The sequence below is a fragment of the Ranitomeya imitator genome, chromosome 1 (assembly GCF_032444005.1).
Source record: "Ranitomeya imitator isolate aRanImi1 chromosome 1, aRanImi1.pri, whole genome shotgun sequence".
NCBI classification, from domain to species: Eukaryota; Metazoa; Chordata; class Amphibia; order Anura; family Dendrobatidae; genus Ranitomeya; species Ranitomeya imitator.
Window position 1 is genome coordinate 642,504,226 of NC_091282.1, and position 144,179 is coordinate 642,648,404.

Genomic DNA, 144,179 nt, shown 5'->3' on the forward strand with positions numbered 1-144,179 from the left:
AGCCGTCTACCAGGAAATTTTAGAGCACTTCATGCTTTTTTCTGCTGACAACATTTTTGGAGATGTAAATTTAATTCTCCAGCAGGACTTGGCCCCTGTACACACTGCCAAAAGTACCAATACCTGGTTTATAATCAACAGTATCACTGTGCTTGATTGGCCAGCAAACTCGCTTGACCTGAACCCCATACTATGGGGTATTGTAAACAGGAAGATGAGAGACACCAGTCCCCACAATGCAGACAAGCTGATTGCCTCCATGCCACACCGCATTGATGCAGTAATTGACGCAAAAGGAGCCCGACCAAGTATTGAGTGCATTTACTGAACATACATTTCTGTATGGAGTGTGGTCTGGAGTCATGGGGGCTCAGTCTTGCAGCATGGGTGCTGTGGGGCAACAGGCCGTCTGCCCTGCTGGTGCATTGCCGCTTTGGCGGTGGTCGCTGCACAGCTCCGCTCCGTTAGGGCGGTAGGACCCACTATGAGGTTTGCCGTGAGGTGGCAGTGGGCTTCATACAGTTTGATCAGAATGTTAAACTGAAAACCTCATGTCAGTTATATAAATTTTTGCCTAGCGGCTTTAGATCAACGTATGATTTTTGGAGGTGTGGCTCATGCTCTTTTTTTTCTTTTTGTGCAAAGCATAAATTTCAGTAGGCCAACATTTCAAATCATTTTTCAAGCTAGCGTTATAAAGTGTTAGGATTCTCCCGCTGCATGGGATAGATCCCAAGCCTTATCTACTTCTGTGGTCTCCCATTCAGGTTCAGCCACTGAAGGTGCTGCTGAGCATAAACATCGGCCCAGGAACCTTACTCAGACTTGTGGTGTTTGTTTGGTTACTGCTGGTTCTCCAGCCAAGTCTATAGTGAGCAGTGATAGGCAGCGGCGACCTGATGCTCTGGAGCCTAAGTCCAGAAATCACCTTACTGAGCATGTCCGTGATGTGGCGTCTTCCTTTTGGTGGTCCACGCTAGCTGCTCTGGTGATGTGGCAGCTCCAGAATGGCCCGTGGGCGATGTCATGGCCGGCTGGACGTGAGTTTTTGGGGTGGAGCCTAGCATTTAAGAGGCTCTCAGTGGCGCACTAGTATAATTTATGTGTGGCTATGTGAGTGGGGGCTTTACATCTCTGTTTGCAAGTGTTGTATGTCTGACAACCAATAAGGAACAAGAGCACCAAAAGAACCAAATTAGTATAAAAGTAACAATTTTATTAACTCAAAAATAACGTAATAAATAATAAGACAATAGAGATCACAAGGAGATGACAAAGGACTCACCAAAAATGGTGGCAAAGCAGTACCCAACAGGCAAACAATAGTTAATATTTAGTAAACAGATAGTCAGCTCAAAAAGTGGCAGTGCATTGTGCAAAAAATTCATAGGGATATAAATATATATATAACAAATGTAAAGGATGCAGGAGCACCATAAAGCTTCAACACAAGGTTGCCAAAAAATGACCTATAAGTAACAATAGAGCATGACCCATAATAGTAATAGAGGATATGATTACCTGAGGGACCACGATGCCACCCACCCCAATGCGCGTTTCGGCCACGTGCCTTCTTCCGGGGGTATGGCATCATGGGATATGGTGGATGATTTATAGAACACAAGAGCCAATCACCATGTTTGTATCAAAACAAACCACATAGCGGCACATGCGCCGTCGGAACGCATCCGGAGCCAGCACAACACCGAAGGCGTCAGAGCAAGAAGGAAATCCGAGTCACTCGGACCTGCCCATGCAATAACACGTGACCGGGAACAGGTGCCCGGAAAGTGAATTCCCTCAAGCCTGAGGGAACACCACCAGAATTGTCCAGAAACAGAGCGCCAGCGTGCATGCGCACAGGGTTAGCGTAAGTATTAATGGGATCAGCCTAAGGTACAGATAAAAAAAAATTAAAAATCAATATCCAGCTAAATCTAATGGCAACACAGCAGTATACACACGATCTAATACAACAGATAACTAAAGGAGAAACCCATACAATAAAAAGAAGTTAATCCCCATCAAGAATAATAATGCGATAGGTGCAATGTGAGGTGAAAGTGTGTATACTATCAATATATAAATAATATATATATATTATGAATAAAAATAATAAAGATGAAAAAAAAGGGTGATAATGTGTAATGAGTGCATCCTGGATAGGATATATATAATATTTATCATAGCAATATGCAGAACATGTGTAAATAAGTATAGATAGAATCAGTGAACAATTACAACAATTGACATGAATAAGAACTTGTATAACAATATACAATAAAACACACAGTATAAAATACAATATAATACATATATCCATGATTATACATAAAATATGATCATCTTCATACAGGAATCAATAATTATCCATGGAATGGGGACCTCCTCCAATCCAATGGAACAAAGAACACACAGAGCCAAACACTGGAACAAACAACATGAAGATGGGTACCTAATAATATATATATGGGAAAATATAAAAACATTAGAAAGAAAATATAATAAAACCAATGCCATTAAAAATCATGAGACCAAAGATCAAAGAAAGGAAGCAAAGCTTAAAGTCTCATTAGGACCGCGGGGCTCAAGGGTGGATTAAGGGTACCGTCACACAGTGCAATTTTCATCGCTACGACGGTACGATCCGTGACGCTCCAGCGTCGTAACAATATCGCTCCAGCGTCGTAGACTGCTGTCACACTTTGCAATCTACGACGCTGGAGCGATAATTTCATGACGTATGTGCGATGTAGAAGCCGTTGGTTACTATGCGCACATCGTATACGATATATGTTACACCATGCAATCATGCCGCCACAGCGGGACACTAGACGACGAAAGAAAGTTTCAAACGATCTGCTACGACGTACGATTCTCAGCGGGGTCCCTGATCGCAGGAGCGTGTCAGACACTGCGATCTCGTAACTATATCGCTCGAACGTCACGAATCGTGCCGTCGTAGCGATCAAAATTGCACTGTGTGACGGTACCCTAAGGGTAGCTAAGGCCCCGGGCTGTTCAGACACTGTGGGCCCCCCGGTCATGTGACGGGATCATGTGATGGGGTCATGTGACGGGGTCATCATATACCTGAACCAGATTATTCCAGAAAAATAATTGCTGTGTGAAACTTTAACCTGTCAAACATCCATTGATCTAGTCAATTTACCCTTCAGTTAGGTAGAAAAAAAACAAAAAAACACAATACTATCACCATAAGTGCCAGTACTCACAGGAGATCTGTACTTAGTATGCAGTGTCTGTGTAGAGGTAATACAGTGATCACCGGTGACATTATACACAGGAGCTCTGTATATAGTATGCGGTGTATAGTGTATAGGTAGCACACTTACTCATCAGTGACGTCTCTAGGTGAAGTCCTTCATCTTTCATCCAGCACAGACCGCCATCACTTCATCCAGCCAGGACTCGTCCCTACAGGAAATAACACAGTTATCTCGAGCTCCGCTTGCAGAACACATTACTTAATTTTTCCCAACTTCTACATTACACTACATGAAGAAAAAGAGGCAACATAGTATCACTGTACACAGTAACAGGACCGCCCCCCATTTAAAACAGTGTCCTCAAAAAATAAAATAAATACATCACTGCAGTAATAATATCCATTAATTAGCCCCTATGGTAGTAATAATAATATCCCCTATCCTGGCCCCATGTATCTCATTCCTGGCGTCAGCCATATGTTCTCCCATCCTACCCTCATGAGTATCCATCCTGCCCCATATGATCTCCCTATCCTGCCCCATCAGTCTCCATCGTATCCATCCTGCCCCATGATCCTGCATGATCTGTCTCCAATCCTGCCCCATGTCTTTCATTCTGCCCCGTGTCTCCAATCATGCCCCGTATCTACATTCTGCCCATGTCTCCAATCCTGCCCCATCTGTTGTGAATTCTGTGGCTGAGTTCACTTCTGTGGTCACAAGTGGTATTGCAGTCTCTGGGCTTCCTCCCTCAGGTGTTTTGGTGAGCTCGTTGGCTGCCTTGCTATTTAGCTCCACCTGAGTCTGTCTTCCTTGCTCCTTGTCAATGTTCCAGTGTTGGATCTGAGCTACTGCATCTTTCCTTGGGCCTGCTGCTCTGCTAGATAAGTGCTTCTAGTTTGTTTTCTGTTTTTTCTGTCCAGCTTGCTATTAACTTTTGCTGGAAGCTCTGAGAAGCAAAGGGGTGCACCGCCGTGCTGTTAGTTCGGCAAGGTGGGTCTTTTTGCCCCTTTGCGTGGTTTTCGTTTTAGGGTTTTTGGTAGACTGCATAGTTCTCTTTGCTATCCTCGCTCTGTCTAGAATATCGGGCCTCACTTTGCTGAATCTATTTCATTCCTACGTTTGTCTTTTCATCTTGCTAACAGTCATTATATGTGGGGGGCTGCCTATTCCTTTGGGGTATTTCTCTGAGGTAAGTCAGGCTTGTATTTCTATCTTCAGGCTAGTCAGCTCCTCAGGCAGTGCCGAGTTGCATAGGTAGTGATAGGCGCAATCCACTGCTGCTTATAGTTGTGTGAGGATAGATCAGGTACTGCAGTCTACAGAGATTCCACGTCTCAGAGCTCGTCCTATTGTTTTTGGTTATTGCCAGATCTCTGTATGTGCGCTGATTACTGCACGCTGTGTTGCCTGATTGCCAGCCATAACAGTACAAGGAGCCACACCAATGATTCCCAATAGAGGGAAAAAAGAAATCCTGACATCATTTTTTTTTCTTAGCTCTGTCTTCAGTCTTTTTTTTCCCCTAGACATTAGAGTGCTTCAGGACACAGCTGTGGACATGGATATTCAGGCTCTGTGCTCCTCAATGGATAATCTCGTTGTAAATGTACAAAAGATTCAAGATACTATTGATCAGAAATCGATGCTAGAACCAAGAATTCCGATTCCTGATTTGTTTTTTGGTGACAGAACTAAGTTCCTGAGCTTCAGAAATAATTGTAAGCTATTTTTGGCCTTGAAACCTCATTCTTCTGGTAATCCTATTCAACAGGTTTTGATTATTATTTCTTTTTTGCGCGGCGACCCACAGGACTGGGCGTTTTCTCTTGCACCAGGAGATTCTGCATTGAGTAATGTTGATGCATTTTTCCAGGCGCTGGGATTGCTTTACGATGAGCCTAATTCAGTGGATCAGGCTGAGAAAAATCTGCTGGCTTTATGCCAGGGTCAGGATGATATAGAAGTATATTGTCAGAAATTTAGGAAGTGGTCAGTACTCACTCTGTGGAATGAATCTGCACTAGCGGCTTTGTTCAGAAAGGGTCTCTCTGAAGCTCTTAAGGATGTAATGGTGGGATTTCCTATGCCTGCTGGTTTGAATGAGTCTATGTCCTTGGCCATTCAGATCGGTCGTCGCTTGCGCGAGCGTAAATCTGTGCACCATCTGGCGGTATTGTCTGAGAGTAAACCTGAGCCTATGCAGTGCGACAGGACTATGACTAAAGTAGAACGGCAAGAACACAGACGTCTGAACAGACTGTGTTTCTATTGTGGTGATTCTACTCATGCTATTTCTAATTGTCCTAAACGCACTAGGCGGTTCGATAGCTCTGCCGTTATTGGTACTGTACAGTCCAAATTCCTTTTGTCCATTACCTTAATGTGCTCTTTGTCATCGTATTCTGTCATGGCGTTTGTGGATTCAGGCGCTGCCCTGAATCTGATGGATTTGGATTATGCTAAACGTTGTGGATTTTTCTTGGAGCCTTTGCGGTGTCCTATTCCGTTGAGAGGAATTGATGCTACACCTTTGGCCAAGAATAAGCCTCAGTACTGGGCCCAGCTGACCATGTGCATTGCTCCTGCACATCAGGAAGTTATTCGCTTTCTGGTACTGCATAATTTGCATGATGTGGTCGTGTTGGGGTTGCCATGGCTACAAACCCATAATCCAGTATTGGATTGGAACTCTATGTCGGTAACCAGCTGGGGTTGTCAGGGAGTACATGGTGATGTTCCATTTTTGTCTATTTCGTCATCCATTCCTTCTGACATCCCAGAGTTCTTGTCGGACTTTCAGGATGTATTTGAAGAGTCCAAGTCTGATGCCCTACCTCCGCATAGGAATTGTGATTGTGCTATCGATTTGATTCCTGGTAGTAAATTCCCTAAGGGTCGTTTATTTAATTTGTCCGTACCTGAACACACCGCTATGCGCAGTTATGTGAAGGAGTCCCTGGAGAAGGGACATATTCGCCCATCGTCGTCACCATTGGGAGCAGGGTTCTTTTTTGTAGCCAAGAAGGATGGTTCGCTAAGACCGTGTATTGATTACCGCCTTCTTAATAAGATCACTGTTAAGTTTCAGTATCCCTTGCCATTGATTTCTGACTTGTTTGCTCGGATTAAGGGGGCTAGTTGGTTTACTAAGATTGATCTTCGTGGTGCGTATAATCTGGTGAGAATCAGGCAGGGAGATGAATGGAAAACGGCATTTAATACGCCCGAGGGTCATTTTGAGTATCTGGTGATGCCGTTCGGACTTGCCAATGCTCCATCTGTTTTTCAGTCTTTTATGCATGACATTTTCCGTGAGTATCTGGATAAATTCTTGATTGTTTACTTGGATGACATTTTGATCTTCTCAGATGATTGGGAGTCTCATGTGAAGCAAGTCAGAATGGTTTTCCAGGTACTGCGTGCTAATTCCTTGTTCGTGAAGGGATCAAAGTGTCTCTTCGGTGTGCAGAAAGTTTCATTTTTGGGGTTCATCTTTTCCCCTTCTACTATCGAGATGGATCCGGTTAAGGTTCAGGCCATCCAGGATTGGACTCAGCCGACATCTCTAAAAAGTCTGCAGAAATTCCTGGGCTTTACTAATTTTTATCGTCGCTTCATCTGTAATTTTTCTAGCATTGCCAGACCATTGACCGATTTGACCAAGAAGGGTGCTGATTTGGTTAATTGGTCTTCTGCTGCCGTGGAAGCTTTTCAGGAGTTGAAGCGTCGTTTTTGCTGTGCCCCTGTGTTGTGTCAACCTGATGTTTCTCTTCCGTTCCAGGTCGAGGTTGATGCTTCTGAGATTGGTGCAGGGGCGGTTTTGTCACAGAGAGGTTCTGGTTGCTCAGTGTTCAAACCATGTGCTTTCTTTTCCAGGAAATTTTCTGCTGCTGAGCGTAATTATGATGTGGGCAACCGAGAGTTGCTGGCCATGAAGTGGGCATTCGAGGAGTGGCGTCATTGGCTTGAGGGTGCTAAGCATCGCGTGGTGGTTTTGACTGATCATAAGAACCTTACTTATCTTGAGTCTGCCAAGCGCTTGAATCCTAGACAGGCCCGTTGGTCGTTATTTTTTGCTCGTTTTGATTTTGTGATTTCATACCTTCCGGGCTCTAAAAATGTGAAGGCGGATGCTCTGTCTAGGAGTTTTGTGCCCGACTCTCCGGGGTTATCTGAGCCGGCGAGTATCCTCAAGGAAGGAGTCATTGTGTCTGCCATCTCCCCTGATTTGCGGAGAGTGTTGCAGAAATTTCAGGCTAATAAACCTGATCGTTGTCCGGCCGAGAAACTGTTCGTCCCTGATAGGTGGACTAGTAAAGTTATCTCTGAACTTCATTGTTCGGTGCTGGCCGGTCATCCAGGAATCTTTGGTACCAGGGAGTTGGTTGCTAGATCCTTCTGGTGGCCATCTCTGTCGCGGGATGTGCGTGCTTTTGTGCAGTCCTGTGGAATTTGTGCTAGGGCTAAGCCCTGCTGTTCACGTGCCAGTGGGTTGCTTTTGCCCTTGCCGGTCCCGAAGAGGCCTTGGACACATATTTCGATGGATTTCATTTCTGACCTTCCCGTTTCTCAAAAAATGTCGGTCATTTGGGTGGTCTGTGATCGCTTTTCTAAAATGGTCCATCTGGTGCCCTTGGTTAAATTGCCTTCCTCCTCTGATTTGGTGCCTTTGTTCTTCCAGCATGTGGTTCGTTTACATGGCATTCCTGAGAATATTGTTTCTGACAGAGGTTCCCAGTTTGTCTCGAGGTTCTGGCGAGCCTTTTGTGGTAGGATGGGCATTGACCTATCTTTCTCCTCGGCCTTCCATCCTCAGACTAATGGCCAGACCGAACGAACCAATCAGACCTTGGAAACATATCTGAGATGTTTTGTTTCCGCTGACCAGGATGATTGGGTGTCATTTTTGCCGTTGGCTGAGTTCGCCCTTAATAATCGGGCCAGCTCGGCTACCTTGGTCTCTCCATTTTTCTGCAATTCTGGGTTCCATCCTCGTTTCTCTTCAGGACAGGTTGAGTCTTCGGACTGTCCTGGTGTGGATTCTGTGGTGGACAGGTTGCAGCAGATCTGGACTCAGGTAGTGGACAATTTGACCTTGTCCCAGGAGAAGGCTCAGCTTTTCGCTAATCGCAGACGCCGTGTGGGACCCCGACTTCGTGTTGGGGATCTGGTTTGGTTATCTTCTCGTCATATTCCTATGAAGGTTTCCTCTCCTAAATTTAAACCTCGTTTTATTGGTCCGTATAGGATTTCTGAGATTCTCAATCCGGTGTCTTTTCGTCTGATCCTCCCAGACTCCTTTTCCATACATAATGTATTCCATAGGTCGTTGTTGAGGAGATACGTGGCACCTATGGTTCCATCTGTGGAGCCTCCTGCCCCTGTTTTGGTGGAGGGGGAATTGGAGTATATTGTGGAGAAGATTTTGGATTCTCGTGTCTCTAGACGGAAACTCCAGTATCTGGTCAAATGGAAGGGTTATGCTCAGGAAGATAATTCCTGGGTTTTTGCCTCTGATGTCCATGCCCCAGATCTTGTTCGTGCCTTTCATGTGGCTCATCCTGGTCAGCCTGGGGGTTCTGGTGAGGGTTCGGTGACCCCTCCTCAAGGGGGGGGGGTACTGTTGTGAATTCTGTGGCTGAGTTCAGTTCTGTGGTCACAAGTGGTATTGCAGTCTCTGGGCTTCCTCCCTCAGGTGTTTTGGTGAGCTCGTTGGCTGCCTTGCTATTTAGCTCCACCTGAGTCTGTCTTCCTTGCTCCTTGTCAATGTTCCAGTGTTGGATCTGAGCTACTGCATCTTTCCTTGGGCCTGCTGCTCTGCTAGATAAGTGCTTCTAGTTTGTTTTCTGTTTTTTCTGTCCAGCTTGCTATTAACTTTTGCTGGAAGCTCTGAGAAGCAAAGGGGTGCACCGCCGTGCTGTTAGTTCGGCACGGTGGGTCTTTTTGCCCCTTTGCGTGGTTTTTCGTTTTAGGGTTTTTGGTAGACTGCATAGTTCTCTTTGCTATCCTCGCTCTGTCTAGAATATCGGGCCTCACTTTGCTGAATCTATTTCATTCCTACGTTTGTCTTTTCATCTTGCTAACAGTCATTATATGTGGGGGGCTGCCTATTCCTTTGGGGTATTTCTCTGAGGTAAGTCAGGCTTGTATTTCTATCTTCAGGCTAGTCAGCTCCTCAGGCAGTGCCGAGTTGCATAGGTAGTGATAGGCGCAATCCACTGCTACTTATAGTTGTGTGAGGATAGATCAGGTACTGCAGTCTACAGAGATTCCACGTCTCAGAGCTCGTCCTATTGTTTTTGGTTATTGCCAGATCTCTGTATGTGCGCTGATTACTGCACGCTGTGTTGCCTGATTGCCAGCCATAACACCCATCTGTCTTCAGTCCTGCCCCCCGTGTGTCCAGCATCTCTGCCCCCAGTTGCCAGCATCTCTGCCCCCATTGTCCAGCATCTCTGCCCCCAGTGTCCAGCATCTCTGCCCCCAGTGTCCAGCATCTCTGCCCCCAATGTGTCCAGCATCCTGCCCCCAGTGTGTCCTGCATTCTGTCCCAGTGTGTCCAGCATATTGCCCCAGTGTGTCCAGCAATCTGCCCCCAGTGTGTCCAGCAATCTGTCCCAGTGTCTCCAGCATATTGTCCCCAGTGTGTCCAGCAATCTGCCCCAGTGTCTCCAGCATATTGCCCCCAGTGTGTCCAGCATCTTGCCCCCAGTGTGTCCAGCATATTGCCCCCAGTGTGTCCAGCATATTGCCCCCAGTGTGTCCAGCATATTGCCCCCAGTGTGTCCAGCATTTTGCCTCCAGTGCTCCAGCATTCTGCCCCCAGTGTGTCCAGCATATTGCCCCCAGTGTGTCCAGCATATTGCCCCCAGTGTGTCCAGCATATTGCCCACAGTGTGTCCAGCATATTGCCCCCAGTGTGTCCAGCATTTTGCCCCCAGTGTGTCCAGCATTTTGCCTCCAGTGCTCCAGCAATCTGCCCCCAGTGTGTCCAGCATATTGCCCCCAGTGTGCCCAGCATATTGCCCCCAGTGTGTCCAGCATATTGCCCCCCCTGTGTGTCCAGCATATTGCCCCCAGTGTGTCCAGCATATTGCCCCCAGTGTGTTCATCATATTGCCCCCAGTTTGTCCAGCATTCTGCCCTAGTGTCTCCAGCATATTGCCTCCAGTGTGTCCAGTAATCTGCCCCAGTTTGTCCAGCATTTTGCCCCCAGTGTGTCCAGTATTCTGGCCCGGGCCCCCTCACCTGTCTGGGCTCCTTCGGCGAATCAGCTCCATCCAGCAGCGTGCACTTGCCAGCGACTGACAATGATGTCAGACGCCGGCGACGTGCGTGTTGCGGCTGATATCAGCTGCCAGCCTCCGATTGGCTGGCGGCTGTTAACTATTGACGTGCGGGCGCGCACCCGCACATCAATAGCGTTTAACTGCCGGTAGGGGCCCAGTTAGCAGATGAGACGGTGCCCGATGCGGGCCCCCTCTGCCCACCGGGTCCATACGCCAGTCAGGGCAATAATACCCTGATGGCAGCAGGCAATCTGAGCGGTAGCCCAGGGCCCAGTGGTGTTGGGAACCTGTCACCTCAAATTGGCGGGATATTTAAATGAGTTTTTACTGGTCCGATGGGCGGCGTTTCATCTTCATTTCTTATCCCGTCCGTCCCTGTTGTCCGCACTATGTCCTGCAACACAGCGAAATACTTCTGGGACATAGTGCGCGGACGCATGCGCAGTAATGCTTTTCGGCTTTGTCCGCAGTTGGGCAAAGCATACTGAGCGTGTGCGACCGAAGATCGCATTGCGCACGTGCCAACTATGGCACACACATACTCTAATTCACTAACATATTGCGGACAACAGGTACAGATAGGGTGGAGAAATGAAGATGAAACGCCGCTCATCGGACCAGTAAAAACTCATTTAAATTTCCCGCCAATTTGAGGTGACAGGTTCCCTTTAACATGGCATAGCACTCAGTATACTTTTGTTCAGTACCTCTCTGTGGAGTAACTGAGTTTATTGCTTTGTGTTCTGTTCACACTGTGTGTCATTAACACAGAATGTCAAGGCAATCGTTTGCTCTCTGTTCTGTCCTTGTTCACTAGCAGCAGTTTTTCATCTCTGCACAGTAGACCCCGGGTTGCGATTGCACTTTATTATTTACATTATTTAGTGCAATCTGCCAAGCCTAACATAAAGTATTCTAATTTACTGAGATAATGACTTTTGGGTTTTCATTGGCTGTAAGTCATAATCATCAACATTAACAGAAATAAACACTTGAAATAGATCACTCTGTTTGTAATGACTCTATATAATATATGAGTTTCACTTTTTGAATTGAAGAACTGAAAAAAATTTACTTTTTCATGATATTCTAATTTTGTGAGAAGCACCTGTACCAGTAAAATCCCCATTTGTGGCCTCCATACAGTAGCAATGTCCTGCTCTCTCTCTATCTACATATAATAATGTTCTCTTTTCTGGCCTCCATACAGCAGTAACTTCCCCCATTGTCACGAGTGTCTCACTTCCTCCTAGGAGATCTGGGTTAGGCAATCTTTACGTACTGTGAATCACAGGTCTTCTACTTAGCCTATGTGTTTTGTTCCTCATTTTAAATTGACTTTGTTTCCTTTGGAGCTGAAAAGGTTAGGCCGGTTTCACATTTGTGGTTGTGTCCGCAGCGTTTCTTCCACAAATTTCCGCATGCGTTGTGTATTCCTATCTTTAACATTAGGGATGCATGCGTCTGCGATCGTTCGCGTTTTGCCGCGTTTGACGACGCATGCGTCGTTTAGTCATCTGCGGCTTGTCGCGGAAATGCAACATGTAGTAATTTTTGGAGGCATCAATTTGCCACCTGGAAACGTATGCGGTCGATTGCGCAAGGAATGCGCCAAAAAACTCATTGCTGTCTATATGAACGCATGCGTTCACAAGCACATCCGTTTGCTTGCGTTTGTGAATGCATGCGTTCCACAAGAGAAACACATGTCTAGACACTGATAACCCACCCCCCACATAGTAGGTGATAAAGGGAGGGAGTGGACATTTGCAGGTCACTACTCAGCAGACACTGAAGCTGACGAGACACAGGCTACATCTTGGAGGAAAACAAGACACTGAACAATGTGAGTATATCCTAGCCAATGCCTTTATTTTTTATTTTCTGTCTCTACATGTCCTGATTTCTGCTATTTCTTTCTTTCTGCATGCATCAGAATGTCTTCTTCTTCTGATGAGGAGCAACGTCCTTGGCCTTCTGAAGTAGAACATGTCAGTGAGGTGAGTACTTGACTCCTCAGATTGGCAAGTATTCACTGTCACATCAACACATATGACAATTTTTGTTTTTCATTTTTTTAGAGCTCTTCTTCTACTGCGGCAGAGACTGAGCAGGAGCAGCGGAGTCAAGGTCGGGTGGCAAGGCGGCAACGTGTACGTATACAAGGTTGACTGTTTACTGTATCCTCACTTTAGTATTCTTGAATATTCCTATCTTTACATTCCTATTTCTTTACATTTTCCTTCTTGAGTCCTTTTGTATCTTGACTTTCCTATTCATGCCATTTCTCAGCCTCTGTTTTCTTTCTTTTCCTTAATTGACCCAACATTAATGTCTTTATTTCATTTTTAGGTTCCAGAATGGGATGAAGACATAATAGAGAATTACCTCCTCATCTCCCTGGTCCAGGAGCGAGTCCCGTTGTGGGACACCCGGGATTCACTGCACTCAAACAACATAACGATCCGGCGCCTATGGAATGAGGTGGCCAAAAAGATGTGGGATGGCTGGGACAACGCCCCGACTCAGTTCCGAACTGCATTTGGTAAGTATTGCAATGCAGTGTGAAGCAGCAGAGACCTTGGCCGTGCTCACACAACTCACAGGAGTTTCTCTCATCACACACAGTTGGGTAAGCACGGTCAAAAGTAAATTTTCTGACCATAATGGTTTTTTTTTAACAGTGGCCAAAGTCAAAACATGTTGGCGTTCGATGAAGGACCGCTTCAACAAGGACCTGCGTCAAGAGAGCTGTGTTCCCAGTGGTTCAGGAGCAAGGATCCGAAGATATAAATACCATCGTGTTCTGGCATTTTTAAGACCGGTCCTTGCCCAGAGAACGTAAGTATTTTTCCCTTGCATTAGGTTGTATTGTATTGCCATAATCTGTATGTTTTAATTCCACAGGATTTTGCGTCTGGTTATGTTTTGGAATTAATTTTCTTTTTACTTTTTTCACAGCACATGGAGCACTACTGTTGGCCCAGGTTCTGGAGCAGTCCTTCATCAGACAGCCACAGACCCGTCCCAGCCATCCAGCAGCGCTGCAGCAAGTGGGCCTGTCACACTAACTGGAGACCAGGAAGCTGGTCGATCAGTTGTTCCCCTTTCCCAGTCCTCTGCCAGTGCCCCTTTTTTGGGGGGCTCCTCCCAGCAGTGGCAGAGGGCATCGGACAGGTCCCTGAGTTTTTGCACTTGAGCTCGGCTTTTCACGAAGGACTCAAGGCTTTGGGTAACCGAATGGATATTTCACTTAGCCACATGAATACACATATCCATGAGGTCACCAAAAGCCTTGACCAAGTAAAAGCCAACCTCCAGAGGCCAGCACATCATTTTTTTTAAACCAAATTGAGCAAGGAATGTCGGAACACCTTACTCCTGATCTCCAGCTGAGTGTCATGCAGGCCTGCAATGCTGCTTACGTGCAGGCTATGCAGCAGAGTCGGTATTTTCAGCAGACAGTGGCGGCATATCCACCTGTGCCTTCACTGTCACGATTAACCTCAATGCCGACCTCTGATGCATACCACTGCACAGCCATCTCTATTCCTAGCACTGCCGGACACCAGTACAGCACCACCACCATGCCGAGTGCTGTTGGACATCCCACCACCACCACCATGACAACCGCTGTTCCTGCTTGGACCTCCTCCACTGACACCACGATGCAGCAGGACCCTGGCATGGCCTTTCGCTCTAGGAGCGCTATGTGTTATGAAAGGCAATTCAGAATCACAATGGACATGGAGGTCAGAGCACATACAGTGAACTGACAATAACCCAAAATAATAGAACGAGCTCTGAGACGTGGGAACTCTGCAGACCGCAATCCCTAAGCCTATCAAACCACACTAAAGGTAGCCGTGGAGCGCTCCTGACCAGAACCTAGGCGCCTCGTCACAGCCTGAGAAACTAGCTAATCCTGAAGATAGAAAAATAAGCCTACCTTGCCTCAGAGAAATTCCCCAAAGGAAAAGGCAGCCCCCCACATATAATGACTGTGAGTAAGATGAAAACACAAACATAGAGATGAAACAGATTTAGCAAAGTGAGGCCCGACTAGCTGAACAGAACGAGGATAGGGAAGATAACTTTGCGGTCAGCACAAAAACCTATAAAAAACCACGCAGAGGGGACAAAAAGACCCTCCGCACCGACTAACGGTACGGAGGTGGTCCCTCTGCGTCTCAGAGCTTCCAGCAGGCGAGAAAAACCAATAAAGCAAGCTGGACAGAAAAATAGCAACAAAATAACATAAGCAAAACTTAGCTTTGCAGAGCAGCAGGCCACAGGAATGATCCAGGGAAAAAACAAGTCCCACACTGAAACATTGACAGGAAGCATAGATCAAAGCATCAGGTGGAGTTAAGTAGAGAAGAAGCTAACGAGCTCACCAGATCACCTGAGGGAGGAAACTCAGAAGCTGCAGTACCACTTTCCTCCACAAACGGAAGATCCCAGAGAGAATCAGCCGAAGTACCACTTGTGACCACAGGAGTGAACTCTGCCACAGAATTCACAACAGCTATGGACTCTGGCATGGCTGCACGCTCTACGAGCACTATGGACTCTGGCATAGCTGCATGCTCTACGAGCACTATGGACTCTGACACAGTGCAGCCGACCCTGACAGGTCACCCACCACAACCATGCAAAGACATATGAGCCCACCAAGGCTTCCCAAAACCCGGCAATCACAAAAAAAAAACATTGGACTCTTAGTATTCCTCCCCCTTCACCTCCCAGTGTGTCTGTAATGTCAGGTTCGTGTGTCAAACAGAAATCAGTCCCAGGAGCGCTGAAGGAAACTCAGACAACATATGTCGTTTACCATAACGCGTTTCGACGGTAAACACCGTCTTCTTCAGGTGGGAGTTGAAACTCCCACCTGAAGAAGACGGTGTTTACCATTGAAACGCGTTGTGGTAAACGACATATGTTGTCTGAGTTTCCTTCAGCGCTCCTGGGACTGATTTCTGTTTGACACACGCTCTTATCCTCCTTTGGAGGTATTCAGCTGGAGCTGCGGTGGTGCTCGACAACTCCCTTTTATCTCCCCTTCCCTGGGTTGATTCCTCTGCGCTCCCCTCTGACTGCTTTCACTTATCTTGCTTCTTGTAATGTCAGGTTCGTCTCACCCTTCCAGTGCGTCTCAAGCCGCTCATGTGTCAAGCCCCATCCCTCAACTACCAGACTCCATTAGTTTCATTGCCCCTTCTCCTGCCACCTCTGCGTCGTCCACGGTTAGCCAGGCCTCAGTGCTTCACACACCCCGTGTACATCACTCTACCCCAAGCCAGCACAGTTAAAAGAAATATTTTTGTTGTTAAAAAATAAATACAATTTTTTTTGCCCCAATTATGTTTGGTTTATTGTGTCTTTCGCCGCCGGCAACACACACCGTGCGCCAAATAATAAACTTCGCCACACACTTTATTTTTTGGCCACATCATATCTCCAGTAGTTAGCAAATAAAAGACTACAGCTTTGTGTGTCTTTAGTATAGAGATATGAGGTGGGCCAAAAAATTAATTCATGTATTATCTCCATAATCTCTTCATTCTGCTTAGTCTGTGACTAGTGTTGCAGTCTGAAGAGAAAATGGCGGAAATACAATGCAGAACTTAACTCAACAGGTCAGGTGTCAAAAAACTCATTAGTTAGGACACCTGACCTAGTGAGTAGAGAACTGCCTTGTATGATAGCCTCCATTTTCTCTTCTGTGTACGTAATCTTTTCCGCACAAAGTGAAGGGACGATGGTGGTCACACACAGCATATCTATGCTCACCTGCACAGGTGTCAGAAATAGTGAATTCATGAGGCTGTTATATGTGCATCATGAATTCATTATTTCTGACACCTGACTTGATGAGTATAGATCTCTTTAATGTGACAGTCATTGTCTCTTGAGTCTCTGTCCAATGGATACTGCAGAACAGAATCAGGACGCAAAGATGTCACCAAGCTTAAAGCAACATGGCTGCCGTCACACTAGCAGTATGTGGTCAGTGTTTTATATCAGTATTTGTAAGCCAAAACAAGGAGTGGAACAATTAGAGGTAAATTTAGATATTAACATAATTACTAGCACCTCTGCCTTTATCACTCACTCCTGGTTTTGGATTACAAATACTGATATTAAATATAGACCAAATACTGCTAGTTTGAGGACAGCCTTGGTTTGTAGAGGATATGCATCGGAGACACGGTCAACACAACCAAAAATAAAGTTTATTAATTAGAAATATTATTAACATTTAAGAAAATTACTGGTACAGATAAAATTACAACAGGACATTTACACAACATTATCCTGCCATGACACACGTCCAATATCAGAATCAAAAAAGGCGGCAAATTGGTCCCGCATGTGACCAACTTCAGCACTTGACCACAGCGGGTGATGATGGTAATCGGGCAGTGGGTGTGCAACAGGTTCATCCAGTTCAATGTTTGGTCGCTCCTTAGCCATTATGTAATTGTGCAGAACCACACAGGCTTTGACCACCTCGTCGACTGTCTCAATTTTTAGATTAATGGCTGATGCAAGGATGCGCCATTTTGAGACTAGAATGCCAAAGGTGCACTCTACTGTTCTTCGGGCCCTGGTCAGTCTGTAGTTAAAGATCCTTCTAGTGTGGTTCAAGTCCCGACTGGAATATGGCTTCAGTAGGTTTTCACACATCTGAAAGGCCTCATCCCCAACCATAACAAATGGCATCGGTGGACCTTGAGTGTTGGGGAGCGGTTGTGGCCGTGGAAAATTAAAATTTTTGCTATACACACAGCGGCCCATATCAGAGTTCTTAAAAGTCTGTGAATTGTTGCCACGGCCAAAAGCTCCAATGTCCACGGCGATGAAGTGACAGTCTGCATCGGCAATTGCCATGAGCACAACAGAAAAATATTTTTTGTAATTGAAGTACTCCGATCCTGTTCTGGCTGGTTTGATAATGCGAATGTGCTTCCCATCAACCGCTCCCAAACAGTTTGGGAAATCACACACACTCCAGAATTTTTCTGCAATTTCAAGCCACATGTCCAAGGTGGGTAGGGGTATAAACTCATCCCGAAGTACATTCCACAAAGCCCGGCAGGTGTCCACAACTATTCCGGACAGGGTGGATATTCCAAGTCGGTAATGGAAGTGGAGGGATGATAAACTCTCCGGTTGCCAGAAATCTGGAAGAAAATAATATTACAATCTATTCTATTTATGGTGTGGTTATGCTAAAAACAGAAAGGAAAATACATGTCAGAAAACCCAAAATTTGGACTGTCATTGGTTTAGATTTGGAACGTACCTTAATGTAACCAGCAGACGTTCCTCGGGTGGTATCGCTCTACGGAGCTTGGTGTCCTGTCTCCGTATGGCTCCTTGGACACAAGCAAGCAAATCCCGGAACGAGTCTTGCGACATCCTTATATATTCATGGAATTTCTCCGGGTTGGCATTAAGCTCGCCATACAGCGTGTGATAGGCTCCACCGCTCTCACGTAGTTCGATAATGGGGTGTCTCCAAAAACGCCTACGATGTCTCCTTCTCCATCTTTCGTGATTTCTGTCTTGCTCCCAAGCAAACGCACAGGCAAGAAACAGCTTGATGCTTAAAGGGACACTGTCACCTGAATTTGGAGGGAACAATCTTCAGCCATGGAGGCGGGGTTTTTGGGTGCTTGATTCACCCTTTCCTTACCCGCTGGCTGCATGCTGGCTGCAATATTGGATTGAAGTTCATTCTCTGTCCTCCGAAGTACATGCCTGCACAAGGCAAGATTACACAGCGCAGGCGTGTACTACGGAGCACAGAGAATGAACTTCAATCCAATATTGCAGCCAGCATGCAGCCAGCGGGTAAGGCAAGGGTGAATCAAAAACCCCAAAACCCCGCCTCCATGGCTGAAGATTGTTCCCTCCAAATTCAGGTGACAGTGTCCCTTTAAATCCAGGTTGAAATAAAAGCTCTCCATGTGAAGATCCATTTTGACACAGCATACAGGAGCAAAATCTGAAGATTTCAGCTGTTCAAGGATCTATATATAGAGATCCCAAAATACACGCCCTCTGTAGTCACATTGGCGGTGTCTGGTTATCTAGATTTTTCTCCTGTAAAATTTGTCACCATGCAAACGCAGAAAAAAAGCATATAAACGCGTACAAACGCGGCGGTTTTTAAACCGCATGCGTTCCCGCATGTGTCTAAAAAACGCCGAGTTTGTATGCGCTTATATGCGTTTTTTCCAGCACTTGCGGATGCGGATTAAACGCTGCGGATTCTAACTCAAATGTGAAACTAGCCTTCATGATTATTTCTATGCTGTTAGCTTCATCTCACAGCTGATCCTGACCTGCTCATTTTGTCTCTCTATAAAACCTGGCCAGACTTTCTCATCCCTGTCTGTGAAAGTTTACTTCCTGGCTTGCTAAAGTTGGTAAGCTGAAGTTGGAGTTCATACTTGCTGCTGGAGATTGTTGGATGCATGCTTTCTCCATTATCCTATTCCCATTTGGTTTGTACCTTCCTATCCTTCCCTTGGTGAGTGTTTTTGTATGCAAGTTGCTTTTTGTTATCTCTGTTTGTCTTGCGTGTTCATACACTGACATATCTGTCCCAAATCTCCTGTTGAAGGGGACAGCTTACAACAATAACAGGAGTATAGTAACATCGGAGACTCGGGCCTCTCTACCTTCAAGAGTACTCCTGAGACAGGTATAGTTAGGTTCCCAGTTCCAAGGACAGTTTGAGGCCTTCCTTCCTTACCGAAGACCGTCATAGCGTGACACCCATACAATAGTAAGCTCTGTTTTGTGTCCCCATCCAGAAGGAATATCTGCTTTGCGCCTCGATGCAGTACTTATAGCATTCTTTTTTTACTCCTATACCGTAGCAAGGTCCCCTTCTGTGCCCCCCTCCCCCTCCCTACAGTGGAACAAACCTAAGTTGCATCCCATACACTAATGTTGGACCCATACAGTAGTAACATATCCCTTTGTGGTCCTGTAAAGTAGTATCCCCCTATATAGTAATGTTTCCTAGATACAGTAGCTATCCTGTTATTTGTCCACCACCTTTAAAAGTGAACCCACAGTAGTCATGTAAATCTTCCACTCCATTCATAGTGTCCCTACACAGTTGTCATTTCTGGGCTCCGACACCAGTGCCTCATTTGTGCTTATATTGAAATAAAAAAGTATCACCTGTTCCTGCTACCACAATGAGCAAATGGATCTTCTTCTTACCTATACAGTGCAATGATGTCACTGTGCTGCCCTTCATGAGACATTCAGGTTGCCAGCTCCAAGACTCTGACTTTTTGGTTCACCATAGTCTTCAACTCTTTGTATGCCCTGAAAACACAAATGCAGTTGAAAATAACACTGGCCACCACCTGGACCTTCTTCCCTCAGTCGCATCCCCTGTGACTGAGATTATTACATCCCTTAGGGTACCGTCACACTATACGATTTACCAACGATCACGACCAGCGATACGACCTGGCCGTGATCGTAGGTAAGTCGTAGTGTGGTCGCTGGAGAGCTGTCACACAGACAGCTCTCCAGCGACCAACGATGCCGAAGTCCCCGGGTAACCAGGGTAAACATCAGGTTACTAAGCGCAGGGCCGCGCTTAGTAACCCGATGTTTACCCTGGTTACCAGCGTAAAAAAAACAAACAGTACATACTTACATTCCGGCGTCTGTCCCGTCTGCTTCCCGCACTCACTGACTGCCGGCCGTAAAGTGAAAGCAGAGCACAGCGGTGAGTCACCGCTGTGCTCTGCTTTCACTTTACGGCCGGCAGTCGCTGTGCTGTGCTTTCACTTTACGGCCGGCAGTCAGTGAGTGCGGGAAGCAGACGGCAAGGGACCTGACGGACACCGGAATGTAAGTATGTACTGTTTGGTTTTTTTTTACGCTGGTAACCAGGGTAAACATCGGGTTACTAAGCGCGGCCCTGCGCTTAGTAACCCGATGTTTACCCTGGTTACAAGCGAACGCATCGCTGGATCGGTGTCACACACACGGATCCAGCGATGACAGCGGGAGATCAAGCGACGAAAGAAAGTTCCAAACGATCTGCTACGACGTACGATTCTCAGCAGGGTCCCTGATCACTGCCGCGTGTCAGACACAGCGATATCGTAACGATATCGCTGGAACGTCACGAATCGTACCGTCGTAGCGACAAAAGTGCCACTGTGTGACGGTACCCTTAAGCCAGCACAGTGATCAGATGTTATCACCAACAGAAACTTCTGGCAGACCAGAAATTTTACCTACAACTACCATTATATCATTTGAATGGCTTCCATGTAATTCCACAGTACATATGATATGTGGACCCACTAAGCTGAGCTGTTTCCTCAGACTGAGTGGAGGTCCTGGCCTATGCAGCCACCAAGAAACACAACACTGGACTATGAGAAAAACTGGTCAGTGATAAAAGCCTGTGGAGGGTTTGAGCCCAAGTCACCATGATTATGATTGTGAGACTTAACTGCTAGTCCTCAACAAGGAACTTTGTAAATTTACTGCAACTGTTCTGCTGTTCAGGAAACTTTGTGAAGCCCACTGGTCCCCCACACAAGATGATGCGCTTCACAGCACCCCATACAGTATTATTAACCACCTCCACACAGTATGATGTTCACACAGCATGATGCCCCCTCAGCTTCCCCCCCCCCCACACATACACACAGCATGAAGCCCCACATACAGTATGATGACCTCACAGCTTTACCCATTCAAAGTATAAAGCCCCACACACCCTCCACACAGCATGATGCCCACACAGCCCTCCACCCAGTTTAATAACCACACAGCCCTCTCACACAGTATAATGCTCCCATAGCCCCCCACACAGTATGATGCCCTCAAACTTCCCTCATCCCCAGCAGAGTATAAGGCCCCACAACTCTTCCACACAGTTTGATTCCCACACACTATGATGCCCCCATGGCACCCTTCACAAAGCCCCCTTTACAGTACGATCCCCCCACAGACCCCCACACAGCATAATGCTCTCACAGCTCCTCCACACAATATGATGCCCACATAGTATGATACACCCATAGCCCCCTACACAGTATGAGGCCCTCATAGCCCTCCTCATAAGCACATCGATAGCCATAGGTACTGTCTCCTACCTGCCGAAATCCGCAACTACTTTACTGATGTATAGGCCTATCTTGAAGTCATTGGATAATAGTACAATTGGTGCACCGCAAATTGAACAAATCTCAAAACAGCAATGGGGGTGCAAACCAAGTGGACATGAAGCAGAGCATGGCAAAGGGAAGACAAAAGAATCCACTATATGGTATGCACACCACCCAAGATCATATAGTATAAAACAGGAAACTTTATTGGCAACAAGGTTAAAAACAATGCAACACTCCACCACATAAACCCACTGCCTGTGTGAAAAATAGCAATACATAGTAATACAAACTAGAACAATAAATGAATAGCAACCAGAGAAAATAGACCTGTGGTGATATGCGGATATACAATGCTAAACAGCAAACCAACCAGATGGATGGTACGCAGCACCAGGTCAAAAGAATATAAATCACGCCTTAAATCCAATAACCACAAGGATTTGATAGAAATCTGTAAAGGGAACAGGTGCTGGAATCTGAGTGCAAGGTCCAACCTGTCAGGTAAGTAACAGTGCTGCCAGAGAGGAGCATATCACCTGAAAAGAAATACCATGCTGGCGGCCAAACATATGAGCGGGAAGTGGAGCAGTGGACTCCCAACGCGTATCGCTGTTACCAGGACAGCTTCATCAGGGGAAGTGAGTATAGAGCTACCAATAAGGTGTATAAATACCTGTATCCTTAATGATAAATATCGCCCGGTGTGTGAGGCTGACAGGCCGGAAGATGGAAGTGGTGGCTGCTGATGATGTAATGCAAGCCGACGTCTCTGCTGTAGTGTAGTGTGTCTAGTGCGCACGCGCTGTTCAAAAGATCAGCGTGCCTCACCACTAGCTGGCATTTAAATACATCACAGCAAAATGGCAGCCAGGTTTTCCGATAGAGCCAAACTATAGGTCAGAGGGGATGCCTCCTAACATCACTGGTGACACCTTGTCAGAACAGATCAGGTCATGCTTTTTTTAACTACATATTGTATCTACCTCTTGGATAAGAGTCAATTTCTTAACCTCTTCACTACCACCCAGTACAGATGGTTATGGTTGATATACATGGGAAGAAGACGCTGTAGATGAGCAATCTCCTGCACTCCTCCTAGTGTCATATTCAGGAATAGCACGCTGATGGTTCTGCCATCTGGGACATTTATGGCCTTTTCACAGGATAATGCTGAAAAGTCCAAAGAACCACTGCAGGGACCTGCATCTTTCCCATGAGCAGGGCTCCATCGCGTGAGGTCAAGAATGTAGAGGTGGCTCCCCATGTGGGGGTCTACTCGTGTATTTCTGTGGAGTGCACTCTGATAAAAATTTATGGAGAGTCCTGTGGACACGTGTGGCGCTGATTCTAGAAGAAAGGAACCATGTTTTTAAATGAGTCAGTCCAAATAGGAATCTCAATTAAAAATGCATCATTCGCCCATTGATGAACAAAACATACCATAGGATTAATGTACACAGCTCCTTGGTATATAGGTAATTGGAGGGAGATTTGCTGTCTATTCTGTATTTTCACCCAGCAGAAAGATTCTCGGCAATCTGTTTTATTGACAAGTCCGTGGGCTGCTGGATATTGTGGGTCTATACAGGCGATGCAATGTGCGGTGGACCGAGGGTCTAATCAGGATGCATTGTACACCGAGCCACGTGTCTTCTTTCTCATGGATGTAAACACAATCAGCGAGGCTATGCCTGCAACGTTAGACTTCACATCAGCTTCATGGCCACAATTACAGCTCCGGACTTGCTCCTAATAATGTACTTTGCAGTTCCCTTTATATATTCAGAGAGAGAAACAAGTGGTTACGTACAGACATAAAGCTGAACACTATGTCCTCCTATACTTGTCATTTTACAGGTAATATTTGTACATGCTTTACTAATCCTGTATTGCTCCTGAGTAGGGTTGAGCGAAACGGGTCGGTCATTTTCATAAGTCGCCGACTTTTGGCAAAGTCGGGTTTCATGAAACCCGACCCGATCCCTGTGTGGGGTCGACCATGCGGTACGCGACTTTCGCGCCAAAGTCGTGTTTCAATGATGCAAAAAGCGCCATTTCTCAGCCAATGAAGGTGGACACAGAGTGTGGGCAGCGTGATGACATAGGTCTCAGTCCCCACCATCTTAGAGAAGGGCATTGCAGTGATTGGCTTGCTTTCTGCGGCGTCACAGGGGCTATAAAGGGGCGTTCCCGCCGACCGCCATCTTACTGCTGCTGATCTGAGCATAGGGAGAGGTTGCTGTCACTTCGTCAGAAGCAGGGATAGCGTTAGGCAGGGTTCATTAACCGCCAAACCGCTTGTGCTGTAGCGATTTCCACTGTCCAACACCACCTTTTGTTTGCAGGGACAGTGGAGGCTACTTTTTTTTTTCCTCAGCGCTGTAGCTCATTGGGCTATCCTAGAAGGCTCCCTGATAGCTGCATTGCTGTTTGTACACCGCTGTGCAAACCAACTGCTTTTTTCAAAGCATAAATCCTGTTGCTCCTTCCTGTTGCTCCACACTTTTGACTTTTTTGTGCAGCAGTCCACTCCTTGTTATTGCTGCCTGCCATACTTAGCTCAGATTACTGCAGGGAGATGGTAATTGTAGGACAGTCCCTTTTTTTTTTTTTTTTGTTTAGTTATATCTCTTCAAGCCACTTTCTGCCACAGAAAATATACTCTAATACAGTGGCCCAGTATTATTCACTAGTCTCCCTGAAGAAAAAAAAAAGGGTGCAGATTAAAATTGGCAAACCTGTATCAGTGGCAGTCCTGTGTGTGGCATCTGTGTCTCATTTTCTGGCACAGAAAACATACAGTCTAACAGTGGGCCTGATTTCTTGCCAATTCTCCCATAAATAAAAAAAAATAGTGGGAGATTAAGATTGGCAATTTTGCCTCAGTGCCAGTGCTGTGTGTGGCATCTGTCTCAAATTTTGTGCCACATTAAACCTAGTGTGTAATACTGGGCCAGATTTCTTTTAAATTCTCCCTGAAAAAAAAAATAGTGGGAGATTAAGATTGGCAATTTTGCCTCAGTGCCAGTGCTGTGTGTGGCATCTGTCTCAAATTTTGTGCCACATTAAACCTAGTGTGTAATACTGGGCCAGATTTCTTTTAAATTCTCCCTGAAAAAAAAAATAGTAGGAGATTAAGATTGGCAATTATGCCTCATTGCCAGTGCTGTGTGTGCCACCTGTCTCAAATTTTGTGCCACATTAAACCTAGTGTGTAATACTGGGCCAGATTTCTTTTAAATTCTCCCTGAAAAAAAAATAGTGGGAGATTAAGATTGGCATTTCTGCTTCAGTGCCAGTCCTGTGTGAGCCACCTGTCTCAAATTTTGTGCCACATTAAACCTGGTGTGTAATACTGGGCCAGATTTCTTTTAAATTCTCCCTGAAAAAAAAAATAATGGGAGATTAAGATTGGCATTTCTGCTTCAGTGCCAGTCCTGTGTGTGCCACCTGTCTCAAATTTTGTGCCACATTAAACCTAGTGTGTAAAACTGGGCCAGCTTTTTTTTACATTCTCCCTGAAAAAGTAAAAATAGTGAGAGATTAAGATTGGCATTTCTGCTTCAGTGCCAGTCCTGTGTGTGCCACCTGTCTCAAAAGTTGTGCCACATTAAACCTAGTGGGTAATACTGGGCCAGATTTCTTTTAAATTCTCCCTGAAAAAAAAAAAATAGTGGGAGATTAAGATTGGCATTTCTGCTTCAGTGCCAGTCCTGTGTGTGCCACCTGTCTCAAATTTTGTGCCACATTAAACCTAGTGTGTTATACTGGGCCAGATTTCTTTTAAATTCTCCCGGAAAAAATAAAAATAGTGGGAGATTAAAATTGGCATTTCTGCTTCAGTGCCAGTCCTGTGTGTGCCACCTGTCTCAAATTTTGTGCCACATTAAACCTAGTGTGTAAAACTGGGCCAGCTTTTTTTTACATTCCCACTGAAAAAATAAAAATAGTGAGAGATCAAGATTGGCATTTCTGCTTCAGTGCCAGTCCTGTGTGTGCCACCTGTCTCAAATTTTGTGCCACATTAAACCTAGTGTGCAATACTGGGCCAGATTTCTTTTCAATTCTCCCTGAAAAAAAAATAGTGGGAGATTAAGATTGGCAATTCTGCCTCATTGCCAGTGCTGTGTGTGCCACCTGTCTCAAATTTTGTGCCACATTAAACCTAGTGTGTAATACTGGGCCAGATTTCTTTTAAATTCTCCCTGAAAAAATAAAAATAGTGGGAGATTAAGATTGGCATTTCTGCTACAGTCCCAGTGCTGTGTGTGCCACCTGTCTCAAATTTTGTGCCACATTAAACCTAGTGTGTTATACTGGGCCAGAATTCTTTTAAATTCTCCCGGAAAAAATAAAAATAGTGGGAGATTAAGATTGTGTTAGGACTGGCGGAACGCACCCAGAGAGATGTAATGGATGCGTTCGCAGTCCGGGGTCCACCGTGCAGGTGAAACCTGCTGCTAGGACATGACAGACGATATGGCGGTACTCATAAGTATACACGCGTGGGTTAAACCTCACCCAGCGTGAAGAAAGCGATCCTGTTGCGTCACAGGATCGCGGTACCGCACATAGAGCGCGAGCAAGTGGTCAGCGAACTAGACCCCAACAGGGATAGTAGTCCGATTAGACCCTTGCTGGCACTACACCACAACTGGGTGTGAAAAGTATATACAATAGAGGCACCGAAGTGCAAACTGTGCCGTGCTGGCAGGCACCACTAAGTACCCAGACATGGGTCAGGAAGCGCACACAGGCGCGTGGCGCCGCACTGGCGGTCACAGCAGAGGACGCTGACACGTGTGTGACACGTTGAGTGTTAAGTCGGGCGCTAGATAGCAGCCATACACCATACGCGAACAATCATACAGTAGGGTAGGGGTATTTAAAGGACGACTTGCACTCACAACAAACACACGTATAAAGTTGTACACTAGCGCATGGCCGTGCGGTCATGCGCAGTTTATATAGCTGCAGGACAGGAAGCGGCCACAGAAACTTTGCCCTTCCAAGACCTGCCAAGAGGACCAATAGAATGCGCTGCAGAGTCTGAGCACATGACCCTCGATCTCCAACGGGAGATCTTGCCCTGGGCATGCTCAGTGTACGCAGACAAGGACTTAGTCCCAGAGAAGTCCACTCGCTGCTGACCAGTATTGGCTTTAAAGGCAGAAGCTGGAGAAGCAGCAGTAACTCTTCTCACAGAGTCAGACTGAGCGAGACGCTGGGATCGACGTCCCTGCTGAGCAGGCTCCACTGCGGCTGGAGGAGAATGGGAGACCGCAGCGGAGACGGATCGAGATTCCCCCTGTGCAGCAGAGGAAACTCGACTCCTAACATTACCCCCCTCCTAGGGCCCCCCCCTCCTTGGGCCTCGCTACGTTCGAAGGCAGCAATGAGCTGTGGGGCCCGAATGTTTTCAGCAGGCTCCCATGACCTGTTCTCTGGACCATAACCCTTCCAATCCACCAGATAGAAATTTTTGCCGCGTACCACCTTACACCCCAAAATAGCGTTCACCTCGTAATCGTCCGTAGACGAACCCGATGTCCCGGCAGATGACTCGGAAAACCGAGACATGTATACGGGTTTCAAGAGGGACACATGAAAGGTGTCGGTGATACCCAAGCGTGGAGGAAGAGCCAGGCGGTAGACCACAGGATTAACCTGTTCGAGAACCTTGAAGGGACCCAAGTAGCGAGGAGCAAACTTAGTGGACTCAACTCGCAGCCTGATGTTACGGGCGGAGAGCCACACCAAGTCGCCAGGGACAAAAGTCGGAGCAGGGCGCCGATGAACATCGGCGGAGGACCTCATTCTCTCCTTGGAGGCCCGAATGGCATCCTGCGTGCGATCCCAAATGTCCCGTGCCTCCACAGCCCAGTCTGCCACCCTGGGATCAGCGGAAGACACAGGCATAGGCACAGGAACACGCGGATGCTGGCCGTAATTTAAGAGGAATGGAGTCTGACCGGTGGAGTCGGCTACGGCATTGTTAAGTGCAAACTCTGCCCACGGTAGCAAGGATGCCCAGTCATCCTGTCTGGCAGAAACAAAATGTCGCAGATATGTGACCAAGGTCTGGTTGGCCCTTTCTACCAACCCATTCGTCTCGGGATGATATGCCGAAGAGAGATTTAACTCAATACTGAGTAAACGACATAGCTCCCTCCAGAATCGAGACGCAAACTGGGGACCCCGGTCACTAACAATTTTGTCTGGCATACCGTGTAAGCGAAAGATATGCTTGATAAACAAGACAGCCAACGCCCGTGCAGATGGTAGCCGTGGAAGAGGCACCAAATGCACCATTTTGGAGAAATGGTCGGTGATCACCCAGATAATGGTGCAATTACGAGACTTGGGTAAGCCCACCACAAAGTCCATCCCGACCATCTCCCAGGGCCTGTCAGCCACGGGCAGAGGGTAAAGCAAACCAGCTGGCCGTTGCCGAGGAGTCTTGTTCCTGGCGCAAGAAACACACGCCCGAACGTACTCCGCGACATCACGAGCCATATGCGGCCACCAGTATGTCCTCGCCAGTAACTCAGATGTCCTTTTAGTACCAAAATGTCCACCCACCCTGGACGAGTGCGCCCAAGAGAGAACCTCCGGCCGCAAACTAGATGGAACAAAAGTCTTGCCCGGGGGCACAGACTCCAGCGAAACCGGGGCCACGGTTCTCAAACTCTCGGTGGGGACAATAAGCCGAGGCTCCTCCTCCTCCTCCGCAGATGACACAACGGAGCGAGAGAGAGCATCGGCCCGAATGTTCTTCTCCCCAGAAAGGAAATGGAGGGTGAAATGAAACCGGGAGAAGAACAAGGACCATCTGGCCTGGCGAGAATTCAACCGCTGAGCTGTCTGCAGATACACCAAATTTTTGTGATCTGTGAAGACTTGGAAGGGAAAACGTGCTCCCTCCAAGAGATGTCTCCACTCCGAGAAAGCCAACTTCATGGCTAGCAACTCCCTGTCCCCGATGGAATAATTCCTCTCTGCTGGTGCGAAGGTCTTGGAGAAAAAGAAGCAAGGATGCTTCCGACCTTGAGCATCCTTTTGGAAGAGGACTGCTCCAGCACCAACAGAAGAGGCATCCACCTCCTTGATAAATGGCTTATCAACATCGGGGCGATGAAGTATGGGAGCGCTAGCGAAGTGTGACTTTATAGAGATAAAGGCCTTGGAGACCTCCTCAGACCACAATTTAGGATTTGCCCCCTTCTTGGTGAGGGCAACCAAGGGAGCTACCAAAGTGGAGAAATGCGGGATGAACTGGCGATAATAATTGATGAACCCCATAAAGCGCTGCACCGCTTTAAGAGAATGAGGTTCCTGCCAGTCCATCACAGCCTGTAGTTTGGCAGGATCCATAGCCAATCCCTGGGCTGAGATGATGTAGCCTAGGAAAGGTAAGGACTCCTGCTCAAACATGCACTTCTCCAACTTGGCATAGAGGGAGTTTGCCCGTAGGAGGTCGAAGACTTTGCAAACATCTCTCCGGTGGGAGTCAATATCTGGAGAGTAGATGAGAATATCATCCAGATAGACTACGACCGAGGTGGAAAGCATATCCCGGAAGATATCGTTCACAAAGTCTTGGAAAACGGCTGGGGCATTACAGAGCCCAAAGGGCATCACCAGATATTCATAGTGCCCATCCCTGGTGTTAAAAGCCGTCTTCTATTCGTCCCCCTCACGGATGCGAATCAGGTTGTAAGCACCCCGCAGATCTAATTTAGTAAATACCCTTGCTCCCCGAAGCCTATCGAACAGATCAAAGGCAAAGGGTATTTATTCTTAACGGTGATGGCGTTAAGACCCCTGTAGTCTATGCATGGACGCAATTCCCCACTCTTCTTCTGCACGAAGAAGAATCCTGCCCCAGCAGGTGACACTGACTTCCTGATGAACCCTCTTGCCAGATTTTCCTGTATGTACTGTGACATTGCCTCCGTCTCCGGGAGAGATAGCGGATAGACTCGACCCCGGGGAGGCTCAGCACCAGGCAAGAGGTCAATAGGACAGTCATAGGGGCGATGGGGCGGAAGGGTCTCCGCCGCCTTTTTGGAGAATACGTCTGCATATGACCAATACTGCTTGGGGAGAGAGGATAGATCTGCGGATACCTCAGTAGTAGCAACCTGAACGCACTCCCTCTGACACCTACCCCCACAAGATTCACCCCAACCCAGAATTCTGCCTGAGGACCACTCGATATGAGGAGAGTGGTACCGTAGCCAAGGTATTCCCAACAGGATCTCATCAATTCCTTCCGGAATGACGAGCAGAGAAATTATCTCGTCATGAGATGGCGACATGGACAGAGTAAAAGGGATGGTCTGGTGTGTTATCTGTGAGGGCAATGTCAACCCATTCACCACTCGCACCGTTACTGGTTGAGCAAGCATAACCAAGGGTATTGCGTGACGTTGGGCGAAGGCAGAAGACATAAAGTTGCCCTCCGCCCCAGAATCCATGCAGAGCTCTACCGAGTGGGAAAATGAGCCAATAGTAATTGTCCCCTTAAAGGACAACTTAGAGGCAAACGTCGCCGTGTCTAGTGTACCTCCACCAACTACCACTAGACGCTGACGTTTCCTCGACCGCTGAGGACATCTGGTGGCTAGATGTCCTGACTGCTGGCAAACATGACAGACCCTGAGTGCACAAGCGGTCCGGGACTTAGATCCTGCTTGTGACACCTCCCTGGCCTCATGTGACTCAGGAACCAGGACTGGAAATTCAAGAGGTTTGGCAAAAGTAGGAGCCAGCCGAAACCTCTGCCTACACTGGGCTCGCTCTAACCTCCGCTCGTTAAAACGGAGGTCAATTCGAGTGGAGACAGTTATTAACTCCTCCAGTGTGGCAGGAATCTCCCTAGTGGCCAGAGCGTCCTTTACGTGGTCAGCCAAGCCCCTCCAAAATATGGGGATAAGAGCTTTATCCGACCAATCCAGCTCAGATGCTAAGGTGCGGAATTGGACGGCAAAATGACTGACCAAGGACTCACCCTGAGTTAATGCCAGCAATTGGAGCGCAGTATCATGGGTGACTTGAGGTCCTAAAAAGACCTGTTTCAGAGCGCTCAGAAACAGCGGAGCACTCTGCACCACATGATCGCCACGCTCCCACAGCGGCGTAGCCCATTCCAACGCCCTGTCCGACAATAGAGACAAAATAAATCCCACCTTAGCCCGCTCTGTGGGAAAACGTGTAGCCAGGAGCTCGAGATGAATAGAGCACTGACTCACAAATCCCCTACAAAACTTGCTATCACCAGAAAATTTTTCTGGCAGCGGGAGGTGAGATAATGTCGGAACAGGGGTGGCAATGGACATAGTAGCTGCAGCCACGCTGGCAGCCTGTACAGCTACTGCAGTAACATCCACAGCTGAGGTCGCGCTCTCGAGAGCCGCCAACCTACCCTCCAGCTGCTGGATATGCCGCAGAGATTGCTGTATGTCTGTCATCACTAGCCAGACCCTGGCGCTAGTGTAATGTTAGGACTGGCGGAACGCACCAAGAGAGATGTAATGGATGCGTTCGCAGTCCGGGGTCCACCGTGCAGGTGAAACCTGCTGCTAGGACATGACAGACGATATGGCGGTACTCATAAGTATACACGCGTGGGTTAAACCTCACCCAGCGTGAAGAAAGCGATCCTGTTGCGTCACAGGATCGCGGTACCGCACATAGAGCGCGAGCAAGTGTTCAGCGAACTAGACCCCAACAGGGATAGTAGTCCGATTAGACCCTTGCTGGCACTACACCACAACTGGGTGTGAAAAGTATATACAATAGAGGCACCGAAGTGCAAACTGTGCCGTGCTGGCAGGCACCACTAAGTACCCAGACATGGGTCAGGAAGCGCACACAGGCGCGTGGCGCCGCACTGGCGGTCACAGCAGAGGACGCTGACACGTGTGTGACACGTTGAGTGTTAAGTCGGGCGCTAGATAGCAGCCATACACCATACGCGAACAATCATACAGTAGGGTAGGGGTATTTAAAGGACGACTTGCACTCACAACAAACACACGTATAAAGTTGTACACTAGCGCATGGCCGTGCGGTCATGCGCAGTTTATATAGCTGCAGGACAGGAAGCGGCCACAGAAACTTTGCCCTTCCAAGACCTGCCAAGAGGACCAATAGAATGCGCTGCAGAGTCTGAGCACATGACCCTCGATCTCCAACGGGAGATCTTGCCCTGGGCATGCTCAGTGTGCGCAGACAAGGACTTAGTCCCAGAGAAGTCCACTCGCTGCTGACCAGTATTGGCTTTAAAGGCAGAAGCTGGAGAAGCAGCAGTAACTCTTCTCACAGAGTCAGACTGAGCGAGACGCTGGGATCGACGTCCCTGCTGAGCAGGCTCCACTGCGGCTGGAGGAGAATGGGAGACCGCAGCGGAGACGGATCGAGATTCCCCCTGTGCAGCAGAGGAAACTCGACTCCTAACAGATTGGCATTTCTGCTTCAGTGCCAGTCCTGTGTGTGCCACCTGTCTCAAATTTTGTGCCACATTAAACCTAGTGTGTAATACTAGGCCAGATTTCTTTTTAATTCTCCCTGAAAAAAAAAATTGTGGGAGATTAAGATTGGCATTTCTGCTTCAGTGCCACTCCTGTGTGTGCCACCTGTCTCAAATTTTGTGCCACATTAAACCTAGTGTGCAATACTGGGCCAGATTTCTTTTAAATTCTCCCTGAAAAATATAGTGGGAGATTAAGATTGGCATTTCTGCTTCAGTGCCACTCCTGTGTGTGCCACCTGTCTCAAATTTTGTGCCACATTAAACCTAGTGTGTAAAACTGGGCCAGCTTTATTTAAAATTCTCCCTGAAAAAATAAAAATAGTGGGAGATTAAGATTGGCATTTCTGCTTCAGTGCCAGTCCTGTGTGTGCCACCTGTCTCAAATTTTGTGCCACATTAAACCTAGTGTGTAATACTGCGCCAGATTTCTTTTAAATTCTCCCTGAAAAAAAAAATAGTGGGAGATTAAGATTGGCATTTCTGCTTCAGTGCTAGTCCTGTGTGTGCCTCCTGTCTCAAATTTTGTGCCACATTAAACCTAGTGTGTAATACTGCGCCAGATTCCTTTAAAATTCTCCCTGAAAAAAAAATAGTGGGAGATTAAGATTGGCAATTCTGCCTCATTGCCAGTGCTGTGTGTGCCACCTGTCTCAAATTTTGTGCCACATTAAACCTAGTGTGTAATACTGGGCCAGATTTCTTTTAAATTCTCCCTGAAAAAATAAAAATAGTGGGAGATTAAGATTGGCATTTCTGCTACAGAACCAGTCCTGTGTGTGCCACCTGTCTCAAATTTTGTGCCACATTAAACCTAGTGTGTTATACTGGGCCAGAATTCTTTTAAATTCTCCCGGAAAAAATATAAATAGTGGGAGATTAAGATTGGCATTTCTGCTTCAGTGCCAGTCCTGTGTGTGCCACCTGTCTCAAATTTTGTGCCACATTAAACCTAGTGTGTAATACTAGGCCAGATTTCTTTTCAATTCTCCCTGAAAAAAAAAATTGTGGGAGATTAAGATTGGCATTTCTGCTTCAGTGCCACTCCTGTGTGTGCCACCTGTCTCAAATTTTGTGCCACATTAAACCTAGTGTGCAATACTGGGCCAGATTTCTTTTAAATTCTCCCTGAAAAATATAGTGGGAGATTAAGATTGGCATTTCTGCTTCAGTGCCACTCCTGTGTGTGCCACCTGTCTCAAATTTTGTGCCACATTAAACCTAATGTGTAATACTGGGCCAGATTTCTTTTCAATTCTCCCTGAAAAAAAAAAAATAGTGGGAGATTAAGATTGGCATTTCTGCTTCAGTGCCAGTCCTGTGTGTGCCACCTGTCTCAAATTTTGTGCCACATTAAACCTAGTGTGTAAAACTGGGCCAGCTTTTTTTAAAATTCTCCCTGAAAAAATAAAAATAGTGGGAGATTAAGATTGGCATTTCTGCTTCAGTGCCAGTCCTGTGTGTGCCACCTGTCTCAAATTTTGTGCCACATTAAACCTAGTGTGTAATACTGCGCCAGATTTCTTTTAAATTCTCCCTGAAAAAAAAAATAGTGGGAGATTAAGATTGGCATTTCTGCTTCAGTGCTAGTCCTGTGTGTGCCACCTGTCTCAAATTTTGTGCCACATTAAACCTAGTGTGTAATACTGGGCCAGATGTCTTTTAAATTCTCCCTGGAAAAATAAAAATAGTGGGAGATTAAGATTGGCAATTCTGCCTCATTGCCAGTGCTGTGTGTGCCACCTGTCTCAAATTTTGTGCCACATTAAACCTAGTGTGTAATACTGGGCCAGATTTCTTTTCAATTCTCCCTGAACAAAAAAATTGTGGGAGATTAAGATTGGCATTTCTGCTTCAGTGCCACTCCTGTGTGTGCCACCTGTCTCAAATTTTGTGGCACATTAAACCTAGTGTGTAATACTGGGCCAGATTTCTTTAAAATTCTCCCTGAAAAAATAAAAATAGTGGGAGATTAAGATTGTCAATTCTGCCTCATTGCCAGTGTTGTGTGTGCCACCTGTCTCAAATTTTGTGCCACATTAAACCTAGTGTGTAATACTGGGCAAGATTTCTTTTAAATTCTCCCCGGAAAAAAAAATAGTGGGAGATTAAGATTGGCATTTCTGCTTCAGTGCCAATCGTGTGTGTGCCACCTGTCTCAAATTTTGTGCCACATTAAACCTAGTGTGTAATACTGGGCCAGATTTCTTTTAAATTCTCCCTGAAAAAAAATAATAATGGGAGATTAAGATTGGCATTTCTGCTTCAGTGCCAGTCCTGTGTGTGCCACCTGTCTCAAATTTTGTGCCACATTAAACCTAGTGTGTAATACTGGGCCAGATTTCTTTTAAATCCTCCCTGAAAAAAAATAGTGGGAGATTAAGTTTGGCATTTCTGCTTCAGTGCCAGTCCTGTGTGTGCCACCTGTCTCAAATTTTGTGCCACATTAAACCTAGTGTGTAATACTGGGCCAGATTTCTTTTAAATTCTCCCTGATAAAATAAAAATAGTGGGAGATTAAGACTGGCATTTCTGCTACAGAACCAGTCCTGTGTGTGCCACCTGTCTCAAATTTTGTGCCACATTAAACCTAGTGTGTTATACTGTGCCAGAATTCTTTTAAATTCTCCCGGAAAAAAATAAAAATAGTGGGAGATTAAGATTGGCATTTCTGCTTCAGTGCCAGTCCTGTGTGTGCCACCTGTCTCAAATTTTGTGCCACATTAAACCTAGTGTGTAATACTAGGCCAGATTTCTTTTCAATTCTCCCTGAAAAAAAAAATTGTGGGAGATTAAGATTGGCATTTCTGCTTCAGTGCCACTCCTGTGTGTGCCACCTGTCTCAAATTTTGTGCCACATTAAACCTAGTGTGCAATACTGGGCCAGATTTCTTTTAAATTCTCCCTGAAAAATATAGTGGGAGATTAAGATTGGCATTTCTGCTTCAGTGCCACTCCTGTGTGTGCCACCTGTCTCAAATTTTGTGGCACATTAAACCTAGTGTGTAATACTGGGCCAGATTTCTTTAAAATTCTCCCTGAAAAAATAAAAATAGTGGGAGATTAAGATTGTCAATTCTGCCTCATTGCCAGTGTTGTGTGTGCCACCTGTCTCAAATTTTGTGCCACATTAAACCTAGTGTGTAATACTGGGCAAGATTTCTTTTAAATTCTCCCCGAAAAAAAAAATAGTGGGAGATTAAGATTGGCATTTCTGCTTCAGTGCCACTCCTGTGTGTGCCACCTGTGTCAAATTTTGTGCCACATTAAACCTAGTGTGTAATACTGGGCCAGATTTCTTTTAAATTCTCCCTGAAAAAAAATAATAATGGGAGATTAAGATTGGCATTTCTGCTTCAGTGCCAGTCCTGTGTGTGCCACCTGTCTCAAATTTTGTGCCACATTAAACCTAGTGTGTAATACTGGGCCAGATTTCTTTTAAATCCTCCCTGAAAAAAAATAGTGGGAGATTAAGTTTGGCATTTCTGCTTCAGTGCCAGTCCTGTGTGTGCCACCTGTCTCAAATTTTGTGCCACATTAAACCTAGTGTGTAATACTGGGCCAGATTTCTTTTAAATTCTCCCTGATAAAATAAAAATAGTGGGAGATTAAGATTGGCATTTCTGCTACAGAACCAGTCCTGTGTGTGCCACCTGTCTCAAATTTTGTGCCACATTAAACCTAGTGTGTTATACTGTGCCAGAATTCTTTTAAATTCTCCCGGAAAAAAATAAAAATAGTGGGAGATTAAGATTGGCATTTCTGCTTCAGTGCCAGTCCTGTGTGTGCCACCTGTCTCAAATTTTGTGCCACATTAAACCTAGTGTGTAATACTAGGCCAGATTTCTTTTCAATTCTCCCTGAAAAAAAAAATTGTGGGAGATTAAGATTGGCATTTCTGCTTCAGTGCCACTCCTGTGTGTGCCACCTGTCTCAAATTTTGTGCCACATTAAACCTAGTGTGCAATACTGGGCCAGATTTCTTTTAAATTCTCCCTGAAAAATATAGTGGGAGATTAAGATTGGCATTTCTGCTTCAGTGCCACTCCTGTGTGTGCCACCTGTCTCAAATTTTGTGCCACATTAAACCTAGTGTGTAAAACTGGGCCAGCTTTATTTAAAATTCTCCCTGAAAAAATAAAAATAGTGGGAGATTAAGATTGGCATTTCTGCTTCAGTGCCAGTCCTGTGTGTGCCACCTGTCTCAAATTTTGTGCCACATTAAACCTAGTGTGTAATACTGCGCCAGATTTCTTTTAAATTCTCCCTGAAAAAAAAAATAGTGGGAGATTAAGATTGGCATTTCTGCTTCAGTGCTAGTCCTGTGTGTGCCTCCTGTCTCAAATTTTGTGCCACATTAAACCTAGTGTGTAATACTGCGCCAGATTCCTTTAAAATTCTCCCTGAAAAAAAAATAGTGGGAGATTAAGATTGGCAATTCTGCCTCATTGCCAGTGCTGTGTGTGCCACCTGTCTCAAATTTTGTGCCACATTAAACCTAGTGTGTAATACTGGGCCAGATTTCTTTTAAATTCTCCCTGAAAAAATAAAAATAGTGGGAGATTAAGATTGGCATTTCTGCTACAGAACCAGTCCTGTGTGTGCCACCTGTCTCAAATTTTGTGCCACATTAAACCTAGTGTGTTATACTGGGCCAGAATTCTTTTAAATTCTCCCGGAAAAAATATAAATAGTGGGAGATTAAGATTGGCATTTCTGCTTCAGTGCCAGTCCTGTGTGTGCCACCTGTCTCAAATTTTGTGCCACATTAAACCTAGTGTGTAATACTAGGCCAGATTTCTTTTCAATTCTCCCTGAAAAAAAAAATTGTGGGAGATTAAGATTGGCATTTCTGCTTCAGTGCCACTCCTGTGTGTGCCACCTGTCTCAAATTTTGTGCCACATTAAACCTAGTGTGCAATACTGGGCCAGATTTCTTTTAAATTCTCCCTGAAAAATATAGTGGGAGATTAAGATTGGCATTTCTGCTTCAGTGCCACTCCTGTGTGTGCCACCTGTCTCAAATTTTGTGCCACATTAAACCTAATGTGTAATACTGGGCCAGATTTCTTTTCAATTCTCCCTGAAAAAAAAAAAATAGTGGGAGATTAAGATTGGCATTTCTGCTTCAGTGCCAGTCCTGTGTGTGCCACCTGTCTCAAATTTTGTGCCACATTAAACCTAGTGTGTAAAACTGGGCCAGCTTTTTTTAAAATTCTCCCTGAAAAAATAAAAATAGTGGGAGATTAAGATTGGCATTTCTGCTTCAGTGCCAGTCCTGTGTGTGCCACCTGTCTCAAATTTTGTGCCACATTAAACCTAGTGTGTAATACTGCGCCAGATTTCTTTTAAATTCTCCCTGAAAAAAAAAATAGTGGGAGATTAAGATTGGCATTTCTGCTTCAGTGCTAGTCCTGTGTGTGCCACCTGTCTCAAATTTTGTGCCACATTAAACCTAGTGTGTAATACTGGGCCAGATGTCTTTTAAATTCTCCCTGGAAAAATAAAAATAGTGGGAGATTAAGATTGGCAATTCTGCCTCATTGCCAGTGCTGTGTGTGCCACCTGTCTCAAATTTTGTGCCACATTAAACCTAGTGTGTAATACTGGGCCAGATTTCTTTTCAATTCTCCCTGAACAAAAAAATTGTGGGAGATTAAGATTGGCATTTCTGCTTCAGTGCCACTCCTGTGTGTGCCACCTGTCTCAAATTTTGTGGCACATTAAACCTAGTGTGTAATACTGGGCCAGATTTCTTTAAAATTCTCCCTGAAAAAATAAAAATAGTGGGAGATTAAGATTGTCAATTCTGCCTCATTGCCAGTGTTGTGTGTGCCACCTGTCTCAAATTTTGTGCCACATTAAACCTAGTGTGTAATACTGGGCAAGATTTCTTTTAAATTCTCCCTGGAAAAATAAATAGTGGGAGATTAAGATTGGCATTTCTGCTTCAGTGCCAATCGTGTGTGTGCCACCTGTCTCAAATTTTGTGCCACATTAAACCTAGTGTGTAATACTGGGCCAGATTTCTTTTAAATTCTCCCTGAAAAAAAATAATAATGGGAGATTAAGATTGGCATTTCTGCTTCAGTGCCAGTCCTGTGTGTGCCACCTGTCTCAAATTTTGTGCCACATTAAACCTAGTGTGTAATACTGGGCCAGATTTCTTTTAAATCCTCCCTGAAAAAAAATAGTGGGAGATTAAGTTTGGCATTTCTGCTTCAGTGCCAGTCCTGTGTGTGCCACCTGTCTCAAATTTTGTGCCACATTAAACCTAGTGTGTAATACTGGGCCAGATTTCTTTTAAATTCTCCCTGATAAAATAAAAATAGTGGGAGATTAAGACTGGCATTTCTGCTACAGAACCAGTCCTGTGTGTGCCACCTGTCTCAAATTTTGTGCCACATTAAACCTAGTGTGTTATACTGTGCCAGAATTCTTTTAAATTCTCCCGGAAAAAAATAAAAATAGTGGGAGATTAAGATTGGCATTTCTGCTTCAGTGCCAGTCCTGTGTGTGCCACCTGTCTCAAATTTTGTGCCACATTAAACCTAGTGTGTAATACTAGGCCAGATTTCTTTTCAATTCTCCCTGAAAAAAAAAATTGTGGGAGATTAAGATTGGCATTTCTGCTTCAGTGCCACTCCTGTGTGTGCCACCTGTCTCAAATTTTGTGCCACATTAAACCTAGTGTGCAATACTGGGCCAGATTTCTTTTAAATTCTCCCTGAAAAATATAGTGGGAGATTAAGATTGGCATTTCTGCTTCAGTGCCACTCCTGTGTGTGCCACCTGTCTCAAATTTTGTGGCACATTAAACCTAGTGTGTAATACTGGGCCAGATTTCTTTAAAATTCTCCCTGAAAAAATAAAAATAGTGGGAGATTAAGATTGTCAATTCTGCCTCATTGCCAGTGTTGTGTGTGCCACCTGTCTCAAATTTTGTGCCACATTAAACCTAGTGTGTAATACTGGGCAAGATTTCTTTTAAATTCTCCCCGAAAAAAAAAATAGTGGGAGATTAAGATTGGCATTTCTGCTTCAGTGCCACTCCTGTGTGTGCCACCTGTGTCAAATTTTGTGCCACATTAAACCTAGTGTGTAATACTGGGCCAGATTTCTTTTAAATTCTCCCTGAAAAAAAATAATAATGGGAGATTAAGATTGGCATTTCTGCTTCAGTGCCAGTCCTGTGTGTGCCACCTGTCTCAAATTTTGTGCCACATTAAACCTAGTGTGTAATACTGGGCCAGATTTCTTTTAAATCCTCCCTGAAAAAAAATAGTGGGAGATTAAGTTTGGCATTTCTGCTTCAGTGCCAGTCCTGTGTGTGCCACCTGTCTCAAATTTTGTGCCACATTAAACCTAGTGTGTAATACTGGGCCAGATTTCTTTTAAATTCTCCCTGATAAAATAAAAATAGTGGGAGATTAAGATTGGCATTTCTGCTACAGAACCAGTCCTGTGTGTGCCACCTGTCTCAAATTTTGTGCCACATTAAACCTAGTGTGTTATACTGTGCCAGAATTCTTTTAAATTCTCCCGGAAAAAAATAAAAATAGTGGGAGATTAAGATTGGCATTTCTGCTTCAGTGCCAGTCCTGTGTGTGCCACCTGTCTCAAATTTTGTGCCACATTAAACCTAGTGTGTAATACTAGGCCAGATTTCTTTTCAATTCTCCCTGAAAAAAAAAATTGTGGGAGATTAAGATTGGCATTTCTGCTTCAGTGCCACTCCTGTGTGTGCCACCTGTCTCAAATTTTGTGCCACATTAAACCTAGTGTGCAATACTGGGCCAGATTTCTTTTAAATTCTCCCTGAAAAATATAGTGGGAGATTAAGATTGGCATTTCTGCTTCAGTGCCACTCCTGTGTGTGCCACCTGTCTCAAATTTTGTGGCACATTAAACCTAGTGTGTAATACTGGGCCAGATTTCTTTAAAATTCTCCCTGAAAAAATAAAAATAGTGGGAGATTAAGATTGTCAATTCTGCCTCATTGCCAGTGTTGTGTGTGCCACCTGTCTCAAATTGTGTGCCACATTAAACCTAGTGTGTAATACTGGGCAAGATTTCTTTTAAATTCTCCCCGAAAAAAAAAATAGTGGGAGATTAAGATTGGCATTTCTGCTTCAGTGCCACTCCTGTGTGTGCCACCTGTCTCAAATTTTGTGCCACATTAAACCTAGTGTGTAATACTGGGCCAGATTTCTTTTCAATTCTCCCTGAAAAAAAAAAAATAGTGGGAGATTAAGATTGGCATTTCTGCTTCAGTGCCAATCGTGTGTGTGCCACCTGTCTCAAATTTTGTGCCACATTAAACCTAGTGTGTAATACTGGGCCAGATTTCTTTTAAATTCTCCCTGAAAAAAAATAATAATGGGAGATTAAGATTGGCATTTCTGCTTCAGTGCCAGTCCTGTGTGTGCCACCTGTCTCAAATTTTGTGCCACATTAAACCTAGTGTGTAATACTGGGCCAGATTTCTTTTAAATCCTCCCTGAAAAAAAATAGTGGGAGATTAAGTTTGGCATTTCTGCTTCAGTGCCAGTCCTGTGTGTGCCACCTGTCTCAAATTTTGTGCCACATTAAACCTAGTGTGTAATACTGGGCCAGATTTCTTTTAAATTCTCCCTGATAAAATAAAAATAGTGGGAGATTAAGACTGGCATTTCTGCTACAGAACCAGTCCTGTGTGTGCCACCTGTCTCAAATTTTGTGCCACATTAAACCTAGTGTGTTATACTGTGCCAGAATTCTTTTAAATTCTCCCGGAAAAAAATAAAAATAGTGGGAGATTAAGATTGGCATTTCTGCTTCAGTGCCAGTCCTGTGTGTGCCACCTGTCTCAAATTTTGTGCCACATTAAACCTAGTGTGTAATACTAGGCCAGATTTCTTTTCAATTCTCCCTGAAAAAAAAAATTGTGGGAGATTAAGATTGGCATTTCTGCTTCAGTGCCACTCCTGTGTGTGCCACCTGTCTCAAATTTTGTGCCACATTAAACCTAGTGTGCAATACTGGGCCAGATTTCTTTTAAATTCTCCCTGAAAAATATAGTGGGAGATTAAGATTGGCATTTCTGCTTCAGTGCCACTCCTGTGTGTGCCACCTGTCTCAAATTTTGTGGCACATTAAACCTAGTGTGTAATACTGGGCCAGATTTCTTTAAAATTCTCCCTGAAAAAATAAAAATAGTGGGAGATTAAGATTGTCAATTCTGCCTCATTGCCAGTGTTGTGTGTGCCACCTGTCTCAAATTTTGTGCCACATTAAACCTAGTGTGTAATACTGGGCAAGATTTCTTTTAAACTCTCCCCGAAAAAAAAAATAGTGGGAGATTAAGATTGGCATTTCTGCTTCAGTGCCACTCCTGTGTGTGCCACCTGTCTCAAATTTTGTGCCACATTAAACCTAGTGTGTAATACTGGGCCAGATTTCTTTTAAATTCTCCCTGAAAAAAAATAATAATGGGAGATTAAGATTGGCATTTCTGCTTCAGTGCCAGTCCTGTGTGTGCCACCTGTCTCAAATTTTGTGCCACATTAAACCTAGTGTGTAATACTGGGCCAGATTTCTTTTAAATTCTCCCTGATAAAATAAAAATAGTGGGAGATTAAGACTGGCATTTCTGCTACAGAACCAGTCCTGTGTGTGCCACCTGTCTCAAATTTTGTGCCACATTAAACCTAGTGTGTTATACTGTGCCAGAATTCTTTTAAATTCTCCCGGAAAAAAATAAAAATAGTGGGAGATTAAGATTGGCATTTCTGCTTCAGTGCCAGTCCTGTGTGTGCCACCTGTCTCAAATTTTGTGCCACATTAAACCTAGTGTGTAATACTAGGCCAGATTTCTTTTCAATTCTCCCTGAAAAAAAAAATTGTGGGAGATTAAGATTGGCATTTCTGCTTCAGTGCCACTCCTGTGTGTGCCACCTGTCTCAAATTTTGTGCCACATTAAACCTAGTGTGCAATACTGGGCCAGATTTCTTTTAAATTCTCCCTGAAAAATATAGTGGGAGATTAAGATTGGCATTTCTGCTTCAGTGCCACTCCTGTGTGTGCCACCTGTCTCAAATTTTGTGGCACATTAAACCTAGTGTGTAATACTGGGCCAGATTTCTTTAAAATTCTCCCTGAAAAAATAAAAATAGTGGGAGATTAAGATTGTCAATTCTGCCTCATTGCCAGTGTTGTGTGTGCCACCTGTCTCAAATTTTGTGCCACATTAAACCTAGTGTGTAATACTGGGCAAGATTTCTTTTAAATTCTCCCCGAAAAAAAAAATAGTGGGAGATTAAGATTGGCATTTCTGCTTCAGTGCCACTCCTGTGTGTGCCACCTGTCTCAAATTTTGTGCCACATTAAACCTAGTGTGTAATACTGGGCCAGATTTCTTTTAAATTCTCCCTGAAAAAAAATAATAATGGGAGATTAAGATTGGCATTTCTGCTTCAGTGCCAGTCCTGTGTGTGCCACCTGTCTCAAATTTTGTGCCACATTAAACCTAGTGTGTAATACTGGGCCAGATTTCTTTTAAATCCTCCCTGAAAAAAAATAGTGGGAGATTAAGTTTGGCATTTCTGCTTCAGTGCCAGTCCTGTGTGTGCCACCTGTCTCAAATTTTGTGCCACATTAAACCTAGTGTGTAATACTGGGCCAGATTTCTTTTAAATTCTCCCTGATAAAATAAAAATAGTGGGAGATTAAGATTGGCATTTCTGCTACAGAACCAGTCCTGTGTGTGCCACCTGTCTCAAATTTTGTGCCACATTAAACCTAGTGTGTTATACTGTGCCAGAATTCTTTTAAATTCTCCCGGAAAAAAATAAAAATAGTGGGAGATTAAGATTGGCATTTCTGCTTCAGTGCCAGTCCTGTGTGTGCCACCTGTCTCAAATTTTGTGCCACATTAAACCTAGTGTGTAATACTAGGCCAGATTTCTTTTCAATTCTCCCTGAAAAAAAAAATTGTGGGAGATTAAGATTGGCATTTCTGCTTCAGTGCCACTCCTGTGTGTGCCACCTGTCTCAAATTTTGTGCCACATTAAACCTAGTGTGCAATACTGGGCCAGATTTCTTTTAAATTCTCCCTGAAAAATATAGTGGGAGATTAAGATTGGCATTTCTGCTTCAGTGCCACTCCTGTGTGTGCCACCTGTCTCAAATTTTGTGGCACATTAAACCTAGTGTGTAATACTGGGCCAGATTTCTTTAAAATTCTCCCTGAAAAAATAAAAATAGTGGGAGATTAAGATTGTCAATTCTGCCTCATTGCCAGTGTTGTGTGTGCCACCTGTTTCAAATTGTGTGCCACATTAAACCTAGTGTGTAATACTGGGCAAGATTTCTTTTAAATTCTCCCCGAAAAAAAAAATAGTGGGAGATTAAGATTGGCATTTCTGCTTCAGTGCCACTCCTGTGTGTGCCACCTGTCTCAAATTTTGTGCCACATTAAACCTAGTGTGTAATACTGGGCCAGATTTCTTTTAAATTCTCCCTGAAAAAAAATAATAATGGGAGATTAAGATTGGCATTTCTGCTTCAGTGCCAGTCCTGTGTGTGCCACCTGTCTCAAATTTTGTGCCACATTAAACCTAGTGTGTAATACTGGGCCAGATTTCTTTTAAATCCTCCCTGAAAAAAAATAGTGGGAGATTAAGTTTGGCATTTCTGCTTCAGTGCCAGTCCTGTGTGTGCCACCTGTCTCAAATTTTGTGCCACATTAAACCTAGTGTGTAATACTGGGCCAGATTTCTTTTAAATTCTCCCTGATAAAATAAAAATAGTGGGAGATTAAGATTGGCATTTCTGCTACAGAACCAGTCCTGTGTGTGCCACCTGTCTCAAATTTTGTGCCACATTAAACCTAGTGTGCAATACTGGGCCAGATTTCTTTTAAATTCTCCCTGAAAAATATAGTGGGAGATTAAGATTGGCATTTCTGCTTCAGTGCCACTCCTGTGTGTGCCACCTGTCTCAAATTTTGTGCCACATTAAACCTAATGTGTAATACTGGGCCAGATTTCTTTTCAATTCTCCTTGGAAAAAAAAAAATAGTGGGAGATTAAGATTGGCATTTCTGCTTCAGTGCCAGTCCTGTGTGTGCCACCTGTCTCAAATTTTGTGCCACATTAAACCTAGTGTGTAAAACTGGGCCAGCTTTTTTTAAAATTCTCCCTGAAAAAATAAAAATAGTGGGAGATTAAGATTGGCATTTCTGCTTCAGTGCCAGTCCTGTGTGTGCCACCTGTCTCAAATTTTGTGCCACATTAAACCTAGTGTGTAATACTGCGCCAGATTTCTTTTAAATTCTCCCTGAAAAAAAAAATAGTGGGAGATTAAGATTGGCATTTCTGCTTCAGTGCTAGTCCTGTGTGTGCCACCTGTCTCAAATTTTGTGCCACATTAAACCTAGTGTGTGATACTGCGCCAGATTCCTTTAAAATTCTCCCTGAAAAAATAAAAATAGTGGGAGATTAAGATTGGCATTTCTGCTTCAGTGCCAGTCCTGTGTGTGCCACCTGTCTCAAATTTTGTGCCACATTAAACCTAGTGTGTAATACTGCGCCAGATTTCTTTTAAATTCTCCCTGAAAAAAAAAATAGTGGGAGATTAAGATTGGCATTTCTGCTTCAGTGCTAGTCCTGTGTGTGCCACCTGTCTCAAATTTTGTGCCACATTAAACCTAGTGTGTAATGACTGGGCCAGATGTCTTTTAAATTCTCCCTGAAAAAATAAAAATAGTGGGAGATTAAGATTGGCAATTCTGCCTCATTGCCAGTCCTGTGTGTGCCACCTGTCTCAAATTTTGTGCCACATTAAACCTAGTATCTAATACTAGGCCAGATTTCTTTTCAATTCTCCCTGAAAAAAAAAGTTGTGGGAGATTAAGATTGGCATTTCTGCTTCAGTGCCAGTCCTGTGTGTGCCACCTGTCTCAAATTGTGTGCCGCATTAAACCTAGTGTGCAATACTGGGCCAGATTTCTTTTAAATTCTCCCTGAAAAATATAGTGGGAGATTAAGATTGGCAATTCTGCCTCATTGCCAGTGCTGTGTGTGCCACCTGTCTCAAATTTTGTGCCACATTAAACCTAGTGTGTAATACTGGGCCAGATTTCTTTTCAATTCTCCCTGAACAAAAAAAAACTGGGAGATTAAGATTGGCATTTCTGCTTCAGTGCCAGTCCTGTGTGTGCCACCTGTCTCAAATTTTGTGCCACATTAAACCTAGTGTGTAAAACTGGGCCAGCTTTTTTTAAAATTCTCCCTGAAAAAAAAATAGTGGGAGATTAAGATTGGCATTTCTGCTTCAGTGCTAGTCCTGTGTGTGCCACCTGTCTCAAATTTTGTGCCACATTAAACCTAGTGTGTAATACTGGGCCAGATGTCTTTTAAATTCTCCCTGAAAAAATGAAAATAGTGGGAGATTAAGATTGGCAATTCTGCCTCATTGCCAGTGCTGTGTGTGCCACCTGTCTCAAATTTTGTGCCACATTAAACCTAGTGTGTAATACTGGGCCAGATTTCTTTTCAATTCTCCCTGAACAAAAAAATTGTGGGAGATTAAGATTGGCATTTCTGCTTCAGTGCCACTCCTGTGTGTGCCACCTGTCTCAAATTTTGTGGCACATTAAACCTAGTGTGTAATACTGGGCCAGATTTCTTTAAAATTCTCCCTGAAAAAATAAAAATAGTGGGAGATTAAGATTGTCAATTCTGCCTCATTGCCAGTGTTGTGTGTGCCACCTGTCTCAAATTTTGTGCCACATTAAACCTAGTGTGTAATACTGGGCAAGATTTCTTTTAAATTCTCCCCGAAAAAAAAAATAGTGGGAGATTAAGATTGGCATTTCTGCTTCAGTGCCACTCCTGTGTGTGCCACCTGTCTCAAATTTTGTGCCACATTAAACCTAGTGTGTAATACTGGGCCAGATATCTTTTAAATTCTCCCTGAAAAAAAAAAATAATGGGAGATTAAGATTGGCATTTCTGCTTCAGTGCCAGTCCTGTGTGTGCCACCTGTCTCAAATTTTGTGCCACATTAAACCTAGTGTGTAATACTGGGCCAGATTTCTTTTAAATCCTCCCTGAAAAAAAATAGTGGGAGATTAAGTTTGGCATTTCTGCTTCAGTGCCAGTCCTGTGTGTGCCACCTGTCTCAAATTTTGTGCCACATTAAACCTAGTGTGTAATATTGGGCCAGATTTCTTTTCAATTCTCCCTGAACAAAAAAATTGTGGGAGATTAAGATTGGCATTTCTGCTTCAGTGCCACTCCTGTGTGTGCCACCTGTCTCAAATTTTGTGGCACATTAAACCTAGTGTGTAATACTAGGCCAGATTTCTTTAAAATTCTCCCTGAAAAAATAAAAATAGTGGGAGATTAAGATTGTCAATTCTGCCTCATTGCCAGTGTTGTGTGTGCCACCTGTCTCAAATTTTCTGCCACATTAAACCTAGTGTGTAATACTGGGCAAGATTTCTTTTAAATTCTCCCCGAAAAAAAAAATAGTGGGAGATTAAGATTGGCATTTCTGCTTCAGTGCCAGTCCTGTGTGTGCCACCTGTCTCAAATTTTGTGCCACATTAAACCTAGTGTGTAATACTAGGCCAGATTTCTTTTAAATTCTCCCTGAAAAAAATAATAATGGGAGATTAAGATTGGCATTTCTGCTTCAGTGCCAGTCCTGTGTGTGCCACCTGTCTCAAATTTTGTGCCACATTAAACCTAGTGTGTAATACTGGGCCAGATTTCTTTTAAATCCTCCCTGAAAAAAAATAGTGGGAGATTAAGTTTGGCATTTCTGCTTCAGTGCCAGTCCTGTGTGTGCCACCTGTCTCAAATTTTGTGGCACATTAAACCTAGTGTGTAATACTGGGCCAGATTTCTTTAAAATTCTCCCTGAAAAAATAAAAATAGTGGGAGATTAAGATTGTCAATTCTGCCTCATTGCCAGTGTTGTGTGTGCCACCTGTCTCAAATTTTGTGCCACATTAAACCTAGTGTGTAATACTGGGCAAGATTTCTTTTAAATTCTCCCCGAAAAAAAAATAGTGGGAGATTAAGATTGGCATTTCTGCTTCAGTGCCACTCCTGTGTGTGCCACCTGTCTCAAATTTTGTGCCACATTAAACCTCGTGTGTAATACTGGGCCAGATATCTTTTAAATTCTCCCTGAAAAAAAAAATAATGGAAGATTAAGATTGGCATTTCTGCTTCAGTGCCAGTCCTGTGTGTGCCACCTGTCTCAAATTTTGTGCCACATTAAACTTAGTGTGTAATACTGGGCCAGATTTCTTTTAAATCCTCCCTGAAAAAAAATAGTGGGAGATTAAGTTTGGCATTTCTGCTTCAGTGCCAGTCCTGTGTGTGCCACCTGTCTCAAATTTTGTGCCACATTAAACCTAGTGTGTAATACTGGGCCAGATTTCTTTTCAATTCTCCCTGAACAAAAAAATTGTGGGAGATTAAGATTGGCATTTCTGCTTCAGTGCCACTCCTGTGTGTGCCACCTGTCTCAAATTTTGTGGCACATTAAACCTAGTGTGTAATACTGGGCCAGATTTCTTTAAAATTCTCCCTGAAAAAATAAAAATAGTGGGAGATTAAGATTGTCAATTCTGCCTCATTGCCAGTGTTGTGTGTGCCACCTGTCTCAAATTTTGTGCCACATTAAACCTAGTGTGTAATACTGGGCAAGATTTCTTTTAAATTCTCCCCGAAAAAAAAATAGTGGGAGATTAAGATTGGCATTTCTGCTTCAGTGCCACTCCTGTGTGTGCCACCTGTCTCAAATTTTGTGCCACATTAAACCTAGTGTGTAATACTGGGCCAGATATCTTTTAAATTCTCCCTGAAAAAAAAAAATAATGGGAGATTAAGATTGGCATTTCTGCTTCAGTGCCAGTCCTGTGTGTGCCACCTGTCTCAAATTTTGTGCCACATTAAACCTAGTGTGTAATACTGGGCCAGATTTCTTTTAAATCCTCCCTGAAAAAAAATAGTGGGAGATTAAGTTTGGCATTTCTGCTTCAGTGCCAGTCCTGTGTGTGCCACCTGTCTCAAATTTTGTGCCACATTAAACCTAGTGTGTAATACTGGGCCAGATTTCTTTTCAATTCTCCCTGAACAAAAAAATTGTGGGAGATTAAGATTGGCATTTCTGCTTCAGTGCCACTCCTGTGTGGGCCACCTGTCTCAAATTTTGTGGCACATTAAACCTAGTGTGTAATACTGGGCCAGATTTCTTTAAAATTCTCCCTGAAAAAATAAAAATAGTGGGAGATTAAGATTGTCAATTCTGCCTCATTGCCAGTGTTGTGTGTGCCACCTGTCTCAAATTTTGTGCCACATTAAACCTAGTGTGTAATACTGGGCAAGATTTCTTTTAAATTCTCCCCGAAAAAAAAATAGTGGGAGATTAAGATTGGCATTTCTGCTTCAGTGCCACTCCTGTGTGTGCCACCTGTCTCAAATTTTGTGCCACATTAAACCTAGTGTGTAATACTGGGCCAGATATCTTTTAAATTCTCCCTGAAAAAAAAAATAGTGGGAGATTAAGATTGGCATTTCTGCTTCAGTGCCACTCCTGTGTGTGCCACCTGTCTCAAATTTTGTGCCACATTAAACCTAGTGTGTTATACTGGGCGAGAATTCTTTTAAATTCTCCCTGAAAAAATAAAAATAGTGGGAGATTAAGATTGGCATTTCTGCTTCAGTGCCAGTCCTGTGTGTGCCACCTGTCTCAAATTTTGTGCCACATTAAACCTAGTGTGTAATACTAGGCCAGATTTCTTTTCAATTCTCCCTGAAAAAAAAAATTGTGGGAGATTAAGATTGGCATTTCTGCTTCAGTGCCACTCCTGTGTGTGCCACCTGTCTCAAATTTTGTGCCACATTAAACCTAGTGTGCAATACTGGGCCAGATTTCTTTTAAATTCTCCCCGAAAAAAAAATAGTGGGAGATTAAGATTGGCATTTCTGCTTCAGTGCCAGTCCTGTGTGTGCCACCTGTCTCAAATTTTGTGCCACATTAAACCTAGTGTGTAAAACTGGGCCAGCTTTTTTTTTAAATTCTCCCTGAAAAAATAAAAATAGTGGGAGATTAATATTGGCATTTCTGCTTCAGTGCCAGTCCTGTGTGTGCCACCTGTCTCAAATTTTGTGCCACATTAAACCTAGTGTGTAATACTGGGCCAGATTTCTTTTAAATTCTCCCCGAAAAAAAAAATAGTGGGAGATTAAGATTGGCATTTCTGCTTCAGTGCCAGTCCTGTGTGTGCCACCTGTCTCAAATTTTATGCCACATTAAACCTAGTGTGTAATACTGGGCCAGATATCTTTTAAATTCTCCCTGAAAAAAAAAAATAATGGGAGATTAAGATTGGCATTTCTGCTTCAGTGCCAGTCCTGTGTGTGCCACCTGTCTCAAATTTTGTGCCACATTAAACCTAGTGTGTAATACTGGGCCAGATTTCTTTTCAATTCTCCCTGAACAAAAAAATTGTGGGAGATTAAGATTGGCATTTCTGCTTCAGTGCCACTCCTGTGTGTGCCACCTGTCTCAAATTTTGTGGCACATTAAACCTAGTGTGTAATACTGGGCCAGATTTCTTTAAAATTCTCCCTGAAAAAATAAAAATAGTGGGAGATTAAAATTGGCAATTCTGCCTCATTGCCAGTGCTGTGTGTGCCACCTGTCTCAAATTTTGTGCTACATTAAACCTAGTGTGTAATACTGGGCCAGATTTCTTTTCAATTCTCCCTGAACAAAAAAATAGTGGGAGATTAAGATTGGCATTTCTGCTTCAGTGCCACTCCTGTGTGTGCCACCTGTCTCAAATTTTGTGGCACATTAAACCTAGTGTGTAATACTGGGCCAGATTTCTTTAAAATTCTCCCTGAAAAAATAAAAATAGTGGGAGATTAAGATTGTCAATTCTGCCTCATTGCCAGTGTTGTGTGTGCCACCTGTCTCAAATTTTATGCCACATTAAACCTAGTGTGTAATACTGGGCAAGATTTCTTTTAAATTCTCCCCGAAAAAAAAAATAGTGGGAGATTAAGATTGGCATTTCTGCTTCAGTGCCACTCCTGTGTGTGCCACCTGTCTCAAATTTTGTGCCACATTAAACCTAGTGTGTAATACTGGGCCAGATATCTTTTAAATTCTCCATGAAAAAAAAAATAATGGGAGATTAAGATTGGCATTTCTGCTTCAGTGCCAGTCCTGTGTGTGCCACCTGTCTCAAATTTTGTGCCACATTAAACCTAGTGTGTAATACTGGGCCAGATTTGCTTTTAAATCCTCCCTGAAAAAAAATAGTGGGAGATTAAGTTTGGCATTTCTGCTTCAGTGCCAGTCCTGTGTGTGCCACCTGTCTCAAATTTTGTGCCACATTAAACCTAGTGTGTAATACTGGGCCAGATTTCTTTTCAATTCTCCCTGAACAAAAAAATTGTGGGAGATTAAGATTGGCATTTCTGCTTCAGTGCCACTCCTGTGTGTGCCACCTGTCTCAAATTTTGTGGCACATTAAACCTAGTGTGTAATACTGGGCCAGATTTCTTTAAAATTCTCCCTGAAAAAATAAAAATAGTGGGAGATTAAGATTGTCAATTCTGCCTCATTGCCAGTGTTGTGTGTGCCACCTGTCTCAAATTTTGTGCCACATTAAACCTAGTGTGTAATACTGGGCAAGATTTCTTTTAAATTCTCCCCGAAAAAAAAAATAGTGGGAGATTAAGATTGGCATTTCTGCTTCAGTGCCACTCCTGTGTGTGCCACCTGTCTCAAATTTTGTGCCACATTAAACCTAGTGTGTAATACTGGGCCAGATTTCTTTTAAATTCTCCCTGAAAAAAAAAATAATGGGAGATTAAGATTGGCATTTCTGCTTCAGTGCCAGTCCTGTGTGTGCCACCTGTCTCAAATTTTGTGCCACATTAAACCTAGTGTGTAATACCGGGCCAGATTTCTTTTAAATTCTCCCTGAAAAAAAAATAGTGGGAGATTAAGATTGGCAATTATGCCTCATTGCCAGTCCTGTGTGTGCCACCTGTCTCAAATTTTGTGCCACATTAAACCTAGTGTGTAATACTGGGCCAGATTTCTTTTAAATCCTCCCTGAAAAAAAATAGTGGGAGATTAAGATTGGCATTTCTGCTTCAGTGCCACTCCTGTGTGTGCCACCTGTCTCAAATTTTGTGCCACATTAAACCTAGTGTGTAATACTGGGCCACATGTCTTTTAAATTCTCCCTGAAAAAATAAAAATAGTGGGAGATTAAAATTGGCAATTCTGCCTCATTGCCAGTCCTGTGTGTGCCACCTGTCTCAAATTTTGTGCTACATTAAACCTAGTGTGTAATACTAGGCCAGATTTCTTTTCAATTCTCCCTGAACAAAAAAATTGTGGGAGATTAAGATTGGCATTTCTGCTTCAGTGCCACTCCTGTGTGTGCCACCTGTCTCAAATTTTGTGGCACATTAAACCTAGTGTGTAATACTGGGCCAGATTTCTTTAAAATTCTCCCTGAAAAAATAAAAATAGTGGGAGATTAAGATTGTCAATTCTGCCTCATTGCCAGTGTTGTGTGTGCCACCTGTCTCAAATTTTGTGCCACATTAAACCTAGTGTGTAATACTGGGCCAGATATCTTTTAAATTCTCCCTGAAAAAAAAAATAATGGGAGATTAAGATTGGCATTTCTGCTTCAGTGCCAGTCCTGTGTGTGCCACCTGTCTCAAATTTTGTGCCACATTAAACCTAGTGTGTAATACTGGGCCAGATTTCTTTTAAATCCTCCCTGAAAAAAAATAGTGGGAGATTAAGTTTGGCATTTCTGCTTCAGTGCCAGTCCTGTGTGTGCCACCTGTCTCAAATTTTGTGCCACATTAAACCTAGTGTGTAATACTGGGCCAGATTTCTTTTCAATTCTCCCTGAACAAAAAAATTGTGGGAGATTAAGATTGGCATTTCTGCTTCAGTGCCACTCCTGTGTGTGCCACCTGTCTCAAATTTTGTGGCACATTAAACCTAGTGTGTAATACTAGGCCAGATTTCTTTAAAATTCTCCCTGAAAAAATAAAAATAGTGGGAGATTAAGATTGTCAATTCTGCCTCATTGCCAGTGTTGTGTGTGCCACCTGTCTCAAATTTTGTGCCACATTAAACCTAGTGTGTAATACTGGGCAAGATTTCTTTTAAATTCTCCCCGAAAAAAAAAATAGTGGGAGATTAAGATTGGCATTTCTGCTTCAGTGCCACTCCTGTGTGTGCCACCTGTCTCAAATTTTGTGCCACATTAAACCTAGTGTGTAATACTGGGCCAGATTTCTTTTAAATTCTCCCTGAAAAAAAAAATAATGGGAGATTAAGATTGGCATTTCTGCTTCAGTGCCAGTCCTGTGTGTGCCACCTGTCTCAAATTTTGTGCCACATTAAACCTAGTGTGTAATACTGGGCCAGATTTCTTTTAAATCCTCCCTGAAAAAAAATAGTGGGAGATTAAGTTTGTCATTTCTGCTTCAGTGCCAGTCCTGTGTGTGCCACCTGTCTCAAATTTTGTGCCACATTAAACCTAGTGTGTAATACCGGGCCAGATTTCTTTTCAATTCTGCCTGAAAAAAAAATAGTGGGAGATTAAGATTGGCAATTATGCCTCATTGCCAGTCCTGTGTGTGCCACCTGTCTCAAATTTTGTGCCACATTAAACCTAGTGTGTAATACTGCGCCAGATTTCTTTTAAATTCTCCCTGAAAAAAAAAATAGTGGGAGATTAAGATTGGCATTTCTGCTTCAGTGCTAGTCCTGTGTGTGCCACCTGTCTCAAATTTTGTGCCACATTAAACCTAGTGTGTAATACTGGGCCAGATGTCTTTTAAATTCTCCCTGAAAAAATAAAAATAGTGGGAGATTAAGATTGTCAATTCTGCCTCATTGCCAGTGTTGTGTGTGCCACCTGTCTCAAATTTTGTGCCACATTAAACCTAGTGTGTAATACTGGGCAAGATTTCTTTTAAATTCTCCCCGAAAAAAAAAATAGTGGGAGATTAAGATTGGCATTTCTGCTTCAGTGCCACTCCTGTGTGTGCCACCTGTCTCAAATTTTGTGCCACATTAAACCTAGTGTGTAATACTGGGCCAGATATCTTTTAAATTCTCCCTGACAAAAAAAAAATAATGGGAGATTAAGATTGGCATTTCTGCTTCAGTGCCAGTCCTGTGTGTGCCACCTGTCTCAAATTTTGTGCCACATTAAACCTAGTGTGTAATACTGGGCCAGATTTCTTTTAAATCCTCCCTGAAAAAAAATAGTGGGAGATTAAGTTTGGCATTTCTGCTTCAGTGCCAGTCCTGTGTGTGCCACCTGTCTCAAATTTTGTGCCACATTAAACCTAGTGTGTAATACTGGGCCAGATTTCTTTTCAATTCTCCCTGAACAAAAAAATTGTGGGAGATTAAGATTGGCATTTCTGCTTCAGTGCCACTCCTGTGTGTGCCACCTGTCTCAAATTTTGTGGCACATTAAACCTAGTGTGTAATACTGGGCCAGATTTCTTTAAAATTCTCCCTGAAAAAATAAAAATAGTGGGAGATTAAGATTGTCAATTCTGCCTCATTGCCAGTGTTGTGTGTGCCACCTGTCTCAAATTTTGTGCCACATTAAACCTAGTGTGTAATACTGGGCAAGATTTCTTTTAAATTCTCCCCGAAAAAAAAAATAGTGGGAGATTAAGATTGGCATTTCTGCTTCAGTGCCACTCCTGTGTGTGCCACCTGTCTCAAATTTTGTGCCACATTAAACCTAGTGTGTAATACTGGGCCAGATTTCTTTTAAATTCTCCCTGAAAAAAAAAATAATGGGAGATTAAGATTGGCATTTCTGCTTCAGTGCCAGTCCTGTGTGTGCCACCTGTCTCAAATTTTGTGCCACATTAAACCTAGTGTGTAATACTGGGCCAGATTTCTTTTAAATCCTCCCTGAAAAAAAATAGTGGGAGATTAAGTTTGGCATTTCTGCTTCAGTGCCAGTCCTGTGTGTGCCACCTGTCTCAAATTTTGTGCCACATTAAACCTAGTGTGTAATACTGGGCCAGATTTCTTTTCAATTCTCCCTGAAAAAAAAATAGTGGGAGATTAAAATTGGCAATTATGCCTCATTGCCAGTCCTGTGTGTGCCACCTGTCTCAAATTTTGTGCCACATTAAACCTAGTGTGTAATACTGCGCCAGATTTCTTTTAAATTCTCCCTGAAAAAAAAAATAGTGGGAGATTAAGATTGGCATTTCTGCTTCAGTGCTAGTCCTGTGTGTGCCACCTGTCTCAAATTTTGTGCCACATTAAACCTAGTGTGTAATACTGGGCCAGATGTCTTTTAAATTCTCCCTGAAAAAATAAAAATAGTGGGAGATTAAGATTGGCATTTCTGCTTCAGTGCTAGTCCTGTGTGTGCCACCTGTCTCAAATTTTGTGCCACATTAAACCTAGTGTGTAATACTGGGCCAGATTTCTTTTAAATTCTCCCTGAAAAAAAAATAGTGGGAGATTAAGATTGGCATTTCTGCTTCAGTGCCAGTCCTGTGTGTGCCACCTGTCTCAAATTTTGTGCCACATTAAACCTAGTGTGTAAAACTGGGCCAGCTTTTTTTTACATTCTCCCTGAAAAAATAAAAATAGTGAGAGATTAAGATTGGCATTTCTGCTTCAGTGCCAGTCCTGTGTGTGCCACCTGTCTCAAAAGTTGTGCCACATTAAACCTAGTGTGTAATACTGGGCCAGATTTCTTTTAAATTCTCCCTGAAAAAAAATAGTGGGAGATTAAGATTGGCATTTCTGCTTCAGTGCCAGTCCTGTGTGTGCCACCTGTCTCAAATTTTGTGCCACATTAAACCTAGTGTGTAATACTGGGCCAGATTTCTTTTCAATTCTCCCTGAAAAAAAAAATAGTGGGAGATTAAGATTGGCAATTCTGCCTCATTGCCAGTGCTGTGTGTGCCACCTGTCTCAAATTTTGTGCCACATTAAACCTAGTGTGTAAAACTGGGCCAGCTTTTTTTTACATTCTCCCTGAAAAAATAAAAATAGTGAGAGATTAAGGTTGGCATTTCTGCTTCAGTGCCAGTCCTGTGTGTGCCACCTGTCTCAAAAGTTGTGCCACATTAAACCTAGTGTGTAATACTGGGCCAGATTTCTTTTAAATTCTCCCTGAAAAAAAATAGTGGGAGATTAAGATTGGCATTTCTGCTTCAGTGCCAGTCCTGTGTGTGCCACCTGTCTCAAATTTTGTGCCACATTAAACCTAGTGTGTAATACTGGGCCAGATTTCTTTTCAATTCTCCCTGAAAAAAAAAATAGTGGGAGATTAAGATTGGCAATTCTGCCTCATTGCCAGTGCTGTGTGTGCCACCTGTCTCAAATTTTGTGCCACATTAAACCTAGTGTGTAATACTGGGCCAGATTTATTTTCAATTCTCCCTGAAAAAAAAATAGTGGGAGATTAAGATTGGCAATTCTACCTCATTGCCAGTGCTGTGTGTGCCACCTGTCTCAAATTTTGTGCCACATTAAACCTAGTGTGTAATACTGGGCCAGATTTCTTTTAAATTCTCCCTGAAAAAATAAAAATAGTGGGAGATTAAGATTGGCATTTCTGCTACAGTCCCAGTCCTGTGTGTGCCACCTGTCTCAAATTTTGTGCCACATTAAACCTAGTATGTTATACTGGGCTAGAATTCTTTTAAATTCTCCCGGAAAAAATAAAAATAGTGGGAGATTAAGATTGGCATTTCTGCTTCAGTGCCACTCCTGTGTGTGCCACCTGTCTCAAATTTTGTGCCACATTAAACCTAGTGTGCAATACTGGGCCAGATTTCTTTTAAATTCTCCCTGAAAAAAAATAGTGGGAGATTAAGATTGGCATTTCTGCTTCAGTGCCAGTCCTGTGTGTGCCACCTGTCTCAAATTTTGTGCCACATTAAACCTAGTGTGTAAAACTGGGCCAGCTTTTTTTTTAAATTCTCCCTGAAAAAATAAAAATAGTGGGAGATTAAGATTGGCATTTCTGCTTCAGTGCCAGTCCTGTGTGTGCCACCTGTCTCAAATTTTGTGCCACATTAAACCTAGTGTGTAATACTGCGCCAGATTTCTTTTAAATTCTCCCTGAAAAAAAAAATAGTGGGAGATTAAGATTGGCATTTCTGCTTCAGTGCCAGTCCTGTGTGTGCCACCTGTCTCAAATTTTGTGCCACATTAAACCTAGTGTGTAATACTGGGCCAGATGTCTTTTAAATTCTCCCTGAAAAAATAAAAATAGTGGGAGATTAAGATTGGCAATTCTGCCTCATTGCCAGTGCTGTGTGTGCCACCTGTCTCAAATTTTGTGCCACATTAAACGTAGTGTGTAATACTGGGCCAGATGTCTCTTAAATTCTCCCTGAAAAAAAAAATAGTGGGAGATTAAGATTGGCATTTCTGCTTCAGTGCCAGTCCTGTGTGTGCCACCTGTCTCAAATTTTGTGCCACATTAAACCTAGTGTGTAATACTGGGCCATAATTCTTTTAAATTCTCCCTGAAAAAAAAATAGTGGGAGATTAAAATTGGCATTTCTGCTTCAGTGCCACTCCTGTGTGTGCCACCTGTCTCAAATTTTGTGCCACATTAAACCTAGTGTGTAATACTGGGCCAGATTTCTTTTAAATTCTCCCTGAAAAAAAAATATTGGGAGATTAAGATTGGCATTTCTGATTCAGTGCCAGTCCTGTGTGTGCCATCTGTCTCAAATTTTGTGCCACATTAAACCTAGTGTGTAATACAGAGCCAGATTTCTTTGCAATTCTCCCTGAGAAAAAATAGTGGGAGATTAGGATTGGCATTTCTGCTTCAGTGCCAGTCCTGTATGAGCCACCTGTCTCAAATTTTGTGCCACATTAAACCTGGTTTGTAATACTGGGCCAGATTTCTTTTAAATTCTCCCTGAAAAAAAAAATATTTCAAGATTAAGATTGGCATTTCTGCTTCAGTGCCAGTCCTGTGTGTGCCACCTGTCTCAAATTGTGTGCCACTTTAAGCCTAGTGTGTAATACTGGGCCAGATTTCTTTTAAATTCTCCCTGAAAATAAAAATAGTGGGAGATTAAGATTGGCATTTCTGCTTCAGTGCCAGTCCTGTGTGTGCCACCTGTCTCAAAAGTTGTGCCACATTAAACCTAGTGTGTAATACTGTTAAGGACTGGCGGAACGCACCATGTATAGATGGTACGAAACTAGGTGCGTTCGCAGTCCGAGGTCCACCGTGCAGGTAAAAGACCCTGCAGCTAGCAAGACGGACAATATGGCGGTACACTAACGGATACACGCGTGGGTTAAACCTCACCCAGCGTGAAGAAAGCGATCCTGTTAATCCACAGGACCGCAGTACCGCACTAGTGCGCGAGCAAGTGGTCAGCGGACTTAACCCCAGAAGGGATTGGAGCCCGATTAGACCCTTGCTGGCGTAACACCGCAACTGGGTGTGTAGAGAACCTTAAGAAGTATAAGTGCACAAGAGTGCGAGCGATGCCGCACTAACGGACGCCACTAACCACCCAGACTCGGGTATGGAAAGCGCAAGGCAGGCGCACGGCGCCGTACTGGCAGGCACAGCTACAGGACGCTGAGATGTGTGTCTAGTGCTGTAGGCTAAGTCGGGCGCTAGGTAGCAGCCATACACCTTCCGCGAACAGACATTCAATAGGGAAGGGGTTTCCAAGGACGACTTGCACTCACAACATACACACATCAACAATTGTTAGACAATACTAGCGCATGGCCGTGCGGTCATGCGCAGTTTATATAGGAGCAGCACAGGAAGTGGCCACAGCACTTTTGCCCTTCTAGGACCTGCCAAGAGGACCAATGGAATGTGCTGCAGAGCCTGAGCACATGACCCTCGATCTCCAACGGGAGACCTTACGCTGGGCATGCTCAGTACATGCAGACAAGGACTTAGTCCCAGAGAAGTCCGCTCGCTGCTGACCAGTACTGACTTTAATGGCAGAGACTGGAGAAGCAGCACTAACTCTCTGAACAGAGTGAGAATGAGCAAGACGCTGGGACCGACGTCCTTGCTGAGCAGGCTCCACTGCGGCTGGACAAGAATGGGAGACCGCAGCGGAAGTGGCTCGAGATTCCCCCAGTGCAGAAGCGGGAACTCGACCCCTAACATTACCCCCCCTCCTAGGGCCCCCCCCTCCTTGGGCCTCGCTACGTTCAAAGGCAGCAATGAGCTGCGGAGCCCGAATGTGCTCCACAGGCTCCCAGGTTCTATCCTCTGGACCATGACCCTTCCAATCCACCAAAAAAAATTTTTTGCCACGTACCACCTTGCTTCCCACAATAGCATTCACCTCAAATTCATCCGTGGATGAACCCGATGTCCCAGCAGATGACTCAGAAAACCGAGACAAACGAACGGGCTTTAAGAGGGAAACGTGAAAGGTATCGGTGATACCAAGGCGTGAAGGAATGGCCAAACGGTAAACCACAGGGTTGACCTGTTCCAGAACTTTAAACGGGCCAATGTAGCGAGGAGCAAACTTAGTGGACTCAACTCGCAGCCTGATGTTACGGGCGGAGAGCCACACTAAGTCGCCGGGAGCAAAGACCGGAGCGGGGCGCCGGTGTGTATCAGCCGAAACCCTCATTCTCTCCTTGGAGGCCCGGATAGCATCCTGTGTGCGGTCCCAGATGTCACGTGCCTCCACCGCCCAGTCTGCCACCCTAGAATCGGTGGAGGACACGGGCATGGGCACAGGGACACGCGGATGCTGGCCGTAATTAAGGAGAAAAGGAGTTTGACCAGTGGAATCGGCTACGGCATTGTTCAGGGCAAATTCCGCCCAAGGTAGCAAAGATGCCCAGTCATCCTGCCTAGCAGAGACGAAATGTCGCAAATATGTCACCAGAGTCTGGTTGGTTCTCTCCACCAACCCATTCGTCTCGGGATGGTAAGCAGAGGAGAGGTTTAACTCTATGCTGAGTAAACGGCAGAGCTCTCTCCAAAACCGAGATGCGAACTGGGGACCCCGATCGCTGACAATTTTATCAGGCATACCATGCAAACGGAAAACGTGTTTAACGAACAACACCGCCAAGGCCCGTGCTGAGGGTAACCGAGGAAGCGGCACCAAATGCACCATCTTAGAGAAATGGTCAGTGACAACCCAAATAATGGAGCAGCCACGCGACTTGGGTAGACCCACCACAAAGTCCATTCCGACCATCTCCCAGGGCCTGTCTGCCACCGGTAGAGGGTAAAGCAACCCAGCAGGCCGTTGCCGAGGAGACCGATTCTGGGCGCAAGAAACGCACGCCTGAATGTAGTCCCTGACATCTCGGGCCATATGCGGCCACCAGTATGTTCTCGCCAAAAGCTCTGATGTCCTCTTGGTCCCAAAATGCCCCCCCACTCTGGAGGAGTGAGCCCAAGAGAGAACCTCCGGTCGCAAGTTAGCTGGCACGAAAGTCTTGCCCGGGGGCACAGACTCTAGCGAAACCGGAGCTACAGTTCTCAGGCTCTCAGAAGGGACAATAAGCCGAGGCTCCTCCTCCTCCTCCTCAGATGACACTACGGAGCGGGAGAGAGCGTCGGCACGAACGTTCTTCTCCCCGGAGAGAAAATGGAGAGTAAAATGGAACCGGGAGAAGAACAGGGACCATCTAGCCTGGCGAGAATTCAGCCGCTGGGCCGTCTGTATATACACCAAGTTCTTGTGGTCAGTGAAGACTTGGAAGGGAAAGCGAGCTCCCTCCAAGAGGTGTCTCCACTCTGAAAAAGCCAACTTCATAGCTAGCAACTCCCTGTCCCCGATGGAATAATTCCTCTCCGCTGGTGTGAAGGTCTTGGAGAAGAAGAAGCAAGGATGCTTCCGACCTTGAGCATCCTTTTGGAAAAGGACTGCTCCAGCACCAACGGATGAGGCATCCACCTCCAAGATGAATGGTTTATCTACATCGGGGCGATGTAGGATGGGAGCGCTAGCGAAGTGTGACTTAATCGAGAGAAAGGCCTTGGAGACCTCCTCTGACCACAACTTGGGATTTGCTCCCTTCTTGGTGAGGGCGACCAAGGGAGCTACCAAAGTTGAGAAGTGTGGAATGAACTGGCGATAATAATTAATGAACCCCATAAAGCGCTGCACCGCTTTAAGAGAATGGGGTTCCTGCCAGTCCATTACAGCCTGTAGCTTGGCAGGATCCATAGCCAAACCCTGGGCAGAAATGATATATCCAAGGAAAGGCAAGGACTCCTGCTCAAACACACACTTCTCCAACTTAGCGTAGAGGGAGTTTGCCCGTAAGAGGTCGAAGACTTTGCGAACATCTCTCCGATGGGAGTCTATATCTGGAGAGTAGATGAGAATGTCATCCAGATAGACTACGACCGAGGTGGTGAGCATATCCCGAAAGATGTCGTTCACAAAGTCTTGGAAAACGGCTGGGGCATTACAGAGCCCAAAGGGCATCACTAGATATTCATAGTGCCCATCCCTGGTGTTAAAAGCCGTCTTCCATTCATCCCCCTCACGGATGCGAATCAGGTTGTAAGCACCCCGCAGATCTAACTTTGTAAATACCTTTGCTCCCCGTAGCCTATCAAAGAGCTCAGATATCAGGGGTAATGGGTACTTGTTCTTAACGGTAATTGCGTTAAGACCCCTGTAGTCTATGCATGGACGTAAGTCTCCAGTCTTCTTCTGTACGAAGAAGAACCCAGCCCCTGCCGGTGACACTGACTTCCTAATGAATCCTCTTGCCAGATTCTCCTGAATATACTGGGACATTGCCTCCGTCTCCGGGAGAGATAACGGGTAGACTCGACCCCGGGGAGGCTCAGCACCAGGCAAGAGGTCAATAGGACAGTCATAGGGGCGGTGAGGCGGAAGGGTCTCCGCAGCTCTTTTGGAGAACACGTCTGCATGGGACCAATAGTGCTTGGGGAGAGAGGAAAGATCTGCGGGTACCTGTGTAGTAGCAACCTGAACGCACTCCCTCTGACATCTACCCTCACAGGATTTACTCCATCCCAAAATTCTCCCAGAGGACCACTCAATATGAGGAGAATGGTAGCGAAGCCATGGCATCCCCAACAGGACCTCATCAATTCCCTCAGGAATGACTAATAGGGAGATTATCTCCTGATGTGATGGAGACACAGATAGGGTGAAAGGAATGGTTTGGTGGGTAATCTGTGAAGGTAGTGTTGACCCATTTACCACTCGAACGGTCACTGGCTGGGCGAGCATCACCAAGGGTATTGCGTGACGCTGGGCAAAGGCGGAGGACATAAAGTTACCCTCTGCCCCAGAGTCCAAGCATAGCTCGACCGTGAGAGTGGATGGGCCTATGGTAATTGTCCCCTTGAAGGACAACTTTGAGGCAAACGTCGCCGTGTCTAGTGTACCTCCTCCAACTGCCACTAGACGCTGACGTTTCCCCGACCGCTGAGGACTCTTGGAGGCAAGACGTCCTGACTGCTGGCGAACATGACGAACCTTATGTGCACGAGCGGACTGAGACTTGGATCCCGCTCGTGTCACCTCCAAGGTCTCATGTGACTCAGATGCCTGGACTGGAGATTTCAAAGGTTTGGCGAAGGTAGGAGCCAGCCGAAACCTCTGCCTACACTGGGCTCGTTCCAACCTCCGCTCGTTAAAACGGAGGTCTATACGAGTAGAAATAGATATTAACTCCTCCAGTGTGGCAGGAATCTCCCTAGTGGCCAGAGCGTCCTTAACATGGTCAGCCAGGCCCCTCCAGAATATGGGGATAAGGGCTTTATCCGACCACTCCAGCTCGGAAGCTAAAGTACGGAATCGGACGGAAAAATGGCTGACCAAGGACTCACCCTGAGTTAATGCCAGTAGTTGGAGCGCTGTATCATGGGTGAGTTGAGGTCCTAGAAAGACCTTTTTCAGCGTGCCCAGAAACAACGGAGCACTCTGCACCACATGATCATCACGCTCCCACAGCGGCGTAGCCCACTCCAACGCCCTGTCCGACAACAGCGAGACAATAAATCCCACCTTAGCCCGCTCTGTAGGAAAACGTGCAGCCAGGAGCTCGAGGTGGATAGAGCACTGACTCACGAATCCCCTACAAGTTTTGCAATCTCCAGAAAATTTTTCTGGCAACGGGAGGCGGGATAATGTCGGAACAGGGGTGGCAGTGGACAAGGTTGCTGCCGCCACGCCAGCAGCCTTTACAGCAACTGCGGTAACATCCACAGCTGAGGTTGAGTTCTCGAGAACCTTCAACCTACCCTCCAACTGCTGGATATACCGCAAAGATTGCTGAATGTCCGCCATACTAGCCAGACCTTGGCGCTAGTATTATGTTAAGGACTGGCGGAACGCACCATGTATAGATGGTACGAAACTAGGTGCGTTCGCAGTCCGAGGTCCACCGTGCAGGTAAAAGACCCTGCAGCTAGCAAGACGGACAATATGGCGGTACACTAACGGATACACGCGTGGGTTAAACCTCACCCAGCGTGAAGAAAGCGATCCTGTTAATCCACAGGACCGCAGTACCGCACTAGTGCGCGAGCAAGTGGTCAGCGGACTTAACCCCAGAAGGGATTGGAGCCCGATTAGACCCTTGCTGGCGTAACACCGCAACTGGGTGTGTAGAGAACCTTAAGAAGTATAAGTGCACAAGAGTGCGAGCGATGCCGCACTAACGGACGCCACTAACCACCCAGACTCGGGTATGGAAAGCGCAAGGCAGGCGCACGGCGCCGTACTGGCAGGCACAGCTACAGGACGCTGAGATGTGTGTCTAGTGCTGTAGGCTAAGTCGGGCGCTAGGTAGCAGCCATACACCTTCCGCGAACAGACATTCAATAGGGAAGGGGTTTCCAAGGACGACTTGCACTCACAACATACACACATCAACAATTGTTAGACAATACTAGCGCATGGCCGTGCGGTCATGCGCAGTTTATATAGGAGCAGCACAGGAAGTGGCCACAGCACTTTTGCCCTTCTAGGACCTGCCAAGAGGACCAATGGAATGTGCTGCAGAGCCTGAGCACATGACCCTCGATCTCCAACGGGAGACCTTACGCTGGGCATGCTCAGTACATGCAGACAAGGACTTAGTCCCAGAGAAGTCCGCTCGCTGCTGACCAGTACTGACTTTAATGGCAGAGACTGGAGAAGCAGCACTAACTCTCTGAACAGAGTGAGAATGAGCAAGACGCTGGGACCGACGTCCTTGCTGAGCAGGCTCCACTGCGGCTGGACAAGAATGGGAGACCGCAGCGGAAGTGGCTCGAGATTCCCCCAGTGCAGAAGCGGGAACTCGACCCCTAACAAATACTGGGCCAGATTTGTTTTCAATTCTCCCTGAAAAAATATAGTGGGAGATTAAGATTGGCATTTCTGCTTCAGTGCCAGTCCTGTGTGTGCCACCTGTCTCAAATTTTGTGCCACATTAAACCTAGTGTGTAATACTGGGCCAGATTTCTTTTCAATTCTCCCTGAAAAAAAAATAGTGGGAGATTAAGATTGGCAATTCTGCCTCATTGCCAGTGCTGTGTGTGCCACCAGTCTCAAATTTTGTGCCACATTAAACCTAGTGTGTAATACTGGGCCAGATTTCTTTTAAATTCTCCCTGAAAAAAAAATAGTGGGAGATTAAGATTGGCATTTCTGCTTCAGTGCCAGTCCTGTGTGAGCCACCTGTCTCAAATTTTGTGCCACATTAAACCTGGTTTGTAATACTGGGCCAGATTTCTTTTAAATTCTCCCTGAAAAAAAAAATATTTCAAGATTAAGATTGGCAATTCTGCCTCATTGCCAGTGCTGTGTGTGCCACCTGTCTCAAATTTTGTGCCACATTAAACCTAGTGTGTAATACTGGGCCAGATTTCTTTTCAATTCTCCCTGAAAAAAAATAGTGGGAGATTAAGATTGGCATTTCTGCTTCAGTGCCAGTCCTGTGTGTGCCACCTGTCTCAAATTTTGTGCCACATTAAACCTAGTGTGCAATACTGGGCCAGATTTCTTTTAAATTCTCCCTGAAAAAAAATAGTGGGAGATTAAGATTGGCAATTCTGCTTCAGTGCCACTCCTGTGTGTGCCACCTGTCTCAAATGTTGTGCCACATTAAACCTAGTGTGTAATACTGGGCCAGATTTCTTTTAAATTCTCCCTGAAAAAAAAAATAGTGGGAGATTAAGATTGGCATTTCTGCTTCAGTGCCAGTCCTGTGTGTGCCACCTGTCTCAAATTTTGTGCCACATTAAACCTAGTGTGTACAACTGGGCCAGCTTTTTTTTAAATTCTCCCTGAAAAAATAAAAATAGTGGGAGATTAAGATTGGCATTTCTGCTTCAGTGCCAGTCCTGTGTGTGCCACCTGTCTCAAATTTTGTGCCACATTAAACCTAGTGTGTACAACTGGGCCAGCTTTTTTTTAAATTCTCCCTGAAAAAAAAATAGTGGGAGATTAAGATTGGCATTTCTGCATCAGTGCCAGTCCTGTGTGTGCCACCTGTCTCAAATTTTGTGCCACATTAAACCTAGTGTGTAATACTGGGCCAGATTTCTTTTAAATTCTCCCTGAAAAAAAAAATAGTGGGAGATTAAGATTGGCATTTCTGCTTCAGTGCCAGTCCTGTGTGTGCCACCTGTCTCAAATTTTGTGCCACATTAAACCTAGTGTGTACAACTGGGCCAGCTTTTTTTTAAATTCTCCCTGAAAAAATAAAAATAGTGGGAGATTAAGATTGGCATTTCTGCTTCATTGCCAGTCCTGTGTGTGCCAACTGTCTCAAATTTTGTGCCACATTAAACCTAGTGTGTAATACTGGGCCAGATTTCTTTTAAATTCTCACTGAAAAAAAATAGTGGGAGATTAAGATTGGCATTTCTGCTTCAGTGCCAGTCCTGTGTGAGCCACCTGTCTCAAATTTTGTGCCACATTAAACCTAGTGTGTAATACTGGGCCAGATTTCTTTTAAATTCTCCCTGAAAAAAAAATATTGGGAGATTAAGATTGGCATTTCTGATTCAGTGCCAGTCCTGTGTGTGCCATCTGTCTCAAATTTTGTGCCACATTAAACCTAGTGTGTAATACAGAGCCAGATTTCTTTGCAATTCTCCCTGAGAAAAAATAGTGGGAGATTAGGATTGGCATTTCTGCTTCAGTGCCAGTCCTGTATGAGCCACCTGTCTCAAATTTTGTGCCACATTAAACCTGGTTTGTAATACTGGGCCAGATTTCTTTTAAATTCTCCCTGAAAAAAAAATATTTCAAGATTAAGATTGGCATTTCTGCTTCAGTGCCAGTCCTGTGTGTGCCACCTGTCTCAAATTGTGTGCCACTTTAAGCCTAGTGTGTAATACTGGGCCAGATTTCTTTTAAATTCTCCCTGAAAATAAAAATAGTGGGAGATTAAGATTGGCATTTCTGCTTCAGTGCCAGTCCTGTGTGTGCCACCTCTCTCAAAAGTTGTGCCACATTAAACCTAGTGTGTAATACTGGGCCAGATTTGTTTTCAATTCTCCCTGAAAAAAAATAGTGGGAGATTAAGATTGGCATTTCTGCTTCAGTGCCAGTCCTGTGTGGCCACCTGTCTCAAATTTTGTGCCACATTAAACCTAGTGTGTAATACTGGGCCAGATTTCTTTTCAATTCTCCCTGAAAAAAAAATAGTGGGAGATTAAAATTGGCATTTCTGCTTCAGTGCCACTCCTGTGTGTGCCACCTGTCTCAAATTATGTGCCACATTAAACCTAGTGTGTAATACTGGGCCAGATTTCTTTTAAATTCTCCCTGAAAAAAAAATATTGGGAGATTAAGATTGGCATTTCTGATTCAGTGCCAGTCCTGTGTGTGCCATCTGTCTCAAATTTTGTGCCACATTAAACCTAGTGTGTAATACAGAGCCAGATTTCTTTGCAATTCTCCCTGAGAAAAAATAGTGGGAGATTAGGATTGGCATTTCTGCTTCAGTGCCAGTCCTGTATGAGCCACCTGTCTCAAATTTTGTGCCACATTAAACCTGGTTTGTAATACTGGGCCAGATTTCTTTTAAATTCTCCCTGAAAAAAAAAATATTTCAAGATTAAGATTGGCATTTCTGCTTCAGTGCCAGTCCTGTGTGTGCCACCTGTCTCAAATTGTGTGCCACTTTAAGCCTAGTGTGTAATACTGGGCCAGATTTCTTTTAAATTCTCCCTGAAAATAAAAATAGTGGGAGATTAAGATTGGCATTTCTGCTTCAGTGCCAGTCCTGTGTGTGCCACCTGTCTCAAAAGTTGTGCCACATTAAACCTAGTGTGTAATACTGGGCCAGATTTGTTTTCAATTCTCCCTGAAAAAAAATAGTGGGAGATTAAGATTGGCATTTCTGCTTCAGTGCCAGTCCTGTGTGTGCCACCTGTCTCAAATTTTGTGCCACATTAAACCTAGTGTGTAATACTGGGCCAGATTTCTTTTCAATTCTCCCTGAAAAAAAAATAGTGGGAGATTAAGATTGGCAATTCTGCCTCATTGCCAGTGCTGTGTGTGCCACCAGTCTCAAATTTTGTGCCACATTAAACCTAGTGTGTAATACTGGGCCAGATTTCTTTTAAATTCTCCCTGAAAAAAAAATAGTGGGAGATTAAGATTGGCATTTCTGCTTCAGTGCCAGTCCTGTGTGAGCCACCTGTCTCAAATTTTGTGCCACATTAAACCTGGTTTGTAATACTGGGCCAGATTTCTTTTAAATTCTCCCTGAAAAAAAAAATATTTCAAGATTAAGATTGGCATTTCTGCTTCAGTGCCAGTCCTGTGTGTGCCACCTGTCTCAAATTTTGTGCCACATTAAACCTAGTGTGTAAAACTGGGCCAGCTTTTTTTACATTCTCCCTGAAAAAGTAAAAATAGTGGGAGATTAAGATTGGCATTTCTGCTTCAGTGCCAGTCCTGTGTGTGCCACCTGTCTCAAAAGTTGTGCCACATTAAACCTAGTGTGTAATACTGGGCCAGATTTCTTTTAAATTCTCCCTGAAAAAAAATAGTGGGAGATTAAGATTGGCATTTCTGCTTCAGTGCCAGTCCTGTGTGTGCCACCTGTCTCAAATTTTGTGCCACATTAAACCTAGTGTGTAATACTGGGCCAGATTTCTTTTCAATTCTCCCTGAAAAAAAAAATAGTGGAAGATTAAGATTGGCAATTCTGCCTCATTGCCAGTGCTGTGTGTGCCACCTGTCTCAAATTTTGTGCCACATTAAACCTAGTGTGTAATACTGGGCCAGATTTCTTTTCAATTCTCCCTGAAAAAAAATAGTGGGAGATTAAGATTGGCATTTCTGCTTCAGTGCCAGTCCTGTGTGTGCCACCTGTCTCAAATTTTGTGCCACATTAAACCTAGTGTGCAATACTGGGCCAGATTTCTTTTAAATTCTCCCTGAAAAAAAATAGTGGGAGATTAAGATTGGCATTTCTGCTTCAGTGCCACTCCTGTGTGTGCCACCTGTCTCAAATGTTGTGCCACATTAAACCTAGTGTGTAATACTGGGCCAGATTTCTTTTAAATTCTCCCTGAAAAAAAAAATAGTGGGAGATTAAGATTGGCATTTCTGCTTCAGTGCCAGTCCTGTGTGTGCCACCTGTCTCAAATTTTGTGCCACATTAAACCTAGTGTGTACAACTGGGCCAGCTTTTTTTTAAATTCTCCCTGAAAAAATAAAAATAGTGGGAGATTAAGATTGGCATTTCTGCTTCAGTGCCAGTCCTGTGTGTGCCACCTGTCTCAAATTTTGTGCCACATTAAACCTAGTGTGTACAACTGGGCCAGCTTTTTTTTAAATTCTCCCTGAAAAAAAAATAGTGGGAGATTAAGATTGGCATTTCTGCATCAGTGCCAGTCCTGTGTGTGCCACCTGTCTCAAATTTTGTGCCACATTAAACCTAGTGTGTAATACTGGGCCAGATTTCTTTTAAATTCTCCCTGAAAAAAAAAATAGTGGGAGATTAAGATTGGCATTTCTGATTCAGTGCCAGTCCTGTGTGTGCCACCTGTCTCAAATTTTGTGCCACATTAAACCTAGTGTGTACAACTGGGCCAGCTTTTTTTTAAATTCTCCCTGAAAAAATAAAAATAGTGGGAGATTAAGATTGGCATTTCTGCTTCAGTGCCAGTCCTGTGTGTGCCACCTGTCTCAAATTTTGTGCCACATTAAACCTAGTGTGTACAACTGGGCCAGCTTTTTTTTAAATTCTCCCTGAAAAAATAAAAATAGTGGGAGATTAAGATTGGCATTTCTGCTTCAGTGCCAGTCCTGTGTGTGCCAACTGTCTCAAATTTTGTGCCACATTAAACTTAGTGTGTAATACTGGGCCAGATTTCTTTTAAATTCTCACTGAAAAAAAATAGTGGGAGATTAAGATTGGCATTTCTGCTTCAGTGCCAGTCCTGTGTGAGCCACCTGTCTCAAATTTTGTGCCACATTAAACCTGGTGTGTAATACTGGGCCAGATTTCTTTTAAATTCTCCCTGAAAATAAAAATAGTGGGAGATTAAGATTGGCATTTCTGCTTCAGTCCCAGTCCTGTGTGTGCCACCTGTCTCAAATTTTGTGCCACATTAAACCTAGTGTGTTATACTGGGCCAGAATTCTTTTAAATTCTCCCGGAAAAAATAAAAATAGTGGGAGATTAAGATTGGCATTTCTGCTTCAGTGCCAGTCCTGTGTGTGCCACCTGTCTCAAATTTTGTGCCACATTAAACCTAGTGTGTAATACTGGGCCAGATTTCTTTTCAATTCTCCCTGAAAAAAAAAATTGTGGGAGATTAAGATTGGCATTTCTGCTTCAGTGCCACTCCTGTGTGTGCCACCTGTCTCAAATTTTGTGCCACATTAAACCTAGTGTGCAATACTGGGCCAGAATTCTTTTAAATTCTCCCTGAAAAAAAAAATTGTGGGAGATTAAGATTGGCATTTCTGCTTCAGTGCCACTCCTGTGTGTGCCACCTGTCTCAAATTTTGTGCCACATTAAACCTAGTATGTAATACTGGGCCAGATTTCTTTTAAATTCTCCCTGAAAAAAAAAAATAGTGGGAGATTAAGATTGGCAATTCTGCCTCATTGCCAGTGCTGTGTGTGCCACCTGTCTCAAATTTTGTGCCACATTAAACCTACTGTGTAATACTGGGCCAGATTTCTCATTAATTCTCCCTGAAAAAAAAATAGTGGGAGATTAAGATTGGCATTTCTGCTTCAGTGTCAGTCCTGTGTGTGCCACCTGTCTCAAATTTTGTGCCACATTAAACCTAGTGTGTAATACTGGGCCAGATTTCTTTTAAATTCTCCCTGAAAAAAAAATAGTGGGAGATTAAGATTGGCATTTCTGCTTCAGTGCCAGTCCTGTGTGTGCCACCTGTCTCAAATTTTGTGCCACACTAAACCTAGTGTGTAATACTGAGCCAGATTTCTTTTCAATTCTCCCTGAAAAAAAATAGTGGGAGATTAGGATTGGCATTTCTGCTTCAGTGCCAGTCCTGTGTGTGCCACCTGTCTCAAATTTTTATGCCACATTAAACCTAGTGTGTAATACTGGGCCAGATTTCTTTTCAGTTCTCCCTGAAAAAAAATAGTGGGAGATTAGGATTGGCATTTCTGCTTCATTGACACTCCTGTGTGTGCCACCTGTCTCAAATTGTGTGCCACATTAAACCTAGTGTGTAATACTGGGCCAGATTTCTTTTAAATTGTCCCTGAAAAAAAAAATTGTGGGAGATTAAGATTGGCATTTCTGCTTCAGTGCCAGTCCTGTGTGTGCCACCTGTCTCAAATTTTGTGCCACATTAAACCTAGTGTGTAATACTGGGCCAGATTTCTTTTCAATTCTCCCTGAAAAAAAATAGTGGGAGATTAAGATTGGCATTTCTGCTTCAGTGCCACTCCTGTGTGTTCCACCTGTCTCAAATTGTGTGCCACTTTAAACCTAGTGTGTAATACTGGGCCAGATTTCTTTTAAATTCTCGCTGAAAAAAAAATAGTGGGAGATTAAGATTGGCATTTCTGCTTCAGTGCCAGTCCTGTGTGTGCCACCTGTCTCAAATTTTGTGCCACATTAAATCTAGTGTGCAATACTGGGCCAGATTTCTTTTAAATTCTCCCTGAAAAAAAAAATAGTGGGAGATTAAGATTGGCATTTCTGCTTCAGTGCCACTCCTGTGTGTGCCACCTGTCTCAAATTTTGTGCCACATTAAACCTAGTGTGTAATACTGAGCCAGATTTCTTTTAAATTCTCCCTGAAAAAATAAAAATAGTGGGAGATTAAGATTGGCATTTCTGCTACAGTCCCAGTCCTGTGTGTGCCACCTGTCTCAAATTTTGTGCCACATTAAACCTAGTGTGTTATACTGGGCCAGAATTCTTTTAAATTCTCCCGGAAAAAATAAAAATAGTGGGAGATTAAGATTGGCATTTCTGCTTCAGTGCCAGTCCTGTGTGGGCCACCTGTCTCAAATTTTGTGCCACATTAAACCTAGTGTGTAATACTAGGCCAGATTTCTTTTCAATTCTCCCTGAAAAAAAAAATTGTGGGAGATTAAGATTGGCATTTCTGCTTCAGTGCCACTCCTGTGTGTGCCACCTGTCTCAAATTTTGTGCCACATTAAACCTAGTGTGCAACACTGGGCCAGATTTCTTTTAAATTCTCCCTGAAAAAAAATAGTGGGAGATTAAGATTGGCATTTCTGCTTCAGTGCCACTCCTGTGTGTGCCACCTGTCTCAAATATTGTGCCACATTAAACCTAATGTGTAATACTGGGCCAGATTTCTTTTAAATTCTCCCTGAAAAATAAAAATAGTGGGAGATTAAGATTGGCATTTCTGCTTCAGTGCCAGTCCTGTGTGTGCCACCTGTCTCAAATTTTGTGCCACATTAAACCTAGTGTGTAATACTGCGCCAGATTTCTTTTAAATTCTCCCTGAAAAAAAAAATAGTGGGAGATTAAGATTGGCATTTCTGCTTCAGTGCTAGTCCTGTGTGTGCCACCTGTCTCAAATTTTGTGCCACATTAAACCTAGTGTGTAATACTGGGCCAGATGTCTTTTAAATTCTCCCTGAAAAAATAAAAATAGTGGGAGATTAAGATTGGCAATTCTGCCTCATTGCCAGTGCTGTGTGTGCCACCTGTCTCAAATTTTGTACCACATTAAACCTAGTGTGTAATACTGGGCCAGATTTCTTTTCAATTCTCCCTGAAAAAAAAAATTGTGGGAGATTAAGATTGGCATTTCTGCTTCAGTGCCAGTCCTGTGTGTGCCACCTGTCTCAAATTTTGTGCCACATTAAACCTAGTGTGTAATACTGGGCCAGATTTCTTTTCAATTCTCCCTGAAAAAAAAATAGTGGGAGATTAAGATTGGCAATTATGCCTCATTGCCAGTGCTGTGTGTGCCACCTGTCTCAAATTTTGTGCCACATTAAACCTAGTGTGTAATACTGGGCCAGATTTCTTTTAAATTCTCCCTGAAAAAAAAATAGTGGGAGATTAAGATTGGCATTTCTGCTTCAGTGCCAGTCCTGTGTGAGCCACCTGTCTCAAATTTTGTGCCACATTAAACCTGGTGTGTAATACTGGGCCAGATTTCTTTTCAATTCTCCCTGAAAAAAAAAATAATGGGAGATTAAGATTGGCATTTCTGCTTCAGTGCCAGTCCTGTGTGTGCCACCTGTCTCAAATTTTGTGCCACATTAAACCTAGTGTGTAAAACTGGGCCAGCTTTTTTTTACATTCTCCCTGAAAAAGTAAAAATAGTGAGAGATTAAGATTGGCATTTCTGCTTCAGTGCCAGTCCTGTGTGTGCCACCTGTCTCAAAAGTTGTGCCACATTAAACCTAGTGGGTAATACTGGGCCAGATTTCTTTTAAATTCTCCCTGAAAAAAAATTGTGGGAGATTAAGATTGGCATTTCTGCTTCAGTGCCAGTCCTGTGTGTGCCACCTGTCTCAAATTTTGTGCCACATTAAACCTAGTGTGTAATACTGGGCCAGATTTCTTTTCAATTCTCCCTGAAAAAAAATAGTGGGAGATTAAGATTGGCAATTCTGCCTCATTGCCAGTGCTGTGTGTGCCACCTGTCTCAAATTTTGTGCCACATTAAACCTAGTGTGTAATACTGGGCCAGATTTCTTTTAAATTCTCACTGAAAAAAATAGTGGGAGATTAAGATTGGCATTTCTGCTTCAGTGCCAGTCCTGTGTGAGCCACCTGTCTCAAATTTTGTTCCACATTAAACCTGGTGTGTAATACTGGGACAGATTTCTTTTAAATTCTCCCTGAAAAAATAAAAATAGTGGGAGATTAAGATTGGCATTTCTGCTTCAGTGCCAGTCCTGTGTGTGTCAACTGTCTCAAATTTTGTGCCACATTAAACCTAGTGTGTAAAACTGGGCCAGCTTTTTTTTACATTTTCCCTGAAAAAATATAAATAGTGAGAGATTAAGATTGGCATTTCTGCTTCAGTGCCAGTCCTGTGTGTGCCACCTGTCTCAAAAGTTGTGCCACATTAAACCTAGTGTGTAATACTGGGCCAGATTTCTTTTAAATTCTCCCTGAAAAAAAAAAATAGTGGGAGATTAAGATTGGCATTTCTGCTTCAGTGCCAGTCCTGTGTGTGCCACCTGTCTCAAATTTTGTGCCACATTAAACCTAGTGTGTTATACTGGGCCAGATTTCTTTTAAATTCTCCCGGAAAAAATAAAAATAGTGGGAGATTAAAATTGGCATTTCTGCTTCATTGCCAGTCCTGTGTGTGCCACCTGTCTCAAATTTTGTGCCACATTAAACCTAGTGTGTAATACTGGGCCAGATTTCTTTTCAATTCTCCCTGAAAAAAAAATAGTAGGAGATTAAGATTGGCAATTATGCCTCATTGCCAGTGCTGTGTGTGCCACCTGTCTGAAATTTTGTGCCACATTAAACCTAGTGTGTAATACTGGGCCAGATTTCTTTTAAATTCTCCCTGAAAAAAAAATAGTGGGAGATTAAGATTGGCATTTCTGCTTCAGTGCCAGTCCTGTGTGAGCCACCTGTCTCAAATTTTGTGCCACATTAAACCTGGTGTGTAATACTGGGCCAGATTTCTTTTAAATTCTCCCTGAAAAAAAAAATAATGGGAGATTAAGATTGGCATTTCTGCTTCAGTGCCAGTCCTGTGTGTGCCACCTGTCTCAAATTTTGTGCCACATTAAACCTAGTGTGTAAAACTGGGCCAGCTTTTTTTTACATTCTCCCTGAAAAAGTAAAAATAGTGAGAGATTAAGATTGGCATTTCTGCTTCAGTGCCAGTCCTGTGTGTGCCACCTGTCTCAAAAGTTGTGCCACATTAAACCTAGTGGGTAATACTGGGCCAGATTTCTTTTCAATTCTCCCTGAAAAAAAATAGTGGGAGATTAAGATTGGCAATTCTGCCTCATTGCCAGTGCTGTGTGTGCCACCTGTCTCAAATTTTGTGCCACATTAAACCTAGTGTGTAATACTGGGCCAGATTTCTTTTAAATTCTCACTGAAAAAAAATAGTGGGAGATTAAGATTGGCATTTCTGCTTCAGTGCCAGTCCTGTGTGAGCCACCTGTCTCAAATTTTGTTCCACATTAAACCTGGTGTGTAATATTGGGACAGATTTCTTTTAAATTCTCCCTGAAAAAATAAAAATAGTGGGAGATTAAGATTGGCATTTCTGCTTCAGTGCCAGTCCTGTGTGTGTCAACTGTCTCAAATTTTGTGCCACATTAAACCTAGTGTGTAAAACTGGGCCAGCTTTTTTTTACATTCTCCCTGAAAAAATAAAAATAGTGAGAGATTAAGATTGGCATTTCTGCTTCAGTGCCAGTCCTGTGTGTGCCACCTGTCTCAAAAGTTGTGCCACATTAAACCTAGTGTGTAATACTGGGCCAGATTTCTTTTAAATTCTCCCTGAAAAAAAAAAAATAGTGGGAGATTAAGATTGGCATTTCTGCTTCAGTGCCAGTCCTGTGTGTGCCACCTGTCTCAAATTTTGTGCCACATTAAACCTAGTGTGTTATACTGGACCAGATTTCTTTTAAATTCTCCCGGAAAAAATAAAAATAGTGGGAGATTAAAATTGGCATTTCTGCTTCAGTGCCAGTCCTGTGTGTGCCACCTGTCTCAAATTTTGTGCCACATTAAACCTAGTGTGTAAAACTGGGCCAGCTTTTTTTTACATTCCCACTGAAAAAATAAAAATAGTGAGAGATCAAGATTGGCATTTCTGCTTCAGTGCCAGTCCTGTGTGTGCCACCTGTCTCAAATTTTGTGCCACATTAAACCTAGTGTGCAATACTGGGCCAGATTTCTTTTCAATTCTCCCTGAAAAAAAAATAGTGGGAGATTAAGATTGGCAATTCTGCCTCATTGCCAGTGCTGTGTGTGCCACCTGTCTCAAATTTTGTGCCACATTAAACCTAGTGTGTAATACTGGGCCAGATTTCTTTTAAATTCTCCCTGAAAAAATAAAAATAGTGGGAGATTAAGATTGGCATTTCTGCTACAGTCCCAGTGCTGTGTGTGCCACCTGTCTCAAATTTTGTGCCACATTAAACCTAGTGTGTTATACTGGGCCAGAATTCTTTTAAATTCTCCCGGAAAAAATAAAAATAGTGGGAGATTAAGATTGTGTTAGGACTGGCGGAACGCACCAAGAGAGATGTAATGGATGCGTTCGCAGTCCGGGGTCCACCGTGCAGGTGAAACCTGCTGCTAGGACATGACAGACGATATGGCGGTACTCATAAGTATACACGCGTGGGTTAAACCTCACCCAGCGTGAAGAAAGCGATCCTGTTGCGTCACAGGATCGCGGTACCGCACATAGAGCGCGAGCAAGTGGTCAGCGAACTAGACCCCAACAGGGATAGTAGTCCGATTAGACCCTTGCTGGCACTACACCACAACTGGGTGTGAAAAGTATATACAATAGAGGCACCGAAGTGCAAACTGTGCCGTGCTGGCAGGCACCACTAAGTACCCAGACATGGGTCAGGAAGCGCACACAGGCGCGTGGCGCCGCACTGGCGGTCACAGCAGAGGACGCTGACACGTGTGTGACACGTTGAGTGTTAAGTCGGGCGCTAGATAGCAGCCATACACCGTACGCGAACAATCATACAGTAGGGTAGGGGTATTTAAAGGACGACTTGCACTCACAACAAACACACGTATAAAGTTGTACACTAGCGCATGGCCGTGCGGTCATGCGCAGTTTATATAGCTGCAGGACAGGAAGCGGCCACAGAAACTTTGCCCTTCCAAGACCTGCCAAGAGGACCAATAGAATGCGCTGCAGAGTCTGAGCACATGACCCTCGATCTCCAACGGGAGATCTTGCCCTGGGCATGCTCAGTGTACGCAGACAAGGACTTAGTCCCAGAGAAGTCCACTCGCTGCTGACCAGTATTGGCTTTAAAGGCAGAAGCTGGAGAAGCAGCAGTAACTCTTCTCACAGAGTCAGACTGAGCGAGACGCTGGGATCGACGTCCCTGCTGAGCAGGCTCCACTGCGGCTGGAGGAGAATGGGAGACCGCAGCGGAGACGGATCGAGATTCCCCCTGTGCAGCAGAGGAAACTCGACTCCTAACATTACCCCCCCTCCTAGGGCCCCCCCCCTCCTTGGGCCTCGCTACGTTCGAAGGCAGCAATGAGCTGTGGGGCCCGAATGTTTTCAGCAGGCTCCCATGACCTGTTCTCTGGACCATAACCCTTCCAATCCACCAGATAGAAATTTTTGCCGCGTACCACCTTACACCCCAAAATAGCGTTCACCTCGTAATCGTCCGTAGACGAACCCGATGTCCCGGCAGATGACTCGGAAAACCGAGACATGTATACGGGTTTCAAGAGGGACACATGAAAGGTGTCGGTGATACCCAAGCGTGGAGGAAGAGCCAGGCGGTAGACCACAGGATTAACCTGTTCGAGAACCTTGAAGGGACCCAAGTAGCGAGGAGCAAACTTAGTGGACTCAACTCGCAGCCTGATGTTACGGGCGGAGAGCCACACCAAGTCGCCAGGGACAAAAGTCGGAGCAGGGCGCCGATGAACATCGGCGGAGGACCTCATTCTCTCCTTGGAGGCCCGAATGGCATCCTGCGTGCGATCCCAAATGTCCCGTGCCTCCACAGCCCAGTCTGCCACCCTGGGATCAGCGGAAGACACAGGCATAGGCACAGGAACACGCGGATGCTGGCCGTAATTTAAGAGGAATGGAGTCTGACCGGTGGAGTCGGCTACGGCATTGTTAAGTGCAAACTCTGCCCACGGTAGCAAGGATGCCCAGTCATCCTGTCTGGCAGAAACAAAATGTCGCAGATATGTGACCAAGGTCTGGTTGGCCCTTTCTACCAACCCATTCGTCTCGGGATGATATGCCGAAGAGAGATTTAACTCAATACTGAGTAAACGACATAGCTCCCTCCAGAATCGAGACGCAAACTGGGGACCCCGGTCACTAACAATTTTGTCTGGCATACCGTGTAAGCGAAAGATATGCTTGATAAACAAGACAGCCAACGCCCGTGCAGATGGTAGCCGTGGAAGAGGCACCAAATGCACCATTTTGGAGAAATGGTCGGTGATCACCCAGATAATGGTGCAATTACGAGACTTGGGTAAGCCCACCACAAAGTCCATCCCGACCATCTCCCAGGGCCTGTCAGCCACGGGCAGAGGGTAAAGCAAACCAGCTGGCCGTTGCCGAGGAGTCTTGTTCCTGGCGCAAGAAACACACGCCCGAACGTACTCCGCGACATCACGAGCCATATGCGGCCACCAGTATGTCCTCGCCAGTAACTCAGATGTCCTTTTAGTACCAAAATGTCCACCCACCCTGGACGAGTGCGCCCAAGAGAGAACCTCCGGCCGCAAACTAGATGGAACAAAAGTCTTGCCCGGGGGCACAGACTCCAGCGAAACCGGGGCCACGGTTCTCAAACTCTCGGTGGGGACAATAAGCCGAGGCTCCTCCTCCTTCTCCGCAGATGACACAACGGAGCGAGAGAGAGCATCGGCCCGAATGTTCTTCTCCCCAGAAAGGAAATGGAGGGTGAAATGAAACCGGGAGAAGAACAAGGACCATCTGGCCTGGCGAGAATTCAACCGCTGAGCTGTCTGCAGATACACCAAATTTTTGTGATCTGTGAAGACTTGGAAGGGAAAACGTGCTCCCTCCAAGAGATGTCTCCACTCCGAGAAAGCCAACTTCATGGCTAGCAACTCCCTGTCCCCGATGGAATAATTCCTCTCTGCTGGTGCGAAGGTCTTGGAGAAAAAGAAGCAAGGATGCTTCCGACCTTGAGCATCCTTTTGGAAGAGGACTGCTCCAGCACCAACAGAAGAGGCATCCACCTCCTTGATAAATGGCTTATCAACATCGGGGCGATGAAGTATGGGAGCGCTAGCGAAGTGTGACTTTATAGAGATAAAGGCCTTGGAGACCTCCTCAGACCACAATTTAGGATTTGCCCCCTTCTTGGTGAGGGCAACCAAGGGAGCTACCAAAGTGGAGAAATGCGGGATGAACTGGCGATAATAATTGATGAACCCCATAAAGCGCTGCACCGCTTTAAGAGAATGAGGTTCCTGCCAGTCCATCACAGCCTGTAGTTTGGCAGGATCCATAGCCAATCCCTGGGCTGAGATGATGTAGCCTAGGAAAGGTAAGGACTCCTGCTCAAACATGCACTTCTCCAACTTGGCATAGAGGGAGTTTGCCCGTAGGAGGTCGAAGACTTTGCAAACATCTCTCCGGTGGGAGTCAATATCTGGAGAGTAGATGAGAATATCATCCAGATAGACTACGACCGAGGTGGAAAGCATATCCCGGAAGATATCGTTCACAAAGTCTTGGAAAACGGCTGGGGCATTACAGAGCCCAAAGGGCATCACCAGATATTCATAGTGCCCATCCCTGGTGTTAAAAGCCGTCTTCCATTCGTCCCCCTCACGGATGCGAATCAGGTTGTAAGCACCCCGCAGATCTAATTTAGTAAATACCCTTGCTCCCCGAAGCCTATCGAACAGATCAAAGGCAAAGGGTATTTATTCTTAACGGTGATGGCGTTAAGACCCCTGTAGTCTATGCATGGACGCAATTCCCCACTCTTCTTCTGCACGAAGAAGAATCCTGCCCCAGCAGGTGACACTGACTTCCTGATGAACCCTCTTGCCAGATTTTCCTGTATGTACTGTGACATTGCCTCCGTCTCCGGGAGAGATAGCGGATAGACTCGACCCCGGGGAGGCTCAGCACCAGGCAAGAGGTCAATAGGACAGTCATAGGGGCGATGGGGCGGAAGGGTCTCCGCCGCCTTTTTGGAGAATACGTCTGCATATGACCAATACTGCTTGGGGAGAGAGGATAGATCTGCGGATACCTCAGTAGTAGCAACCTGAACGCACTCCCTCTGACACCTACCCCCACAAGATTCACCCCAACCCAGAATTCTGCCTGAGGACCACTCGATATGAGGAGAGTGGTACCGTAGCCAAGGTATTCCCAACAGGATCTCATCAATTCCTTCCGGAATGACGAGCAGAGAAATTATCTCCTCATGAGATGGCGACATGGACAGAGTAAAAGGGATGGTCTGGTGTGTTATCTGTGAGGGCAATGTCAACCCATTCACCACTCGCACCGTTACTGGTTGAGCAAGCATAACCAAGGGTATTGCGTGACGTTGGGCGAAGGCAGAAGACATAAAGTTGCCCTCCGCCCCAGAATCCATGCAGAGCTCAACCGAGTGGGAAAATGAGCCAATAGTAATTGTCCCCTTAAAGGACAACTTAGAGGCAAACGTCGCCGTGTCTAGTGTACCTCCACCAACTACCACTAGACGCTGACGTTTCCTCGACCGCTGAGGACATCTGGTGGCTAGATGTCCTGACTGCTGGCAAACATGACAGACCCTGAGTGCACAAGCGGTCCGGGACTTAGATCCTGCTTGTGACACCTCCCTGGCCTCATGTGACTCAGGAACCAGGACTGGAAATTCAAGAGGTTTGGCAAAAGTAGGAGCCAGCCGAAACCTCTGCCTACACTGGGCTCGCTCTAACCTCCGCTCGTTAAAACGGAGGTCAATTCGAGTGGAGACAGTTATTAACTCCTCCAGTGTGGCAGGAATCTCCCTAGTGGCCAGAGCGTCCTTTACGTGGTCAGCCAAGCCCCTCCAAAATATGGGGATAAGAGCTTTATCCGACCAATCCAGCTCAGATGCTAAGGTGCGGAATTGGACGGCAAAATGACTGACCAAGGACTCACCCTGAGTTAATGCCAGCAATTGGAGCGCAGTATCATGGGTGACTTGAGGTCCTAAGAAGACCTGTTTCAGAGCGCTCAGAAACAGCGGAGCACTCTGCACCACATGATCGCCACGCTCCCACAGCGGCGTAGCCCATTCCAACGCCCTGTCCGACAATAGAGACAAAATAAATCCCACCTTAGCCCGCTCTGTGGGAAAACGTGTAGCCAGGAGCTCGAGATGAATAGAGCACTGACTCACAAATCCCCTACAAAACTTGCTATCACCAGAAAATTTTTCTGGCAGCGGGAGGTGAGATAATGTCGGAACAGGGGTGGCAATGGACATAGTAGCTGCAGCCACGCTGGCAGCCTGTACAGCTACTGCAGTAACATCCACAGCTGAGGTCGCGCTCTCGAGAGCCGCCAACCTACCCTCCAGCTGCTGGATATGCCGCAGAGATTGCTGTATGTCTGTCATCACTAGCCAGACCCTGGCGCTAGTGTAATGTTAGGACTGGCGGAACGCACCAAGAGAGATGTAATGGATGCGTTCGCAGTCCGGGGTCCACCGTGCAGGTGAAACCTGCTGCTAGGACATGACAGACGATATGGCGGTACTCATAAGTATACACGCGTGGGTTAAACCTCACCCAGCGTGAAGAAAGCGATCCTGTTGCGTCACAGGATCGCGGTACCGCACATAGAGCGCGAGCAAGTGTTCAGCGAACTAGACCCCAACAGGGATAGTAGTCCGATTAGACCCTTGCTGGCACTACACCACAACTGGGTGTGAAAAGTATATACAATAGAGGCACCGAAGTGCAAACTGTGCCGTGCTGGCAGGCACCACTAAGTACCCAGACATGGGTCAGGAAGCGCACACAGGCGCGTGGCGCCGCACTGGCGGTCACAGCAGAGGACGCTGACACGTGTGTGACACGTTGAGTGTTAAGTCGGGCGCTAGATAGCAGCCATACACCATACGCGAACAATCATACAGTAGGGTAGGGGTATTTAAAGGACGACTTGCACTCACAACAAACACACGTATAAAGTTGTACACTAGCGCATGGCCGTGCGGTCATGCGCAGTTTATATAGCTGCAGGACAGGAAGCGGCCACAGAAACTTTGCCCTTCCAAGACCTGCCAAGAGGACCAATAGAATGCGCTGCAGAGTCTGAGCACATGACCCTCGATCTCCAACGGGAGATCTTGCCCTGGGCATGCTCAGTGTGCGCAGACAAGGACTTAGTCCCAGAGAAGTCCACTCGCTGCTGACCAGTATTGGCTTTAAAGGCAGAAGCTGGAGAAGCAGCAGTAACTCTTCTCACAGAGTCAGACTGAGCGAGACGCTGGGATCGACGTCCCTGCTGAGCAGGCTCCACTGCGGCTGGAGGAGAATGGGAGACCGCAGCGGAGACGGATCGAGATTCCCCCTGTGCAGCAGAGGAAACTCGACTCCTAACAGATTGGCATTTCTGCTTCAGTGCCAGTCCTGTGTGTGCCACCTGTCCCAAATTTTGTGCCACATTAAACCTAGTGTGTAATACTAGGCCAGATTTCTTTTTAATTCTCCCTGAAAAAAAAAATTGTGGGAGATTAAGATTGGCATTTCTGCTTCAGTGCCACTCCTGTGTGTGCCACCTGTCTCAAATTTTGTGCCACATTAAACCTAGTGTGCAATACTGGGCCAGATTTCTTTTAAATTCTCCCTGAAAAATATAGTGGGAGATTAAGATTGGCATTTCTGCTTCAGTGCCACTCCTGTGTGTGCCACCTGTCTCAAATTTTGTGCCACATTAAACCTAGTGTGTAAAACTGGGCCAGCTTTTTTTAAAATTCTCCCTGAAAAAATAAAAATAGTGGGAGATTAAGATTGGCATTTCTGCTTCAGTGCCAGTCCTGTGTGTGCCACCTGTCTCAAATTTTGTGCCACATTAAACCTAGTGTGTAATACTGCGCCAGATTTCTTTTAAATTCTCCCTGAAAAAAAAAATAGTGGGACATTAAGATTGGCATTTCTGCTTCAGTGCTAGTCCTGTGTGTGCCTCCTGTCTCAAATTTTGTGCCACATTAAACCTAGTGTGTAATACTGCGCCAGATTCCTTTAAAATTCTCCCTGAAAAAAAAATAGTGGGAGATTAAGATTGGCAATTCTGCCTCATTGCCAGTGCTGTGTGTGCCACCTGTCTCAATTTTTGTGCCACATTAAACCTAGTGTGTAATACTGGGCCAGATTTCTTTTAAATTCTCCCTGAAAAAATAAAAATAGTGGGAGATTAAGATTGGCATTTCTGCTACAGAACCAGTCCTGTGTGTGCCACCTGTCTCAAATTTTGTGCCACATTAAACCTAGTGTGTTATACTGGGCCAGAATTCTTTTAAATTCTCCCGGAAAAAATATAAATAGTGGGAGATTAAGATTGGCATTTCTGCTTCAGTGCCAGTCCTGTGTGTGCCACCTGTCTCAAATTTTGTGCCACATTAAACCTAGTGTGTAATACTAGGCCAGATTTCTTTTCAATTCTCCCTGAAAAAAAAAATTGTGGGAGATTAAGATTGGCATTTCTGCTTCAGTGCCACTCCTGTGTGTGCCACCTGTCTCAAATTTTGTGCCACATTAAACCTAGTGTGCAATACTGGGCCAGATTTCTTTTAAATTCTCCCTGAAAAATATAGTGGGAGATTAAGATTGGCATTTCTGCTTCAGTGCCACTCCTGTGTGTGCCACCTGTCTCAAATTTTGTGCCACATTAAACCTAATGTGTAATACTGGGCCAGATTTCTTTTCAATTCTCCCTGAAAAAAAAAAATAGTGGGAGATTAAGATTGGCATTTCTGCTTCAGTGCCAGTCCTGTGTGTGCCACCTGTCTCAAATTTTGCGCCACATTAAACCTAGTGTGTAAAACTGGGCCAGCTTTTTTTAAAATTCTCCCTGAAAAAATAAAAATAGTGGGAGATTAAGATTGGCATTTCTGCTTCAGTGCCAGTCCTGTGTGTGCCACCTGTCTCAAATTTTGTGCCACATTAAACCTAGTGTGTAATACTGCGCCAGATTTCTTTTAAATTCTCCCTGAAAAAAAAAATAGTGGGAGATTAAGATTGGCATTTCTGCTTCAGTGCTAGTCCTGTGTGTGCCACCTGTCTCAAATTTTGTGCCACATTAAACCTAGTGTGTAATACTGGGCCAGATGTCTTTTAAATTCTCCCTGGAAAAATAAAAATAGTGGGAGATTAAGATTGGCAATTCTGCCTCATTGCCAGTGCTGTGTGTGCCACCTGTCTCAAATTTTGTGCCACATTAAACCTAGTGTGTAATACTGGGCCAGATTTCTTTTCAATTCTCCCTGAACAAAAAAATTGTGGGAGATTAAGATTGGCATTTCTGCTTCAGTGCCACTCCTGTGTGTGCCACCTGTCTCAAATTTTGTGGCACATTAAACCTAGTGTGTAATACTGGGCCAGATTTCTTTAAAATTCTCCCTGAAAAAATAAAAATAGTGGGAGATTAAGATTGTCAATTCTGCCTCATTGCCAGTGTTGTGTGTGCCACCTGTCTCAAATTTTGTGCCACATTAAACCTAGTGTGTAATACTGGGCAAGATTTCTTTTAAATTCTCCCCGGAAAAAAAAATAGTGGGAGATTAAGATTGGCATTTCTGCTTCAGTGCCAATCGTGTGTGTGCCACCTGTCTCAAATTTTGTGCCACATTAAACCTAGTGTGTAATACTGGGCCAGATTTCTTTTAAATTCTCCCTGAAAAAAAATAATAATGGGAGATTAAGATTGGCATTTCTGCTTCAGTGCCAGTCCTGTGTGTGCCACCTGTCTCAAATTTTGTGCCACATTAAACCTAGTGTGTAATACTGGGCCAGATTTCTTTTAAATCCTCCCTGAAAAAAAATAGTGGGAGATTAAGTTTGGCATTTCTGCTTCAGTGCCAGTCCTGTGTGTGCCACCTGTCTCAAATTTTGTGCCACATTAAACCTAGTGTGTAATACTGGGCCAGATTTCTTTTAAATTCTCCCTGATAAAATAAAAATAGTGGGAGATTAAGACTGGCATTTCTGCTACAGAACCAGTCCTGTGTGTGCCACCTGTCTCAAATTTTGTGCCACATTAAACCTAGTGTGTTATACTGTGCCAGAATTCTTTTAAATTCTCCCGGAAAAAAATAAAAATAGTGGGAGATTAAGATTGGCATTTCTGCTTCAGTGCCAGTCCTGTGTGTGCCACCTGTCTCAAATTTTGTGCCACATTAAACCTAGTGTGTAATACTAGGCCAGATTTCTTTTCAATTCTCCCTGAAAAAAAAAATTGTGGGAGATTAAGATTGGCATTTCTGCTTCAGTGCCACTCCTGTGTGTGCCACCTGTCTCAAATTTTGTGCCACATTAAACCTAGTGTGCAATACTGGGCCAGATTTCTTTTAAATTCTCCCTGAAAAATATAGTGGGAGATTAAGATTGGCATTTCTGCTTCAGTGCCACTCCTGTGTGTGCCACCTGTCTCAAATTTTGTGGCACATTAAACCTAGTGTGTAATACTGGGCCAGATTTCTTTAAAATTCTCCCTGAAAAAATAAAAATAGTGGGAGATTAAGATTGTCAATTCTGCCTCATTGCCAGTGTTGTGTGTGCCACCTGTCTCAAATTTTGTGCCACATTAAACCTAGTGTGTAATACTGGGCAAGATTTCTTTTAAATTCTCCCCGAAAAAAAAAATAGTGGGAGATTAAGATTGGCATTTCTGCTTCAGTGCCACTCCTGTGTGTGCCACCTGTCTCAAATTTTGTGCCACATTAAACCTAGTGTGTAATACTGGGCCAGATTTCTTTTAAATTCTCCCTGAAAAAAAATAATAATGGGAGATTAAGATTGGCATTTCTGCTTCAGTGCCAGTCCTGTGTGTGCCACCTGTCTCAAATTTTGTGCCACATTAAACCTAGTGTGTAATACTGTTAGGAGTCGAGTTTCCTCTGCTGCACAGGGGGAATCTCGATCCGTCTCCGCTGCGGTCTCCCATTCCCCTCCAGCCGCAGTGGAGTCTGCTCAGCAGGGACGTCGATCCCAGCGTCTCGCTCAGTCTGACTCTGTGAGAAGAGTTATTGCTGCTTCTCCAGCTTCTGCCTTTGAAGCCTATTCTGGTCAGCAGCGAGCGGACTTCTCTGGGACTAAGTCCTTATCTGCACACACTGAGCATGCCCAGGGCAAGATCTCCCGTTGGAGATCGAGGGTCATGTGCTCAGGCTCTGCGGCACATTCCATTGGTCCTCTTGGCAGGTCCTAGAAGGGCAAAAGTTCTATAGCCATTTCCTGTGCTGCAGCTATATAAACTGCGCATGACCGCACGGCCATGCGCTAGTATTGTCTTACAATTGATATGTGTGTATGTGTGAGTGCAAGTCGTTCTTGGTTACCCCTTCCCTATTGAATGTCTGTTCGCGGAAGGTGTACGGCTGCTATCTAGCGCCCGACTTAGCTTACTACACTAAACACACATCACAGCGTCCTGTAGCTGTGCCTGCCAGTACGGCGCCGTGCGCCTGCCTTGCGCTTTCCATACCCAAGTCTGGGTGGTTAGTGGCGTCCGTTAGTGCGGCATCGCTCGCGCACTTGTGCGCTTATATTTCTGAAGGTTCTCTACACACCCAGTTGCGGTGTTGTGCCAGCAAGGGCCTAATCGGGCTTCAATCCCTTCTGGGGTTAAGTCCGCTGGCCACTTGCTCGCACTCTAGTGCGGTATTGCGGTCCTGTGAATTAACAGGATCGCTTTCCTCACGCTGGGTGAGGTTTAACCCACGCGTGTTTTCTTTAGTGTACCGCTATATAGTCTGCAAATTGCTAGCAGCAGGTTCTCACCTGCACGGTGGACCCCGGACTGCGAACGCATCTTTGTCACCTGTCTTGGTGCGTTCCGCCAGTCCTAACATAATACTAGCGCCAGGGTCTGGCTAGTAAATGGCAGACGGTCAGCGTCTACAGCAGTACATCCAGCAGCTGGAGGGTAGGTTGGCGGCTCTCGAGCGCACAACCTCAGCTGTGGACGTTACTGCTGTCGCTGTTCAGGCTGCAAGTGCAGCTGCAGCCAGTTTGTCCGCTGCTACCCCTGCTCCGACCTTATCCCGTCTCCCGCTTCCAGACAAGTTTGCTGGTGACAGTAAGCCATGTCGGGGATTCGTGAGCCAGTGCTCCATACATCTCGAGCTGCTGGCTGCACGTTTTCCTACGGAACGGGCGAAAGTGGGATTCATTATATCTCTCTTGTCGGGCAGGGCGTTGGAGTGGGCAACGCCGCTTTGGGAACGTGGTGATCGCGTGGTGCAGAGTGCTCCTATCTTCCTGGACGCTCTGAGGCAGGTCTTTCTGGGACCTCGTGTCACCCACGATACCGCGCTCCAATTGTTGGCAATTACTCAGGCTTCGTCCATGGTCAGCCAGTTTGCCATCCTATTCCGGACTCTAGCTTCTGAGCTGGAATGGCCGGATAAAGTCCTTATTCCGGTGTTCTGGAAAGGACTGGCAGATCATGTGAAGGACGCCTTGGCCACCAGGGAGATTCCCGCCACACTGGAGGAGCTTATTACTATAGCTACCCGCATCGATCTCCGTTTTAACGAGCGGAGGTTGGAGCGGACCCAGTGTAGGCAGAGGTTTCGGCTGGCTCCCATCTTTGCCAAACCTCTAGAATCTCCTGTTATGGCGTCCGACTCCCATGAGGCCATGGAGGTTTCTCGAGCGGGATCTAGGTCTCAGACCGCTCGAGTACCTGTGCTATGTAAAAATTGCCAGCAACCGGGACATTTCGCTAATAAATGTCCACGGCGGTCGGGAAAACGATCGCGTCTAGTGTCCATTGGAGGAGGTTCACTGGACACCGCGGCATTTTCCTCAAAATTGTCCTTTAAAGGGACAATCCTGTTAGGCACATCCACTCTTACAGTAGAGCTTTGTGTGGATTCAGGAGCAGAGGGAAATTTTATGTCTTCTGCTTTTGCTCAGCGCCATGCAATACCTCTGGCTATGCTAGCCAAACCAGTAACCGTGAGAGTGGTGAATGGGTCGACACTTCCATTACAGATCACACATCAGACTGTCCCTTTCACGTTAGCCATGTCCCCATCCCACCAGGAGACTATTTCCCTTCTTGTCCTTCCCGAGGGAATGGATGAGATTCTGCTGGGAATGCCCTGGCTTCGTTTCCACTCCCCACATATTGAGTGGACCTCTGGGAGGATATTGGGTTGGAGTGAATCCTGCAAGGGCAGATGTGTGAAAGAGTGCGTTCAGGTTTCCACCACTGAGATACCCGCAGATCTCTCTACTCTCCCCAAACACTATTGGTCTTATGCAGACGTCTTTTCCAAAAAAGCCGCGGAGACCCTTCCGCCTCACCGTCCCTATGACTGTCCTATAGATCTCTTGCCTGGAGCAGAACCTCCTCGGGGATGTGTCTATCCCCTCTCTCTCCCGGAAACGGAGGCTATGTCCCAATACATCCAGGAGAATTTGGCAAGAGGATTTATTAGGAAGTCAGTGTCACCAGCTGGGGCAGGGTTCTTCTTCGTACAGAAGAAGAATGGAGAGTTGCGTCCTTGCATAGACTACAGGGGTCTTAACGCCATCACCGTTAAAAATAAGTACCCGCTGCCCCTGATTTCTGAGCTTTTTGATAGGCTACGGGGAGCTAAGGTATTTACCAAATTAGACCTGCGGGGAGCTTATAACCTGATTCGCATTCGTGAGGGGGACGAATGGAAGACGGCGTTTAACACCAGAGATGGGCATTATGAGTATCTGGTGATGCCCTTCGGGCTCTGTAATGCCCCAGCCGTTTTCCAAGACTTTGTCAACGACATCTTCCGGGATATGCTTTCCACCTCGGTCGTAGTCTATCTGGATGATATTCTCATCTTCTCTCCAGATATTGACTCCCACCGGAGAGATGTTGGCAGAGTCTTCGACCTCTTACGGGCAAACTCTCTTTACGCAAAGTTGGAGAAGTGTGTGTTTGAGCAGGAGTCTTTACCTTTCCTGGGCTATATCATCTCTGCCCAAGGATTGGCTATGGATCCTGCCAAACTACAGGCTGTGATGGACTGGCAAGAACCCCATTCACTTAAAGCGGTGCAGCGCTTTATGGGGTTCATTAATTATTACCGCCAGTTCATCCCTCATTTCTCAACTTTGGTAGCTCCCTTGGTAGCCCTCACCAAGAAGGGAGCAAATCCCAAAGTGTGGTCTGAAGAGGTCTCCAGGGCCTTTTCTTCTACTAAGTCTCATTTTGCTAGCGCTCCCATCCTACATCGTCCCGATGTCGATAAGCCGTTTATAATGGAGGTGGATGCCTCTTCCGTTGGTGCTGGAGCAGTCCTCTTCCAGAAGGATGCTCAAGGTCGGAAGCATCCGTGCTTTTTCTTCTCCAAGACCTTCACACCAGCGGAGAGGAATTATTCCATCGGGGACAGGGAGTTGCTAGCGATGAAATTGGCTTTCTCTGAGTGGAGACATCTCTTGGAGGGGGCTCGTTTTCCCTTTCAAGTATTTACAGACCATAAAAATTTGCTATATTTGCAAACAGCCCAGAGGCTAAATTCTCGCCAGGCCAGATGGTCCTTATTCTTCTCCCGATTCCACTTCACCCTCCATTATGTCGCTGGGGAGAAGAACATTCGAGCTGATGCTCTTTCTCGCTCTGTTGTGTCATCTGAGGAGGAGGAAGGAGAGCCTCGGCTTATTGTTCCTTCTGAGAGCTTGAGAACCGTGGCTCCGGTGTCGCTTGAGTCTGTGCCTCCGGGCAAGACTTTTGTGCCCATAAATTTGCGACCGGAGGTTCTCTCTTGGGCTCATTCCTCCAGGGTGGGTGGACACTTTGGGACTAAAAGGACATCTGAGCTGCTGGCGAGGACGTACTGGTGGCCGCATATGCTGCGAGATGTCAGGGATTACGTTCTGGCGTGTGTCTCATGCGCCAAAAATAAGTCTCCTCGACAACGGCCGTCTGGGTTACTCTATCCCTTGCCGGTGGCAGACAGGCCCTGGGAGATGGTCGGGATGGACTTTGTAGTGGGTTTGCCCAAGTCTCGCGGCTGTACCGTCATTTGGGTAATTACCGATCATTTCTCGAAAATGGTGCACTTGGTGCCGCTCCCACGGTTACCTTCTGCACGGGCCTTGGCAGCGTTGTTCATAAGACACATCTTCCGCCTACACGGCATGCCAGACAAAATTGTCAGTGACCGGGGTCCCCAGTTTGCGTCTCGGTTCTGGAGAGAGCTTTGTCGTCTTCTCAGCATTGAGTTAAATCTCTCTTCCGCATATCATCCCGAGACGAATGGGTTGGTAGAGAGGGCCAATCAGACTCTGGTCACATATCTGCGACATTTTGTTTCTGCCAGGCAGGATGACTGGGCATCTTTATTACCATGGGCAGAGTTCGCCCTTAATAACGCTGTTGCCGATTCCACCGGTCAGACTCCTTTCCTCCTTAATTACGGCCAGCATCCGCGGGTTCCTGTGCCTATGCCCGTGTCCTCTGCTGACTCCAGGGTGGCAGACTGGGCAGTGGAGGCACGGGACATTTGGGACCGCACTCAGGATGCCATTCGGGCCTCGAAGGAGAGAATGAGGTCCTCCGCCGATGCACATCGGCGCCCTGCCCCGGCCTTTGCTCCTGGCGACTTGGTGTGGCTCTCCGCCCGTAACATCAGGCTGCGAGTTGAGTCCACTAAGTTTGCTCCTCGCTACTTGGGCCCATTCAAGGTCCTCGAGCAGGTTAATCCCGTGGTCTACCGCCTGGCTCTTCCTCCACGCTTGGGTATCACCGACACCTTTCATGTGTCCCTCTTGAAACCCGTATACATGTCCCGGTTTTCCGAGTCATCTGCCGGGACATCGGGTTCGTCTACGGACGATTACGAGGTGAACGCTATTTTGGGGTGCAAGGTGGTACGCGGCAAAAAGTTTTATTTGGTGGATTGGAAGGGTTATGGTCCAGAGGACAGGTCTTGGGAGCCTGCTGAAAACATTCGGGCCCCACAGCTCATTGCTGCCTTCGAGCGTAGCGAGGCCCAAGGAGGGGGGGGCCCTAGGAGGGGGGGTAATGTTAGGAGTCGAGTTTCCTCTGCTGCACAGGGGGAATCTCGATCCGTCTCCGCTGCGGTCTCCCATTCCCCTCCAGCCGCAGTGGAGTCTGCTCAGCAGGGACGTCGATCCCAGCGTCTCGCTCAGTCTGACTCTGTGAGAAGAGTTATTGCTGCTTCTCCAGCTTCTGCCTTTGAAGCCTATTCTGGTCAGCAGCGAGCGGACTTCTCTGGGACTAAGTCCTTATCTGCACACACTGAGCATGCCCAGGGCAAGATCTCCCGTTGGAGATCGAGGGTCATGTGCTCAGGCTCTGCGGCACATTCCATTGGTCCTCTTGGCAGGTCCTAGAAGGGCAAAAGTTCTATAGCCATTTCCTGTGCTGCAGCTATATAAACTGCGCATGACCGCACGGCCATGCGCTAGTATTGTCTTACAATTGATATGTGTGTATGTGTGAGTGCAAGTCGTTCTTGGTTACCCCTTCCCTATTGAATGTCTGTTCGCGGAAGGTGTATGGCTGCTATCTAGCGCCCGACTTAGCTTACTACACTAAACACACATCACAGCGTCCTGTAGCTGTGCCTGCCAGTACGGCGCCGTGCGCCTGCCTTGCGCTTTCCATACCCAAGTCTGGGTGGTTAGTGGCGTCCGTTAGTGCGGCATCGCTCGCGCACTTGTGCGCTTATATTTCTGAAGGTTCTCTACACACCCAGTTGCGGTGTTGTGCCAGCAAGGGCCTAATCGGGCTTCAATCCCTTCTGGGGTTAAGTCCGCTGGCCACTTGCTCGCACTCTAGTGCGGTATTGCGGTCCTGTGAATTAACAGGATCGCTTTCCTCACGCTGGGTGAGGTTTAACCCACGCGTGTTTTCTTTAGTGTACCGCTATATAGTCTGCAAATTGCTAGCAGCAGGTTCTCACCTGCACGGTGGACCCCGGACTGCGAACGCATCTTTGTCACCTGTCTTGGTGCGTTCCGCCAGTCCTAACAAATACTGGGCCAGATTTCTTTTAAATCCTCCCTGAAAAAAAATAGTGGGAGATTAAGTTTGGCATTTCTGCTTCAGTGCCAGTCCTGTGTGTGCCACCTGTCTCAAATTTTGTGCCACATTAAACCTAGTGTGTAATACTGGGCCAGATTTCTTTTAAATTCTCCCTGATAAAATAAAAATAGTGGGAGATTAAGATTGGCATTTCTGCTACAGAACCAGTCCTGTGTGTGCCACCTGTCTCAAATTTTGTGCCACATTAAACCTAGTGTGTTATACTGTGCCAGAATTCTTTTAAATTCTCCCGGAAAAAAATAAAAATAGTGGGAGATTAAGATTGGCATTTCTGCTTCAGTGCCAGTCCTGTGTGTGCCACCTGTCTCAAATTTTGTGCCACATTAAACCTAGTGTGTAATACTAGGCCAGATTTCTTTTCAATTCTCCCTGAAAAAAAAAATTGTGGGAGATTAAGATTGGCATTTCTGCTTCAGTGCCACTCCTGTGTGTGCCACCTGTCTCAAATTTTGTGCCACATTAAACCTAGTGTGCAATACTGGGCCAGATTTCTTTTAAATTCTCCCTGAAAAATATAGTGGGAGATTAAGATTGGCATTTCTGCTTCAGTGCCACTCCTGTGTGTGCCACCTGTCTCAAATTTTGTGGCACATTAAACCTAGTGTGTAATACTGGGCCAGATTTCTTTAAAATTCTCCCTGAAAAAATAAAAATAGTGGGAGATTAAGATTGTCAATTCTGCCTCATTGCCAGTGTTGTGTGTGCCACCTGTCTCAAATTTTGTGCCACATTAAACCTAGTGTGTAATACTGGGCAAGATTTCTTTTAAATTCTCCCCGAAAAAAAAAATAGTGGGAGATTAAGATTGGCATTTCTGCTTCAGTGCCACTCCTGTGTGTGCCACCTGTCTCAAATTTTGTGCCACATTAAGCCTAGTGTGTAATACTGGGCCAGATTTCTTTTAAATTCTCCCTGAAAAAAAATAATAATGGGAGATTAAGATTGGCATTTCTGCTTCAGTGCCAGTCCTGTGTGTGCCACCTGTCTCAAATTTTGTGCCACATTAAACCTAGTGTGTAATACTGGGCCAGATTTCTTTTAAATCCTCCCTGAAAAAAAATAGTGGGAGATTAAGTTTGGCATTTCTGCTTCAGTGCCAGTCCTGTGTGTGCCACCTGTCTCAAATTTTGTGCCACATTAAACCTAGTGTGTAATACTGGGCCAGATTTCTTTTAAATTCTCCCTGATAAAATAAAAATAGTGGGAGATTAAGATTGGCATTTCTGCTACAGAACCAGTCCTGTGTGTGCCACCTGTCTCAAATTTTGTGCCACATTAAACCTAGTGTGTTATACTGGGCCAGAATTCTTTTAAATTCTCCCGGAAAAAAATAAAAATAGTGGGAGATTAAGATTGGCATTTCTGCTTCAGTGCCAGTCCTGTGTGTGCCACCTGTCTCAAATTTTGTGCCACATTAAACCTAGTGTGTAATACTAGGCCAGATTTCTTTTCAATTTTCCCTGAAAAAAAAAATTGTGGGAGATTAAGATTGGCATTTCTGCTTCAGTGCCACTCCTGTGTGTGCCACCTGTCTCAAATTTTGTGCCACATTAAACCTAGTGTGCAAAACTGGGCCAGATTTCTTTTAAATTCTCCCTGAAAAATATAGTGGGAGATTAAGATTGGCATTTCTGCTTCAGTGCCACTCCTGTGTGTGCCACCTGTCTCAAATTTTGTGCCACATTAAACCTAATGTGTAATACTGGGCCAGATTTCTTTTCAATTCTCCTTGGAAAAAAAAAATAGTGGGAGATTAAGATTGGCATTTCTGCTTCAGTGCCAGTCCTGTGTGTGCCACCTGTCTCAAATTTTGTGCCACATTAAAACTAGTGTGTAAAACTGGGCCAGCTTTTTTTAAAATTCTCCCTGAAAAAATAAAAATAGTGGGAGATTAAGATTGGCATTTCTGCTTCAGTGCCAGTCCTGTGTGTGCCACCTGTCTCAAATTTTGTGCCACATTAAACCTAGTGTGTAATACTGCGCCAGATTTCTTTTAAATTCTCCCTGAAAAAAAAAATAGTGGGAGATTAAGATTGGCATTTCTGCTTCAGTGCTAGTCCTGTGTGTGCCACCTGTCTCAAATTTTGTGCCACATTAAACCTAGTGTGTGATACTGCGCCAGATTCCTTTAAAATTCTCCCTGAAAAAATAAAAATAGTGGGAGATTAAGATTGGCATTTCTGCTTCAGTGCCAGTCCTGTGTGTGCCACCTGTCTCAAATTTTGTGCCACATTAAACCTAGTGTGTAATACTGCGCCAGATTTCTTTTAAATTCTCCCTGAAAAAAAAAATAGTGGGAGATTAAGATTGGCATTTCTGCTTCAGTGCTAGTCCTGTGTGTGCCACCTGTCTCAAATTTTGTGCCACATTAAACCTAGTGTGTAATGCTGGGCCAGATGTCTTTTAAATTCTCCCTGAAAAAATAAAAATAGTGGGAGATTAAGATTGGCAATTCTGCCTCATTGCCAGTCCTGTGTGTGCCACCTGTCTCAAATTTTGTGCCACATTAAACCTAGTGTGTAATACTAGGCCAGATTTCTTTTCAATTCTCCCTGAAAAAAAAAGTTGTGGGAGATTAAGATTGGCATTTCTGCTTCAGTGCCAGTCCTGTGTGTGCCACCTGTCTCAAATTGTGTGCCACATTAAACCTAGTGTGCAATACTGGGCCAGATTTCTTTTAAATTCTCCCTGAAAAATATAGTGGGAGATTAAGATTGGCAATTCTGCCTCATTGCCAGTGCTGTGTGTGCCACCTGTCTCAAATTTTGTGCCACATTAAACCTAGTGTGTAATACTGGGCCAGATTTCTTTTCAATTCTCCCTGAACAAAAAAAAACTGGGAGATTAAGATTGGCATTTCTGCTTCAGTGCCAGTCCTGTGTGTGCCACCTGTCTCAAATTTTGTGCCACATTAAACCTAGTGTGTAAAACTGGGCCAGCTTTTTTTAAAATTCTCCCTGAAAAAAAAATAGTGGGAGATTAAGATTGGCATTTCTGCTTCAGTGCTAGTCCTGTGTGTGCCACCTGTCTCAAATTTTGTGCCACATTAAACCTAGTGTGTAATACTGGGCCAGATGTCTTTTAAATTCTCCCTGAAAAAATAAAAATAGTGGGAGATTAAGATTGGCAATTCTGCCTCATTGCCAGTGCTGTGTGTGCCACCTGTCTCAAATTTTGTGCCACATTAAACCTAGTGTGTAATACTGGGCCAGATTTCTTTTCAATTCTCCCTGAACAAAAAAATTGTGGGAGATTAAGATTGGCATTTCTGCTTCAGTGCCACTCCTGTGTGTGCCACCTGTCTCAAATTTTGTGGCACATTAAACCTAGTGTGTAATACTGGGCCAGATTTCTTTAAAATTCTCCCTGAAAAAATAAAAATAGTGGGAGATTAAGATTGTCAATTCTGCCTCATTGCCAGTGTTGTGTGTGCCACCTGTCTCAAATTTTGTGCCACATTAAACCTAGTGTGTAATACTGGGCAAGATTTCTTTTAAATTCTCCCCGAAAATAAAAATAGTGGGAGATTAAGATTGGCATTTCTGCTTCAGTGCCACTCCTGTGTGTGCCACCTGTCTCAAATTTTGTGCCACATTAAACCTAGTGTGTAATACTGGGCCAGATATCTTTTAAATTCTCCCTGAAAAAAAAAATAATGGGAGATTAAGATTGGCATTTCTGCTTCAGTGCCAGTCCTGTGTGTGCCACCTGTCTCAAATTTTGTGCCACATTAAACCTAGTGTGTAATACTGGGCCAGATTTCTTTTAAATCCTCCCTGAAAAAAAATAGTGGGAGATTAAGTTTGGCATTTCTGCTTCAGTGCCAGTCCTGTGTGTGCCACCTGTCTCAAATTTTGTGCCACATTAAACCTAGTGTGTAATACTGGGCCAGATTTCTTTTCAATTCTCCCTGAACAAAAAAATTGTGGGAGATTAAGATTGGCATTTCTGCTTCAGTGCCACTCCTGTGTGTGCCACCTGTCTCAAATTTTGTGGCACATTAAACCTAGTGTGTAATACTAGGCCAGATTTCTTTAAAATTCTCCCTGAAAAAATAAAAATAGTGGGAGATTAAGATTGTCAATTCTGCCTCATTGCCGGTGTTGTGTGTGCCACCTGTCTCAAATTTTCTGCCACATTAAACCTAGTGTGTAATACTGGGCAAGATTTCTTTTAAATTCTCCCCGAAAAAAAAAAATAGTGGGAGATTAAGATTGGCATTTCTGCTTCAGTGCCAGTCCTGTGTGTGCCACCTGTCTCAAATTTTGTGCCACATTAAACCTAGTGTGTAATACTAGGCCAGATTTCTTTTAAATTCTCCCTGAAAAAAATAATAATGGGAGATTAAGATTGGCATTTCTGCTTCAGTGCCAGTCCTGTGTGTGCCACCTGTCTCAAATTTTGTGCCACATTAAACCTAGTGTGTAATACTGGGCCAGATTTCTTTTAAATCCTCCCTGAAAAAAAATAGTGGGAGATTAAGTTTGGCATTTCTGCTTCAGTGCCAGTCCTGTGTGTGCCACCTGTCTCAAATTTTGTGCCACATTAAACCTAGTGTGTAATACTGGGCCAGATTTCTTTTCAATTCTCCCTGAAAAAAAAATAGTGGGAGATTAAGATTGGCATTTCTGCTTCAGTGCTAGTCCTGTGTGTGCCACCTGTCTCAAATTTTGTGCCACATTAAACCTAGTGTGTAATACTGGGCCAGATGTCTTTTAAATTCTCCCTGAAAAAATAAAAATAGTGGGAGATTAAATTGGCAATTCTGCCTCATTGCCATTGCTGTGTGTGCCACCTGTCTCAAATTTTGTGCCACATTAAACCTAGTGTGTAATACTGGGCCAGATTTCTTTTCAATTCTCCCTGAACAAAAAAATTGTGGGAGATTAAGATTGGCATTTCTGCTTCAGTGCCACTCCTGTGTGTGCCACCTGTCTCAAATTTTGTGGCACATTAAACCTAGTGTGTAATACTGGGCCAGATTTCTTTAAAATTCTCCCTGAAAAAATAAAAATAGTGGGAGATTAAGATTGTCAATTCTGCCTCATTGCCAGTGTTGTGTGTGCCACCTGTCTCAAATTTTGTGCCACATTAAACCTAGTGTGTAATACTGGGCAAGATTTCTTTTAAATTCTCCCCGAAAAAAAAATAGTGGGAGATTAAGATTGGCATTTCTGCTTCAGTGCCACTCCTGTGTGTGCCACCTGTCTCAAATTTTGTGCCACATTAAACCTAGTGTGTAATACTGGGCCAGATATCTTTTAAATTCTCCCTGAAAAAAAAAATAATGGAAGATTAAGATTGGCATTTCTGCTTCAGTGCCAGTCCTGTGTGTGCCACCTGTCTCAAATTTTGTGCCACATTAAACTTAGTGTGTAATACTGGGCCAGATTTCTTTTAAATCCTCCCTGAAAAAAAATAGTGGGAGATTAAGTTTGGCATTTCTGCTTCAGTGCCAGTCCTGTGTGTGCCACCTGTCTCAAATTTTGTGCCACATTAAACCTAGTGTGTAATACTGGGCCAGATTTCTTTTCAATTCTCCCTGAACAAAAAAATTGTGGGAGATTAAGATTGGCATTTCTGCTTCAGTGCCACTCCTGTGTGTGCCACCTGTCTCAAATTTTGTGGCACATTAAACCTAGTGTGTAATACTGGGCCAGATTTCTTTAAAATTCTCCCTGAAAAAATAAAAATAGTGGGAGATTAAGATTGTCAATTCTGCCTCATTGCCAGTGTTGTGTGTGCCACCTGTCTCAAATTTTGTGCCACATTAAACCTAGTGTGTAATACTGGGCAAGATTTCTTTTAAATTCTCCCCGAAAAAAAAATAGTGGGAGATTAAGATTGGCATTTCTGCTTCAGTGCCAGTCCTGTGTGAGCCACCTGTCTCAAATTTTGTGCCACATTAAACCTGGTGTGTAATACTGGGCCAGATTTCTTTTAAATTCTCCCTGAAAAAATAAAAATAGTGGGAGATTAAGATTGGCATTTCTGCTTCAGTGCCAGTCCTGTGTGTGCCACCTGTCTCAAATTTTGTGCCACATTAAACCTAGTGTGTAAAACTGGGCCAGCTTTTTTTTACATTCTCCCTGAAAAAATAAAAATAGTGAGAGATTAAGATTGGCATTTCTGCTTCAGTGCCAGTCCTGTGTGTGCCACCTGTCTCAAAAGTTGTGCCACATTAAACCTAGTGTGTAATACTGGGCCAGATTTCTTTTAAATTCTCCCTGAAAAAAAATAGTGGGAGATTAAGATTGGCATTTCTGCTTCAGTGCCAGTCCTGTGTGTGCCACCTGTCTCAAATTTTGTGCCACATTAAACCTAGTGTGTAATACTGGGCCAGATTTCTTTTCAATTCTCCCTGAAAAAATAAAAATAGTGGGAGATTAAGATTGGCAATTCTGCCTCATTGCCAGTGCTGTGTGTGCCACCTGTCTCAAATTTTGTGCCACATTAAACCTAGTGTGTAATACTGGGCCAGATTTATTTTCAATTCTCCCTGAAAAAAAAATAGTGGGAGATTAAGATTGGCAATTCTGCCTCATTGCCAGTGCTGTGTGTGCCACCTGTCTCAAATTTTGTGCCACATTAAACCTAGTGTGTAATACTGGGCCAGATTTCTTTTAAATTCTCCCTGAAAAAATAAAAATAGTGGGAGATTAAGATTGGCATTTCTGCTACAGTCCCAGTCCTGTGTGTGCCACCTGTCTCAAATTTTGTGCCACATTAAACCTAGTGTGTTATACTGGGCGAGAATTCTTTTAAATTCTCCCTGAAAAAATAAAAATAGTGGGAGATTAAGATTGGCATTTCTGCTTCAGTGCCAGTCCTGTGTGTGCCACCTGTCTCAAATTTTGTGCCACATTAAACCTAGTGTGTAATACTAGGCCAGATTTCTTTTCAATTCTCCCTGAAAAAAAAAATTGTGGGAGATTAAGATTGGCATTTCTGCTTCAGTGCCACTCCTGTGTGTGCCACCTGTCTCAAATTTTGTGCCACATTAAACCTAGTGTGCAATACTGGGCCAGATTTCTTTTAAATTCTCCCTGAAAAATAATAGTGGGAGATTAAGATTGGCATTTCTGCTTCAGTGCCAGTCCTGTGTGTGCCACCTGTCTCAAATTTTGTGCCACATAAAACCTAGTGTGTAAATCTGGGCCAGCTTTTTTTTAAAATTCTCCCTGAAAAAATAAAAATAGTGGGAGATTAATATTGGCATTTCTGCTTCAGTGCCAGTCCTGTGTGTGCCACCTGTCTCAAATTTTGTGCCACATTAAACCTAGTGTGTAATACTGGGCCAGATTTCTTTTAAATTCTCCCCGAAAAAAAAAATAGTGGGAGATTAAGATTGGCATTTCTGCTTCAGTGCCAGTCCTGTGTGTGCCACCTGTCTCAAATTTTGTGCCACATTAAACCTAGTGTGTAATACTGGGCCAGATATCTTTTAAATTCTCCCTGAAAAAAAAAAATAATGGGAGATTAAGATTGGCATTTCTGCTTCAGTGCCAGTCCTGTGTGTGCCACCTGTCTCAAATTTTGTGCCACATTAAACCTAGTGTGTAATACTGGGCCAGATTTCTTTTCAATTCTCCCTGAACAAAAAAATTGTGGGAGATTAAGATTGGCATTTCTGCTTCAGTGCCACTCCTGTGTGTGCCACCTGTCTCAAATTTTGTGGCACATTAAACCTAGTGTGTAATACTGGGCCAGATTTCTTTAAAATTCTCCCTGAAAAAATAAAAATAGTGGGAGATTAAGATTGTCAATTCTGCCTCATTGCCAGTGTTGTGTGTGCCACCTGTCTCAAATTTTGTGCCACATTAAACCTAGTGTGTAATACTGGGCAAGATTTCTTTTAAATTCTCCCCGAAAAAAAAAATAGTGGGAGATTAAGATTGGCATTTCTGCTTCAGTGCTAGTCCTGTGTGTGCCACCTGTCTCAAATTTTGTGCCACATTAAACCTAGTGTGTAATACTGGGCCAGATGTCTTTTAAATTCTTCCTGAAAAAATAAAAATAGTGGGAGATTAAGATTGGCAATTCTGCCTCATTGCCAGTGCTGTGTGTGCCACCTGTCTCAAATTTTGTGCCACATTAAACGTAGTGTGTAATACTGGGCCAGATGTCTCTTAAATTCTCCCTGAAAAAAAAAATAGTGGGAGATTAAGATTGGCATTTCTGCTTCAGTGCCAGTCCTGTGTGTGCCACCTGTCTCAAATTTTGTGCCACATTAAACCTAGTGTGTAATACTGGGCCAGATTTCTTTTCAATTCTCCCTGAAAAAAAAAGTTGTGGGAGATTAAGATTGGCATTTCTGCTTCAGTGCCACTCCTGTGTGTGCCACCTGTCTCAAATTTTGTGCCACATTAAACCTAGTGTGCAATACTGGGCCAGATTTCTTTTAAATTCTCCCTGAAAAATATAGTGGGAGATTAAGATTGGCAATTCTGCCTCATTGCCAGTGCTGTGTGTGCCACCTGTCTCAAATTTTGTGCCACATTAAACCTAGTGTGTAATACTGGGCCAGATTTCTTTTCAGTTCTCCCTGAACAAAAAAATACTGGGAGATTAAGATTGGCATTTCTGCTTCAGTGCCAGTCCTGTGTGTGCCACCTGTCTCAAATTTTGTGCCACATTAAACCTAGTGTGTAAAACTGGGCCAGCTTTTTTTAAAATTCTCCCTGAAAAAATAAAAATAGTGGGAGATTAAGATTGGCATTTCTGCTTCAGTGCCAGTCCTGTGTGTGCCACCTGTCTCAAATTTTGTGCCACATTAAACCTAGTGTGTAATACTGCGCCAGATTTCTTTTAAATTCTCCCTGAAAAAAAAATAGTGGGAGATTAAGATTGGCATTTCTGCTTCAGTGCTAGTCCTGTGTGTGCCACCTGTCTCAAATTTTGTGCCACATTAAACCTAGTGTGTAATACTGGGCCAGATGTCTTTTAAATTCTCCCTGAAAAAATAAAAATAGTGGGAGATTAAGATTGGCAATTCTGCCTCATTGCCAGTGCTGTGTGTGCCACCTGTCTCAAATTTTGTGCCACATTAAACCTAGTGTGTAATACTGGGCCAGATTTCTTTTCAATTCTCCCTGAACAAAAAAATTGTGGGAGATTAAGATTGGCATTTCTGCTTCAGTGCCACTCCTGTGTGTGCCACCTGTCTCAAATTTTGTGGCACATTAAACATAGTGTGTAATACTGGGCCAGATTTCTTTAAAATTCTCCCTGAAAAAATAAAAATAGTGGGAGATTAAGATTGTCAATTCTGCCTCATTGCCAGTGTTGTGTGTGCCACCTGTCTCAAATTTTGTGCCACATTAATCCTAGTGTGTAATACTGGGCAAGATTTCTTTTAAATTCTCCCCGAAAAAAAAATAGTGGGAGATTAAGATTGGCATTTCTGCTTCAGTGCCACTCCTGTGTGTGCCACCTGTCTCAAATTTTGTGCCACATTAAACCTAGTGTGTAATACTGGGCCAGATATCTTTTAAATTCTCCCTGAAAAAAAAAATAATGGGAGATTAAGATTGGCATTTCTGCTTCAGTGCCAGTCCTGTGTGTGCCACCTGTCTCAAATTTTGTGCCACATTAAACCTAGTGTGTAATACTGGGCCAGATTTCTTTTAAATCCTCCCTGAAAAAAAATAGTGGGAGATTAAGTTTGGCATTTCTGCTTCAGTGCCAGTCCTGTGTGTGCCACCTGTCTCAAATTTTGTGCCACATTAAACCTAGTGTGTAATACTGGGCCAGATTTCTTTTCAATTCTCCCTGAACAAAAAAATTGTGGGAGATTAAGATTGGCATTTCTGCTTCAGTGCCACTCCTGTGTGTGCCACCTGTCTCAAATTTTGTGGCACATTAAACCTAGTGTGTAATACTGGGCCAGATTTCTTTAAAATTCTCCCTGAAAAAATAAAAATAGTGGGAGATTAAGATTGTCAATTCTGCCTCATTGCCAGTGTTGTGTGTGCCACCTGTCTCAAATTTTGTGCCACATTAAACCTAGTGTGTAATACTGGGCAAGATTTCTTTTAAATTCTCCCCGAAAAAAAAATAGTGGGAGATTAAGATTGGCATTTCTGCTTCAGTGCCACTCCTGTGTGTGCCACCTGTCTCAAATTTTGTGCCACATTAAACCTAGTGTGTAATACTGGGCCAGATATCTTTTAAATTCTCCCTGAAAAAAAAAATAATGGGAGATTAAGATTGGCATTTCTGCTTCAGTGCCAGTCCTGTGTGTGCCACCTGTCTCAAATTTTGTGCCACATTAAACCTAGTGTGTAATACTGGGCCAGATTTCTTTTAAATCCTCCCTGAAAAAAAATAGTGGGAGATTAAGTTTGGCATTTCTGCTTCAGTGCCAGTCCTGTGTGTGCCACCTGTCTCAAATTTTGTGCCACATTAAACCTAGTGTGTAATACTGGGCCAGATTTCTTTTCAATTCTCCCTGAACAAAAAAATTGTGGGAGATTAAGATTGGCATTTCTGCTTCAGTGCCACTCCTGTGTGTGCTACCTGTCTCAAATTTTGTGGCACATTAAACCTAGTGTGTAATACTGGGCCAGATTTCTTTAAAATTCTCCCTGAAAAAATAAAAATAGTGGGAGATTAATATTGTCAATTCTGCCTCATTGCCAGTGTTGTGTGTGCCACCTGTCTCAAATTTTGTGCCACATTAAACCTAGTGTGTAATACTGGGCAAGATTTCTTTTAAATTCTCCCCGAAAAAAAAAATAGTGGGAGATTAAGATTGGCATTTTTGCTTCAGTGCCACTCCTGTGTGTGCCACCTGTCTCAAATTTTGTGCCACATTAAACCTAGTGTGTAATACTGGGCCAGATTTCTTTTAAATTCTCCCTGAAAAAAAAAATAATGGGAGATTAAGATTGGCATTTCTGCTTCAGTGCCAGTCCTGTGTGTGCCACCTGTCTCAAATTTTGTGCCACATTAAACCTAGTGTGTAATACTGGGCCAGATTTCTTTTAAATCCTCCCTGAAAAAAAATAGTGGGAGATTAAGTTTGGCATTTCTGCTTCAGTGCCAGTCCTGTGTGTGCCACCTGTCTCAAATTTTGTGCCACATTAAACCTAGTGTGTAATACTGGGCCAGATTTCTTTTCAATTCTCCCTGAAAAAAAAATAGTGGGAGATTAAGATTGGCATTTCTGCTTCAGTGCTAGTCCTGTGTGTGCCACCTGTCTCAAATTTTGTGCCACATTAAACCTAGTGTGTAATACTGGGCCAGATGTCTTTTAAATTCTCCCTGAAAAAATAAAAATAGTGGGAGATTAAAATTGGCAATTCTGCCTCATTGCCAGTGCTGTGTGTGCCACCTGTCTCAAATTTTGTGCTACATTAAACCTAGTGTGTAATACTGGGCCAGATTTCTTTTCAATTCTCCCTGAACAAAAAAATAGTGGGAGATTAAGATTGGCATTTCTGCTTCAGTGCCACTCCTGTGTGTGCCACCTGTCTCAAATTTTGTGGCACATTAAACCTAGTGTGTAATACTGGGCCAGATTTCTTTAAAATTCTCCCTGAAAAAATAAAAATAGTGGGAGATTAAGATTGTCAATTCTGCCTCATTGCCAGTGTTGTGTGTGCCACCTGTCTCAAATTTTATGCCACATTAAACCTAGTGTGTAATACTGGGCAAGATTTCTTTTAAATTCTCCCCGAAAAAAAAAATAGTGGGAGATTAAGATTGGCATTTCTGCTTCAGTGCCACTCCTGTGTGTGCCACCTGTCTCAAATTTTGTGCCACATTAAACCTAGTGTGTAATACTGGGCCAGATTTCTTTTAAATTCTCCCTGAAAAAAAAAATAATGGGAGATTAAGATTGGCATTTCTGCTTCAGTGCCAGTCCTGTGTGTGCCACCTGTCTCAAATTTTGTGCCACATTAAACCTAGTGTGTAATACTGGGCCAGATTTCTTTTAAATCCTCCCTGAAAAAAATAGTGGGAGATTAAGTTTGTCATTTCTGCTTCAGTGCCAGTCCTGTGTGTGCCACCTGTCTCAAATTTTGTGCCACATTAAACCTAGTGTGTAATACCGGGCCAGATTTCTTTTCAATTCTCCCTGAAAAAAAAATAGTGGGAGATTAAGATTGGCAATTATGCCTCATTGCCAGTCCTGTGTGTGCCACCTGTCTCAAATTTTGTGCCACATTAAACCTAGTGTGTAATACTGGGCCAGATTTCTTTTAAATCCTCCCTGAAAAAAAATAGTGGGAGATTAAGATTGGCATTTCTGCTTCAGTGCCACTCCTGTGTGTGCCACCTGTCTCAAATTTTGTGCCACATTAAACCTAGTGTGTAATACTGGGCCAGAGGTCTTTTAAATTCTCCCTGAAAAAATAAAAATAGTGGGAGATTAAAATTGGCAATTCTGCCTCATTGCCAGTGCTGTGTGTGCCACCTGTCTCAAATTTTGTGCTACATTAAACCTAGTGTGTAATACTGGGCCAGATTTCTTTTCAATTCTCCCTGAACAAAAAAATTGTGGGAGATTAAGATTGGCATTTCTGCTTCAGTGCCACTCCTGTGTGTGCCACCTGTCTCAAATTTTGTGGCACATTAAACCTAGTGTGTAATACTGGGCCAGATTTCTTTAAAATTCTCCCTGAAAAAATAAAAATAGTGGGAGATTAAGATTGTCAATTCTGCCTCATTGCCAGTGTTGTGTGTGCCACCTGTCTCAAATTTTGTGCCACATTAAACCTAGTGTGTAATACTGGGCAAGATTTCTTTTAAATTCTCCCCGAAAAAAAAAATAGTGGGAGATTAAGATTGGCATTTCTGCTTCAGTGCCACTCCTGTGTGTGCCACCTGTCTCAAATTTTGTGCCACATTAAACCTAGTGTGTAATACTGGGCCAGATATCTTTTAAATTCTCCCTGAAAAAAAAAATAATGGGAGATTAAGATTGGCATTTCTGCTTCAGTGCCAGTCCTGTGTGTGCCACCTGTCTCAAATTTTGTGCCACATTAAACCTAGTGTGTAATACTGGGCCAGATTTCTTTTAAATCCTCCCTGAAAAAAAATAGTGGGAGATTAAGTTTGGCATTTCTGCTTCAGTGCCAGTCCTGTGTGTGCCACCTGTCTCAAATTTTGTGCCACATTAAACCTAGTGTGTAATACTGGGCCAGATTTCTTTTCAATTCTCCCTGAACAAAAAAATTGTGGGAGATTAAGATTGGCATTTCTGCTTCAGTGCCACTCCTGTGTGTGCCACCTGTCTCAAATTTTGTGGCACATTAAACCTAGTGTGTAATACTAGGCCAGATTTCTTTAAAATTCTCCCTGAAAAAATAAAAATAGTGGGAGATTAAGATTGTCAATTCTGCCTCATTGCCAGTGTTGTGTGTGCCACCTGTCTCAAATTTTGTGCCACATTAAACCTAGTGTGTAATACTGGGCAAGATTTCTTTTAAATTCTCCCTGAAAAAAAAAATAGTGGGAGATTAAGATTGGCATTTCTGCTTCAGTGCCACTCCTGTGTGTGCCACCTGTCTCAAATTTTGTGCCACATTAAACCTAGTGTGTAATACTGGGCCAGATTTCTTTTAAATTCTCCCTGAAAAAAAAAATAATGGGAGATTAAGATTGGCATTTCTGCTTCAGTGCCAGTCCTGTGTGTGCCACCTGTCTCAAATTTTGTGCCACATTAAACCTAGTGTGTAATACTGGGCCAGATTTCTTTTAAATCCTCCCTGAAAAAAAATAGTGGGAGATTAAGTTTGTCATTTCTGCTTCAGTGCCAGTCCTGTGTGTGCCACCTGTCTCAAATTTTGTGCCACATTAAACCTAGTGTGTAATACCGGGCCAGATTTCTTTTCAATTCTCCCTGAAAAAAAAATAGTGGGAGATTAAGATTGGCAATTATGCCTCATTGCCAGTCCTGTGTGTGCCACCTGTCTCAAATTTTGTGCCACATTAAACCTAGTGTGTAATACTGCGCCAGATTTCTTTTAAATTCTCCCTGAAAAAAAAAATAGTGGGAGATTAAGATTGGCATTTCTGCTTCAGTGCTAGTCCTGTGTGTGCCACCTGTCTCAAATTTTGTGCCACATTAAACCTAGTGTGTAATACTGGGCCAGATGTCTTTTAAATTCTCCCTGAAAAAATAAAAATAGTGGGAGATTAAGATTGGCAATTCTGCCTCATTGCCAGTGTTGTGTGTGCCACCTGTCTCAAATTTTGTGCCACATTAAACCTAGTGTGTAATACTGGGCAAGATTTCTTTTAAATTCTCCCCGAAAAAAAAAATAGTGGGAGATTAAGATTGGCATTTCTGCTTCAGTGCCACTCCTGTGTGTGCCACCTGTCTCAAATTTTGTGCCACATTAAACCTAGTGTGTAATACTGGGCCAGATATCTTTTAAATTCTCCCTGACAAAAAAATAATAATGGGAGATTAAGATTGGCATTTCTGCTTCAGTGCCAGTCCTGTGTGTGCCACCTGTCTCAAATTTTGTGCCACATTAAACCTAGTGTGTAATACTGGGCCAGATTTCTTTTAAATCCTCCCTGAAAAAAAATAGTGGGAGATTAAGTTTGGCATTTCTGCTTCAGTGCCAGTCCTGTGTGTGCCACCTGTCTCAAATTTTGTGCCACATTAAACCTAGTGTGTAATACTGGGCCAGATTTCTTTTCAATTCTCCCTGAACAAAAAAATTGTGGGAGATTAAGATTGGCATTTCTGCTTCAGTGCCACTCCTGTGTGTGCCACCTGTCTCAAATTTTGTGGCACATTAAACCTAGTGTGTAATACTGGGCCAGATTTCTTTAAAATTCTCCCTGAAAAAATAAAAATAGTGGGAGATTAAGATTGTCAATTCTGCCTCAATGCCAGTGTTGTGTGTGCCACCTGTCTCAAATTTTGTGCCACATTAAACCTAGTGTGTAATACTGGGCAAGATTTCTTTTAAATTCTCCCCGAAAAAAAAAATAGTGGGAGATTAAGATTGGCATTTCTGCTTCAGTGCCACTCCTGTGTGTGCCACCTGTCTCAAATTTTGTGCCACATTAAACCTAGTGTGTAATACTGGGCCAGATTTCTTTTAAATTCTCCCTGAAAAAAAAAATAATGGGAGATTAAGATTGGCATTTCTGCTTCAGTGCCAGTCCTGTGTGTGCCACCTGTCTCAAATTTTGTGCCACATTAAACCTAGTGTGTAATACTGGGCCAGATTTCTTTTAAATCCTCCCTGAAAAAAAATAGTGGGAGATTAAGTTTGGCATTTCTGCTTCAGTGCCAGTCCTGTGTGTGCCACCTGTCTCAAATTTTGTGCCACATTAAACCTAGTGTGTAATACTGGGCCAGATTTCTTTTCAATTCTCCCTGAAAAAAAATAGTGGGAGATTAAAATTGGCAATTATGCCTCATTGCCAGTCCTGTGTGTGCCACCTGTCTCAAATTTTGTGCCACATTAAACCTAGTGTGTAATACTGCGCCAGATTTCTTTTAAATTCTCCCTGAAAAAAAAAATAGTGGGAGATTAAGATTGGCATTTCTGCTTCAGTGCTAGTCCTGTGTGTGCCACCTGTCTCAAATTTTGTGCCACATTAAACCTAGTGTGTAATACTGGGCAAGATTTCTTTTAAATTCTCCCCGAAAAAAAAAATAGTGGGAGATTAAGATTGGCATTTCTGCTTCAGTGCCACTCCTGTGTGTGCCACCTGTCTCAAATTTTGTGCCACATTAAACCTAGTGTGTAATACTGGGCCAGATTTCTTTTAAATTCTCCCTGAAAAAAAAATAATGGGAGATTAAGATTGGCATTTCTGCTTCAGTGCCAGTCCTGTGTGTGCCACCTGTCTCAAATTTTGTGCCACATTAAACCTAGTGTGTAATACTGGGCCAGATTTCTTTTAAATCCTCCCTGAAAAAAAATAGTGGGAGATTAAGTTTGGCATTTCTGCTTCAGTGCCAGTCCTGTGTGTGCCACCTGTCTCAAATTTTGTGCCACATTAAACCTAGTGTGTAATACTGGGCCAGATTTCTTTTCAATTCTCCCTGAAAAAAAAATAGTGGGAGATTAAGATTGGCAATTATGCCTCATTGCCAGTCCTGTGTGTGCCACCTGTCTCAAATTTTGTGCCACATTAAACCTAGTGTGTAATACTGCGCCAGATTTCTTTTAAATTCTCCCTGAAAAAAAAAATAGTGGGAGATTAAGATTGGCATTTCTGCTTCAGTGCTAGTCCTGTGTGTGCCACCTGTCTCAAATTTTGTGCCACATTAAACCTAGTGTGTAATACTGGGCCAGATGTCTTTTAAATTCTCCCTGAAAAAATAAAAATAGTGGGAGATTAAGATTGGCAATTCTGCCTCATTGCCAGTGCTGTGTGTGCCACCTGTCTCAAATTTTGTGCCACATTAAACCTAGTGTGTAATACTGGGCCAGATTTCTTTTCAATTCTCCCTGAACAAAAAAATTGTGGGAGATTAAGATTGGCATTTCTGCTTCAGTGCCACTCCTGTGTGTGCCACCTGTCTCAAATTTTGTGGCACATTAAACCTAGTGTATAATACTGGGCCAGATTTCTTTAAAATTCTCCCTGAAAAAATAAAAATAGTGGGAGATTAAGATTGTCAATTCTGCCTCATTGCCAGTGTTGTGTGTGCCACCTGTCTCAAATTTTGTGCCACATTAAACCTAGTGTGTAATACTGGGCAAGATTTCTTTTAAATTCTCCCCGAAAAAAAAATAGTGGGAGATTAAGATTGGCATTTCTGCTTCAGTGCCACTCCTGTGTGTGCCACCTGTCTCAAATTTTGTGCCACATTAAACCTAGTGCGTAATACTGGGCCAGATTTCTTTTAAATTCTCCCTGAAAAAAAAAATAATGGGAGATTAAGATTGGCATTTCTGCTTCAGTGCCAGTCCTGTGTGTGCCACCTGTCTCAAATTTTGTGCCACATTAAACCTAGTGTGTAATACTGGGCCAGATTTCTTTTAAATCCTCCCTGAAAAAAAATAGTGGGAGATTAAGTTTGGCATTTCTGCTTCAGTGCCAGTCCTGTGTGTGCCACCTGTCTCAAATTTTGTGCCACATTAAACCTAGTGTGTAATACTGGGCCAGATTTCTTTTCAATTCTCCCTGAAAAAAAAATAGTGGGAGATTAAGATTGGCAATTATGCCTCATTGCCAGTGCTGTGTGTGCCACCTGTCTCAAATTTTGTGCCACATTAAACCTAGTGTGTAATACTGGGCCAGATTTCTTTTAAATTCTCCCTGAAAAAAAATAGTGGGAGATTAAGATTGGCATTTCTGCTTCAGTGCCAGTCCTGTGTGTGCCACCTGTCTCAAATTTTGTGCCACATTAAACCTAGTGTGTAATACTGGGCCAGATTTCTTTTAAATCCTCCTTGAAAAAAATAGTGGGAGATTAAGTTTGGCATTTCTGCTTCAGTGCCAGTCCTGTGTGTGCCACCTGTCTCAAATTTTGTGCCACATTAAACCTAGTGTGTAATACTGGGCCAGATTTCTTTTCAATTCTCCCTGAAAAAAAAATAGTGGGAGATTAAAATTGGCAATTATGCCTCATTGCCAGTCCTGTGTGTGCCACCTGTCTCAAATTTTGTGCCACATTAAACCTAGTGTGTAATACTGCGCCAGATTTCTTTTAAATTCTCCCTGAAAAAAAAAATAGTGGGAGATTAAGATTGGCATTTCTGCTTCAGTGCTAGTCCTGTGTGTGCCACCTGTCTCAAATTTTGTGCCACATTAAACCTAGTGTGTAATACTGGGCCAGATTTCTTTTAAATTCTCACTGAAAAAAAATAGTGGGAGATTAAGATTGGCATTTCTGCTTCAGTGCCAGTCCTGTGTGAGCCAACTGTCTCAAATTTTGTGCCACATTAAACCTAGTGTGTAATACTGGGCCAGATTTCTTTTAAATTCTCCCTGAAAAAAAAATAGTGGGAGATTAAGATTGGCATTTCTGCTTCAGTGCCAGTCCTGTGTGTGCCACCTGTCTCAAATTTTGTGCCACATTAAACCTAGTGTGTAAAACTGGGCCAGCTTTTTTTTACATTCTCCCTGAAAAAGTAAAAATAGTGAGAGATTAAGATTGGCATTTCTGCTTCAGTGCCAGTCCTGTGTGTGCCACCTGTCTCAAAAGTTGTGCCACATTAAACCTAGTGTGTAATACTGGGCCAGATTTCTTTTAAAATCTCCCTGAAAAAAAATAGTGGGAGATTAAGATTGGCATTTCTGCTTCAGTGCCAGTCCTGTGTGTGCCACCTGTCTCAAATTTTGTGGCACATTAAACCTAGTGTGTAATACTGGGCCAGATTTCTTTTCAATTCTCCCTGAAAAAAAATAGTGGGAGATTAAGATTGGCAATTCTGCCTCATTGCCAGTGCTGTGTGTGCCACCTGTCTCAAATTTTGTGCCACATTAAACCTAGTGTGTAATACTGGGCCAGATTTCTTTTAAATTCTCACTGAAAAAAAATAGTGGGAGATTAAGATTGGCATTTCTGCTTCAGTGCCAGTCCTGTGTGAGCCACCTGTCTCAAATTTTGTGCCACATTAAACCTAGTGTGTAATACTGGGCAAGATTTCTTTTAAATTCTCCCCGAAAAAAAAAATAGTGGGAGATTAAGATTGGCATTTCTGCTTCAGTGCCACTCCTGTGTGTGCCACCTGTCTCAAATTTTGTGCCACATTAAACCTAGTGTGTAATACTGGGCCAGATTTCTTTTAAATTTTCCCTGAAAAAAAAATAATGGGAGATTAAGATTGGCATTTCTGCTTCAGTGCCAGTCCTGTGTGTGCCACCTGTCTCAAATTTTGTGCCACATTAAACCTAGTGTGTAATACTGGTCCAGATTTCTTTTAAATCCTCCCTGAAAAAAAATAGTGGGAGATTAAGTTTGGCATTTCTGCTTCAGTGCCAGTCCTGTGTGTGCCACCTGTCTCAAATTTTGTGCCACATTAAACCTAGTGTGTAATACTGGGCCAGATTTCTTTTCAATTCTCCCTGAAAAAAAAATAGTGGGAGATTAAGATTGGCAATTATGCCTCATTGCCAGTCCTGTGTGTGCCACCTGTCTCAAATTTTGTGCCACATTAAACCTAGTGTGTAATACTGCGCCAGATTTCTTTTAAATTCTCCCTGAAAAAAAAAATAGTGGGAGATTAAGATTGGCATTTCTGCTTCAGTGCTAGTCCTGTGTGTGCCACCTGTCTCAAATTTTGTGCCACATTAAACCTAGTGTGTAATACTGGGCCAGATGTCTTTTAAATTCTCCCTGAAAAAATAAAAATAGTGGGAGATTAAGATTGGCAATTCTGCCTCATTGCCAGTGCTGTGTGTGCCACCTGTCTCAAATTTTGTGCCACATTAAACCTAGTGTGTAATACTGGGCCAGATTTCTTTTCAATTCTCCCTGAACAAAAAAATTGTGGGAGATTAAGATTGGCATTTCTGCTTCAGTGCCACTCCTGTGTGTGCCACCTGTCTCAAATTTTGTGGCACATTAAACCTAGTGTATAATACTGGGCCAGATTTCTTTAAAATTCTCCCTGAAAAAATAAAAATAGTGGGAGATTAAGATTGTCAATTCTGCCTCATTGCCAGTGTTGTGTGTGCCACCTGTCTCAAATTTTGTGCCACATTAAACCTAGTGTGTAATACTGGGCAAGATTTCTTTTAAATTCTCCCCGAAAAAAAAATAGTGGGAGATTAAGATTGGCATTTCTGCTTCAGTGCCACTCCTGTGTGTGCCACCTGTCTCAAATTTTGTGCCACATTAAACCTAGTGCGTAATACTGGGCCAGATTTCTTTTAAATTCTCCCTGAAAAAAAAAATAATGGGAGATTAAGATTGGCATTTCTGCTTCAGTGCCAGTCCTGTGTGTGCCACCTGTCTCAAATTTTGTGCCACATTAAACCTAGTGTGTAATACTGGGCCAGATTTCTTTTAAATCCTCCCTGAAAAAAAATAGTGGGAGATTAAGTTTGGCATTTCTGCTTCAGTGCCAGTCCTGTGTGTGCCACCTGTCTCAAATTTTGTGCCACATTAAACCTAGTGTGTAATACTGGGCCAGATTTCTTTTCAATTCTCCCTGAAAAAAAAATAGTGGGAGATTAAGATTGGCAATTATGCCTCATTGCCAGTGCTGTGTGTGCCACCTGTCTCAAATTTTGTGCCACATTAAACCTAGTGTGTAATACTGGGCCAGATTTCTTTTAAATTCTCCCTGAAAAAAAATAGTGGGAGATTAAGATTGGCATTTCTGCTTCAGTGCCAGTCCTGTGTGTGCCACCTGTCTCAAATTTTGTGCCACATTAAACCTAGTGTGTAATACTGGGCCAGATTTCTTTTAAATCCTCCTTGAAAAAAATAGTGGGAGATTAAGTTTGGCATTTCTGCTTCAGTGCCAGTCCTGTGTGTGCCACCTGTCTCAAATTTTGTGCCACATTAAACCTAGTGTGTAATACTGGGCCAGATTTCTTTTCAATTCTCCCTGAAAAAAAAATAGTGGGAGATTAAAATTGGCAATTATGCCTCATTGCCAGTCCTGTGTGTGCCACCTGTCTCAAATTTTGTGCCACATTAAACCTAGTGTGTAATACTGCGCCAGATTTCTTTTAAATTCTCCCTGAAAAAAAAAATAGTGGGAGATTAAGATTGGCATTTCTGCTTCAGTGCTAGTCCTGTGTGTGCCACCTGTCTCAAATTTTGTGCCACATTAAACCTAGTGTGTAATACTGGGCCAGATTTCTTTTAAATTCTCACTGAAAAAAAATAGTGGGAGATTAAGATTGGCATTTCTGCTTCAGTGCCAGTCCTGTGTGAGCCAACTGTCTCAAATTTTGTGCCACATTAAACCTAGTGTGTAATACTGGGCCAGATTTCTTTTAAATTCTCCCTGAAAAAAAAATAGTGGGAGATTAAGATTGGCATTTCTGCTTCAGTGCCAGTCCTGTGTGTGCCACCTGTCTCAAATTTTGTGCCACATTAAACCTAGTGTGTAAAACTGGGCCAGCTTTTTTTTACATTCTCCCTGAAAAAGTAAAAATAGTGAGAGATTAAGATTGGCATTTCTGCTTCAGTGCCAGTCCTGTGTGTGCCACCTGTCTCAAAAGTTGTGCCACATTAAACCTAGTGTGTAATACTGGGCCAGATTTCTTTTAAAATCTCCCTGAAAAAAAATAGTGGGAGATTAAGATTGGCATTTCTGCTTCAGTGCCAGTCCTGTGTGTGCCACCTGTCTCAAATTTTGTGGCACATTAAACCTAGTGTGTAATACTGGGCCAGATTTCTTTTCAATTCTCCCTGAAAAAAAATAGTGGGAGATTAAGATTGGCAATTCTGCCTCATTGCCAGTGCTGTGTGTGCCACCTGTCTCAAATTTTGTGCCACATTAAACCTAGTGTGTAATACTGGGCCAGATTTCTTTTAAATTCTCACTGAAAAAAAATAGTGGGAGATTAAGATTGGCATTTCTGCTTCAGTGCCAGTCCTGTGTGAGCCACCTGTCTCAAATTTTGTGCCACATTAAACCTGGTGTGTAATACTGGGCCAGATTTCTTTTAAATTCTCCCTGAAAAAATAAAAATAGTGGGAGATTAAGATTGGCATTTCTGCTTCAGTGCCAGTCCTGTGTGTGCCACCTGTCTCAAATTTTGTGCCACATTAAACCTAGTGTGTAAAACTGGGCCAGCTTTTTTTTACATTCTCCCTGAAAAAATAAAAATAGTGAGAGATTAAGATTGGCATTTCTGCTTCAGTGCCAGTCCTGTGTGTGCCACCTGTCTCAAAAGTTGTGCCACATTAAACCAAGTGTGTAATACTGGGCCAGATTTCTTTTAAATTCTCCCTGAAAAAAAATAGTGGGAGATTAAGATTGGCATTTCTGCTTCAGTGCCAGTCCTGTGTGTGCCACCTGTCTCAAATTTTGTGCCACATTAAACCTAGTGTGTAATACTGGGCCAGATTTCTTTTCAATTCTCCCTGAAAAAAAAAATAGTGGGAGATTAAGATTGGCAATTCTGCCTCATTGCCAGTGCTGTGTGTGCCACCTGTCTCAAATTTTGTGCCACATTAAACCTAGTGTGTAAAACTGGGCCAGCTTTTTTTTACATTCTCCCTGAAAAAATAAAAATAGTGAGAGATTAAGATTGGCATTTCTGCTTCAGTGCCAGTCCTGTGTGTGCCACCTGTCTCAAAAGTTGTGCCACATTAAACCTAGTGTGTAATACTGGGCCAGATTTCTTTTAAATTCTCCCTGAAAAAAAATAGTGGGAGATTAAGATTGGCATTTCTGCTTCAGTGCCAGTCCTGTGTGTGCCACCTGTCTCAAATTTTGTGCCACATTAAACCTAGTGTGTAATACTGGGCCAGATTTCTTTTCAATTCTCCCTGAAAAAAAAAATAGTGGGAGATTAAGATTGGCAATTCTGCCTCATTGCCAGTGCTGTGTGTGCCACCTGTCTCAAATTTTGTGCCACATTAAACCTAGTGTGTAATACTGGGCCAGATTTATTTTCAATTCTCCCTGAAAAAATAATAGTGGGAGATTAAGATTGGCAATTCTGCCTCATTGCCAGTGCTGTGTGTGCCACCTGTCTCAAATTTTGTGCCACATTAAACCTAGTATGTTATACTGGGCTAGAATTCTTTTAAATTCTCCCGGAAAAAATAAAAATAGTGGGAGATTAAGATTGGCATTTCTGCTTCAGTGCCAGTCCTGTGTGTGCCACCTGTCTCAAATTTTGTGCCACATTAAACCTAGTGTGTAATACTAGGCCAGATTTCTTTTCAATTCTCCCTGAAAAAAAAAATTGTGGGAGATTAAGATTGGCATTTCTGCTTCAGTGCCACTCCTGTGTGTGCCACCTGTCTCAAATTTTGTGCCACATTAAACCTAGTGTGCAATACTGGGCCAGATTTCTTTTAAATTCTCCCTGAAAAAAAATAGTGGGAGATTAAGATTGGCATTTCTGCTTCAGTGCCAGTCCTGTGTGTGCCACCTGTCTCAAATTTTGTGCCACATTAAACCTAGTGTGTAAAACTGGGCCAGCTTTTTTTTTAAATTCTCCCTGAAAAAATAAAAATAGTGGGAGATTAAGATTGGCATTTCTGCTTCAGTGCCAGTCCTGTGTGTGCCACCTGTCTCAAATTTTGTGCCACATTAAACCTAGTGTGTAATACTGCGCCAGATTTCTTTTAAATTCTCCCTGAAAAAAAAAATAGTGGGAGATTAAGATTGGCATTTCTGCTTCAGTGCCAGTCCTGTGTGTGCCACCTGTCTCAAATTTTGTGCCACATTAAACCTAGTGTGTAATACTGGGCCAGATGTCTTTTAAATTCTCCCTGAAAAAATAAAAATAGTGGGAGATTAAGATTGGCAATTCTGCCTCATTGCCAGTGCTGTGTGTGCCACCTGTCTCAAATTTTGTGCCACATTAAACGTAGTGTGTAATACTGGGCCAGATGTCTCTTAAATTCTCCCTGAAAAAAAAAATAGTGGGAGATTAAGATTGGCATTTCTGCTTCAGTGCCAGTCCTGTGTGTGCCACCTGTCTCAAATTTTGTGCCACAATAAACCTAGTGTGTAATACTGGGCCATAATTCTTTTAAATTCTCCCTGAAAAAAAAATAGTGGGAGATTAAAATTGGCATTTCTGCTTCAGTGCCACTCCTGTGTGTGCCACCTGTCTCAAATTTTGTGCCACATTAAACCTAGTGTGTAATACTGGGCCAGATTTCTTTTAAATTCTCCCTGAAAAAAAAATATTGGGAGATTAAGATTGGCATTTCTGATTCAGTGCCAGTCCTGTGTGTGCCATCTGTCTCAAATTTTGTGCCACATTAAACCTAGTGTGTAATACAGAGCCAGATTTCTTTGCAATTCTCCCTGAGAAAAAATAGTGGGAGATTAGGATTGGCATTTCTGCTTCAGTGCCAGTCCTGTATGAGCCACCTGTCTCAAATTTTGTGCCACATTAAACCTGGTTTGTAATACTGGGCCAGATTTCTTTTAAATTCTCCCTGAAAAAAAAAATATTTCAAGATTAAGATTGGCATTTCTGCTTCAGTGCCAGTCCTGTGTGTGCCACCTGTCTCAAATTGTGTGCCACTTTAAGCCTAGTGTGTAATACTGGGCCAGATTTCTTTTAAATTCTCCCTGAAAATAAAAATAGTGGGAGATTAAGATTGGCATTTCTGCTTCAGTGCCAGTCCTGTGTGTGCCACCTGTCTCAAAAGTTGTGCCACATTAAACCTAGTGTGTAATACTGGGCCAGATTTCTTTTCAATTCTCCCTGAAAAAAAAATAGTGGGAGATTAAAATTGGCAATTATGCCTCATTGCCAGTCCTGTGTGTGCCACCTGTCTCAAATTTTGTGCCACATTAAACCTAGTGTGTAATACTGGGCCAGATTTCTTTTCAATTCTCCCTGAAAAAAAAATAGTGGGAGATTAAGATTGGCAATTCTGCCTCATTGCCAGTGCTGTGTGTGCCACCAGTCTCAAATTTTGTGCCACATTAAACCTAGTGTGTAATACTGGGCCAGATTTCTTTTAAATTCTCCCTGAAAAAAAAATAGTGGGAGATTAAGATTGGCATTTCTGCTTCAGTGCCAGTCCTGTGTGAGCCACCTGTCTCAAATTTTGTGCCACATTAAACCTGGTTTGTAATACTGGGCCAGATTTCTTTTAAATTCTCCCTGAAAAAAAAAATATTTCAAGATTAAGATTGGCATTTCTGCTTCAGTGCCAGTCCTGTGTGTGCCACCTGTCTCAAATTTTGTGCCACATTAAACCTAGTGTGTAAAACTGGGCCAGCTTTTTTTACATTCTCCCTGAAAAAGTAAAAATAGTGGGAGATTAAGATTGGCATTTCTGCTTCAGTGCCAGTCCTGTGTGTGCCACCTGTCTCAAAAGTTGTGCCACATTAAACCTAGTGTGTAATACTGGGCCAGATTTCTTTTAAATTCTCCCTGAAAAAAAATAGTGGGAGATTAAGATTGGCATTTCTGCTTCAGTGCCAGTCCTGTGTGTGCCACCTGTCTCAAATTTTGTGCCACATTAAACCTAGTGTGTAATACTGGGCCAGATTTCTTTTCAATTCTCCCTGAAAAAAAAAATAGTGGAAGATTAAGATTGGCAATTCTGCCTCATTGCCAGTGCTGTGTGTGCCACCTGTCTCAAATTTTGTGCCACATTAAACCTAGTGTGTAATACTGGGCCAGATTTCTTTTAAATTCTCCCTGAAAAAAAATAGTGGGAGATTAAGATTGGCATTTCTGCTTCAGTGCCAGTCCTGTGTGTGCCACCTGTCTCAAATTTTGTGCCACATTAAACCTAGTGTGCAATACTGGGCCAGATTTCTTTTAAATTCTCCCTGAAAAAAAATAGTGGGAGATTAAGATTGGCATTTCTGCTTCAGTGCCACTCCTGTGTGTGCCACCTGTCTCAAATGTTGTGCCACATTAAACCTAGTGTGTAATACTGGGCCAGATTTCTTTTAAATTCTCCCTGAAAAAAAAAATAGTGGGAGATTAAGATTGGCATTTCTGCTTCAGTGCCAGTCCTGTGTGTGCCACCTGTCTCAAATTTTGTGCCACATTAAACCTAGTGTGTACAACTGGGCCAGCTTTTTTTTAAATTCTCCCTGAAAAAATAAAAATAGTGGGAGATTAAGATTGGCAGTTCTGCTTCAGTGCCAGTCCTGTGTGTGCCACCTGTCTCAAATTTTGTGCCACATTAAACCTAGTGTGTACAACTGGGCCAGCTTTTTTTTTAATTCTCCCTGAAAAAAAAATAGTGGGAGATTAAGATTGGCATTTCTGCATCAGTGCCAGTCCTGTGTGTGCCACCTGTCTCAAATTTTGTGCCACATTAAACCTAGTGTGTAATACTGGGCCAGATTTCTTTTAAATTCTCCCTGAAAAAAAAAATAGTGGGAGATTAAGATTGGCATTTCTGCTTCAGTGCCAGTCCTGTGTGTGCCACCTGTCTCAAATTTTGTGCCACATTAAACCTAGTGTGTACAACTGGGCCAGCTTTTTTTTTAATTCTCCCTGAAAAAATAAAAATAGTGGGAGATTAAGATTGGCATTTCTGCTTCAGTGCCAGTCCTGTGTGTGCCACCTGTCTCAAATTTTGTGCCACATTAAACCTAGTGTGTACAACTGGGCCAGCTTTTTTTTAAATTCTCCCTGAAAAAATAAAAATAGTGGGAGATTAAGATTGGCATTTCTGCTTCAGTGCCAGTCCTGTGTGTGCCAACTGTCTCAAATTTTGTGCCACATTAAACTTAGTGTGTAATACTGGGCTAGATTTGTTTTAAATTCTCACTGAAAAAAATAGTGGGAGATTAAGATTGGCATTTCTGCTTCAGTGCCAGTCCTGTGTGAGCCACCTGTCTCAAATTTTGTGCCACATTAAACCTGGTGTGTAATACTGGGCCAGATTTCTTTTAAATTCTCCCTAAAAATAAAAATAGTGGGAGATTAAGATTGGCATTTCTGCTTCAGTCCCAGTCCTGTGTGTGCCACCTGTCTCAAATTTTGTGCCACATTAAACCTAGTGTGTTATACTGGGCCAGAATTCTTTTAAATTCTCCCTGAAAAAATAAAAATAGTGGGAGATTAAGATTGGCAATTCTGCCTCATTGCCAGTGCTGTGTGTGCCACCTGTCTCAAATTTTGTGCCACATTAAACCTACTGTGTAATACTGGGCCAGATTTCTCATTAATTCTCCCTGAAAAAAAAATAGTGGGAGATTAAGATTGGCATTTCTGCTTCAGTGTCAGTCCTGTGTGTGCCACCTGTCTCAAATTTTGTGCCACATTAAACCTAGTGTGTAATACTGGGCCAGATTTCTTTTAAATTCTCCCTGAAAAAAAAATAGTGGGAGATTAAGATTGGCATTTCTGCTTCAGTGCCAGTCCTGTGTGTGCCACCTGTCTCAAATTTTGTGCCACACTAAACCTAGTGTGTAATACTGAGCCAGATTTCTTTTCAATTCTCCCTGAAAAAAAATAGTGGGAGATTAGGATTGGCATTTCTGCTTCAGTGCCAGTCCTGTGTGTGCCACCTGTCTCAAATTTTTATGCCACATTAAACCTAGTGTGTAATACTGGGCCAGATTTCTTTTCAGTTCTCCCTGAAAAAAAATAGTGGGAGATTAGGATTGGCATTTCTGCTTCATTGACACTCCTGTGTGTGCCACCTGTCTCAAATTGTGTGCCACATTAAACCTAGTGTGTAATACTGGGCCAGATTTCTTTTAAATTCTCCCTGAAAAAAAAAATAGTGGGAGATTAAGATTGGCATTTCTGCTTCAGTGCCAGTCCTGTGTGTGCCACCTGTCTCAAATTTTGTGCCACATTAAACCTAGTGTGTAATACTGGGCCAGATTTCTTTTCAATTCTCCCTGAAAAAAAATAGTGGGAGATTAAGATTGGCATTTCTGCTTCAGTGCCACTCCTGTGTGTTCCACCTGTCTCAAATTGTGTGCCACTTTAAACCTAGTGTGTAATACTGGGCCAGATTTCTTTTAAATTCTCGCTGAAAAAAAAAAAAAGTGGGAGATTAAGATTGGCATTTCTGCTTCAAGCCACTCCTGTGTGTGCCACCTGTCTCAAATTTTGTGCCACATTAAACCTAGTGTGTAATACTGGGCCAGATTTCTTTTCAATTCTCCCTGAAAAAAAATAGTGGGAGATTAAGATTGGTATTTCTGCTTCAGTGCCAGTCCTGTGTGTGCCACCTGTCTCAAATTTTGTGCCACATTAAATCTAGTGTGTAATACTGGGCCAGATTTCTTTCAAATTCTCCCTGAAAAAAAAAATAGTGGGAGATTAAGATTGGTATTTCTGCTTCAGTGCCAGTCCTGTGTGTGCCACCTGTCTCAAATTTTGTGCCACATTAAATCTAGTGTGTAATACTGGGCCAGATTTCAATTCTCCCTGAAATTCTCCCTGAAAAAAAAAAATAGTGGGAGATTAAGATTGGCAATTCTGCCTCATTGCCAGTGCTGTGTGTGGCATTTGTCTCTAATTTTGTGCCACAGAACATATACTGTATAAGAGTGGGCCACATTTCTTCAATATTCTACCACAAAAAATAAAAAGGGGGAGATTTTTATTGGTAGTGTCTGCATCAGCGTCAGTCCTGTTAGTGGCATATCTGTCTGCCACTGAAGCTGTGTACTGTTATACATTGGGCCTGATTTTCCCTGCAGTCTCACCCACCTATAAAGGGATATATAAATCCAACAGAAGTTTGAGTTCACCTTGTAACTGGTTTTACAGTAACAAATACCGTTAGTTTGGTTACGTTTTTCAAACAATGAGGAAGTCTGATGGAAGAGGTCGTGGCCGTGGGCGGTCATTGCCAGCTGGTAATGATGGTAGTGGTGGTGGAGCATCAGGTGGTCGTGGGAAAAGCAATATAGCACCTAAGTCTCGAGTTGTTGAGCCAGGTTCATCATCTGGCTACACAAGGCCTCGAACGCTCCCTTTTCTGGGATTAGGAAAACCGCTTTTAAAGCCGGAGCAGCAAGAACAAGTTTTGGCTTTCCTTGCTGACTCAGCCTCTAGCTCTTTCGCCTCCTCTTCTGAAACTGCTAAATGTAAAAGCAGCACGTCGTTAGTGGATGTTCACGGTCAGGGACAAGTCGCTTCCTTGTCTTCTTCACCAAGAACAACAGAGAAAGATGTGTCAGGCGACACAACGGGTTACTCCATGGAGCTCTTTACACATACCGTTCCTGGGTTAGAAAGTGAAACAGTTAACAGGCCATGCTCATTACAAGTTGAATCGAACATGGAGTGCACAGATGCACAGCCACAGCCAGATTACTATGCTGTTCTTTTGACTCAGACCAGAACATTGCCCTCGCAGTGTACTGATCCAGAATCAGACCCTGATGAGACTATGGTGCCCCGTCACGAACGCTATACCACCGGCTTACACGGTGACACAGACGAAGTTGCACACAAGATAGAAGAGGAGGTCATAGATGACCCAGTTGTTGACCCCGATTGGCAGCCATTGGGGGAACAGGGTGCAGGCGGCAGTAGCTCTGAAGCGGAGGAGAAGCCGCAGCAGGCATCAACATCGCAACAGGTTCCATCTGCCAGGCCCGTATCTGGCCAAAAACGCGTGGCAAAACCAAAACCAGTTGTAGGACAGCGTGGCCATCCGGTTAAAGAAGCTCAGTCTGCAATGCCTGAAAAGGTATCCGATAGTAGAAAGAGTGCAGTCTGGCATTTTTTTAAACAACATCCAAATGATCAGCGCAAAGTCATCTGTCAAAAATGTTCAACTACCTTAAGCAGAGGTCAGAATCTTAAAAGTCTAAATACAAGTTGCATGCATAGACATTTAACCACCATGCATTTGCAAGCCTGGACTAACTACCAAACGTCCCTTAAGGTTGTAGCACTCTCGGCCAATGAAGCTAGTCAGCAACGCTACATCCCTTCCCTCACTGTAAGCCCACCATTTCCCGCACCACCTGCAGTAAATGTGCAGATTTCGTCGCCAGGCCAAAGCAGTCAGGGAATCACCAGTTTCGTAGTAGGAAACACTGCATGTAGGGCACCAGCAAGAATACCATCTCCAACCCTCTCTCAGTCTGCCATGTCCACCGGCACCCCCGCTAGTTCCACGATCTGCAGCTCTCCAGTCTAGCTCACCCTAAATGAGACGAGAGTTAGGAAAAGGAAGTACTCATCCTCGCATCCACGTACACAGGGTTTGAACGCCCACGTTGCTAGACTAATCTAATTAGAGATGATGCCCTACCGGTTAGTTGAAAGCGAAGCTTTCAAAGCCCTGATGTACCATGCTACGAGCTACCCAGTCGACACTTCTTTTCGAGAAAAGCCATCCCAGCCCTCCACCAGCATGTAAAAGACCGCATCGTCCATGCACTCAGGCAATCTGTGAGTACAAAGGTGCACCTGACAACAGATGCATGGACCAGTAGGCATGGCCAGGGACGTTACGTGTCCATCACGGCACACTGGGTTAATGTGGTGGATGCAGGGTCCACAGGGGACAGCAATATTGGGACAGTTCTGCCTAGCCCACGGTCTAGGAAACAGTTGGCTGTAGGCGTTCGCCCCCTCCTCCTTCTCCTCGTCCTCCTGCAGAAGCGAGAGCTCGTCCACAGACCACAGTCGCACAACCACTCCATCTGCAGCTGCCACTGTTGCACACGAGGTGTCCCATTATGGGACAGCTAGTGGCAAGCGTCAGCAGGCTGTATTGGCAATGAAGTGTTTGGGCGACAACAGACAAACCGCGGAAGTTCTGTCCGAGTTCTTGCAGAAAGAAACTCAGTCATGGCTGGGCACTGTACATCTTGAGGCAGGCAAGGTAGTGAGTGATAACGGAAGGAATTTTATGGCTGCCATAGCCCTTTCCCAACTGAAACACATTCCTTGCCTGGCTCACATCTTAAACCTGGTGGTGCAGTGCTTCCTGAAAAGTTACCCGACCTGCTCCTCCAAGTGCGCAGACTTTGCTCGCATATCCACCGTTCGCCCGTGCACTCCAGCCGTATGCAGAACCATCAGCGGTCTTTGAACCTTCCCCAGCATCGCCTAATCATCGACGTTGCAACAAGGTGGAACTCCACACTGCACATGCTTCAGAGACTGTGCGAACAGAGGCGTGCTGTTATGTATTTGTGGGAGGATACACATACACGGGCAGGCAGTTGGATGGCAGACATGGAGTTGTCAGGTGTGCAGTGGTCAAAGGTACAAGACCTGTGTCAAGTCCTTCAGTGTTTTGTGGAATGCACACGGCTGGTTAGTGCAGACAATGCCATAATAAGCATGAGCATCCCCCTAATGCGTCTGCTCATGCAAAGTTTGACGCACATAAAGGAGCAGGCGTCTGCAGCCGAGGAAGAGGATAGCCTTGATGACAGTCAGCGAAGAGGAGGAGGACGAGGAGGATGATGGGGATGAGTATTTTTTGAATGAGGAAGCTTCTCCGGGGCCAATAGAAACTGGTGGAGTTGCAAGGCCGGGTTCAGGTTTTTTGAGGGAGACCAATGAGGTAGATTTGCCTGAAACTGCCCCTCAACCCAGCAGAACCGCAGATTTGACAACTGGAACTTTAGCCCACATGGGGGATTATGCCTTACGTATCCTAAAAAAGGGACCCATGCATTATTAAAATGATGACCGATGACGATTACTGGTTGGCCTGCCTCCTTAATCCTCACTATAAAGGCAAAGTGCAAAATATCATGCCACATGAGAACCTCGAACAAATATTAGCAACCAAACAAGTAACTCTTGTAGACCGTTTGATTCAGGCATTCCCAGCACACAGCGCCGGTGATGGTTCTCACACGAGCTGCAGGGGGCAACAGGGCAGAGGTGTTAGAGTTGCACAAATCAGAAGTGGCGTTGGACAGAGGGGTTTTCTGACCAGGTTGTGGAGTGATTTCGCAATGACCGCAGACAGGACAGGTACTGCAGCATCAATTCAAAGTGACAGGAGACAACATTTGTCCAGTATGGTTACTAACTATTTTTCATCCCTTATCGATGTTCTCCCTCAACCGTCATTCCCATTTGATTACTGGGCATCCAAAATAGACACCTAGCCTGAATTGGCAGAATATGCATTGCAGGAGCTTGCTTGCCCAGCAGCTAGTGTGCTATCAGAAAGAGTATTCAGTGCTGCTGGTTCAATATTGACTGAAAAAAGGACTCGTCTGGCTACCCAAAATGTTGATGATCTAACCTTCATTAAAATGAACCACTCATGGATTTCGAATTATTTTTCCCCACCTTTCCCGGCTGACACCTAGCTTTCCTATAAAAAGGTCTCGCTTCTGGACAGGTCTTACTGACTGTTCCAATCGCTTAATTTGCAGCAGCTGTTTGTCCAGCATATGACATGTTTACACCTCCCTAAATGGGCTAACTCCCCCCACAGGGCCGTGGTCTCGCCACTTGGCGCAAGCACCCGTGAGAGTGCTGTTTGTCTGAAGAGGTGGGTGTGCCCGTTTTTGGTCGATGGCACTGCCACTGGGTCCCTCATAGTACAACAAAGTGTCTCTGACAGTGGTGGCGTGCAACCAACGTCAGACACACCGTTGTAACATGAGGGGCCCTGGGCATGTACCGCCGGCCACAAGAGAGTTTCCCTCCCCCAGCTCAAACACTGTTCTACCACTTGCAAAATTATCTCTCACAGCTCCACCAATGTTTAGTCTATGTGCTGACATCCTTCAATGCCTGGCACTGACAATACCAATTTGTTGACATGTATGATGCTAGTTAAAATAGTCAGGGTCAGTGTCCTATATTGACACCAGTAAATACTTAGCGCCAAATTACTATGTTTGAAACTCAGCAGAGGAGCCCACCCCTGTACCTAAGTATGCCACCCTTTTGTTTTTTGGTTTTGTTGTTTTGCGAGACATTAACATCTATTTATTTTTTGGGAGTACTAACTGTGTCAGACACTCCTTCCAATCGTCCTCCGCTGACCACACCAATGCTGCCAGTGTACCCCTGCAAAATAATTCAAACTGCATTGAGCCTAATTTTTTTATTTTAGGCCTACTAAGTCTGTCTGCGGTCCCTCCTTCCAATTGTCCTCTGTTGAACACACCAATGCTGCCTGTGTACCCCTGCAAGATAATTCAAACTGCTTTGAGCCTATTTTTTAAAATTTTAGGCCTACTAAGTCTGTCTGCAGTCCCTCCTTCCATTTGTCCTCCGCTGAGCACACCAATGCCGACCGTGTACCCATGTAACTTTTTTTCATCCTGCAGTGAGCCTACTTTGTGGTGTAAGGCCTACTAGCAGTGTCTGTCTGTGCCACTTAATACAGCTGTCCTCCTCTAAAAAAAAAAAAAAGGCTGATTTTCAGCTTGTCAGAATTATAAAACTGCATTGGGCCACAAGTTTTGTTGTGGTCTACAAACTGAGTCTTCCGCTCCAAGGTGTTCTCTCTGTTGCCTCTCCCTCGCTTCTATCTTGAAGCTTTGTTAAGTAGTTGTTGAAACAACACTGCATTAGGCCTACAAGTTGGGTCTGGGTTGTAGAGACGGTGTCTGCCGCTCCAAGGTGTTCTCCTGGTTGCCTTTCCTGAGCTTCAATCTTCAGGCTCTTGTTAAATAGTTTTTTAATCGAACAACTGCAGTGGAGCTACTAGTTTGGTTGGGGCCTACTAACGGTGTATGCCGCTCTGTGCTGTTCTCCAGGTTTCCTGTCCTGAAATTCCATTTTCAGGCTCTCGTTAAGTAGTTGTTGAAACAACACTGCATTAGGCCTACAAGTTGGGTCTGGGTTGTAGAGACGGTGTCTGCCGCTCCAAGGTGTTCTCCTGGTTGCCTTTCCTGAGCTTCAATCTTCAGGCTCTTGTTAAATAGTTTTTTAATCAAACAACTGCAGTGGGGCTACTAGTTTGGTTGGGGCCTACTAACAGTGTCTGCCATCCCAAGGTGTTCTCCTGGTTGCCTTACCTGAGCTTCAATCTTCAGGCTCTTGTTAAATAGTTTTTTAATCAAACAACTGCAGTGGGGCTACTAGTTTGGTTGGGGCCTACTAACAGTGTCTGCCGCTCCAGGGTGTTCTCCTGGTTGCCTTTCCTGAGCTTCAATCTTCAGGCACTTGTTAAATAGTTTTTTAATCAAACAACTGCAGTGGGGCTACTAGTTTGGTTGGGGCCTACTAACAGTGTCTGCTGCTCCAAGGTGTTCTCCTGGTTGCCTTTCCTGAGCTTCAATCTTCAGGCTCTTGTTAAATAGTTTTTAATCGAACAACTGCAGTGGGGCTACTAGTTTGGTTGGGGCCTACTAATGGTGTATGCCGCTCCGTGCTGTTCTCCAGGTTTCCTGTTCTCAAATTCCATTTTCAGGCTCTCGTTAAGTAGTTGTTGAAACAACACTGCATTAGGCCTACAAGTTGGGTCTGGGTTGTAGAGACGGTGTCTGCCGCTCCAAGGTGTTCTCCAGGTTGCCTCTCCCTAGCTTCTATCTTGAAGCTCTCGTTAAGTAGTTGTTGAAACAACACTGCATTAGGCCTACAAGTTGGGTCTGGGTTCTAGAGACGGTGTCCGCTGCTCCATGGTGTTCTCCAGGGTGCCTCTCCCTAGCTTCTATCTTCAAGCTCTTGTTAAGTAGTCGTTGAAACAACACTGCATTTGGCATACAAGTTGGGTCTGGGTTATAGGGATGGTGTCTGCCGCTCCAAGTTGTTCTCCAGGTTGCCTCTCCCTAGCTTCTATCTTCAAGCTCTTGTTAACCCTGCTGTTCTGTTCGGGTCATAGTGACCCGAACAGACTTTTTGCGGCCCTGTAGATTTTTTTCTGTAATTCTATAAAACTTGAGACTCCTTGACTTTTCCTCATTTGGGGGGACCTACCTATGACTATTTTTTTTTTTTTTTTCGTTTACTTTTTGCTACACGCAAAAAGTTACACTTGTTGTGTTCGGGTCATAGTGACCCGACATCGTTTTTTACAGCTGTGATGCCATATTTTCAGTGAAATAAAGGCGTTATAACCTCAGTTGGGTATATTTATTGCATCTACTATTGTATATCAATTGATTTATTTCCTAAATTATTTCAATGGGGTCGTACACGCGCTCTACCGGGGGTATGCATTGAGATCTGCGCACCACAAAAATGGCTTTATATTGATTATTTTTGGTGCGCAGTCTATTCTAAAATGTAGAGTGCATCCGGAGAGATCACTAGGTGTGCACTACACGTGTATATTATGCGCAGAACGGACTGCTCAGAACGCGCTGTCTAACACGTTTTGTTTTTGTAAAGCTGAGCTGTAAAGTCTTGCAAATAATTTTTTTTTGCTAAGTAAGTCTGTCTTCCTGGCTTATCTGCTTGTTTTCAGAAGGGTTCTTATCTTCTCTGCTCTTATCAGTACACATATGCTAGCCCAGACATGTTACCTTTCAGTTTCTTTGGAGAGCAGCTGTGTACATACCTCTGTTCACTGGTACAGTCACTGGTTAGGCCTTATATTGAGAACAGAAAAGTTACACCAAGAACAGAAGCAGCAGCAGGCCTGGTACAAAGCATCCATCAACATGCCCAGGACAGTGAAGCCATGTCCTCCACAAGCGCTTCTACCCCCATGGCCTCTTCCGGCATCAAAAGAAAAAGATGCAGCTATTGCCCTTCTACTTGTGACAACAAGACGAGTATAACATGTTCTGGCTGTAAAACATTTCTATGCAAAAATCATGTGTATTGTTTTTCATGCAAGAATCCGTAAATTTATATGATCATGTAAATATATTCACATTGTAATGTTTATTATCTTTAATTTTTTATCACAAACATGTTCACAAACAGTCTAGTAAGCAAAAAGTATAAAAAAATTTGAGTTAGAGTGTCTAAAATCAAGGTTCAATAAGCCGGGTCATAGTGACCCGGAACACTACAAGTGTATAGTAAATGCAAACAAAACAGCAGGGTTAAGTAGTTGTTGAAACAACACTGCATTTGGCCTACAAGTTGGGTCTGGGTTGTAGGGACGTGTTATGATCTGGTGGTTTAGGAGCAACATGGGACGAGCTCTGAAGGAAGTGGTATCTGTACTGACCGCAGTCCCTAAGCTCAACACAACACTAGAAGTAGCCGTGGGATGCTCCTGACACTCCCTAGGCACCTCGTCACAGCCTGAGAACTAACTAACCCTAAAGATAGAAACAGGAAAACTATCTTGCCTCAGAGAAAATCCCCAAAGGATAGATAGCCCCCCACAAGTAATGACTGTAAGTGGAGAGGGAAAAGACATACACAGAATGAAACCAGGATGAGCACAAGAGGCCAGTCTAGCTAGATAGATAGGACAGGATGGAATACTGTGCGGTCAGTATAAAACACTACAAAATATACACACAGAGTTTACAAAAATCTCCACACCTGACTAAAGGTGTGGAGGGTAAACCTGCTTCCCAGAGCTTCCAGCTTAACTGAATTAATTCACACTGACAAGCTGGACAAGCATAGAAAGCACAGAATGGATAAGTTCACAACCTGTGGACAGAAAAGAGCAAGCAAGGACTTAGCTTTGCTGAACTGGTCAGGATAACAGGGAAATCCAAAGAGATGTGAATCCAACCAGGAACCATTGACAAGTGGCACAAGCTAAAGGAAAGAGCCAGGCTAAATAGCTGAGCAGAATAGACAATCAATGGAAGCAGCTGCTGACTGCTAAATCCAAGGAGCAGCCATACCACTTAAAACCACCGGAGGGAGCCCAAGAGCAGAACTCACAAAAGTGCCACTTACAACCACCGGATGGAGCCCAAGAGCGGAATTCACAACAGGGACGGTGTCTGACGCTCCAAGGTGTTCTCCAGGTTGCCTCTCCCTAGCTTCTATCTTTGAAGCTCTCGTCAAGTAGTTGTTGAAACAACACTGCATTAGGCCTACAAGTTGGGTCTGGGTTCTACAAATGGTGTCTTCCACTCCAAGGTGTTCTCCAGGTTGCCTTTCCCTAGCTTCTATCTTCAGGCTCTCGCTAAATTGTTTTTAATATAACACTGCATTTGGCCTACTTGTTTTGTTGGCCCTACTAACGGTGTCTGCCGCTCCTTGACGTTCTCCTACACTGAACAAACCAGTGCCGCCTGTTTACTTCTGTTACCAATTTTGAACTGCATTTAGCCTACTTACTGATTTGGGCCTACTCACTGTGTCAGCCTCTCATTACAGTTGTACTCCACTGAACAAAGCAATGCCCCCTGGTTAGTCCTGTTACCAATTTTGAACTGCATTTAGCCCACTTTATTATTTGGGCCTATATCTGTGTTTCCTCCTCATCCTGCCCATTGCCCAGCCAGTGATAGATGAGTCTGCTGATATATTGACCCAGAACGCTACATTCCCCGTGCACGCTACAAAGCCAGAATGTGACCCTGACCTTACATGGGGACAAAGAGGAAGGTGCAGATGAAAGTGCAGGTTCCTTCATCAGGTGAGGGGGGGAATACTCGTTTGCAACGTCACTGGCACAGGGCCCCTCATAGTACGCAAAAGTGTCGCTGCCGGTGGGAGGTGCCCCCGCCGTGCAAACACACCGCCGTACTTTGAGGAGCCCTGTGCCAGTACCAATGCCAACGAGTGGGCCCCCCCTGCTTGCTCATGATCACAGCACTTGCAAAGTTTAAATACTTACCTCTCCCTGCTCCACTGCCGTGACGTGGTCCAGATTTCCTGGGCCCACTAAATACTTGAACCAGTCCTACCCCCCACAACTTTAGCCAAATGACCCCCAATTTCCAATGCCTTACTATTATTATAAGGTAAATTAAGATTGACAAGTTTCAGTAACAAGAATGTATGTTTTTGCCATTAAAATGGGCACTGTAGGTGTTTTCCTGGCCAATACTCACTGCCGACTATGCTCCCCCATTGACTTGCATTGGGTTTCGTGTTTCGGTCGATCCCTGACTTTTCGCGATAATCGGCCGATTCCACTCGACTCAACGTTTAAGATAGTCGGGTTTCGCGAAACCAGATTCGACCCTAAAAAACTAAAAGTCGCTCAACCCTACTCCTGGGTTACATCCTGTATTATACCCCAGAGCTGCACTCACTTTTCTGCAGGTGCAGTCACTATGTGCATATATTATATTACTCATCCTGTACTGACCCTAAGTTACATCCTGTATTATACTCCAGAGCTGCACTCGCTATTCTGCTGGCGCAGTCACTGTGTACATATTTTACATTATTGATCCTGTACTGATCCTGAGTTACATCCTGTATTATACCCCAGAGCTGCACTCACTATTCTGCTGGTGCAGTCACTGTGCACATACATTACTGATCCTGCACTGATCCTCAGTTACATCCTGTATTATACCCCAGAGCTGCACTCACTATTCTGCTGGTGCAGTCATTGCGTACATACATTACTGATCCTGCACTGATCCTCAGTTACATCCTGTATTATATCCCAGAGCTGCACTCACTATTCTGCTGCTGTAGACACTGTGGACATACAGTACATTACATTACTGATCCTGAGTTACAGTGAGGGAAATAAGTATTTGATCCTTTGCTGATTTTGTAAGTTTGCCCACTGACAAAGACATGAACAATCTATAATTTTAAGGGTAGCTTAATTTTAACAATGAGATACAGAATATCAAAAATAAAATCCAGAAAATCACATTGTATAAATTAGATAAATTTATTTGCATTTTGCAGTGAGAAATAAGTGTTTGATCCCCTACCAACCATTAAGGCTGCCGTCACACTAGCAGTATTTGGTCAGTATTTTACATCAGTATTTGTAAGCCAAAACCAGGAGTGGGTGATAAATGCAGAAGTGGAGCATATGGTTCTATTATACTTTTCCTCTATTTGTTCCACTCCTGGTTTTGGCTTACAAATACTGATGTAAAATACTGACCAAACACTGCTAGTGTGATGGCAGCCTAAGAGTTCTGGCTCCTACAGACCAGTAAGATGCTCCTAATCAACTTGTTACCTGCATTGAAGACAGCTGTCTTACATAGTCACATTTATAAAAGACTCCTGTCCACAGTCTCAATTAATCAATCAGACTCTAACCTCTACAACATGGGCAAGATCAAAGAGCTTTATAAGATCATAGACCTGCACAAAGCTGTAATTGGCTACAAAACCATAAATAAGACGCTGGGTGAGAAGGAGACAACTGTTGGTGCAATAGTAAGAAAATGGAAGAAATACAAAAGGACTGTCAATCGACATCGATCTGGGGCAAAATCTCACCTTGTGGGGTATCCTTGATCATGAGAAAGGTGAGAGATCAGCCTAAAACTACAAGGGGGAGACTTGTTAAAGATTTCAAGGCAGCTGGGACCACAGTCACCAAGACCAGTGGTAATAATAATCTTTATTTTTATATAGCGCTAACATATTCCGCAGCGCTTTACAGTTTGCACACATTATCATCGCTGTCCCCGTTGGGGCTCACAATCTAGATTCCCTATCAGTATGTCTTTGGAATGTGGAAGGAAACCGGAGAACCCGGAGGAAACCCACGCAAACACGAACATACAAACTCTTTGCAGATGTTGTCCTGGGTGGGATTAGAACCCAGGACCCCAGCGCTGCAATGCTAAGCACTGCACCACCGTGCTGCCCTATAAGCTGCCCCCTGGTAACACATTACGCCATAAAGGTTTGAAATTCTGAAGTGCCTGCAAGGTCCCCCTGCTCAAGAAGGCACATGGGCAGACCCGTCTGAAGTTTGCCAATGAACACCTGGATGATTCTGTGAGTGATTGGGAGAAGGTGTTGTGGTTAGATGAGACAAAAATTGAATACTATAAAATCCTGAGTGACAACCTCATTGCCTCCACTATGACATTAAAAATGGGTCGTATCTGGGTCTTCTAGCAAGACAATGACCCAAAACATACAGCCAAGACAACAAAGGAATGGCTCAAAAAGAAGCACATTAAGGTTATGGAGTGGCCTAGCCAGTCTCCAGACATTAATCACATAGAAAACTTCTGGAGGGAGTTGAAGTTCCGAGTTGCCAAGCGACAGCCTCAAAATCTAAATCTAAAAATGATTTAGAGTAGGGTTGAGCGACTTTTAGTTTTTTAGGGTCGAGTCGGGTTTCGCGAAACCCGACTATCTCAAAAGTCGAGTCGAGTGGAATCGGCCGATTATCGTGAAAAGTCGGGGATCGACCGAAACACGAAACCCAATGCAAGTCAATTGGGGAGCATAGTCGGCAGTGAGTGGAGGCCAGGAAAACATGTACAGTGCCCATTTTAATGGCAAAAACATACATTCTTGTTACTGAAGCTTATCAATCTTAATTTACCTTATAATAATAGTAGGGCATTGGAAATTGGGGGTCATTTGGCTAAAGTTGTGCGGGGTAGGGCTGGTTCAAGTATTTAGTGGGCCCAGTAAATCTGGACCACGTCACGGCAGTGGAGCAGGGAGAGGTAAGTATTTAAACTTTGCAAGTGCTGTGATCATGAGCAAGTGGGGGGGCCCACTCGTTGGCATTGGCACTGGCACAGGGCCCCTCAAAGTACGGTGGTGTGTTTGCACGGCGGGGGCACCTCCCACCGGCAGCGACACTTTTGCGTACTATGAGGGGCCCTGTGCCAGTGACGTCGCCAACGAGTATTCCTCCCCATCACCTGATGAAGGAACCTGCACTTTCATCTGCACCTTCCTCTTTGTCCCCGTGTAAGGTGGTATGGTATGCGGGAAGGGGAACCTGAAATTCAGCAGGGTCACAATCTTGCTGTATAGCGTGCACGGGGAATGTAGCATTCTGGGTCAATGCACCAGCAGACTCATCTATCACTGGCTGGGCAATGGGCAGGATGAGGAGGAAACACAGATATAGGCCCAAAGAATAAAGTGGGCTAAATGCAGTTCAAAATTGGTAACAGGACTAACCAGAGGGCATTGCTTTGTTCAGTGGAGTACAACTGTAATGAGAGGCTGACACAGTGAGTAGGCCCAAATCAGTAAGTAGGCTAAATGCAGTTCAAAATTGGTAACAGAAGTAAACAGGCGGCACTGGTTTGTTCAGTGGAGGAGAATATCAAGGAACGGCAGACACCGATAGTAGGCCCCAACCCAACTAGTAGGCCAAATGCAGTGTTATATTAAAAACAATTTAGCGAGAGCCTGAAGATAGAAGCTAGGGAAAGGCAACCTGGAGAACACCTTGGAGCGGCAGACACTGTTAATAGGCCCCAACCAAACTAGTAGCCCCACTGCAGTTTTAAAATTCTGATAGGCTGAAAACCTGATAATTGCAGGTCATTTTTTTAAAGAGGACAGCTGTATTGAGTGGCGCAGCCAGACACTGCAAGTAGGCCTTACACCACAAAGTTGGCTCGACGCAGGTTTAAAAAAGGTTACATGGGTACACGGTCTTCATTGGTGTGCTCAGTGGAGGACAATTGGAAGGAGGGACCGCAGAAAGACTTAGTAGGCCTAAAATAACAAAATAGGCTCTATGCAGCTTCGATTATGTGGCAACCTGGAGAACACCTTGGAGCGGGAGACACCGTCTCTACAACCCAGACCCAACTTGTAGGCCTAATGCAGTGTTGTTTCAACAACTACTTAACGAGAGCTAGAAGATAGAAGCTATGGAGAGGCAACCTGGAGAACACTATGGAGAGGCAACCTGGAGAACACCTTGGAGCGGCAGACACCGTCTCTACAACCCAGACCCAACTTGTAGGCCTAATGCAGTGTTGTTTCAACAACTACTTAACAAGAGCATGAAGATTGAAGCTATGGAGAGGCAACCTGGAGAACAATTTGGAGTGGGTGACACCGTCTCTACAACCCAGACCCAACTTGTAGGCCTAATGCAGTGTTGTTTCAACAACTACTTAATGAGAGCTAGAAGATAGAAGCTATGGAGAGGCAACCTGGAGAACACCATGGAGAGGCAACCTGGAGAACATCTTGGAGCGGCAGACACCGTCTCTACAACCCAGACCCAACTTGTAGGCCTAATGCAGTGTTGTTTCAACAACTACTTAACAAGAGCATGAAGATTGAATCTATGGAGAGGCAACCTGGAGAACACCTTGCAGCGGGAGACATCGTCTCTACAACCCAGGCCCAACTTGTAGGCCTAATGCAGTGTTGTTTCAACAACTACTTAACAAGAGCATGAAGATTGAAGCTATGGAGAGGCAACCTGGAGAACACCTTGGAGCGGCAGACATCGTCTCTACAACCCAGACCCAACTTGTAGGCCTAATGCAGTGTTGTTTCAACAACTACTTAACAAGAGCTTCAAGATAGAAGTGAAGGAGAGGCAACAGAGAGAACACCTTGGAGCGGAAGACTCAGTATGCAGACCACAACGAAACTTGTGGCCCCAATGCAGTTTTATAATTCTGACAAGCTGAAAATCCACCATTTTTTTTTTAGAGGAGGACAGCTGTATTAAGTGGCGCAGACAGACACTGCTAGTAGGCCTTACACCACAAAGTAGGCTCACTGCAGGATGACAAAAAGTTACATGGGTACACGGTCGGCATTGGTGTGCTCAGCGGAGGACAAATGGAAGGAGGGACCGCAGACAGATTTACTAGGCCTAAAATTAAAAAAATTAGCCTCAAAGCAGTTTCAATTATCTTACAGGGGTACACAGGCAGCATTGGTGTGTTCAGCGGAGGACAATTGGAAGGAGGGACCACAGACAGAGTTAGTAGGCCTAAAATAAAAAAAAATTAGGCTCAAGGCAGTTTCAATTATCTTGCAGGGGTACACAGGCAGCATTGTTGTGTTCAGCGGAGGACAATTGGAAGGAGGGACCGCAGACAGACTTAGTAGGCCTAAAATAAAAAAAATTAGGCTCAAAGCAGTTTGAATTATCTTGCAGAGGTACACAGGCAGCATTGGTGTGGTCAGCGGAGGACGATTGGAAGGAGTGTCTGACACAGTTAGTACTCCCAAAAAATAAATAGATGTTAATGTCTCGCAAAACAACAAAACCAAAAAACAAAAGGGTGGCATACTTAGGTACAGGGGTGGGCTCCTCTGCTGAGTTTCAAACATAGTAATTTGGCGCTAAGTATTTACTGGTGTCAATATAGGACACTGACCCTGACTATTTTAACTAGCATCATACATGTCAACCAATTGGTTTTGTCAGTGCCAGGCATTGAAGGATGTCAGTGCATAGATTAAACATTGGTGGAGCTGTGAGAGATAATTTTGTAAGTGGTAGAGCACTGTTTGAGCTGGGGGGGAACTCTCCTGTGGCCGGCGGTACAGGCCCAGGGCCCCTCATGTTACAACGGTGTGTCTGACGTTGGGTGCGCACCACCACCGCCAGAGACACTTTATTGTACTATGAGGGACCCAGCGGCAGTGCCGTTGACCAAAAGCGGGCACACCCACCTCTTCAGACAAACGGCACTCTCACGGGTGCTTGCGCCAAGTGGCGCGACCACGGCCCCGTGGGGGGAGTTAGCCCATTTAGGGAGGTGTAAACATGTTGTATGCTGGACAAACAGCTGCTGCAAATTAAGAGATTGGAACAGTCAGTAAGATGAGTCCACAAGCAAGACCTTTTTATAGGAAAGCTAGGTGTCAGCCGGGAAAGGTGGGGCAAAATAATTTGAAATCCAGTAGTGGTTCATTTTAATGAAGGTTAGATCATCAACATTTTGGGTAGCCAGACGAGTCCTTTTTTCGGTCAATATTGAACCAGCAGCACTGAATACTCTTTCTGATAGCACACTAGCTGCTGGGCAAGCAAGCTCCTGCAATGCATATTCTGCCAATTCAGGCCAGGTGTCTATTTTGGATGCCCAGTAATCAAATGGGAATGACGGTTGAGGGAGAACATCGATAAGGGATGAAAAATAGTTAGTAACCATACTGGACAAATGTTGTCTCCTGTCACTTTGAATTGATGCTGCAGTACCTGTCCTGTCTGCGGTCATTGCGAAATCACTCCACAACCTGGTCAGAAAACCCCTCTGTCCAACGCCACTTCTGATTTGTGCAACTCTAACACCTCTGCCCTGTTGCCCCCTGCAGCTCGTGTGAGAACCATCACCGGCGCTGTGTGCTGGGAATGCCTGAATCAAACGGTCTACAAGAGTTGCTTGTTTGGTTGCTAATATTTGTTCAAGGTTCTCATGTGGCATGATATTTTACAATTTGCCTTTATAGCGAGGATCAAGGAGGCAGGCCAACCAGTAATCGTCATCGGTCATCATTTTAATAATGCGTGGGTCCCTTTTGAGGATACGTAAGGCATAATCCGCCATGTGGGCCAAAGTTCCAGTTGTCAAATCTGCGGTTGTGCTGGGTTGAGGGGCAGTTTCAGGCAAATCTACGTCACTTGTATCCCTAAAAAACCCTGAATCCGGCCTTGCAACACCACCAGTTGCTATTGGCTCCGGAGAAGCTTCCTCATACAAAAAATACTCATCCCCATCATCCCCCTCGTCCTCCTCCTCTTCGCCCGCTACCTCGTCCTGTAGACTGCCCTGACCAGACAATGGCTGACTGTCATCAAGGCTATCTTCTTCCTCGACTGCAGACGCCTGCTTCTTTATGTGCGTCAAACTTTGCATCAGCAGACGCATTAGAGGGATGCTCATGCTTATTATGGCGTTGTCTGCACTAACCAGCCGTGTGCATTCCTCAAAACACTGAAAGACTTGACACAGGTCTTGTACCTTCGACCACTGCACACCTGACAACTCCATGTCTGCCATCCAACTGCCTGCCCGTGCATGTGTATCCTCCCACAAATACATAACAGCACGCCTCTGTTCGCACAGTCTCTGCAGCATGTGCAGTGTGGAGTTCCACCTTGTTGCAACGTCGATGATTAGGCGATGCTGGGGAAGGTTCAAAGACCGCTGATGGTTCTGCATACGGCTGGAGTGCACGGGCGAACGGCGGATATGCGAGCAAAGTCTGCGCACTTGGAGGAGCAGGTCGGGTAACTTTTCAGGAAGCACTGCACCACCAGGTTTAAGGTGTGAGCCAGGCAAGGAATGTGTTTCAGTTGGGAAAGGGCTATGGCAGCCATAAAATTCCTTCCGTTATCACTCACTACCTTGCCTGCCTCAAGATGTACAGTGCCCAGCCATGACTGAGTTTCTTTCTGCAAGAACTCGGAAAGAACTTCCGCGGTGTGTCTGTTGTCGCCCAAACACTTCATTGCCAATACAGCCTGCTGACGCTTGCCACTAGGTGTCCCAGCGGGGAACTAGCGGGGGTGCCGGTGGACATGGCAGACTGAGAGAGGGTTGGAGATGGTATTCTTGCTGGTGCCCTACATGCAGTGTTTCCTACTACGAAACTGGTGATTCCCTGACTGCTTTGGCCTGGCGACGAAATCTGCACATTTGCTGCAGGTGGTGCGGGAAATGGTGGGCTTACAGTGAGGGAAGTGATGTAGCGTTGCTGACTAGCTTCATTGGCCGAGGGTGCTACAACCTTAAAGGACGTTTGGTAGTGAGTCCAGGCTTGCATATGCATGGTGGTTAAATGTCTACGCATGCAACTTGTATTTAGACTTTTAAGATTCTGACCTCTGCTTAAGGTAGTTGAACATTTTTGACAGATGACTTTGCGCTGATCATTTGGATGTTGTTTAAAAAAATGCCAGACTGCACTCTTTCTACTATCGGATACCTTTTCAGGCATTGCAGACTGAGCTTCTTTAACCGGATGTCCACGCTGTCCTACAACTGGTTTTGCCACGCGTTTTTGGCCAGATACGGGCCTGGCAGATGGAACCTGTTGCGATGTTGATGCCTTCTGCGGCTCCTCCTCCTCCGCTTCAGAGCTACTGCCGCCTGCACCCTGTTCCCCCAATGGCTGCCAATCGGGGTCAACAACTGGGTCATCTATGACCTCCTCTTCTATCTCATGTGCAACTTCGTCTGTGTCACCGTGTAAGCCGGTGGTATAGCGTTCGTGACGGGGCACCATAGTCTCATCAGGGTCTGATTCTGGATCAGTACACTGCGAGGGCAATGTTGTGGTCTGAGTCAAAGGAACAGCATAGTAATCTGGCTGTGGCTGTGCATCTGTGCACTCCATGTCCGATTCAACTTGTAATGGGCATGGCCTGTTAACTGTTTCACTTTCTAACCCAGGAACGGTATGTGTAAAGAGCTCCATGGAGTAACTAGTTGTGTCTCCTGACGCATCCTTCTCTGTTGTTCTTGGTGAAGAAGACAAGGAAGCGACTTGTCCCTGACCGTGAACATCCACTAACGACGCTCTGCTTTTACATTTAGCAGTTTCAGAAGAGGAGGCAAAAGAGCTAGAGGCTGAGTCAGCAAGGAAAGCCAAAACTTGCTCTTGCTGCTCCGGCTTTAAAAGCGGTTTTCCTACTCCCAGAAAAGGGAGCGTTCGAGGCCTTATGTAGCCAGACGACGAACCTGGCTCAACAACTCGAGACTTTTGTGCTATATTGCTTTTCCCACGACCACCTGATGCTCCACCACCACTACCATCATTACCAGCTGGCAATGACCACCCACGGCCACGACATCTTCCACCAGACTTCCTCATTGTTTGAAAAACGTAACAAAACTAACGGTATTTGTTACTGTAAAACCAGTTACAAGGTGAACTCAAACTTCTGTTGGATTTATATATCCCTTTATAGGTGCGTCAGACTGCAGGGAAAATCAGGCCCAATGTATAACAGTACACAGCTTCAGTGGCAGACAGATATGCCACTAACAGGAATGACGCTGATGCAGACACTAACAATTCAAATCTCCCCATTTTTATTTTTTCTGGGAGAATATTGAAGAAATGTGGCCCACTCTCATACAGTATATGTTCTGTGGCACAAAATTTGAGACAGGTGGCACACACAGGAGTGGCACTGAAGCAGAAATGCCAATCTTAATCTCCCACTATTTTTTTTTCAGAGAGAATTTAAAAGAAATCTGGCCCAGTATTACACACTAGGTTCAATGTGGCACACAATTTAAGACAGGTGGCACACACAGGAGTGGCACTGAAGCAGAAATGCCAATCTTAATCTCCCACTATTTTTTTTTTCAGGGAGAATTTAAAAGAAATCTGACCCAGTATTACACACTAGGTTTAGTGTGGCACACAATTTGAGACAGGTGGCACACACAGGAGTGGCACTGAAGCAGAAATGCCAATCTTAATCTCCCACTATTTTTTTTTCAGGGAGAATTTAAAAGATATCTGACCCAGTATTACACACTAGGTTTAATGTGGCACACAATTTGAGACAGGTGGCACACACAGGAGTGGCACTGAAGCAGAAATGCCAATCTTAATCTCCCACTATTTTTTTTTTCAGTGAGAATTTAAAAGAATTCTGACCCAGTATTACACACTAGGTTTAATGTGGCACACAATTTGAGACAGGTGGCACACACAGGAGTGGCACTGAAGCAGAAATGCCAATCTTAATCTCCCACAATTTTTTTTTCAGGGAGAATTTAAAAGAAATCTGACCCAGTATTACACACTAGGTTTAATGTGGTACACAATTTGAGACAGGTGGCACACACAGGAGTGGCACTGAAGCAGAAATGCCAATCTTAATCTCCCACAATTTTTTTTTCAGGGAGAATTTAAAATAAATCTGACCCAGTATTACACACTAGGTTTAATGTGGTACACAATTTGAGACAGGTGCCACACACAGGACTGCCACTGATACAGATTTGCCAATTTTAATCTGCACTCTCTTCTTCTTCAGGGAGACTAGTGAATAAATCTGGGCCACTGTATTAGAGTATATTTTCTGTGGCAGAAAGTGGGTTGAAGAGATATAACGAAACAAAAAAAAAAAAGGACTGTCCTCCAATTGCTATCTCCCTTGATACAACAAAGACGGAGTACAAGTCCATACTAAAATAACAATTTTATTAAATACACAATAGAAAATAAAAATCCAATATCAATTACATCAAAATAATGAATAATCACTGCCCCCTGACGAAGCAAACGCGAAACGCGCGTTGGGGCTCCAGCGTGGATCATTTCTGAGTGCCAGCTCCAGGGGTAAGGATGTAGGGGGGATTTGGGCGCCATTACGGACACTTGTATTTTATTGGAGCCTATGTACAGGGCTCTGTGATGGTCCACATGAACCTATGACTATCTGATTAGGCCCTATACCCCTTTACCTTTCCTTGGTTCTATACTTATCTTTGCACTAGGCACTTTATTTACATATGTGGCATCAGTTTTCCTCCGCGTTGGTTTTTTATCTGTGCTACTGTCACTGTTTACTTTTTTCTTGTTACTTTATTCATTATTTTGATGTAATTGATATTGGATTTTTATTTTCTATTGTGTATTTAATAAAATTGTTATTTTAGTATGGACTTGTACTCCGTCTTTGTTGTATCATGATAGCTGTGGGAGTGTCCTAGATGCATTAAGTGTATTATCTCTCCTAGAATAAGTCTCCCCCACTGTGGTTGTGAGTATGCTGGAGAGATTTAGTATTATAATTTTCAGTTTGGGTTTGTTATATAATAAATTACTATCTCCCTGCAGTAATCTCAGCAATGTATGGCAGGCAGCAATAACAAGGAGTGGACTGCTGCACAAAAAAAGTCAACAGTGTGGACAAACAAACAAGAAAGCTGTGCAGAAAGGAAGGAGCAACAGGACTTGTGCTTTGAAAAAAGCAGTTGGTTTGCACAGCGGTGTACAAACAGCAATGCAGCTATCTGGGAGCCTTCTAGGATAGCCCAATGAGCTACACCGCTGAGGAAAAAAAAAATGTAGCCTCCACTGTCCCTGCAAACAAAAGGTGGTGTTGGACAGTGGAAATCGCTACAGCACAAGCGGTTTGGGGGTTAATGGACCCTGCCTAACGCTATCCCTGCTTCTGACGAAGCGGCAGCAACCTCTCCCTATGCTCAGATCAGCAGCAGCAAGATGGCGGTCGGCGGGAACGCCCCTTTATAGCCCCTGTGACGCCGCAGAAAGCAAGCCAATCACTGCAATGCCCTTCTCTAAGATTGTGGGGACTGAGACCTATGTCATCACGCTGCCCACACTCTGCGTCCACCTTCATTGGCTGAGAAATGGGGCTTTTCGCGTCATTGAAACGCGACTTTGGCGCGAAAGTCGCGTACCGCATGGCCGACCCCACACAGGGATCGGGTCGGGTTTCATGAAACCCGACTTTGCCAAAAGTCGGCGACTTATGAAAATGAACGACCCGTTTCGCTCAACCCTAATTTAGAGATGATCTGCAAAGACGAGTGGACCAAAATTCCTCCTGACATGTGCGCAAACCTCATCATCAACTACAAAAAAGTCTGACTGCTGTGCTTGCCAACAAGGGTTTTGCCACCAGTCATGTTTGCAAGAGGGATCAAATACTTATTTCTCACTACAAAATGTAAATAAATTTATATAATTTATACAATGTGATTTTCTAGATTTTATTTTTTATATTCTGTAACACCCCAGGTAACCAGTTGTTACAGAGGTATTGCTTTCCATTCGGGGAGAGTGATGCCATGCTTGGAAGCGAGGAAGGATCCCTTTAACAGGTAATCAGCATGTGCAACACTGTTCTGACTCCAGACCAGAAGGGGAAGCTCTGATCCAGTTTGTGGGTGGCTTCCCTAGATATATTCTGGCTGGAGGAGGAGTTAGTCAGTGAGTGTGAGAGGAGTGAGCAAAAGAGTCTGAGATCTGGAGCCGTGCAGCCATGTGAGAGCAGTCTGTAGGAGACTGAAAGGGCAGAGAAGCAAAAGGTGAAGTAAAGAGCTAGAAGGAAGCTACGACTGAACTTTCTCCATGCTGAAGTGCAGATTTCCGGTAGCCGAAAGACCGAGGTTGTGGGGGTAACTTCATGCCCCACGGCAGAAACCGTCGGACAGCTGGATTTCAAGTCACCTGTCCACCATTAACATCCGAAGGCACAGTAACATATAGAGCCCGGGTCATAATTAGAGATCCTGTAAAAAGGCATGCGTTACCTGGCCTGCGGGTTAGTGTCCTACCTAAAGGGGGACAGGGAGAACGTGAGGACCTTGTGTGAGGCCTAAGACAGCAAGGGACTCCAACACAGCGCTAGTAGGAAGGCTTCCGATTCCACCTGGCTAAGGACATTCCTGAGTCGCTTCCATGCCGACCGGGCCACACCAACACCCATGATCTGGACCCTGGACTGTGGCTGCCTAGCATCAGTAAAGAGATTGCAACTTGTGTCCTCTGTTTCTTTCTACACCACCTATCATCTTTATCTACTACACTGGGAGCCCTGGGGACCCAGCTTCACCTGTGGTAAGCCATACCATCCCTGCTGACATAACATCAGTTCAAAAAATTCCGGCACTCATGAAAGTCTGCAAATAAGATTTATTCCAATGCAATCCACAATATATAACATTTCGGTCTGAAACTTAGACCTTCATCAGACGGATTGCTGCAGCGTGGAAGGAATCAGGTGAAGTCAGCGCATAGAAAAGGATAAACTTTCCGAGCACCTTCCAGTTACAGAGTGACGTGCTTTATATATTTTTGCTGACATAACATCACCCAGTGGACCCCTTTAAGCAGCGTCGGTCATTTGTTTGTGGCGTCACAAACAAACTTTATGAACTTTATTGCTATTCACTGCTACCCCTTTTATTGGACACCCAGAGCCACGGACCGGGTTACTGCCACCGTGACACATCCCTTTAAGAACCAGCCCAGTACCGAGTACCCTAGGCACTCCAATTCTATCTCTTAGCACATGGTATTCTGCTTCTACAGTATCTGCTTAGCACATGGTATTTTATCCATCCATCCATTTGTGTGCTGACTGCTTGTGAACTGAACCATATTTCGCAAGCTTAGCACATGGTATATTATCCATCCATCCATTTGTGTGCTGACTGCTGTGTTTTTGGTTTCTGATTTAAAGTTTCCAAAGCTATTTTTTTCTTTTCCTTTTGTCCCACTGTTTTATGGCCTTGTTCAGCATTGGTTGTTTACCCTTCATTGTAATGCCTGCTTTGGCCTTATGCTAATTGGTTGATTGCTGATTGGGACCATTTGGTTCCTCATGCTAGCAGTCACTCCATTTCATATATATTTAGTCTGACTGGGATAGCACGCGTGCGGGTTCGCGTGTGCAACAGTTTAAAGTGCTTTGCAGTTAGACAATGGCAGTTGGCCGGTGCAGGAGCCGGTTAAGGTGCATAAGTTTTCAAAAAAATCATGCTTCTTGGTCAGTCATACTACATTATGCATTGATCATATCAATCTGCTTCTTATTTGTTTTAACTTCTGCTTTCTCACAACTCGCCTGCCCTTTAACACATTCTTGGTACTCCCTCTATATCCACCCCTCCCTCCTCCCCTCTCCCATGTATAACTCTGAGGCTCTACTGACATTTCTTACCCACTCCAAACCAGCCACTACCGCCATTCAGCACTCAAAATGCTCATTCAAATCATCCCACCACCTGCTCTTTCTATTTTTTCTCCTTCTACTAGTTGCAGGTGACATCTCCCCAAACCCTGGACCTCCCTCCACCAGCATACATTACTCTCCTCCAGCTACATATAGAAACCCTGATAATCTTATTAACATTCAGTGCATGCCATCTCATATCGCTTTCCAATGTGCTCTCTGGAATGCACGGTCTGTGTGTAACAAACTAACTTACATTCACGATTTCTTCCTCGCTAATTCCCTTAACCTTCTGGCTATTACAGAAACCTGGATCCACCACTCAGACACCACCACCGCTGCCACACTCTCATTTGGTGGGCTGAAATTTTCACATACCACCAGACCTGAGAAGACAGGGTGGAGGTGTTGGTATGCTCCTTTCATCACAATGTGCTTTCCAGGTCATCCCCCCCCCCCCCCCCCGGTTCCCTCACTCACATTTCCTTCCTTTGAAGTCCACGCCGTCAGACTTTATAAGCCCTTCTCCTTGTGAGTGGCGGTTGTTTATCGCCCTCCGGGCTCCTCCTGCCAGTTTCTAGACCACTTTGCCACCTGGCTTACTCACTTTTTATCCTGTGACATCCCCGCCCTCATCATGGGAAACTTTAACATACCCATCAATGATCCCCTCTCCTAATCTGCCTCTCATCTTCTTTCTCTAACTTCTTCATTCGTCCTCTCACAGTTTACTAATTCTCCTACGCATGAGGATGGGAATACTCTGGACCTGGTTTTCTCCTGTCCTGGCTCGCTGCATAACTTTACTAACTCCCCTCTCCCGCTCTCGGACCACAACCTTCTTGCCTTCTCTGTCAAGAATTGTCTCCTTACCCGGGACACCCCACACTTACCACACTTATTGGAATACACGTACCATTAATACCCAGCAGCTTGTGGACAATCTCCACACATCTCTAGCCCCCATCTCTTCCCTCTCCTGTCCAGACTTAGCATTGTCACAATTCAATAATACACTGAAGAATGCCCTAGATGAAGCAGCACCTTCTACACGCAACAAGACCTGACACAGACAACAGCAGCCCTGGCACACTATGCAAACATGCTTTCTTCAGCGTTGCTCAAGGTGTGCAGAGCGGCAGTGGAGAAAATCTCTCTTAGCAGAAGACTTCATCCACTATAAGTTCATGTTCAAAACCTGTAAGCCAGTACCTCATCTCCCACCAGAGCCAACTTCAAATCAGTCAAGGATCTCTCCAGTCCGTCGTCCCAGTCAAATGGGGCATTCTTACCCTTGGTTTTCTTGGATTGGCCCACTAACAGGTCTTGTAGTGGTGCGGCTTTCTTGGTGAAGTCTTTGATAAATCTTCGGTAGTAGCCTACCAATGCAAGGAACTGCCGGACTTCATGGAGGTTGCTGGGCTTCGGCCAGTCTCTGATCACAGTGACCTTGTCAGGGTCTGGGGCCACTCCTTTGGCACTCACTACATGGCCCAGGTACTGCACTTTAGGCTTTAGCAAATGGCATTTGGGTGGTTTTACCTTTAGGCCAAAGTTGGACCGGGCTTCGAACACCTCAGCCAGGTGCCCCAGATGGTCCTCATAAGTCTTGGAGAAGACAATGGCATCGTCCAGATACAGCAAAACGGTTTCAAAGTTCTTGTGTCCAAGTCAGCAATCCATCATCCTCTGAAACGTTCCTGGGGCGTTGCACAGTCCGAATGGCATGTAGTTGAATTCACAGAGATCCATCAGTGTGGTGAAGGCCATCTTTTCTTTGTCCGCCTCTGCTACGGGAACCTGCCAGTACCCACTGGTGAGATCCAAGGTAGAGAAGTAGTTAGCAGATTTTAAAGCAGCTAATGACGCTTTTATTCTGGGCAGTGGGTATGCATCTTTGTGTGTAATGCGGTTTATCTGCCTATAATCAACACACATTCTCATCGTGCCGTCCTTTTTCCTGACGAGGACTAATGGAGCTGCCCAGGGGCTACAACTGTCTCTAATTACCCCAGCCTCCTTCATCTCTCGCAACATGTCTTTGGCACACTGATAATGAGCTGGAGGTACAGGACGGTATCTCTCTTTAATGGGTGGATGATTTCCCATGGGGATATGATGTTGAACCCCTTTTACTTGCCCAAAATCTAGTGGGTGTTTGCTGAATACCCGCTCATACTCATGGACCACCCTGTAAGCCCCTTGTTCTTGGTGTGATGGTGTAGAGTCAGTGCCCACATGTAGTTTCTGACACCAATCTTCCATTTGTCCTGCAGAGCCATTGTCCTCCGCCTGGTTGGACGGGACCAAGGGTTCTGTTGCCTGTATCACATTATTATCAACAGTAAACAGTTTGGCAATTGTGGCATATTTGGTTAGGTGGACCTCTTTCTCGCCATGGTTAAGGACACGTACTGGCACCCTCCCCTTGCGGACTTCAACCACCCCTCGGGCTGTCAGGATTGTGGGCCTACTATCTGAATACACAGGTTCTACCAAGGCCTGGTAGTCTTTACCTCTGAGGCCTATTGCTGCCCGACACCATATTAACATTTCACTCATGGGGGTATTGCGATGGGGATTGAATCACTCACTG